The sequence below is a fragment of the Furipterus horrens genome, unplaced genomic scaffold (genome assembly GCF_987537825.1).
Source record: "Furipterus horrens unplaced genomic scaffold, mFurHor1.1.pri manual_scaffold_15, whole genome shotgun sequence".
NCBI classification, from domain to species: Eukaryota; Metazoa; Chordata; class Mammalia; order Chiroptera; family Furipteridae; genus Furipterus; species Furipterus horrens.
In genome coordinates this window covers 10,633,545-10,775,615 of record NW_028327185.1, presented here as the reverse complement: position 1 = coordinate 10,775,615, position 142,071 = coordinate 10,633,545, and the positions used below count along the sequence as shown (strand labels likewise).

General features: G+C 44.9%; 4 protein-coding genes across 7 annotated transcripts; 3 read left to right on the top strand and 1 right to left on the bottom strand.

Moving 5' to 3' along the window:
* Nucleotides 1–9,539: 9,539 nt before the first annotated feature.
* On the top strand, nt 9,540–19,168 carry LOC149992399 (poly [ADP-ribose] polymerase 1-like). Its single transcript, XM_090263290.1, has 5 exons — nt 9,540–9,800; nt 13,734–13,899; nt 14,612–14,727; nt 16,958–17,172; nt 18,670–19,168. Exons 1-5 carry the CDS (start codon nt 9,681–9,683, stop codon nt 19,166–19,168), a joined length of 1,116 nt encoding a protein of 371 aa, XP_090119416.1. The 5' UTR covers nt 9,540–9,680.
* Nucleotides 19,169–26,566: 7,398 nt separating this feature from the next.
* Nucleotides 26,567–64,144, top strand: PARP1 (poly(ADP-ribose) polymerase 1). Its single transcript, XM_090263533.1, has 23 exons — nt 26,567–26,777; nt 31,396–31,561; nt 32,272–32,387; nt 34,407–34,621; nt 36,120–36,219; nt 37,476–37,592; nt 38,282–38,458; nt 41,373–41,520; nt 42,608–42,748; nt 43,357–43,599; nt 43,835–43,903; nt 44,139–44,271; nt 46,283–46,478; nt 50,788–50,916; nt 53,290–53,373; nt 54,820–54,942; nt 55,525–55,653; nt 59,913–60,011; nt 60,466–60,618; nt 61,674–61,801; nt 62,520–62,581; nt 63,183–63,297; nt 63,589–64,144. The coding sequence occupies exons 1-23, from the start codon at nt 26,658–26,660 to the stop codon at nt 63,668–63,670; spliced, it is 3,045 nt and encodes a 1,014-aa protein (XP_090119659.1). The 5' UTR covers nt 26,567–26,657; the 3' UTR covers nt 63,671–64,144.
* Nucleotides 64,145–81,785: 17,641 nt separating this feature from the next.
* LIN9 (lin-9 DREAM MuvB core complex component) lies at nt 81,786–122,730 on the top strand. Of its 4 annotated transcripts, XM_090263158.1 has the most exons (16): nt 81,866–81,927; nt 84,401–84,526; nt 89,193–89,225; nt 90,649–90,743; nt 92,640–92,744; nt 101,270–101,403; nt 102,575–102,700; nt 106,009–106,166; nt 108,696–108,829; nt 110,452–110,571; nt 110,835–110,936; nt 113,884–113,964; nt 116,049–116,174; nt 120,602–120,781; nt 120,932–121,029; nt 122,031–122,730. In XM_090263158.1, exons 2-16 carry the CDS (start codon nt 84,493–84,495, stop codon nt 122,134–122,136), a joined length of 1,632 nt encoding a protein of 543 aa, XP_090119284.1. In that variant the 5' UTR covers nt 81,866–81,927; nt 84,401–84,492; the 3' UTR covers nt 122,137–122,730. The 4 variants fall into 4 exon arrangements, with proteins under 4 accessions (XP_090119283.1, XP_090119284.1, XP_090119287.1 ...); XM_090263157.1 differs by lacking the exon at nt 84,401–84,526 and having other exon boundaries at nt 81,786–81,927; XM_090263161.1 differs by lacking the exons at nt 81,866–81,927; nt 84,401–84,526; nt 90,649–90,743.
* Nucleotides 122,731–125,275: 2,545 nt separating this feature from the next.
* On the bottom strand, nt 125,276–126,994 carry MIXL1 (Mix paired-like homeobox). The gene is made up of 2 exons (XM_090263289.1): nt 126,587–126,994; nt 125,276–125,578 (listed from the first exon to the last, which is right to left on the bottom strand). Exons 1-2 carry the CDS (start codon nt 126,992–126,994, stop codon nt 125,276–125,278), a joined length of 711 nt encoding a protein of 236 aa, XP_090119415.1.
* Nucleotides 126,995–142,071: the final 15,077 nt, after the last annotated feature.

Sequence of the window (142,071 nt, the reverse complement as noted above, 5' to 3'; positions counted from 1 at the left end):
ATTTGACAGCTGGGTGTGCTGGCTCTGTCACTCCCATCCATCTGGTTGTAGTTTTGTGGACATGCAAATTAGCCAGCCCAAATATGTTAATGCACACAGGATGAGGTGGCAGTTGTTAGGGTATAGGCAGCCCTCATGGGTTGGTTTTGAGTCATAATTCATACATTCAACACAAATGTACTTTTGTCTCCCTCAGAACAGAATCCAAATTCCAAAGGCTGTTCAATTTCTCCTAGTCCTTCTCAAACGGCCCTTTCCCAACAAGCCCTTTAGCGAATGGGGAATGAAACCAGATCCTGATCGGTTTCCCCCCAGCTGAAGACAGAGCTTGTAAACACCTGGCACACAGCGGCCATGTCTATCTGGCTCCTACATCCCTAGCATGACATCCCCTGCAAACAGCCGCACAGGGATGCAAAATGGTTTTGGACAATAACGGAAGCCCATGTCTTCTACCAGGTCCCACATGGTCTGGGTAAAACTGGCCTAGAATGGGCCGATCACAGTCTCTTATTCCCCAGCCATAGTGACTGGTTTACAAAGGGACGTGTGACCTAATTGGGGCCAAACATAGGCTTCCCTAAGATGAATTGTGAGAGACCCCCCTTCATCTGCAGTGGCCAAGTCAGGAGGATGTGAGCCCAGGGCAATTAGCAGCCCCTGAGCCTGCATGCAAAGAACACCAGCAGGGGTGAGCTAGGTCAGAGGAAAAGAGGAGAGACCCTGAGAACCTTGTTTGAGCCATTGGATCTAGTTGCGCATGAAGAGACAGCAACCTTGTTAGGTAAGCAAACAGTTTCTATTAACAAAAGAGTTTGGTTTCCAGAAGTTCTGATAATATGGTTGTGTATTCATGCTTTTTATTTCCATATCTGCTGTGGTTTTCGCAGAGCCAGTGATGAATAAGCGTTCATTGACTTGCTAATTAAGGATGATGTGTAGTAGCTACAGTTCTACACCTACGTGGCCCTCACAGGGCAGCTGAGCTAATTGCTGGGGCCAGGCTGCAGGACAGAGGTTCACGGTCTGTAGGTTACCACAGCTCGCACCCCACTCTTTTGAAATGTGTGCCTAGAAAAAGCCCAAATATCTCCTGGACAGTCTTATTACCTGTTCACTTATCAATTGCCACCTTGGCCACCCCCGACTGTGTAGTCAGATTAAAAAAAAAAGGAAGTGGTTATTAGAAATGGTCCACCCAGCTTGTTATCACTGTCACTGTCATCTGCAACCTGACACCAACAGTCACAGTCATGATCCTCATACTATTACACGCTTTCACTTACCTAGGTATTTTATTTTATTCTTTTAAGATTTTATTTTCAGAGAGAGGGGAAGGGAGGGAGAAAGAGAGGGAGAGAGACATCAATGTGCAAGAGATACATCGATCAGTTGCCTCTCACATGCCCCCAACATGGGACCTGGTCTGCAACCCAGGCATCTGTCCTGACTGGGAATCAAACCGGCAACCTTTTGGTTCACAAGTTGGCACTCAACCCACCGAGCCACACCAGCCAGGGTGAGAGTTACAGTATTCTTAAAAACTGGCCAAAGCCGGAACCCAAGGCATCCAGAGCCTCATCTCTCTGTTTCCTGGATTCTTGCCTCACTCTTCTGAGATAAAACTGCTTCAACCTTCTTTCCTTTGAAGCACAAAATCATAACCTATTAATATTCCCCAAAACCTTTAAAATGCTGTAATATAGAATAAAACTGGCTCAACATTGGTGCATATAAACCAATTCTGGGAAGAAACTTGTATCTCATTTCCTAAAAATATTAAATGAGGCACTTTCCATGACCATCAGGCAGAAAGCTTCCCCTGGTTCTACCACAACACCTGGCCTGCAATGAGTGCAGAAATCATGGGGTGTGATGCTGCTACCTTCCTCCCGTGTCCCCGTTCTGCCATGGACTTCTCTTGGCCAGCACCCATTCCCCTCTGTAGCTGAATATGGTGGCTGACCAGATTACCCAGCCAGGACCATGTGAGATTGTGTCTGTGGACAGGCCCGACTCCTCTCAGAACTCCCATGCGGAGCAGGTGGGACCGGGCCCCTCAGCCCACCCCATCCTGTAACGCAGCCCATGTCCTTGGGACTTCACCCTCAAGGCTCCACTGAAGAAATATTATTTCCATTCTGTCATCCATTCCGTCTCTTCCTCCCAGACCTCCTTGTCTCCTGGACATGCTCAGCAAATAGGGGTCACGATGGCCTGGGTGCCGAGGATGGGGTCAGGGCGAGCTGCATGCCCGTCTCCCACTGCTGGGTGCCTCGGCTGTCAAGGCTGCTACTGATCCCCATCTTCCCAAGGATCCAGGTGAAAGCAAAGGGCTGGTCCTCGCCATTGGGCAGCCTGTGGTTAGCCATGGAGGCTAACCCTGACTGGTCTCCATCCATACCTCAGAACCTCTGAGCAGTCAAAGGAGGGAAAGGAGGAAAGGAAAAGCATGAGGACTCCCCAGAGAACACTTTATTACCCAAGAAATGATTTTTTTCCTTAGATGTCTTCTTGAGTTTTATGCAAACCTGTTTGCATCTGATAGAATAGGTCAGATCAATAAGGAAGGCTGATTCTCCCCAGGGGCTTTTCCCTGAAGAAGGCAGTGTGGGCTGCTCCCCAGGACTCCTTGGCAACTGCCCAGGAGCATGTTGGTGGCATTGGGTGCTCTGACTGGGGAGATGGGCGTTCCCAGCCCCTCCTTTCTCAGTTCTGTAATGGAGCCAGGGTCTGAGGCTTGGTCAGACTTCCATGACGGAGCCTGGGCTGCCTTCATCACTCTGAAGGGCCAGCCATTCCTAGCTCCCCCGCCCGCCCCAGCCTCATCTACGTGAGGATGGACAACGCAGCCCCCTGCCCAGTGCCCTCCCAGGCTCTCACCCCAGTGTGCCTCTCTGCTACAAGCCCAAAACAACAGAAAACCCCCCAGCTCTGATCTCAGCTCCTGGTTGCCCTTCTGGAAGGCAAACCCAGAGCTGCGAGGCTCAGCTCCAGGGGTAAAATAATCTCCCACCCCCAGTGCCCCAGCCAAGAGGAAGGCCTGGCCCTGCCAGAGGTAAGCCAGCATGCCCCTCTGTGGGATAACCTAATTTGACCTGCTTTCTGGTTCAGTGCTGTCTCCAGGAGGGACGGTGTCTCCATTAATATGGTGGAGTCTGGAGCCCGCCACTGCCTGCTAGCCTCCAGCTAATTGGGAATTGATGACGGCCTCTGAGTAAAGGATAAATAAGCTGCTCTAGCAGCCTGAGGGGCTCGGGTATGCACCCCGGGCTGTGTTCCCTTGGCCCTGCAACCTCCACTGATAGACACCATGTTCATCATTCCAGCCGCCCTTCTGGTGGGCAAATGGATCCCCCTTACTCAGGGGGTTCAGGTGCCCCAACAGGAAGCAACCCAGCTCTACCCTCCAGGCCCCATCGTCCCTGTATGTTTGCAGGGTGTGCAAGGCAGCACGATATCTTAAGATATGGACAGCCCCTTCCTCGTTCTAGGTGATTTTATTTATTTTTTACTCACTTATTTAAACATCAACAACCAAAAAAAAAAAAACGTTTTCAATCAGAGTAGTGACTCAGTTTAACAATGAGCCAATCCAAACTTCGGCATGTGAGCTATAAAATTGTGAGCCTGCCAAGCAAGGACTGTTTAACCAAAGGGTCCTTCTAGTAGGGGCATCATAAAAATTCCCCCACCAAAAGGCGCTTCTGGTTTGTATTGGGATAACCTCTGCCCTCTCTGAGCCACCCAGAACCAGGGGCCCCAAAAGGGGTGACCCTGGGGGTTTAGGATGATGCTCCTGGCTTGAGGCTCTGCGTTTGGGCATCTGACTGTCTGGTAGGTGGGAAAGGGCTGCCTGAGGCCCCAGCCCAAGGCACAGACGACAAACTGGAACCCAAGGCACCACCCGGGAGTGATGGAGGAAGAGAGCCAAGCACACCCTGGGCAGCAGTCCCCAGGCCTGGCTCGCTGCCACCACACCTAACCGGCTTTCCTAGCACACTGCCTGCAAGATCCCATGGACAGGACAGCCACGTGGCCGGAATCTGTGGCCCTAGCTGATGTCCCCACTGGCAGTTCCTGGACAAAGGCCCAGATACCTGCTGATGGAGAGTCACCTTCCAAGATGTGTCCAAGTAAGAGCAAGCCCTCCCTGCTCTCCCATTGCTCCACAGGGACCCTCACTCCTCTGTCATGAGCTGTGGCTCCACAAGGGTCAAGACAGAAATAGTGGGCCCCCAACTAGGGACTGCAGCTTGGGCGCCAGGCTGAGGAGCCAAGACCTCCCCACCACGTCCCATCCCCTGCCCAAAGCCAGGGCTGCTATTGGGGGTGCACTCAGGCTGCATATAAAAACAGAATGAGAGCTCCCAGGAGCCCCCCAACCTGTAGAAGTCCCTGTTGTCTGTGTCCTCAGGGCTGGGATACCCGATATTCAATCCCCAGGACAGAAATGTCTGGCTGACATAGCAGGGGGCTCTCAAACAGACCACTTCTATCAGACTAAGGGCATGTTGCCCACCCTGAGAGGCCTCTACAGCCCTCAGCCCAATCCCCACATGGTAACCTCTGGGCGCTGCCTGCCTGGGCCTACTCACCCACCTGCAGCCTCCACGCCTCAGGCAGGTGTCTTCTGTCCCAGCCTTCCAGGGAGGGGCTCAAGGCAGGGATCCTCTGCACCCCTGCTGTTGTATGTGACCCTGTACACTTCTTTTCTTTTTCTGCCCCAGAGGCATCTCTGGCAGAGATGGCCCTTGTAAGCTTGTGCTACCCTCTCCGTCTCTAGATCTCTCCATGTCCCCCACCCCATGCCCACTCACTCACACCCCCCAAGTACCCCCCTCCCCCAACACCCTTCACCCCCATCTTTCTCTTCAGGGCCTGAGAGTCTCTGCTTTGGCTCATGGATGAAGGATTGAATGCTCTGATTTACTTGCCAGGAGCTGTCTCTACAGCTCCGGCCTCAGTAACTCACACGGCAGCGGTCCACTGGGATGTGTATAATTCAGTGCTGAAAGGGCTCTGGGATGTGCTGTTTGAGATTTGGGGGAAAAAACACACACAAAAAAAACTGCTATGAAGAAAGATTAGAGCAGATCAAAGCAGCGGGGAGAGGCTGGGTGGGAGGCAGGGGCCTGCCCCTGCTGCTATCTATGCCTTAGCATCACCAGAGGAGTTTTCAAAACAGTTGCTCCCTGAGGTCCAGCCCAGGCCAATTAAAGAAAGCATCAGGATTTTTGAAAAGCTCCCTTGGGGATTCTAAAGTTCACCCAGAGATGAGAGCAGCAGGGTCGGCTGTGGCTGCTGGGGAGGGAGATAAAAGATGGGTGCGCCCTCAGCCAGAGGGTGTCAGGCTTGCCATGCACCTCCCCTTTAAGGCTATGCAAATGTTCGACCCCAGAGGACAAGGGGACAGTAAATGCACCTGGCTCTAAAGGTGGCCCTGCAAAGTTCAGTGGTTCTGGAGGTAGAGTTGGGGCTCCTGCTGCTCAGATACCCCAGAGTAACCAGAGAGAGGGGCATGGAAGCAGCCTGGGCCTTTTAACTTTCTTCCTGATTGCATCCCTCTTCCCTGTGCCTGCACCCCCTAAATCCTCCCAGCTCAGACGGCACCTCCTATTCATCCCACAAGCAAATTCATCGCACCTACTATGTGCCAGGCCCGGGTTTATGGAGCGGGAAGTGGGGACGTCTTCCTGCCTGAAGCTGCTCCCGAGGAGCAGATGGGCCCTGGGGAATCTCGGACAGTGGGGAAGTGCCATGCAGGTCCTGGGAGCCCAGAGGCAGGGCTCTGAAATCAGCTGAGGTCTGCTCAAGGGGGCTTGAGGTTTTCTGGTAGGTTTTCATGAGCCAGGTTTTAAGGGGCACCGGGATTCCCTGGATGCTTTCTCAGTCCCTCGCAGACTCAATTAACAAGCCCTTTTTCCCTGTGACCACTGTCTGCTGCACCTTCTCTCTGCCAGGTGTCAGGTAACAACGTTTATGTGGCTGCATCTGCAAACAGAGGGGAGACACTTAGGTTCAGGGAGGGTGTCTCATTCACATGGGTAACCCCAGGGCCTCGCACAGCGCCTGGTGCACAGTAGGTGTACAACGAATCGTGGTTGAACCAAACACAATGATGGGTCTCACTTGTGTTGGGGAGGGAGCAGCAAAGCGGGGCCTTCCCCACGGCGGCATACTTAGGCCTCTATGGGCCCAGGCTCCCTGCCTCCCCGCTGTCAGGATTTCTGTTCGCCCCAAGCACCGGTGGGAAAAAGACACAGTCGCTGAGGAGGTTTCTGAAGCTGGGCAGCTGTGAGGCCCTGCAGAAAGCCGACAGCAAGAAGGAATGAGGGGGGCTGTGAGGCTTACGTGCAGGGGGAGGGGGAGTCCAGATGTCCACCCCACAGGGAGGGCCAGGAGCCAGGAGCCTACAAGGACGGTGACGCTGGAGGGCACCTAGTGGACAGGGCTGCTTGCGGAAGGGGACCACGCAGACTACACAGATGTGCTTCCGGCCTGTGCACAATTCACAGAGGGATAAGGGACAAGGATAGGGACTGAGCAGGGCCTGGGGGTGTTCTGCAAAGAAGAACGAGTGAATTCAGAGTGCTACATCCCATCCATCACCAAGGCCTGTCTTTCCTCCCCCTAAAGCCGTCCACTTCCCTCCATCCTCGTTGCCTGCAGCCCTGGTGCAGACCAGCATCCCTTCTTACCAGGATGGTTCCCTGCTTTTCTCTACCTCTAGTATTGCAATAGGGTTACCGGGGCATTGTTTAAAGGCACACCTTCCTGCTCCTCTCCTGCCACTTCCCAAATCTCTCCTAGAGCATGCTGCCAGCAAACAAAACAAGACCACCCAATGGGATGGATTAGATCTGGTGGCTTTCTCTCACCAACATGACGCCTAGCCGTGCCTTTCCAGTGATGCGTGTGTGGCGTGTGTGTGTATTGGACACCATCTAGTGGACAGTAGGGCAACTTTTTTCCAGGCTATGGAATAAACTCCCCAAGCCCCAGGCGAGCTTCCTGATATCCAAGATTCAGTACAGAACACAATTCAGTTAGGTCAATGTGGCAAAGGAGATTCCCAGCCTACAGGCACCCTGCCCGTCACTGTGCTAAGTAGAGAGCTTCAGAAATGATCCAGGTGGCATTTGTCCTCAAGGATTCCCAGGTTAGATGGATAAGCCAGCTATGTGAGTAGATTATTATAATACAGGATTCGGCATACAGCTGAGGAGAGTCCATGAGTTTAGACTAGGCTCTGGGCAGCTTTGAGAGATGGCTTCTTTGGTCATGATCCCAGGACACGGTCCCTGGTTGTGGAGAGGGCCTTGCCCTCCATGCCCCATCTGTGATATAATCCCGGTGACCAAGACCTGGCTCCCTGAGTCTGAATCATCACAGACCTGCTCACTGCCACTTCCTTATACCACTGCCCATGCCTTCATCTCACAATTAGAGAATGCCTCTTTCCAGAACATGAGCCCTGGACTCACATAAATTAATTGTGCTCCTACTGGGACAGTGTGGGGAAGGCATGGACTAGGTCAGCTGGCTCTCTGCCACTCTGCCACTTGGCAGCTGGGTGACCTTTGCAAAATCTCCTCACCTCTGGCCTCAGCTGTAAATTCAGGACACAGTTCCAAGATCTCTTCCTCCTGAAAAAGTCTGGAGGTTTTGCTGCATGTTATGATGTTCCAGGGAATTAAATTGAACTCCATTATTTCTCAATAAGTCAAATAACAAATCACACAATAGGATGTGATTCAAAAAATCAAATCTGCAAACAACAAATTGTGTGTATTTAGTTCTAACAAAATGTCCTGCCCTCTAAAATTGTAGAGAAGGGACAATCACAGAATGTTGATGCTATTTTTTTTAAAAAGAAGAGTTTTCAAAAAATAAATCATCACAATAGAGAAGTGCCTCTGTGAGTATATGGTTAGTAAATCTGCACTCTGATTAGAATTATGTAACAATTTCCAAAACCTCTGGGTCATTAGCACCAAAATGCTCAGATGGATCATCATGTCACTGTGGCTTGAACTGGTGAGTATCTGTAGCTTTATTTTCTTCCCTTTCTTCCTTTGTATGTTTTTGTTCTTGTTTTTCAAAAAGGACTAAAATAAGATGAGCCCAAGTCACTGAGAGTAGTACCTGGAGCCAACTCAGTCGCCTCTCAGAGAGACCCAGTAGCAAGTATGCTAGTCACAGATGTAGCTCTCCTATCAGCTTGTGGAACAGACATGGATGGGTTTTATCTGCAGTTTTTGGAAAGAGTATATGAGAGCCAGAATGTTATCACCGATTGGCCATTCAGAGATGACATCGTTGTCAACCCAGAGGCTGAATAATCATGCCTGATTTGGTTACTCTCTAAGTAAATTCTCTTATTTGTTCCATGATATAATCCACTGATTCCTTTTACCTTCAAGATATATAACAGGACTCTTGCCTGTGTCTCATAATCTGCTTGCCTGCTCAACATTCGTGTCCCTTAAGTTACTAGCCTTCTTCCTTTCTATGCTTTAACAAGTTTTATGGGTTTAATTCACCCTATTTATTTTTTTTGTCTTTTACACCAGAGTTGAATCTATTCAAACACGCACTTGGTTATGTTTTAAACAAATAGAGTAAAATGCATATGATTGAAAGAGAAACCAGTTATAAAAAGTGTTCTACATTAAATAACAAGATCTAGAAGCAGCAGGTCTTTTAATCACTGCAATTTCCAAGTAGAGATACCTTAACAGTAATACTGAGTTGTCTCCAACACCTGTGAAGAGGTATGAAAACATCTGGGATGACTTGCTGCCAAAGTCACCGGTACCGTTCATACTCCTGGCGTTTGAATTCATGCATTTAAAATTCATAATGGCCCTGGCTGGTGTGGTTCAATGGATTGAGGAACGGCCTGAGAATCAAAGGATCCACGGTTAGATTCCCAGTCAGGCATATGCTTGTTGCCGGTCCAATTCCCGGTTGGGTGCATGCGAGAGGCACCACACATTGATGTTTCTCTCCCTCTCTTTCTCACTCCTTTCCCCTCTCTCTAAAAATAAATAAAAAAAATTTTTTAAATAAAATTTATAATGAAGGCGATGCTAGGTTTCAGTTAGTATTTTGTCCCGACGCTCTGCAGACCGCAGTTAGCATCCCGCCGAGGGCCAGCCCGGGTTGACCACTCTGGGGCCGATCAACCATATTCCCAAGCCTTCCAGATCCTGGTCGCCCTCAAGGGAGAGCGGACACCCTGATTAAAGGGAATGAGGGCAGAATTAAGTAGGAGAGCAGATAAGCCTTCCAGGGAACAAAATGGTTAAAGGGGCGGTGCCGATTATTCCCGGGAGCTTTAGGAGCAGAGCAAGCCCAGGCTCCGCAGGGAGCTGCAAGCGCAGCCAGTCAACCTCCCTCACCCGCAGGCGCCGCAGAGGCACCGCCCTCCGCCGCCGGCCTAGGGCGCGCGCGCCAGAGGCCCCGCCCCTAGACCGCGTGCGCCGGAGGCGTTCCGGCCGCCAGGCATCAATACCCTATCTGGGAGCGCCGGGTGGTCGACGCGACGTGCTCGCGCTCCTGAGCGGGGCGGGGGCTGACGGACGACGCACGCACGCGAGGGGAGGTGAGGCGTTCGAGGCGTGTCTTCACATGGGTCCGCTGGCTCTCAGAGCTGTGGCGGTACCGGTGGGAGGATGGCGGAGTCTTCGGACAAGCTCTACCGGGTCGAGTACGCCAAGAGCGGGCGCGCCTCCTGCAAGAAATGCAGCGAGAGCATCCCCAAGGACTCGCTGCGGATGGCCATCATGGTGCAGGTGCGAGCGAGACGGCCGCTTTGTGCGCGGCGGAGCTTCGGGTCCGGGCAGGCGTGGGGGGAGGGCTTGCCTGAGGAGCGGGCCCCGGGACGGGCCGGCCCCTCAGGGCCTGTGGACGCTGCTGCCGCCCCTTGTCCGGCTTTGCTCATCTTGAACGGAAAGTCCGGGAAATAGAGTCGGGAGCTGGGGGTGCCTTTTGCTTCGTAAAAATGAGGAACCGTTTCTGTTAACATTCGCCCCGGGAGGGGGCGGGGCGCGGAATGTGGGCGTGGCTTTCGAGGCTCGTCTGATTTTTACCTACTTGGTTCTGGAAGGTTTTTTGTCCTGCATTGATCGTGACGACTGGAATGGGAGGATTTTGTTTTACACCTATTTTTGGCTGTGGTTTCAACGCCCGCTCACTTTCATCTTTTTTTTAATTATGCAAAACTGCAAGTCGGTGACATTTTTGTACAGTGCGTTCCCTTTTGGCCTGATTTGTGGTTTAAAATAACATTTCCCCAAACTTCACAAGTTCGTGGTCGAGTTCTCTTGATGCAATTTCAGCTCTCCGGGTTAAGTAAGGGTGGCTTTGGGGGTTCCTCCCGCGGACTTCTTGGCGGATTAGGGATCCCCTTTCGAATTCCCTTAGGCTTCGGAGATGCCCATGGGGTGTTGGGGTACTCTGTGAGGTGGTGTGTCTGAAGGCCCCTGCCAGGGGGGTTCTTGCCTCCTCCAGGTTCCACTTTGCTCGTGTCTGCCCCGTAATCTTGGTTCTCACCTGTCCTGTCTCCGCGCCTCCAGCAAAGGCTGTCCGTTATCCAAGCTGAGCGCTCGTGGTCGGAGAAACTGGATTTTCCCTCCCTGCAGCGGGGCACGAATGTGTTTTGGGGTGCCCGGAGGGTCCTCGCTGGATTTTCAATACTCCTGGGGTTGAGGGGAGTGGGTGTAAGTACTCAGGCAGGGAGTGGGGCTGTTATCTTGGTATCCTCAGGGTTCTCTCCTAGCTCGGTACCTGTCACGGTGTTTATTCATTCAGGACACACTCGCTGAGCACCCAGTAGGATGCCTTAGGCATTGTGTGCCCAGCATGGGAGCTTGGTTAGGAGTCCCTGTTCACAGTGGCAGGAAGTTGAGGATGGATTAGCTCATCTGCCATCTGAAGGGCCACTTTTCCCACCCAGCGTCTTTGAACCTTCCTGGGAATTGAAGGGTGGGCTGATCTTACATGGATGGGTAGCTGGTCTTACATGTATGGGTGGGCTCCTCTTACATGGATGGGCGAGCTGGTCTTATATGGATGGTCGGACTGGTCTTACTTGGATGGGCAGCTGATCTTACATGTATGGGTGAGCTGGTCTAACATGTATGGGTGGCTGATCTTACATGTATGGGCGGGCTGATCATACGAAGCTTTCCTGCTGGGGCTCTTCATCTGGGATCTGTGTTTAAATGACAACAAACTTAAATCTCCATCTTCACTAACCTCTAGGTAAAAGTCATTCCCTCCAATTAGGAACATAAGCCAAAAGATACATATTAGCAGTACTTGTGGTTTTTGTCACCATTGGTAATTACAGGTATTTCCATATCACTTTACATTGGTTGGGGATTTTTCTAAATATCGTTTACGCTCATCAGTGCTTCAAGATTACTGTAGTGAGCTTATGGGTTACTGCATTCCAGTAAGCTTGTTAAATGCTTTATTAACTATGTCAGTATAATTGGTTGCCCTTGTGAGACTTTGTTTTTTGTCCTGTATTTTTTAAAAATTGTATTTATTTATTTTTAGAGAGAGGGGAAGGGAGGAAAAAAGAGAGGGAGAAAAACATCAGTGGGTGGTTGCCTCTTGTGCACCCCCAACTGGGGACCTGTCCTGCAACCCAGGCATATGCCCTGATCGGGAACGAACCAGTGACCCTCTGGTTTGCAGGCCATTGCTCAATCCACTGAGCCACACCAGCCAAGGCTAGTCCTGCATTTTCAAGTGTCATTCTCAGAAAGGGACATCCATAGGCTTCAATAGGCAGCTAAAGGGGATCCTGTTCTATTGAGCACAGACAGAAACCCTAAGTGGGGCCAGTGTGATGAGCAAGGACACTGAAGAGCAGAGGGAGGGCAGCTCTGTCTGGGGGAGTCTGGGATGGCTCCACTGAGTAATTAATTCCTGGACCTACTAAATTCTCACATTCTGGGCCCTCTTTTGGCACCCTTGATAGTGGAAGATTCTTTATTGTTAAAGATGTGGTTGTAGGCAATTGTCCTTTCCTTCAAAGCATTTTCATTGAGTTGTCACTGTTCATATACTAGTGTGATTAATCAGTTATTCACCTCTCCCCTACCACACTCCGTTTTTCATAAGACAAGGACCACATTAGATTTTGCCTTAGCTCAATGCCCTCCAGACTTAGGGCATTCCACAAACACCCTGAGTGCCCACTGTGAGCAGGCTTTGCCAGATGGCACAAGACGGGCTTTGTGTCTTTCCAGGAGCTTCTCCCCCAGTGCAAGACAAGCATTGACTAAATGATCACCCAAATGGATCGTTCTTAACTGGGAACTGTGGGACGGGCCTTAGGGGACCCGAGGAAGTGCTGTTTGCTCTGAGCAGGACTGGGAGAGTTCTGGGCTGAGGGAACAGCTGATGCTGCTGTAAACCAGGCTGCCTGATGCTGAGGAGTCCTTGAATGCCCGGCCTTCGCCTTCATTTCCATCCATTAAATCTGGGAAGAGGCCGCTCACGCGTTTGGAGACCTTGTCGCTGCTTTTTCCCAATATTTCCCCTGTCCCCACAGCTCCATTCTGTGAGTGCCGTATTGTTTACTTCTAACGATCGTCTAACGTTTTTGTTCATTTGTGTGGCATTGGGCTTTATGTAATATAAAAGCAGATGTTTGCGGCCTCCCTTCACTCAGAACCATTGGTGCGTTTTGAAGTAGTTCTTCCTACCCAGCAGTGTAGTGGGAAGCACGGGGGTGTCGGTTGCCACCCAGAAGCACTTGGGGCTGCCAAGGACCAAGTAAATGCCAATGCTCATCCCACTTTGCCAGTTACTGTCACCTCCACTCCATAAAGCCTGGGAGTGCCTGGCACTGTGACAGTGGAAGGCCCGATACTGGCAAGTCAGTACCAACCCAAATGTGAAACTTCAAAGGAAAAAACAGCTGCCGGGAGAGGTGCCCCCACCCCCTTCCCCACGAGGCCCAACTGCCCAGTACCTGCAGCAGGAACTGGCGCTTCCTGAGGCCCGTGAGCTAGCTGGCAGTCTAGCTGCCGACTCGGGAGTTCTCTCGTCGCCCTGGCTGGCCTGCTTCCCTGATCCGTTCTCTTTCTGTCTCATAGAAGTTAATTCAGTCCATTCACATGTGTGTGGCTGTGGCGTGCCTGCCCCTTTCTGACACGTTTTCTCGGCCTTGCTCATTATCTGGGACTAGCTCTTCATTATTCTCACTGCAGAGGCATTTCCAGAGCCCTTTCGGGGCCACACAGGCCCCTGAGCCCCTGAGTCCGGGCCTGAGTCTCCTGGGCAGACACAGTGGAGTCAGGACGTGGGACAGGTATCTTGTGTGCGGTTTACTGTGCACAGAGGTAAAGCATGTCGCTGAAACATAGTGGCATGTGGTTAAAAGGTACATGGACAAAACTCTGTTGAAAAATGCTGCTGTTCCTGTGGGTGTGCCATGTCCTGAGAGTCTGGGCTTAGCAGGTGGCAGCTTTCTTAACTCTTAGGGAAGACCCTGAAGAGAAATGTGGAACGGGGGTTTGGGCGGTGGAGGATACTGTTCTCCTCCGTTAGCTACTTTTCCCTGGTCACGTGGGGACATGGGCAAGCTGCCCTTGTTTCACAGAGAAGAAAACAAGGGCATGATATGTTTTTCTGTTGCGGGCTGGGCTCAAGGCTGCGTTGAAGGTTAACTCGGTGTTTGTTTACCCGTTTGATCCTCACCCTTCTAGTCACCCATGTTCGATGGCAAAGTCCCACACTGGTACCACTTCTCCTGCTTCTGGAAGGTCGGCCACTCCATCTGGCAGCCTGACGTCGAGGTGGATGGGTTCTCTGAGCTCCGGTGGGATGACCAGCAGAAAGTTAAGAAGACTGCGGAGGCCGGAGGGGTGACAGGTGCGTACACCCCAGCGAGGCAGCAGGTGTTACCCCAGCCCCAGAGCTCACAGGGAGCCTTTTTCAGGAGAGCAAAGGAAAACTTCAGTTTGCCTCTCCCTGTTTCACACATGTGCATACAGAGAAGAAGGGGTCCGTGTTACTGTAGCCGCACCTCACTGATCCAGCTCTGCCCTGTTGCAAAATATTTTCTTTTTCCAGATGCCCAAAATATGGCCTTTAAAGTTGCTTGAAGAGATTATTCTTTAGAGCAGATTTAGGTTCCCAGCAAAATAAAACAAAGTAAAGAGAGTTCTCATACACCTCCTGCCGCCGTGGAAGCATGGCCTTCCCAGCCGTCTACATCCTTCACCAGAGTGGGACATTTGTCTTATTGCTGATCATACGAGAAACAGCCTTAGAGTTTATTTCAGTGCTTTCTGCGTGAGGGAGGGGCTCCAGAGGAAGAGGAGAGAGGCGGGAAGTGAGACGAGCAGCAGGTAACACTGTGGTGTCTCAGAGAGCCTGTCTGAGAACGGTTTTACTTTCCTGCCAGTAAAGCAGCTCTGTTAACCAGCCACAAGGTTAGAAATGGCGTAGGTACGGTGGACCAACTCTGATCACACAGAACAGAGTGTCCTGGTAGAAGAGCTCAGGGAGGTAGAAGGGGAGGACGGATGCTGGAGCTACACTGAGGCTGCTGAGCTGAGCTTTGACGTGTTTGACTCCTCAGGAAAAGGCCAAGATGGAGTTGGCAGCAAGACGGAGAAGATGCTGGGTGACTTCGCGGTGGAGTATGCCAAGTCCAACAGGAGCACGTGCAAGGGCTGCATGGAGAAGATAGATAAGGTGAGCGCTTAGGGGTTCTAGTGTCTGACTCTGGGTTCCTTACATTGGGTGTCACTGGGTATCTCAAAAGAAAAGAGAAATAGGGACTTTTAAGTGCTGGCTCACCACTAGTGGTTAAAAATACAGTGAAGATCTTAGTAGAGACAGGAGGTGACGATGACTTTTCTTCCAGTAAGGTCATGCCCTAATTACTCATGGTTCAGCCCTCATGTCTTTAACTGCATGCACTCTTAGGGGCCGGGGTTGGAAAGCATTTACATGAAGGTCTCTTCTGGGCTTGGCCGTGGCTGAGAGAAGGCTGTTGGTCTGTGTTTTATGGTAGGATTAAGTTTAAGCCTCCAGGTTTCTTCTACTTCACCAGAGGAACTTCATTAACCACCTTTTCCTACCAGTTGGCCCTGAAGAATGACCGTCAGTGGGATGGAATGGATGCTATCTGAGTAGCAGGGGGACAGAGGGTGGAAGGACAGGCCTGCGCCCTCCAGCCTCATCACATTTCTCTGATCTTAGCTTAAGGTTCCTGCCTCCTTTGAAATTTGCACCAGAAATTGGAGGTGAGCCAGTGGAATTTAGAAAGGAAGATCATGACATTGCTAGATCTTTTCCAGCTACCTCCAGCCACTACAGATTTGAGGCAAAATTACGGGTTCCAAGGGGAATATCAGAAGCTGTGTGCTGTGGAGTGTCTCTTGGCCTGAAAAGGAGTTTTGCGTGGCATCCTCACTCCTTGTGTGGAGTTGTCCGGGTCGCAGGCTCGCAGGCCTGAACTGTGTGCGGGGTTGTCCGGGTCTCAGGCTCACAGGCCTGAACTGTGTGCGGAGTTGTCCGGGTCGCAGGCTCACAGGCCTGAACTGTGTGCGGGGTTGTCCGGGTCGCAGGCTCACAGGCCTGAACTGTGTGCGGGGTTGTCCGGGTCGCAGGCTCACAGGCCTGAACTGTGTGCGGGGTTGCCCGGTTCGCAGGCTCGCAGGCCTGAACTGTGAATCTGGTCAGGACGGCAGGACTGAGTTCAACTAAACAAAGATGGCGGGTGGGGGTGGAAAACCCTTATTGGGTGTGGGGCCCGCTCTGGCTCCTGGGCCTGTGGTGTAGTGTCCCGGATGCAGTGTGAGGCCCCAGCTCGGCCCCAGCCTGCTGCATTTGGTGTTCTTGTGCCGGCTCCAGGGCAGCAGAACACCCTAGGGAAGTGTCAGGCAGTGGTCATTGGTGCCGATTCAACACCAACAGGAATCCCCAGTTTGGGGGGCAGTGAAGAAGGAAGCTGTTCAGTGCAGACCGCTCGGTAGTGACACAGCACAGCTGTGAAAGCAGCACCATAGCGCTGGGGAGGTGCGTTCCATGGTAGCAGTCTCCAAGCCAGAGGGCACTTGTGTGGTCAGAGATCCCTCCTCCTGGTCCGTGCTTGTTCCATCCTCATGCAGATGCGGGCTCCAAATTCTCTCAGTTTGATTGGTCCGACAGGCACTGTCCTGATAGGTCAGAAAGGAGCCACTGATTGGATGGGGAAAGCCTCGTTTCTGTTGGTTGAAATGGTATTGCAGGAACTCCTTTATAAGGGCTGACTCAGGCAACAGAAACATAGCGTGCGCTTCTCTGAAATAGAGTTTGCGAGAGGCCCCTCTGCAGGGTTCTGGGGTTGGTTGGTTGGTTTCTGTCTGTCTTTTCTTTTTTTTCCCTAACTTGAGTCCAGTTAGCCACCAGGAGCCCTTCTTAGTTGTTGTTTCTTTCCCAGAGTCCCCACTTAGCACTTTTTTTATTTGTCCAGGCAAGTAGGTAGGTAGCTAGTTGAAGTTGAGCTCTTTAAAAATGGGGTTGCTGCCCTGGCTGTGTGGCTCAATGGATTGAGTGCCTGCCTGCAAACTGAAAGGTCACTGGTTTGATTCTCAGGCAGGGCACATGCCTGGATCGTGGTCCAGATACACAGTTGGGTGTGTGTGAGGGGCAGCTGATTGAAGTTTCTCTCCCTCTTTCTATCTCCCTTTCTCTTTTTCTAAAAATAAATAAAATCTTTAAATAAATAAATGAAACAGGGGTGCTGGGCTTGAAGGTAACACAATCCGTGGTGGCATGAAAGCCAAAATCTCCCAGCAGTCCTAGCATCGCCCTTGGGGTGGACCTGAGGTTCCTTGCTGGCTGGAACACAGGTGAGTTCAGTCCCCCCCCCAGGCTCTCATGTCTCACCATCCTCTCTCCTTGCCTCTCTTAGTACCTCATGTGGTTTTTCCTACAGGGCCAAGTGTGTGTCTCCAAGAAGATGCTGGACCCAGAGAAGCCCCAGCTGGGCATGATCGACCGCTGGTACCACCCCTCCTGCTTTGTTGAACACAGGGAGGAGCTGAACTTCCGGCCAGAGTACAGTGCGAGCCAGCTCAAAGGCTTCAGCCTGCTTGCTGCCGAGGATAAGGAAGACCTGAAGAAGCAGCTCCCGGGAGTCAAGAGCGAAGGGTAGGTGGAGGGCCATGTGGATCGGAAGCGGGGTTCCGTGAGGGGCTTGATGGAGGCCCAGAGACGCCACAGATTCCATACCACTCCTGTGTTTTCCCCTTGCTGACCTTGAGAAAGCCAGAGGTGCAGTCTTTAGGGATGGTGGTAGCTGAGCTCTCTGACCGTTTCCCAGCTGTGGTAGCAGTGGACTGCAGGATGCTCCTAGTGGTCTGATCCTGTGGCCCCTGCATGGCCCACTCCCTGTCCCCTTGGCCTCCTTTGCGTAAATGTGTTACTTTGTGACTGGATGTCTCTGAGATGGTGCTGGGAGGATCGTGACAAGTTTTAAATGGGGTTGGGGCAGCAGTCAGTAAGACACTCCCTGGTTTAGAGTTCAGAATGGTAAGGGTTTCATAGGGTGCTACTGTTAGGATGGGAAGTCCTAGCAGTAACTTATCTGGAGTCCATGGGTGCCTCTTACTTCTTCTGGTTTTTCCTCTGCTGATCCTTCATCCCCAGACAAGCTCACCAAGGGACATATGGCAGGGCCGTGGTGTGTACCATGCTCCTGGGACAGTGACTGCACCGTATTAGGATCAGGATGACCCTGACATCATGAAACAGCTTTCCTGCATTATTTTAGTTCATAGCATACAAGCTTGCACAGCACAGCATGTGTGGTTCAGGACTCTGTATGCCAGCTGGGAAGTCAGGCCCATGGATTAAGCCGGGGCACTGCAGCTGCAACGTAGCCGTAGCGATCAGAAGCTCACGTGTATGGGTGACAACCACCAGAATTGATGGGACACGTCAGGCAGGCGGACCACAGTGCGGTACACTCTGCGTGGGGGTTTCATTTACCCTCTAGGGTAGGGGGCATTCTTTTCTCTCTTTTATGGACGAGGGAAAATGCAGGGGTTTGTATCAGGTCTGTGGCAGCTGAAACGGAGTCTTCACCGCTCTGGCTGTCTGCCTTGTCTTTAAGGGCTGCTGATGACCGTCGGTTCCCTCTTCCATTCAGGGATGACACTGCTGAACTTGGTCAGCCATGTTTGCTGAGGCAGACGGGTGAGCAGTGCCTAGACGGTCACTTGCTTGGGCTTTTAATAGCCATGTAGTCTCTCCTCAGAAGAGATCTTGGCCTTTGGAGCAGCTCCTGACCCTTGTGCTTCGTCTTTCTGCCCCTCGGCGTGGGCTTGTTTCCGGCATCGTTCCAGCAGGAACCTTCCAGGCTGCCTCGTTAATGTCCGGAGGTACATGGGGTTTTTGACCTCCGATGGAGCCTGAGCCCCGGATCCTGTACTGCCTTTTCCAAGGCTCCGGAGCACCCCCGAGCCCGTCCTTGTCGGCAGAGTGTGTTCTGAGGTGGGTGAAGTCGGTGCCGACACGGCCTGAGCAGACAGCGAGCAGGGCCTGCAGAGAGGCGCGGACATAACAAGAGACTGTGGTGCCCACGGCACTGGATTTCAGGCTTTCCACGGCTCTAAGTCTGTGTTTCCCATCCTGCATCTCTTTCAGAAAGAGGAGAGGCGACGAGGTAGATGGAGTAGACCAGGTGCCCAAGAAGAAAGCTAAAAAGGATAAAGACAAGGATAGTAAGCTTGAAAAGGCCCTCAAGGTGAGTGCTGAGCTGTGTGCCTGCTTTCGCCGTTCCCTCTCAGCTCTCTCTCCTCATTGTGGGGAGAAAGTTCAGGAAGGTGTGCGATCCCACTCCCCAGGACCTTTAGGAATTCCCAAAGTGATAGCTGTTGTTAGAGGCACGGCTTTTTCCCCAGGCGTTTTTTTTTCAGTTCTTATTTGGGGGAGAGCCCCCATTAGGCTCCAGTTGTCAGACCAGCAGCCAGGCTATGGTGGGAGCAGAGAGGTCAAGGTCAGTCCCCACCCAGAGCCTCCTGCTCAGACGGTGGATTCCTCCTTCAGCCACTCGGCGCACCACGGTGCATCTTGGGCCTGTGGGGTCGCTTGCAAACATTGGAAACGGAATATTAAATTTAAGGATGCCAGATTCTTAGCATAGGCAAATGCCTTGAAGAGACAAAGTTGTTCCACATTTTTTTAAATGAAGATCTCTTGTTTTTCCAAAAAACAAAAAGCAATAGAAGGTGATATAGTGAAGAGGGGAAAACTACCCATTATACTGGGGAACAGTTTTTAACGTAATTCTTGTTGAGTTTGATTTTTCAGCTGTTTAGACTTAAATAGGCATGTTGATTTCAAAACAGCAGTTAGTTTTCTTCTATCACGTCAAGTTTTCTCTGTAGAGCTCATCTTAATGCGACCACTCTAGGCTGGATAGAGCCAGGATCCAGGGACGCACTAGTGCTCTCCTGTTGGCTGAGAACAAATCTCCCTCGAGTGTGGATGGATGGGTGACAACCTTGGAGACCATCGACAGGTTCATACTTGTCTAGGCTATTCAGTCATACATGAGACAGTGTGGTGAGAGGTTGTGTGCCGCTCTATATAGTGAATTGTATTCCAGAGTGTAGTCTGAGTTCCTGTCTGTATACAAGGAGTTGCAGAATTTATTTTTTTATTTACATACGTACTTATTTCCTTTCTTTCAGATCACGTCTGCCCCTGCTATTTCTCGTCCTAAGTGCCTAAACAACCCTGATTCGTTTTGTTATATCTGTGGCAGTTTCACCACTCCCAGTCAAAGGACAAACATCAGCGCATTTGTCAGGCAAGCCTATTTTGCATATTTTAAAGTAAAACTTGGTGATCAAGATAAGTCTTGGGCCCCTCACAAGGTGTGCAGACAGTGTGTCGAGAGGTTACGGATGTGGACGAAGGGAACACGTGATAAATTGCCGTTTGGTACACCTATGGTTTGGCGAGAGCCCAGAGATCATTCAAGTGACTGTTACTTTTGTATAGTGAAAACGTCAGGATATAACAAGAAAAATAAATATAAAATAGAGTATCCTAGTCTACCATCAGCTATACGCCCAGTGCCTCATTCAGCTGAAATCCCAGTGCCAGTTTTCATTGAACTACCCTCTTTCAAAAAACAGGAGTATGGTGAAGAACTAAGTGACAACAACAATGAAGATTTTGATATTGAAGATGACTTATTTCATAAGGTATTTGATCAGCATGAATTGAATGATTTGACACAAGATTAGGGACTATCCAAATAGGCTACAGAAGTCCTAGCATCAAGACTACATGAGGAAAAACTTGCTTGAAAAAGGAGCAAAGCCATCCTTTTGACCAAGAGAAAGCACATTTCTGCAGTACTTCTGATGTGACGGTGACTTTATATATTGCCATAACATATGTGGTTTAATGGAGGAATTGGGAATTCCGATCTAGAACGCAACCTAATGGCAACTGTTCATTGATAGCTCAAAGCGGAGCTTGAAGTGTATCCTCCTCCACAATGGCAGTGTATTTGGTGCAATCCCAATTGGCCGTTCAGTTTGTTTTTGTGAAGAATGTGAAGACATAAAGAGGGTCATTGATCAGTTGCAATATCACAAGTACAGTTGGATAATCTGAGCGTCGGCCTGCGAGCTAAGTGTCGCTGGTTCGATCTTCCAGTCAGGGCACATCAGAGAAGGAAAACTCTGACTCCAAAAAACCTCCGCTGCCTTGCGGCATACCTCTTCAGGGGAAAGGCTAAGGGAGTAAACCCCGACAGAAAATCCGGAGCCGGAGTCCCTAAGGCGGTTTGACGTTGTAGTCAACACCGGCAACTCCTGCGGCGCACCTGAAGCCAAGCTGTATTGACTCCGTCTTTCCCTTGGACCCTTCAGCTGCGAAGAGAGGGGGGTCTGCTGCATGGGCAACAGCAGACCCTCCATATCACCCTGCCCAGGCTCTGTAGCTTCAGCTTCACTGGAGAGGACACTCCAGCGTCATCGCAAGATGTCGATTCAACACGGAAGGAGACAGATACCGTGTCACTCCCGAGTCGGACTGCACAACCATTCTCGGTGGTGCAGATAGACTCTTAAGAAGCTACACCATCGTCTCTCGAGACGGACGGCTGCCGACGAGTTGGATAATCTGTGCTGACCTTAAAATGGTCTGCTTCCTTCTTGGTCAGCAACATGGATACACCAAGTATCCCTGTTTTCTGTGTATGTGGGACAGCAGAGCTCGTGAGAAACATTGGGTGGAGTGCAATTGGCCTCCAAGATCTGACCTCAAATCTGGTGATCCAAACATTCTACATGAGCCACTTATTGACAGAAAGAACATTCTATTCCCACCTCTGCACATAAAACTGGGTCTCAGGAAGCAGTTTGTTAAAGCTTTGCCAACTGAAGGAGACTGTTTCAAGTATCTCCTTTTGGCATTTCCTAACCTGTCATTTGAAAAGATAAAGGGAGTGTGTTTGATGGTCCACAGATGCGGCAGCTTATTAAAGATGAGCATTTCATCAGGACAGTGTCAGAACTCCCAAAGAATGCTTGGTTGTCATTCAAAAACTTTGTCAAGGACTTTCTTGGAAATACACAAGCACAGAATTACACAGAAATTGTCCAGAAACTCTTGGAGAGCTTCAGAAGGCTTGGTTGCAGCATGAGCATCAAGGTCCATTTTCTGCGTAGCCACCTTGCTGATTTCCAAAAAAACCTTGGTATGGTCAGTGATGAGCAAGGTGAACAATTCCACCAAGATTTGAAGGTCCTGGAGGCATGGTATCAGGGTATATGGGATGTACATGTGATGGCTGACTATAGTTGGAGCATCAGGCAAGATTGTCCACAGATTGAACACTCTAGGAAAAACTATAAGCGTAAATTTTTACCTTACTATGTATGTTTGGTAGCAGAACTTCACTACTTGTACACATTTTGACTTAAGTAACAATGTATAGCTTTTATATGAATAAAATAAGTAAACAGTATATTCAGGTAATTTTTTCTTTATTTTCCATTCTGTGTACTTCTTGTATGATTTTTGGGACAAAGGGAGGGAATCCTGTGCCTTAAAAGTTGATGTGATAGAGAAAAACTGGGGTCATTTTTTATTCAGATGCCAAATGTTAGTCAAAAACTAGTGTCAGATCTAACTCAATGAAAATTGTATTTCCCATTGTTATATGCAAAATAGCAACCTCAGTTACAGTGATCCCAGATTTGACAGCTGGGTGTGCTGGCTCTGTCCCTCCCATCCATCTGGTTGTAGTTTTGTGGACATGCAAATTAGCCAGCCCAAATATGTTAATGCACACAGGATGAGGTGGCAGTTGTTAGGGTACAGGCAGCCCTCATGGGTTGGTTTTGAGTCATAATTCATACATTCAACACAAATGTACTTTTGTCTCCCTCAGAACAGAATCCAAATTCAAGGGCTGTTCAATTTCTCCTAGTTCTTCTCAAACGGCCCCTTCCCAACAAGCCCTTTAGCGAATGGGGAATGAAACCAGACCCTGATCGGTTTCCCCCCAGCTGAAGACAGAGCTTGTAAACACCTGGCATGCAGCGGCCATGTCTATCTGGCTCCTACATCCCTAGCATGACATCCCCTGCAGACTCAAAAGGATGGAAAATGGTTTTGGATGATAATGGAAGCTCATGTCTTATACCAGAGTTCCACATAGTGTGGGTAAAGCTGACCTAGAATGGGGTACACAACCTCTCACCACACTGTCTCATGTGTAACTGAATAGCCTAGACAAGTATGAACCTGTCGCTGGTCTCCAAGGTCGTCCCCCACCCCTCCCCACTCGAGGGAGATTTGTTCTCAGCCAAGAGGAGAGCACTAGTGCGTCCCTGGATCCTGGCTCTATCCAGCCTAGAGTGGTCGCATTAAGATGAGCTGTACAGAGAAAACTTGACGTGATAGAAGAAAACTAACTGCTGTTTTGAAATCGGCATGCCTATTTAAGTCTAAAACAGTGAAAAATTAAAAACAGGAATTACGTTAGAAATTGTTTCCGTGTCACCAAGGCCTGTCTTTCCTCCCCCTAAAGCCGTCCACTTCCCTCCATCCTCGTTGCCGGCAGCCCTGGTCCAGACCAGCATCCCTTCTTACCAGGATGGTTCCCTGGTTTTCTCTGCCTCTAGTATTGCAATAGGGTTACCGGGGCATTGTTTAAAGGCACACCTTCCTGCTCCTCTCCTGCCACTTCCCAAGTCTCTCCTAGAGCATGCTGCCAGCAAACAAGACAACCCAATGGGATGGATTAGATCTGGTGGCTTTCTCTCACCAACATGACGCCTAGCCGTGCCTTTCCAGTGATGCGTGTGTGGCGTGTGTGTGTATTGGACACCATCTAGTGGACAGTAGGGCAACTTTTTTCCAGGCTATGGAATAAACTCCCCAAGCCCCAGGCGAGCTTCCTGATATCCAAGATTCAGTACAGAACACAATTCAGTTAGGTCAATGTGGCAAAGGAGATTCCCAGCCTACAGGCACCCTGCCCATCACTGCGCTAAGAAGAGAGCTTCAGAAATGATCCAGGTGGCATTTGTCCTCAAGGATTCCCAGGTTAGATGGATAAGCCAGCTATGTGAGTAGATTATTATAATACAGGATTCGGCATACAGCTGAGGAGAGTCCATGAGTTTAGACTAGGCTCTGGGCAGCTTTGAGAGATGGCTTCTTTGGTCATGATCCCAGGACACGGTCCCTGGTTGTGGAGAGGGCCTTGCCTTCCATGCCCCATCTGTGATATAATCCCGGTGACCAAGACCTGGCTCCCTGAGTCTGAATCATCACAGACCTGCTCACTGCCACTTCCTTATACCCCTGCCCATGCCTTCATCTCACAATTAGAGAATGCCTCTTTCCAGAACATGAGCCCTGGACTCACATAAATTAATTGTGCTCCTATTGGGACAGTGTGGGGAAGGCATGGACTAGGTCAGCTGGCTTTCTGCCACTCTGCCACTTGGCAGCTGGGTGACCTTTGCAAAATCTCCTCACCTCTGGCCTCAGCTGTAAATCCAGGACACACTTCCTAGATCTCTTCCTCCTGAAAAAGTCTGGAGGTTTTGCTGCATGTTATGATGTTCCAGGGAATTAAATTCAACTCCATTATTTCTCAATAAGTCAAATCACACGATAGGATGTGATTCAAAAAATCAAATCTGCGAACAACAAATTGTGTGTATTTAGTTCTAACAAAATGTCCTGCCCTCTAAAATTGTAGAGAAGGGACAATCACAGAATGTTGATGCTATTTTTTTTTTAAAAAGAAGAGTTTTTGAAAAATAAGTCATCACAGTTGAAAAGTATCTCTGTGGGTATATGGTTAGTAAATCTGCACTCTGATTAGAATTATGTAACAATTTCCAAAGCCACTGTGTCATTAACACCAAAATGCTCAGATGGATCATCATGTCACTGTGGCTTGAACTGGTGAGTATCTGTAGCTTCATTTTCTTCCCTTTCTTCCTTTGTAAGTTTAAAAAAAAAAAAAAGGACTAAAATAAAATGAGCCCAAGTCACTGAGAGTAGTACCTGACAGTCGCCTGTCAGAGAGACCCGGTAGCAAGTATGCTAGCTACAGATGTAGCTCTCCTATCAGCTTGTGGAACAGACATGGTTTTGTTTGTTTGTTTGTTTGTTTCTTTAAGACATGGGTTTTATCTGCAGTTTTTGGAAAGAGTATATGAGAGCCAGAATGTTATTACCAATTGGCCATTTAGAGATGACATCGTTGTCAACCATCATGCCTGATTTGGTTACTCTCTAAGTAAATTCTCTTATTTGTTCCATGATATAACCCACTAATTCCTTTTACCTTCAAATATCTAACAGGATTCTTGTCTGTGTCTTACAATCTGCTTGCCTGCTCAACATTCGTGTCCCTTAAGTTACTAGCCTTCTTCCTTTCCATGCTTTAACAAGTTTTATGGGTTTAATTCATGCTATTTATTTTTTCGTCTTCTACACCAGAATCTTCTCAAACATGCACTTTGTTATAATTTTTAAACAAATAAAGTGCATAGGATTGAAAAAGAAACCAGTTATAAAAATAGTGTTCTACATTAAATAACAAGATCTAGTAGCAGCAGGTCTTTTTGTAATGGGTCATTTTTTACTCTTCGCCATTTTTTGCATTTTACCCCAGTGGCAGGTTATTTTTTTTTGCTCACGTATCCTAGCAACCTTGAGCCCCCCCCCCCTTTTGCTAGCTGACCCTAGCTGTAGCCAAGGACATGAGAATAGTTTTGTGCCAAGTATTTATCAGCTGAAGCTCCTTCTAAATTAGAAAGTGTGTGTATATGTAGTTTCTCACGCCTGTGTAGATTTTTTGTTATCTGGCTACCCCAAGGACATGAGTATAGTTCTTTTGCCTTTAAAAACCTTTTAGTCTGTAAGGCGGGGCGGCTCTCCCATCTTCTGCTTCTGAAGGTGGGAAGACCCGTCCCTGGCCAGGTAAATAAACGCCATAAATTTACTTCTAAATTGCCTCGTGTCCTCTTTGCTCGCTAACGCTCCATAACATTTTAACTACTGCAACTTCCAAGAGTGATAAGCTTAACAGTAATACTGAGTTGTCTCCAACACCTGTGAAGTGATATGAAAACTTCTGGGATGACTTGCTGCCAAAGTCACTGGTACTGGTTGACATCCTCGGCTCCCAAGCCCTTGCCCCGCCTGCCTGCAGCAGCTTGGAAGATAGCGATATTTTGGCGGGGAGTTCCCCACGATAGCAGGGTGCGCCAAGCCGAGCCACCTTGGGCCTTGATCAGCCCGCCATGCTTGCAGCTGCAAGATAACACCAAATCCACAGTTCCTTTTTTCTTCCCCCTATAAAGCAACCCCCTCCTACCCTAGGAGCCCGGAGTTGGAGCCACCCGCCCCACAGCTCCCTCCCGGCTCGCTAATTGCCCCAATAAACTTTTTTCCTGCTCGCTGCGTCTTGATGGCCTTCTGAGTCACACTCCGTTCTTACACTGTTCATACTCCTGGGGTTTGAATTCATGCATTTAAAATTTATAATGAAGGCGATGCTAGGTTTCAGTTAGTATTTTGTCCCTACGCTCTGCAGACCGCAGTTAGCATCCCGCCGAGGGCCAGCCCGGGTTGACCTCTCTGGGGCCGATCAACCATATTCCCAAGCCTTCCAGATCCTGGTCGCCCTCAAGGGAGAGCGGACACCCTGATTAAAGGGAATGAGGGTAGAATTAAGTAGGAGAGCAGATAAGCCTTCCAGGGAACAAAATGGTTAAAGGGGCGGTGCCGATTATTCCCGGGAGCTTTAGGAGCAGAGCAAGCCCAGGCTCCGCAGGGAGCTGCAAGCGCAGCCAGTCAACCTCCCTCACCCGCAGGCGCCGCAGAGGCCCCGCCCTCCACCGCCCGCCTAGAGCGCGCGCGCCAGAGGCCCCGCCCCTTGACCGCGTGCGCCGGAGGCGTTCCCGCCGCCAGGCATCAATAATCTATCCGGGAGCGCCGGGTGGTCGACGCGACGTGCTCGCGCTCCTGAGCGGGGCGGGGGCTGACGGACGACGCAAGCACGCGAGGGGAGGTGAGGCGTTGGGGGCGTGTCTTCAGGTGGCGGCGTCGGCTACCAGAGCTGCGGCGGCACGCGTGCGACGATGGCGGAGTCTTCGGACAAGCTCTACCGGGTCGAGTACGCCAAGAGCGGGCGCGCCTCCTGCAAGAAATGCAGCGAGAGCATCCCCAAGGACTCGCTGCGGATGGCCATCATGGTGCAGGTGCGAGCGAGACGGCCGCTTTGTGCGCGGCGGAGCTTCGGGTCCGGGCAGGCGTGGGGGGAGGGCTTGCCTGAGGAGCGGGCCCCGGGACGGGCCGGCCCCTCAGGGCCTGTGGACGCTGCTGCCGCCCCTTGTCCGGCTTTGCTCATCTTGAACGGAAAGTCCGGGAAATAGAGTCGGGAGCTGGGGGTGCCTTTTGCTTCGTAAAAATGAGGAACCGTTTCCGTTAACATTCGCCCCGGGAGGGGGGTTAGCGCTGAGTGTGCGCGTGGTCTTTCGAGGCTCGTCTGATTTTTACCTACTTGGTTCTGGAAGGTTTTTTGTCCTGCATTGATCGTGACGACTGGAATGGGAGGATTTTGTTTTACACCTATTTTTGGCTGTGGTTTCAACGCCCGCTCACTTTTTTTTTTTTAATTATGCAAAACTGCAAGTCGGTGACATTTTTGTACAGTGCGTTCCCTTTTGGCCTGATTTGTGGTTTAAAATAACATTTCCCCAAACTTCACGTTCGTGGTCGAGTTCTCTTGATGCAATTTCAGCTCTCCGGGTTAAGTAAGGGTGGCTTTGGGGGTTCCTCCCGCGGACTTCTTGGCGGATTAGGGATCCCCTTTCGAATTCCCTTAGGCTTCGGAGATGCCCATGGGGTGTTGGGGTACTCTGTGAGGTGGTGTGTCTGAAGGCCCCTGCCAGGGGGGTTCTTGCCTCCTCCAGGTTCCACTTTGTTCGTGTCTGCCCCGTAATCTTGGTTCTCACCTGTCCTGTCTCCGCGCCTCCAGCAAAGGCTGTCCGTTATCCAAGCTGAGCGCTCGTGGTCGGAGAAACTGGATTTTCCCTCCCTGCAGCGGGGCACGAATGTGTTTTGGGGTGCCCGGAGGGTCCTCGCTGGATTTTCAATACTCCTGGGGTTGAGGGGAGTGGGTGTAAGTACTCAGGCAGGGAGTGGGGCTGTTATCTTGGTATCCTCAGGGTTCTCTCCTAGCTCGGTACCTGACACGGTGTTTATTCACTCCGTACACACTCGCTGAGCACCCAGTAGCTTCCGGGCGCTGTGTTGGGTACTAGGGCACAAAGAGACTCAGCCCTTCCTTGGAAGCCTCACTTTGGTTCAGAGAAAGGTAACTGGTAAACGTTGCTGTCCAGGGGTGGGTGCCACCTGACGGAGCGGAGCCTTAGGCGTTATGTGCCCAGGATGGGAGCTTGGTTAGGAGTCCTTGTTCACAGACATGGTCGGAAGTTGAGGATCTATTAGCCTATTTGCCATCTGAAGGGCCACTTCTTCAACCCAGTGTCTTTGAACCTTTCTGGGAATTGATGGGCGGGCTGGTCTTACATGTATGGGTGGGCTGAACTTACATGTATAGGTGGGTTGATCTCACATGCATGGGCGGGCTGGTCTTACATGTATGGGTGGGCTGGTCTAACATGTATGGATGGGCTGATCTTACATGTATGGGCTGGTTGATCTTACATGTATGGGTGGGTTGATCTCATGCATGGGCGGGCTGGTCTTACATGTATGGGTGAGCTGGTCTAACATGTATGGGTGGCTGATCTTACATGTATGGGCGGGCTGATCATACGAAGCTCTCCTGCAGGGGCTCTTCACCTGAGATCTGTGTTTAAATGACAACAAACTTAAGTCTCCCGTCTTTACTAATCTCTAGATAAGTCATTTTCTCCAATTGTGAGCATAAGCCAAAAGACATATATTAGCAGTACTTGTGGTTTTTGTCACCATTGGTAAATACAGGTATTTTCATATCACTTTACATTGGTTGGGGATTTTTCTAAATATCGTTTACGCTCATCAGTGCTTCAAGATTACTGTAGTGAGCTTATGGGTTGCTGCATTCCAGTAAGCTTCTTAAATGTTTTATTAACTATGTCAGTATAATTGGTTCCCTTTGTGAGCCTTTGTGGTTTTTTTTTTTTTTTTTTGTCCTGCATTTTTAAGTGTCATTCTGAGAAAGGGACATCCATAGGCTCCACTAGGCAGCTAAAGGGGATCCTGTTCTATTGAGGACAGACAGAAACCCTAAGTGGGGCCAGTGTGACAAGCAAGGACACTGAAGAGCAGAGGGAGGGCAGCTCTGGGGGAGTCTGGGATGGCTCCACTGAGTAATTAATTCCTGGACCTACTAAATTCTCACATTCTGGGCCCTCTTTTGGCACCCTTGATAGTGGAAGATTATTAAAGGTGTGGTTGTAGGCAATTGTAATTAGGGAGGGGAGTTTTAATTCAGAATATCAGGTTGGTTTTCTAGGCTGTACTGGCAGGGCCAGCAAAAAAGAAGCCATTCTTCTTCCACTTGGATTTTAAAACCTTCTTTTACATTTGTATGGGAGGATTGTTCTGGGAGTATCAAATACCTGGAACTGTAGCTGTGGAGCAGCCTTGTGGGGATGACCTAGGAGGAGGGTGTGGTGAGCAGGAGAGATCTCCTGTCTGGAAGGATGAGGGCACACCCACTCCTCAAATAGGGTGTGATCCCTCAGGGTGGGCGGGCATTGCAGTGGCTGGGTGAGGATGCTGGAATGGGTAGGTGCTCAGTACATGAAGATTCCGCCGCTTACGGGAGCCATGCTGCTGCCAAGTGATAGCCGTAGTCTTTCAGCCTTTTCCTAGTTCCCTTCCTGTCATATCATCCTCAGTCCTAAGGTCTAGGCCAGAGCCTTGCTTTGGTCAAAGGTTTTCTTCCTCTTGAGGGAGGTGGGGGCCCCAATCTCTCATGCAGGGGAACACAGCACCCAGACCAAGGTTGGAGGGGTAGGCCAGAGGCCTTGAAGATATGGCACAGTGACGAGTGCCAGTATGGGAGCAAAGCCACTGAGCCACATGCCCTCCTTTGCATGTGCGTAACCAGAACATTGCAGAGGAGGGGGAGACAAGGGGTCCCAAGGCAGGAAGAGCCAGGCGTTGTACAAGATGGTTAAGGATGTGTCTGCTGCCTTGGTGAAAGTTTACGGGCCAGGACATGAGTCTGCTCTGGATGCCATTTGTTGTCTGCTTTGGGAGATCTCTTTTCACAGCAGGGATCCCCCCTCCTCCCTTTCTACTTTCATCCCTCCAGACTTAGGGCATTCCACAAACACCCTGAAGTGACCACTTTGAACAGGCTTTGCCAGATGGCACAAGATGGGCTTTGTGTCTTTCCAGGAGCTTCTCCCCCAGTGCAAGACAAGCATTGACTAAATGATCACCCAAATGGATCGTTCTTAACTGGGAACTGTGGGAGGGGCCTTAGGGGACCCGAGGAAGTGCTGTTTGCTCTGAGCAGGACTGGGAGAGTTCTGGGCTGAGGGAACAGCTGATGCTGCTGTAAACCAGGCTGCCTGATGCTGAGGAGTCCTTGAATGCCCGGCCTTCGCCTTCATTTCCATCCATTAAATCTGGGAAGAGGCCGCTCACTCGTTTGGAGACCTTGTCGCTGCTTTTTCCCAATATTTCCCCTGTCCCCACAGCTCCATTCTGTGAGTGCCGTATTGTTTACTTCTAACGATCATCTAACTTTTTGTTCATTTGTGTGGCATTGGGCTTTATGTAATATAAAAGCAGATGTTTGCGGCCTCTCTTCACTCAGAACCATTGGTGCGTTTTGAAGTAGTTCTTCCTACCCAGCAGTGTAGTGGGAAGCACGGGAGTGTCGGTTGCCACCCAGAAGCACTTGTGGCTGCCAAGGACCAAGTAAATGCCAATGCTCATCCCACTTTGCCAGTTACTGTCACCTCCACTCCATAAAGCCTGGGAGTGCCTGGCACTGTGACAGTGGAAGGCCCGATACTGGCAAGTCAGTACCAACCCAAATGTGAAGCTTCAAAGGAAAAAACAGCTGCCGGGAGAGGTGCCCCCACCCCCTTCCCCATGAGGCCCAACTGCCCAGTACCTGCAGCAGGAACTGGCGCTTCCTGAGGCCCGTGAGCTAGCTGGCAGTCTAGCTGCCGACTCGGGAGTTCTCTCGTCGCCCTGGCTGGCCTGCTTCCCTGATCCGTTCTCTTTCTGTCTCATAGAAGTTAATTCAGTCCATTCACATGTGTGTGGCTGTGGCGTGCCTGCCCCTTTCTGACACGTTTTCTCGGCCTTGCTCATTATCTGGGACTAGCTCTTCATTATTCTCACTGCAGAGGCGTTTTCAGAGCCCTTTCGGGGCCACACAGGCCCCTGAGCCCCTGAGTCCGGGCCTGAGTCTCCCGGGCAGACACAGTGGAGTCAGGACGTGGGACAGGTATCTTGTGTGCAGTTTACTGTGCACAGAGGTAAAGCATGTCGCTGAAACAGTGGCATGTGGTTAAAAGGTACATGGACAAAACTCTGTTGAAAAATGCTGCTGTTCCCGTGGGTGTGCCATGTCCTGAGAGTCTGGCCTTAGCAGGTGGCAGCTTTCTTAACTCTTAGGGAAGACCCTGAAGAGAAATGTGGAACGGGGGTTTGGGCGGTGGAGGATACTGTTCTCCGTTAGCTACTTTTCCCTGGTCACGTGGGGACATGGGCAAGCTGCCCTTGTTTCACAGAGAAGAAAACAAGGGCATGATAAGTTTTTCTGTTGCGGGCTGGGCTCAAGGCTGCGTTGAAGGTTAACTCGGTGTTTGTTTACCCATCTGATCCTCACCCTTCTAGTCACCCATGTTCGATGGCAAAGTCCCACACTGGTACCACTTCTCCTGCTTCTGGAAGGTTGGCCACTCCATCTGGCAGCCTGACGTCGAGGTGGATGGGTTCTCTGAGCTCCGGTGGGATGACCAGCAGAAAGTTAAGAAGACTGCGGAGGCCGGAGGGGTGACAGGTGCGTACACCCCAGCGAGGCAGCAGGCGTTACCCCAGCCCCAGAGCTCACAGGGAGCCTTTTTCAGGAGAGCAAAGGAAAACTTCAGTTTGCCCCTCCCTGTTTCACACATGTGCATACAGAGAAGAAGGGGTCCGTGTTACTGTAGCCGCACCTCACTGATCCAGCTCTGCCCTGTTGCAAAATATTTTCTTTTTCCAGATGCCCAAAATATGGCCTTTAAAGTTGCTTGAAGAGATTATTCTTTAGAGCAGATTTAGGTTCCCAGCAAAATAAAACAAAGTAAAGAGAGTTCTCATACACCTCCTGCCGCCGTGGAAGCATGGCCTTCCCAGCCATCTACATCCTTCACCAGAGTGGGACATCTGTCTTATTGCTGATCATACGAGAAACAGCCTTAGAGTTTATTTCAGTGCTTTCTGCGTGAGGGAGGGGCTCCAGAGGAAGAGGAGAGAGGCGGGAAGTGAGACGAGCAGCAGGTAACACTGTGGTGTCTCAGAGAGCCTGTCTGAGAACGGTTTTACTTTCCTGCCAGAAAAGCAGCTCTGTTAACCAGCCACAAGGTTAGAAATGGCGTAGATACAGTGGACCAACTCTGATCACACAGAACAGAGTGTCCTGGTAGAAGAGCTGGGAGGTAGAAGGGGAGGGCGGATGCTGGAGCTACACTGAGGCTGCTGAGCTGAGCTTTGACGTGTTTGACTCCTCAGGAAAAGGCCAAGATGGAGTTGGCAGCAAGACGGAGAAGATGCTGGGTGACTTCGCGGTGGAGTATGCCAAGTCCAACAGGAGCACGTGCAAGGGCTGCATGGAGAAGATAGATAAGGTGAGCGCTTAGGGGTTCTAGTGTCTGACTCTGGGTTCCTTACATTGGGTGTCACTGGGTATCTCAAAAGAAAAGAGAAATAGGGACTTTTAAGTGCTGGCTCACCACTAGTGGTTAAAAATACAGTGAAGATCTTAGTGGAGACAGGAGGTGACGATGACTTTTCTTCCAGTAAGGTCATACCCTAATTACTCATGGTTCAGCCCTCATGTCTTTAACTGCATGAACTCTTAGGGGCCGGGGTTGGAAAGCATTTACATGAAGGTCTCTTCTGGGCTTGGCCGTGGCTGAGAGAAGGCTGTTGGTCTGTGTTTTATGGTAGGATTAAGTTTAAGCCTCCAGGTTTCTTCTACTTCACCAGAGGAACTTCATTAACCACCTTTCCTACCGGTAGGCCCTTAAGAATGACCGTCAGTGGGATGGAATGGATGCTATCTGAGTAGCAGGGGGACAGAGGGTGGAAGGACAGGCCTGCGCCCTCCAGCCTCGTCACATTTCTCTGATCTTAGCTTAAGGTTCCTGCCTCCTTTGAAATTTGCACCAGAAATTGGAGGTGAGCCAGTGGGATTTAGAAAGGAAGATCATGACATTGCTAGATCTTCTCCAGCTACCTCCAGCCACTACAGATTTGAGGCAAAATTACGGGTTCCAAGGGGAATATCAGAAGCTGTGTGCTGTGGAGTGTCTCTTGGCCTGAAAAGGAGTTTTGCGTGGTGTCCTCACTCCTTGTGCGGGGTTGTCCGGGTCGCAGGCTCGCAGGCCTGAACTGTGAATCTGGTCAGGACGGCAGGACTGAGTTCAACAAAACAAAGATGGCGGGTGGGGGTGGAAAACCCCTACTGGGCGTGGGGCCCGCTCTGGCTCCTGGGCCTGTGGTGTAGTGTCCCAGATGCAGTGTGAGGCCCCAGCTCGGCCCCAGCCTGCTGCAGTTGGTGTTCTTGTGCTGGCTCCAGGGCAGCAGAACAGCCTAGGGAAGTGCCAGGCAGTGGTCATTGGTGCCGATTCAACACCAACAGGAATCCCCAGTTTGGGGGCAGTGAAGAAGGAAGCTGTTCAGTGCAGACCGCTCGGTGGTGACACAGCACAGCTGTGAAAGCAGCACCATAGCGCTGGGGAGGTGCGTTCCATGGTAGCGGTCTCCAAGCCAGAGGGCACTTGTGTGGTCAGAGATCCCTCCTCCTGGTCCGTGCTTGTTCCATCTTCATGCAGATGCGGGCTCCAAATTCTCTCAGTTTGATTGGTCCGACAGGCACTGTCCTGATAGGTCAGAAAGGAGCCACTGATTGGATGGGGAAAGCCTCGTTTCTGTTGGTTGAAATGGTATTGCAGGAGCTCCTTTATAAGGGCTGACTCAGGCAGCAGAAACATAGCGTGCGCTTCTCTGAAATAGAGTTTGCGAGAGGCCCCTCTGGAAGGTTCTGGGGTTGGTTGGTTGGTTTCTGTCTGTCTTTTCTTTTTTTTTCCCTAACTTGAGTCCAGTTAGCCACCAGGAGCCCTTCTTAGTTGTTGTTTCTTTCCCAGAGTCCCCACTTAGCACTTTTTTTATTTGTCCAGGCAAGTAGGTAGGTAGCTAGTTGAAGTTGAGCTCTTTAAAAATGGGGTTGCTGCCCTGGCTGTGTGGCTCAATGGATTGAGTGCCTGCCTGCAAACTGAAAGGTCACTGGTTTGATTCTCAGGCAGGGCACATGCCTGGATCGTGGTCCAGATACACAGTTGGGTGTGTGTGAGGGGCAGCTGATTGAAATTTCTCTCCCTCTTTCTATCTCCCTTTCTCTTTTACTAAAAATAAATAAAATCGTTAAATAAGTAAATGAAACAGGGGTGCTGGGCTTGAAGGTAACACAATCCGTGGTGGCATGAAAGCCAAAATCTCCCAGCAGTCCTAGCATCGCCCTTGGGGTGGACCTGAGGTTCCTTGCTGGCTGGAACACAGGTGAGTTCAGTCCCCCCCCCAGGCTCTCATGTCTCACCATCCTCTCTCCTTGCCTCTCTTAGTACCTCATGTGGTTTTTCCTACAGGGCCAAGTGCGTGTCTCCAAGAAGATGCTGGACCCAGAGAAGCCCCAGCTGGGCATGATCGACCGCTGGTACCACCCCTCCTGCTTTGTTGAGAACAGGGAAAAGCTGAACTTCCGGCCAGAGTACAGTGCGAGCCAGCTCAAAGGCTTCAGCCTGCTTGCTGCCGAGGATAAGGAAGACCTGAAGAAGCAGCTCCCGGGAGTCAAGAGCGAAGGGTAGGTGGAGGGCCATGTGGATCGGAAGCGGGGTTCCGTGAGGGGCTTGATGGAGGCCCAGAGACGCCACAGATTCCATACCACTCCTGTGTTTTCCCCTTGCTGACCTTGAGAAAGCCAGAGGTGCAGTCTTTAGGGATGGTGGTAGCTGAGCTCTCTGACCGTTTCCCAGCTGTGGTAGCAGTGGACTGCAGGATGCTCCTAGTGGCCCCTGCATGGCCCACTCCCTGTCCCCTTGGCCTCCTTTGCGTAAATGTGTTACTTTGTGACTGGATGTCTCTGAGACGGTGCTGGGAGGATCGTGACAAGTTTTAAATGGGGTTGGGGCAGCAGTCAGTAAGACACTCCCTGGTTTAGAGTTCAGAATGGTAAGGGTTTCATAGGGTGCTACTGTTAGGATGGGAAGTCCTAGCAGTAACTTATCTGGAGTCCATGGGTGCCTCTTACTTCTTCTGGTTTTTCCTCTGCTGATCCTTCATCCCCAGACAAGCTCACCAAGGGACATATGGCAGGGCCGTGGTGTGTACCATGCTCCTGGGACAGTGACTGCACCGTATTAGGATCAGGATGACCCTGACATCATGAAACAGCTTTCCTGCATTATTTTAGTTCATAGCATACAAGCTTGCACAGCACAGCATGTGTGGTTCAGGACTCTGTATGTAAGCTGGGAAGTCAGGCCCATGGATTAAGCCGGGGCACTGCAGCTGCAATGTAGCCATAGCAATCAGAAGCTCACGTGTATGGGTAACAACCACCAGAATTGATGGGGCACGTCAGACAGGCGGACCACAGTGCGGTACACTCTGCGTGGGGGTTTCATTTACCCTCCTGCACAGTCCTCTAGGGTAGGGGGCATTCTTTTCTCTCTTTTATGGATGAGGGAAAATGCAGGGGTTTGTATCAGGTCTGTGGCAGCTGAAACGGAGTCTTCACCGCTCTGGCTGTCTGCCTTGTCTTTAAGGGCTGCTGATGACCGTCGGTGCCCTCTTCCATTCAGGGATGACACTGCTGAACTTGGTCGGCCATGTTTGCTGAGGCAGACGGGTGAGCAGTGCCTAGATGGTCACTTGCTTGGGCTTTTAATAGCCATGTAGTCTCTCCTCAGAAGAGATCTTGGCCTTTGGAGCAGCTCCTGACCCTTGCGCTTCGTCTTTCTGCCCCTCGGCGTGGGCTTGTTTCCGGCATCGTTCCTACCAGGAACCTTCCAGGCTGCCTCGTTAGTGTCCAGAGGTACATGGGGTTTTTGACCTCCGATGGGGCCTGAGCCCCGGATCCTGTACTGCCTTTTCCAAGGCTCCGGAGCACCCCCGAGCCCGTCCTTGTCGGCAGAGTGTGTTCTGAGGTGGGTGAAGTCGGTGCCGACACGGCCTGAGCAGACAGCGAGCAGGGCCTGCAGAGAGGCGCGGACATAACAAGACACTGTGGTGCCCACGGCACTGGATTTCAGGCTTTCCACGGCTCTGGGTCTGTGTTTCCCATCCTGCATCTCTTTCAGAAAGAGGAGAGGCGACGAGGTAGATGGAGTAGACCAGGTGCCCAAGAAGAAAGCTAAAAAGGATAAAGACAAGGATAGTAAGCTTGAAAAGGCCCTCAAGGTGAGTGCTGAGCTGTGTGCCTGCTTTCGCCGTTCCCTCTCAGCTCTCTCTCCTCATTGTGGGGAGAAAGTTCAGGAAGGTGTGCGATCCCACTCCCCAGGACCTTTAGGAATTCCCAAAGTGATAGCTGTTGTTAGAGGCACGGTTTTTTCCCCAGGTGGTTTTTTTCAGTTCTTATTTGGGGGAGAGCCCCCATTAGGCTCCAGTTGCCAGACCAGCAGCCAGGCTATGGTGGGAGCAGAGAGGTCAAGGTCAGTCCCCACCCAGAGTCTCCCGCTCAGACGGTGGATTCCTGCTTCAGCCACTCGGCGCACCACGGTGCATCTTGGGCCTGTGGGGTCGCTTGCAAACATTGGAAACCGAATATTAAATTTAACGATGCCAGAGGTTCTTAGCATAGACGAATGCCTTGACGAGACAAAGTTGTTCCACATTTTTTTAAATGAAGATCTCTTGTTTTTCCAAAAAACAAAAAGCAATAGAAGGTGATATAGTGAAGAGGGAAAAACTACCCATTATTCAGCAGTCATTGACCAGAGGTTCATCGCTGTTGATTACACATGCATTGAAGCAAAGTACAAATTATTAACCAGAAAACGCTAGGTGTTTGGGGAGTTGGGGGAGAAGATTCCGTCTCTTTTGGGAATTCGATTTCTGTGAGCCACCCGCTTTTCTCTTTCATGTGAGCACTCAGATTTTGCTGGTGGTATAAAAATTAGAAGCAATTCCTGATGGTTCCAGTTATTTGATAAAAATGACAGATTTGGTGTGGTTGCCCTATGTCAAAAAATGTGTCCGTTATGGTCCAAACCTGGCTGCAGTAGAGCTGTGGCACCATTTTGTACTGAGGAGATAGGTGTTTGGGCATCCCCCCTACACGCTTTTGGATTGGTTGAGAGCAGACAGGCCCACCTCCCTGAGGTATCAGTTGTTGGGCCAATAATCTGGATGCTTCCACACTTTCTTGTGTCTCCTGGAGTTTGTTTCTGAGGGGTTGGTTCCAGGGACACTTCCCATGTTTCCTAGTGGTCACCTTCCCACCTTCCGCAGTGTTAAGAGTCTGAGACTCCGCACTCTGGGTTTGCTTTGGCGTCCACAGGGGTGGGACTGGGAGCGCACTTCCTGTTATGAGACTGACTTTGGAGGGCAGTTCAGCTAAGCATGTGGTTGAAGACAAGACCAGTGGCATCTCTTCCGGTTGTTGGGTTTCTTTCTTTGAAAAGAGCAGATTTCTCAGCAGTAGGTCTTGTTCATAGGCCCAGAACAACCTGATCTGGAACATCAAGGATGAGCTAAAGAAAGTGTGTTCAGTGAACGACCTGAAAGAAATGCTGATCTTCAACAAGCAGCAAGTACCCTCCGGGGAGTCGGCGGTGAGCTGCCTTTGTTTTAAGTGAGAGGCATGTGAGGCAGCCAGGTCGCTGTGAGTGACTGTCCTCTCGGACTATGGGAGGCCCTCCGATCGAACACCTGCTGGTATTAATTGGGAGGAATGGCAGTTCCATAGTTGTGTTGCATGGTCATTAACCATCGTGGTTACCGTTTCCCAGTGGCACGAGGGGACTGTTCCCCCAGGCCCTTCCAGACATCTTCCACAAGGTAGCCCTTGGGTGAGAATTTTGGTGAGGGCTAAGGTGGGCCTTATATTTGTCTTGAATATTCATGCCAGACTGGCTTGAGGAGCTCTCTGCTGCCTTCTGCCCGAATTGCCCAAGGGCTGTGAGGTCTGCAGAGGGAGTAGAGACCGCTTGGTGAGACCAGTCTTCCCAGCAGGCCCTGCCCTGCCACTTCTGTGGAGGAGAGTTGGCTCTGCTCCTTGCGGTGCAGAAGCAGTGGGTGATCTAAATCACAGGGAAGCAGGGCCTGCAGGACCCTGCACAAAAGTAAAGTACAGAAATCCCAAGTGCTGCCTGTAAACCCGCTGGTCGGGGGGTGTTCGTGAGTTTGGGGCAAGCCCCTCTTCTGTGTTAGTGAGTGAGGTTGGCAGATTCTTCATCCCGCATTGCTGACATCATATTCTGTAGCTTCCTTTCCTGCTGACATGTTTCTTCACTGGCTTCAGATACTGGACCGTGTAGCTGATGGCATCGTGTTCGGGGCCCTCCTTCCCTGCGAGGAGTGCTCAGGCCAGCTGGTCTTCAAGAGTGATGCTTATTACTGTACTGGGGATGTCACTGCCTGGACCAAGTGTATGGTTAAGACACAGACACCCAACCGAAAGGAGTGGGTGACACCAAAGGTAAGGGGATCCTGGGGTCTGGGGGCAGAAAAACATGGTCCCCACACTCTGGGTTACCATGACTGCAGGGCAGTGTTCCTCAGACTTCTTTACATCTATCTGGTTCATCTTCAATCAGAATATAAAATTGTATTATTGGTTCCATATGTTTAAAAACTACACAAATGTAGAACCAAAGCATTTCTAACTGGAGTACGGGTTTGCCCAGTTGGTATAAAATCCTCTTATAAAGACCATGGGTCATTTCTGTTTCTGTTCATCGAGTGCCTGCTCTGTGCCAGGCACTGTTCTGAGCATAAGAGACAGAAAGGTGAATAAGTGGATAATAATTCCTGCCTTTATGGTAGAAGAGTTTTTCTTAAGGATATTTACTTATCTTAGTGCTAGAGGGAGAGCTGGGTCCAGAGTTCCTATTGGTGATCTCTTTTGTAATAGAACTACATATTGGATTCTCAGGTGTAAAAATAAAATAAAAGTCAACTGAGAAACCTCATTAGGAATTGGGGGGGGGTAGCTGAAGTGTCTTTGGGGATGTGGCTGCTGGAGGGCCCCACCTGTGTCCTCAAACTCAGCTGGAGCTGGCACCCCACTGCCCGGGGCAGAGTCGTGGCTGCCACTTGCTAGGATTTGAGATTTGATCTCCATCAGGTTCTCTCTCCCTGGGCTTGCTTCTGGGGGATGAGCATTTGGAACAGTGGCACATAGTAAGTGCTCAGTAATTGTTATCCAAGTGTCCTGTTGGCACCAACTAACCCAGCAGCTAGAGCAGAACTTCATTGTTCCACTGGTCCTCCGCCCTGGCTCATTGGGCTCCTGCCTCTTGTATTCACTTTGCTGATCACCCTCCCTCCCAATCTTTTCTCTGTACTTTTTCTTGAATGATTGCTCTAAACAAACTTGGCTTTGTCACTTCCCCCACTCTTTATATCTTACAGTGATTCTCCAGTTCCTGTAGAAATATTTTCCCAGGTTTTCTAAATATACAGACCCTTTTGTGGTATTTGCATCCCTTCTACTATATTCGAGAAACTAAGATAGTAATGTGAACTATTTTGTACTTTATGTATCAGTTGCACAGCATCTATATATTTTTTTATCAACTTTTTTTTAAACATTTATTTTTAGAGGGCAAGGGAGGAAGAAAGAAGGGTGAGAAACATCAATGTATGGTTGCCTTTTGTGCACCCACAACTGGGGACCTGGTCTGCAACCAAGACATGTGCTCTGACTGGGAATCGAACTGGCGACACTCTGGTTCACAGGCCGGCACTCAGTCCACTGAGCCCCACCAGCCAGGGCTTATCTATATTTTTTTAACAAGTATTTTAAAAGGGTGTCTGCATGTGTGAGGCATTTTTCTCAGGTCCACAGCTATTTTGCAGCCTGTGTGAATACATGGATTTACAAACTCTGTGCAGTGCTGCTTCTGCCCCCAGGGGCTTGGCCCACAGAGTCATTGTCAGCTCCTTAGCTTGAATTCCGCCACCCCACCCAAGCTGTTTATGATCTCGCTGTGTTGGCCTTCTCTACCACCTTTTTTCTTTTCACAAACCACTCTCATCACCCCTATATACATATATATCTAATTATTTACTCTCCCAGCGACAGGTAATCAACCACCTGGGGTTCCCAGCAAACTACGATAAGTCAAACGCCTTTGCTTAGACGCTTAGCAGGTCACTGTCTCCAAAGAGCCCTCCTGGCATTCCCAATGTTACATCACCATAGCACGCCTCTGGTTTAGAACTTCACTCTTTTATTAAAGTTTGCCTTCATGTACTTGCCTTTCAGTCAAGGTTGAACTACTTACTCAAGGGCAGAAACTGTCTTTAACCTCACTGTGATATATGGCACAAGTTAGGTGCTCAGCTTATCTTGGAAACGGATCTGTTACCTCTTTCATCCAGCAGTCATTCATGGAATGTGGATATAGCAGGGGGGGCTGTTTCTTGATTGGATGAAGACATAGGTGCCTGGGAACCGTGTATTCCCTGAACCTCGTGTACAGTAGTCCCGCTTATCTGTGGATGCCTAAAACCGTGGATAATACCAAACCTTATATATGAAATGGAATGAGGAGGACTTAAACACAAGCACTGCGGTATTGTGACATTCGATCCTGTCACTGAAATGGCTACAAAATGACTAGCAGGCAGGTAGCGTGTACAGTGCGGAGACGCTGCACAAAGAGGTGATTCACACCCTTGACAGGATGACATGAGAGTTCGCACTACTCAGTGACGTGCAGTTTAAAACTGAGCAGTTTATTTCTGAGATTTTCCGTTTCATCTTCTTGGGCCAAGTTTGACTACAAGAAAATGAAACCTTCAAAACCATGGATGGGAGGGGTCTACTGTATTTTATGTTTATCAAGTGACCATTCAGAGTGCAACCCGTTATAAGTCACCCGGGATGAAGGTGAACGGTGCTGGTGGCAGGATTTATATTGAATACTGACTGCTCTTGGGCTCTGCAGCTGTGTGTCCTTCTAAGAAGGGTAGGGAATTGCCCTGATTTCCATCTGAGTAAAGGTCTCTTTCCCGGTATGTGCAGTCTTGGGGGGCTTTTGGTCATGGGGTGGGCATGTGAGGGAAGCGACTTGAGAATGAGGCCCAGAGGTGGTAGCCAGGTTTCAGCAGTGGTCCACAGATTGTAAACTGATTTTCTTCAAGCAATATTTTTTTTAAGCATCCATAGTACCAGCTCTATTAATAAATAATGCAGAAGCACTAGAAATAAGTATCATATCTCTAATAATAACTGTACTTCATACTAGAAGCCTCCCATTTTCTTATATTACTCTTTATTATAATAAGAAAAAACAGATTCTTTAATTTGGACAAGAAAAATCCCCTTTATCAGGTGGTTATTTCAAGGGAGAACTGGTTTCCTAACTGAAACTTAAATTCTTTAGGAATTCCAGGAAATCTCTTACCTCAAGAAATTGAAGGTCAAAAAGCAGGACCGTATATTCCCCCCCGAGACCAGTGCCCCGGTGGTGGCGGCACCACCGCCTTCTACAGCTTCGGCACCCGCTGCTGTGAACTCCTCTGCCCCATCAGGTAGAGCTCCAGGGACAACCAGGGATGGGGTGTGAGCTGGGGCCCGGTTCCTTGGGGGAACAGGGTGTCTTTCTGAATTCACTGTTGCTGGTCTCTAGAGGAAACCCTGTCCCACTTCCCCCAGCAGGGGATGGACGGTTGGGAGGGAGGCTCCTAAGAAACTCCCAGTACATAGCCTTACCTGGGATGGCATTCAGTGTGCCCTGCCTAACTGGACTACAGAGCATCTCTCTGGGTCTCACGTTACTACCTTGGGGCAGCCCTGCACCCATCGGTCAGCCTGAGCCTGATATGCTGCTGGGGTCTCTTGCAAACAGACCTGCTGTGTATATCGCCAGCAGTGGAAGTTACTGATCAGTGTTGCACCCTGTACCAACAGGACAGATGCATTTGTGTGTTTGTCAGGAGGAGAGACCCACTGCCTTTGTTCACTCAGGGACACGTGGAGGACTTGCAGGACTTTTCCCTGTGGCACCTCTTGTTCTAGGAATATGTCACCAGCACTGCATTCCCATCAGCCATAAATACGGCACACCCCTGTCATGGGGCCTGCTGGCCTGGGTTTAGTGCTGGATGCCTCAGATTCTGGGGTCTTTTTGCCTGGAATATGTTGTCTCGGGTCATTGTGGTCAAATCTTTGCATGACTGTCAAGTCTAATTTTTTTACTAAGTATTGCATAAGAAATTGTACTTTGTTTTTAGATGAGAAATGGGAGAAGAATAATGAAAGTAATTGGGAGTTAACGTGACCTACCTCTCTGCTTCCCATCCACTGCCAACCTCCTGGTCCCTGATCCCCAGTCCCCAAATACAGCCTTTCTGTACCCAGGGATGAGTGCAGGTTCTCAGGTGACACTTTGCTGTCCTGCCCTCTGCTTTCCCACTAGCCCTTTACTTCTACTTTCATAGACATCCCACAGGAGAAGCTAATGGCAGAGGGGTGCTGAGGCTGTCCAGGGGCCCTGCAGCCTGTCCTGGCTTTTCCCTGGGAGCTTGCTGCCTGGTTTCCGGGCCCCCACACACACCCTGTCCCCACCACCCTTCCTGGGGAGCAGCCCTGCTTCACAATTCTGTTCTCCCATCCCAGAGAAGCCATTGTCCAACATGAAGATCCTGACTCTTGGGAAGCTCTCTCGGAACAAGGATGAAGTGAAGGCTACGGTTGAAAAACTCGGGGGAAAGTTGACAGGGTCAGCCAACAAGGCCGCGCTGTGCATTAGCACCAAAAGTGAGTTTAATCTTATTTGTTAACGGAAGATAATGCCCTCTGTGTCCTGCAATTGTGATGAGCATTAAATGAGGTGAAGGGCTCCACACAGTGTCTCTCACACAGCGCCGTTGCTCTGGTTCTCTGGGAAGGTTGTACCTTGTGCTGCTGCTCTGTCTGCAGCGTATTCATGCGCCTTCCCTTCCCTGCTAGAAACTCGGCCCATTTCCCAGCACCTGGCCCTCTGCCACAGGTGTTCGGTAGGTTTGCTGCCAAAACAGAACTTCACCACTTAAGTACATTTGGGAAGTCAATCATTATAATAAGTCTCCAAGACCAGAGAGATACAGCATTTTCCAAAGATACTTGACTTCAGGGCTCTTTTCCTATATAACGTGTGTTAACATCTCATTCTGTAGAACGGCCTAGAGAAGGCGGCACTGACTCATCATGCCTTAGAGAAAAGGGGAATGTTGCTGATAAGAGACAAAATACCCCAAGAGCACTGGATGTGGAAGGAAAAGAGAGCTGTGGGTGATGGGGGTTTAGAAGTAATCAGTAAATGTGACATTAGTAAGTTAAGATTAGCTTGAAACTTTTTCTCTTTTTTTTCTTTCTGATTTGAACAGAGGAGGTAGAAAAGATGAATAAAAAGATGGAGGAAGTAAAAGAAGGCAACATTCGAGTTGTGTCTGAGGATTTCCTCCAGGATATCGCCGCCTCAGCCAAGAGCCTTCAAGAGTTGGTCTCAGCCCATATCTTGTCCCCCTGGGGCGCAGAGGTGAAGACGGAGCCTGTTGCCGTGGTGGCTCCAGGTGGGAAGTCGGGGGCTGCAGTCTCTAAAAAGAGCAAAGGGCCTGTCAAGGAGGAAGGTGAGGCGCTGAGCTGTAGTCCCTGGGGCCCCATTCTGCCCTGGGTCATGGCCTGTCCCATGTCCGCCTGTGCAGAGCCTCGCCCTTTGTACCCCTTGAAACAGCCTAGGGTGGGAAAGGCACACAGATGCCTTGTTGGATACGATACAAATGAAAATGACCCACTTGCCTTGCCTTCCAGATCCCCTTTTACATTTATTTTTAATTTAATATTCACATTTTTCTGTCTTCCAAGGAATCAACAAATCTGAAAAGACAATGAAATTAACTCTTAAAGGAGGAGCTGCTGTGGATCCTGATTCCGGTAAGCAAATGGGAATGATGTGAGCAGAGTGGGGCCTGGCTTTGCTCTCAGGCCTCCTCATGGGCTGCCCACACCCATCCTGTCCTGAGAACACACGTGTCTTACGGGAAACCTCCTGAAGGTGGTGGTAGAATACCCAAGCTAGTGTGGCCCCTCTGCCTGCAGACCCCCTTCTCCCTGGGCACACCGGCCCCTCTGTCAGGGAACAGCTGTAGGAGCCCTGCCTCTGTGACAGGTCTGGAACGCTCTGCACATGTCTTGGAGAAAGGTGGGAAGGTCTTCAGCGCCACGCTCGGCCTGGTGGACATTGTTAAAGGAACCAATTCCTACTACAAGCTGCAGCTCCTGGAGGATGACAAAGGCAGCAGGTGTGTTCTGGGGACGGGAGAGTGCTGAGGGGTGCTGTGCTCCACGGAAGGTGTGCGCCCGTTTTGCTGGGCTCTCAGACTCACGAAACCCACGCTCTCTCAGTACCGGGGTCCTCAGCCTCCTCACGGAGAACAGGGCACATAGTGAGGCCTTTGTGGGAGAGGGCAGGCGCCATCACCCCCAGCCAGCCTGGCTCTCGTGTCCAGTTGGGCCATCTTCAAGGGTGTGGTGTCACAGCATCTCCCAACTCTTTTTCTTGTAGCCACTGGAAGGTTCTAGATTTTCTGATACCTTTACACGTGCTCTTACACTTGTGAAACAAGTAACGTTTGGTGAGAACTGAACTTACTCCTTAATGTTGCTTCAAACTCTAGTTTGAATCTAAAGATGTTTGAGTTTGCCTTTTTGGTTAGTTAAGGTGGTGGCACTAGGCAGGGCCAGTTCTGGGGTGCTGCGGGGCTGGACTGGCTGTTGCCATCCACATCACCCCTGGTGATCATCCCTTACTACGCCAGTGTGGAATGGGAGCTGTGCGTAGGGGAAAGTCGTGTGAAAGGAAATCTTGCTAAATTCTAATGTTGAAAAGACATTTTTTAAAACTACTTTCATGTGTTAAATTTGATCTTTTCTTCTTAATACTTGAAAACCATTTCCTTACTGGAACTCCAGGAGATCCAGAAAGGTTTACTAGTGGGAAGGCAAGCCACTGTGGTAATGATAGCCCGAGGTAAGTCACAGTCGACCCCTGGTAGAGCCCTGCCAGCCTCAGTATGTGGGCACTGTCACGGCTTAAGTTCCTCCCATCCTTCATCTTTTCATCAAACCTTTCATTTAAAAGGTGAACGTGAGAGGTGACCATAAAGAGTACAAAGTATCTGGTTGGCCACTCAAACTTTCTGAAGCAATAAAGCTTACCTGTCGTTTAGTTTATAACCTACTCTTGTCAGAGATTTGGAAGTCAAAAAATGGTCTCTTGGTTGTAAAATACACATTCCAAAATCTAGATATATATTATACTGCAGGAGAAGGAATACTGTAGGGTTTTTGAAGAAATATAACAGACTGTGATAGTCTGTGAAATGACAGGCAATGAGAATAAACTTCTACCACCAATAACAAAGCCTTGTGGTGATCATGGGGTGTGAGCATTTTCCTTGTGGCCTAGATTTACTGGTTTTTAGAGTGAAAGAGTAGTGTGGGCTATTAGGGTCAGAAAATGTTTTTCGGGATAGGTCGGTGCAGTGTCTTCCAAACATTTCCAGGGAAACAACCCAAAATAAGTTTATATGCCTTTGGGAAAGAGCCCAGGAAAATGGTAGGAACCCCAAATTTTCTTTGAACTCTGGTTTTACGTTAAAAATGTATCTAAGTCATGTATTTGGGTTTCTAATATATTTATACTTAGGGTGATATAAAATTTAACTTAGTAGTTCCATTAAGAAAAACTAATTTAGCCAAAGCTGGGCAACACAGGAGCTAGAAGCTACCCATGATGTGTGCCCTACATGGAGATGGAAACAAAATGCTAGCCTGGGCCTGAAAGGTGGCCTGCCTCTCCCAGTTCATCTCATCTCAGCTTCTGATCTGAACCAAAAAGTCTTTATTATTTTTAGGGTATGTTGTTAATGGTTGCATTTCTTAAACACGTGGCTTCCAAATGATACTTTCTTTGGGGAGCAGAATTGGCCCCCAGGATTTGGTCCTCAGGCTTGGCTACCAGGTCCAAGTTTAAGCTGTTCTTGAGCACTTTATATAGTCAATTTGAAAGGACATTTTTTAATTACTTTAAACTTACTAAATTCCTTAATTCAGTAAAAGTAAAGCAAAAGTCCTTTATTGTAGCATCAGATCCTTTGTTCCTCTGTGTCAGTCACCATCATTTTGGGGTGTCTGCAGTTTTTTCTCACCCAGGTGGAATGGCAAGGAAGGGAAAGTCCTCCTGAAGTACGACCAGCCAAGTCACAAGTTTGTGTCTGACGCTCCTCCTTTCCCCCCCTTTGCCCCTCATAGGTATTGGATATTCAGGTCCTGGGGCCGCGTGGGCACAACCATTGGTAGTAACAAACTGGAGCAGATGCCGTCCAAGGAGGATGCCATTGAGCACTTTATAAAACTATATGAAGATAAAACCGGGAATTCCTGGCACTCTGAAAACTTCACAAAACATCCCAAAAAGTTCTACCCCCTGGAGATTGACTATGGTCAGGTAATCACTTAATGCTCTTACACCGTCTAGTTACAGTAAAAGGAGGGGATCCCATATTCTTTCCCAAACATGCCACAGATCAGATGGTATCACTGGTGAATGCTATCACATGTTTAAAGAATTAATACAAGTCCTTCACAAACTTTCAAAAAACAGAAAAGGAAGAAACACTCCCAGCTCATTATTACAAGAGGCCAATATAACCCTAATACCAAAACAGATAAAAACATCACGGGAAAGCCCTGACCTGTTTGTCTCAGTTGGTTGGAGCGTTGTCCTGTAAACTGAAAAGGTCATGGGTTCAATTCCCAGTCAGGGCACATACCCAGGTTGTGGGTTTGATCTTTGGTTGGGGCACACATGAAAAGGCAACCAATCAATGTTTCTCTCTCCCTCCCCCTTTTCCTCTCTTCCTCACCTTCTCTCTTTCTCTCCCTTCCTCTCTCTGAAAGCAATGAAAAAATGTCCTTGGGTGAGGATTTTTTAAAAAACTAAAGACCAATAATCTTTGAATATAGATAGAAAAACCCTCAAAAAATACTAACAAACTGAATCTAGCAGCACATAAGGATTATACACCATGACTGAGTAGAATTTATCCCAGGAATGCAAAGTTGGTTCAGCATATGAAAATGAGTATAATATAACATGAATAGAATAAAGAACAAAAGCCACATGATCATTCTAATAGATGAGGAAACAGCATTTAATAAAATCCAATACCCTTCATTAATAAGATTCATACCATGAAGTTTGAGATGGAGTCTTATGTATTAGCTTAAAACCCTCAAAGAGGAACAGTCTTTGAAGTTTTTCCTTAAACGCAGCTAACCACAACAGAGTAATTTAGATTCCAGGTAAGGTTTCTTGACTGAACCTATGTTCATCATGGATCATGTGACCTGGTTTATCATCAAAAATAGAAATATAGTGACATGCTCTGGTAGGTCACGGTTTTCTTATTTGTTTTTATTGTGATATAATTGATATAGCACATCAGTTTCAGGTATACAATGTAATTAATGATGCATTATTTGTATGTATTGCAGTGATCACATTAAGTCTAGTTAGCATGCATTATCTGACCGTTATAAAAATATGTTTTCTTGTGCTGAGAATTTTTAAGGTCTACTCAACAACTTTCAAGTATACCATACTGTATTATTAACTAGTCTCCATGATGTGCGTAACCCTCTGGCTTATTTATTTTATAACTAGACGCTTGCACCCTTTGAACTGCTTCTTCATCCATTTTGCCCACCCCACCCCTGCTTCCTGCCTCTGGCAACTACCAGTCCCTGCTCTGTCTATTGACTTGTTTAAGGGTTTGGATTCTTATTTTTCTTCGTACTTTCTTTATTCTTTATTTGTTTGGGGTGTCGGGGTTTTTTTGTTTTTGTTTTTTTAGAGTCCACATATAAGCGAGATTACAATCTTTCTCTACGTTATTTCACTTAGCCTAATACCCTCATGTTGAAAATGGCAAAAAAAATTTTATGGCTGAATAATATTCCATGGTGTATATATACCATGTTTTCTTTATCCATTTATCTGTCAGCGGACACTAGGTTGTGTCCATGTCTTGACTGTTGTGAATAATGAATGCTTCAGTGGAACGTGGAGATGCATATATCTTTTCATTTTTTGAGGAACCACCATACTGTTTATTGTGGTGGCTGCACCAGTCTGCATTCCCACCCACAGTGCACCAGGGCTCCCTCTTCACGTCCTGGCCAGCAAACGGGCACGAGGTGATAGTGTGGTTTTGATCTGCGTTTCCCTGATGATTGCTCGGGTTGCACATCTTTTTGTATAACTGTTGGCCATCTGTGTGTCTTTGGAAAAATGGCTAATTAAGTCCTCTGCCCATTCTTTAAATCAGATTGTTTAGTTTGGTTTTTGTTTGTTTGTTTTTTTGCTATTTAGTTGTATGAGTTCTTTATATATTTTGGTTATTAGCCCCTTATCAGATATATTTGCCAGTATTTTCTTCCATTTAATACATTACCTCTTATTTTGTTGTTGGTTTCCTTTGCTGTGCAAATAGGTCACAGCTTTTAGTCCCAAATTAATTCCTAATAATTTCCTGAAATCTATATTATTTATATTTGTAGCTTGGCCATCTCCCTCTATATGTTACCAGACATTCTTAGGGCTGATATTTTTATGGCCATTTGTTTTGACAAAATGCTGGGCTTGTTTTTATTTTATTTATTTATTTATTTATTGTTTTTATTACCATTTATCTCCCTTATAACCTCCTTTACCCCTCCCCCACTCCCACAGTCACCACACTGAAAACCTTTTACTTTTTTCTTTAAAAAACAAACAAACATTTTATTTAGTTATTTAGAGAGAAGGGAAGAGAAGGAGAGAAATATCAATTGGTTGCCTCTCGCATGTGCCCCAACTGGGAACTGAACCTGCAACCCAGGAGTGTGCCCTCTCCAGGATTTGAACTGGTGACCTTTTGCTTTGCAGGACAGTGCCCAACCAACTGAGCTACACCAGTCAGGGCAGAAAACCTATTACTTTTATAATGGGGGTGGTACATATTTATTTTGCAGAAAGAGAAATTTGTTGATAGGTACAGGTTTTAATTCCAAATCTTTGAGGGCTAGCATTTCTTGGAGGGAGAATTCTCTAGTTTACAGTGTCATGAGCTCTTACCATTAAACACAGAATTTAACACTTGGTTAATACTGAGGTTGAGACCTTGGACTTCAGGGTTAGACAGACTTGGTCTGACTCAACCTTGCCCCCTACTGAGTTCCCATTTCAAAAAAGCTTTAAATTTTTTTGGAGAAAAACAAAGGTATAAGAAATAAAAATTGCTCAGAATTTACCACAATTAAAATCATGGTATATGTCTTTTTCAATCTTCTTTTACTTCACAGGTACTTTCCATACTGTAAAATTGGGATTTTTTTTTTTTTTTTTTTTTACACATATTATGTTGTGACCACTTGCTTTTTTGCCATAATGTACCAAGAATGTTTCCCTATGATTTCTAGAGCAATGCTATCCAATAAAAGTATGCGACCACTTATATAAGTATCTGTATCTCTGTGATTACCATTAGAGGTGGAGTTCCTGAGTCACAGTGTGTGTGCGTTTCAGTAAGTCTTTGACACATTATAGTTTGTCTTTCTGTGAGGTTAGAACCTAAAGATCTGTACGTTTAGGGCTCAGTGTTTCCGTGTTAAGAATAGATCTGCTGAGATGTTGACAGCAGCAGCCATGAGCACTCACAGCACAGGTTTCTCTCTGCACCTTGGATCGAAGCCCAGTGCCGGCTACCTTCACTGGAAGCAAACAAACACTGTCAGTTGCTATGGACAGTGTAGTCCCGCCCTCGTGTGGTTCAAAAGGGAGAAAATTTGAGGCATTTCCAATACAGTATGATCTTGACTTAGCCTGGATTGTCTAGACCAGTGGTTCTCAACCTTCCGAATGCCGTGACCCTTTAATACAGTTCCTCATGTTGTGGTGAGCCCCAAATTATTTTCGTTGCTACTTCATAACTGTAATTTTGCTACTGTTATGAATCATAATGTAAATATCGATGGTCTTAGGCAACCCCTGTGTAAAGATCGTTCAACCCCCAAAGGGGTCACGACCCACAGGTTGAGAACCGCTGGTCTAGACGATGGGGGTCAAGTCTCATGCTGTTTATTAGGATGTACAGTCCCAGGGAGGACGGACATTGGGTGGGGAGCAAGGCAGCAGGGAGGAAGGGCTTAATGCTAGGATGCACTTTAACCCTGTCACGCTTCCTAGCAGGAACTGGGACTGGTTGCTTGATCCTTTGGGACTATAGGAAAGGCTGTATGAACTTAGTTGGCCCTGGATGAGGCAGTACAAGAGAAGAGGGAGAGAATTTGTCCAGTGTCCCTTGATCCAAGGTTTGTCCCCACGGCTACCCAGCACTTCTGGGTTGGGCACAAGCAGGCACTGGACAAATCCTCGTGCAGGGCACCCACACCCCGAGGGTGGAAGACCATGGGCAGGAAGTGGTGAGGGGAGTGAGAGTACCTTCAGAGCAGTCTGTACAGGGCTGGGTGCTGCAGCGGGGGCTGAAGTAAGAACCTGGAGCAGCCAGGAGGTCGGAGGGATGCGCCAGAAGTGTCTGGTCCCTCTGTAAACCCACACTCCTCCTGGCACCTGCTGCCCAAACCCTGCTGATTGACACTTAACCCTTTGGCTGGCAGCATTCCGCCTGCAGCCCAAACGCTGCCACCCCTTGGACTGTTTAGTTGGACCTCCTACTGATTTTCTTTTCCTTCACAACACACCTTTCCCCCCAAAGGATGAAGAGGCGGTAAAGAAGCTGACGGTAAACCCTGGCACCAAGTCCAAGCTCCCCAAGCCAGTGCAGAACCTCATTAAGATGATCTTTGATGTGGAAAGTATGAAGAAAGCCATGGTGGAATTTGAGGTTAGTGCACTTTATCTGAGCGTCTGCTGGGGTCCACGACTGGAGTGCTGAGTTGGTGATGCGCTCAGTGGCTGTTGTTGGATTCGGCCCCTCTACCTGTCCTTAAGCCTGAGACAGATGCAAGTGTGCCGAGGCCTGGAGTGTTCGTGAAGGATTGTCGGACTTGCTGGGACACGTATGGTGTTTTGTAGAGAGCTGTCCCCCGGGTTCTTGGACCCCCTTGCACTTTCCTCCTCGTTACTGCGGTGGGGTCTGTGGCCACACTCTTGGTGGTGCAGTCAGATCGGCCATCCAGAATTACCCTGGCAAGTCCAGCACACAGCCCACCTTCGTGGAAGAGCTGCTGCGACCAGCGCTGACAGAAGTATGGGGGGCTTCTGACACTTGCTTCTCGGATGAAATTTCATACCGGCTGTTTTTAGAAGAAGTTAGGAACCAGGCCGGGTGCACGGGGTTGCCGGTGGGGAATGAGTCCCGCTCTCCTGCCCAGGGCGGAATGTCCTACATGTTGTTTACAGCTGCCTATACTCCTGTTTTTCTGCGACTTGGGATTTTTCAACTGTTATCAGACCCAAGTTTCTTTCTATGAAATGATGTCTCGATGCTGTTTTTAACTCGGACAAGTAATTAGTTTCACAGACAGGCTGGAGACAAAGTGTGATGCCGCTCCCGGCCTGATGGGTTCTACATGGGGTTGGAGTAACCAGGTGGAGAGAAAGCGTGGTAACCCTGGGAGCTTGATCCCCAGCAGGGGAACCTGACACCCCCTGTGAGGAGGTGAATCCTGAGTCCAGAGTGGTGTGCAGGGGCGGAGGGCGCCCTGCATTAAGAGCCTGGGCTGCAGCACTAGAAGCCACCCTGGGCTGCAGGTGTGGCTCCTGGACCCCAAGGCGTCTCCCACCATCAGTTCCTCCCAGGCTGAGCTGCTGTGGAGCTGCTGCCCCGGCCCCAGGGCTATACCTGGAGTTCATTTTCTGGGGGTGGGGGCTGCTTGTGTGACTCAGCCCTCCTCTTGTTCCTGTGGCCTGTGTGTATGTTTTGAGGGTTAGAGAGACCAGTCTTTTCTTTTTTAAGTAAACACCACAGGGGCACAACATAGGGAATACTCCCTTCAGAGAGCCTGCGCTCACTCTGGTCACGCTGCCCTTGGTCAGAACATCTCTTGGAGTTTCTCTTTAAAATTGCTTTCAGAGCCAATTTATTATTCATACTAAAAGCCTTTGATCTTTTATTATATCTATCTTGGATCAAAATAAGTTATTCGCCTTCTTCCCTCGAGTTACCTCCAACTATTTAAGTCTTCCTAGAAACCAGGTCTCCCTCAGAGGGACAGTATTGAAGGCACAGGGATACTTATGTGCCATGGCCTGTGGTAGCTCTTCGACGCTGTCACTGCTGGCCCCTGGTTGGTGCCTGGTGAGCTGTGAGCACTTTCACAGCTCATTTAATTGAAGGGCCGCTGTGGTTCCACGTCTCTGGTACTTGTTGGCCCCATCTTTGTTCCAGGCACTGTAGGTGCCGGGGGTGCCAGGATGGGCAAGGTGCGGCCTGGGCCCCGGAGCTCAGAGCAGTGCGTTGGGAACAGGCACAGCGTTGGGATGCAAGGCGCAGGGTCCCCTGGTGCACAGGTGTGTGAGGGGACCGGGCGAGCAGTACAGACACAGGGTCACTCACAGTGGACATGTGTGCCTTTTGAGGAAGGTGGCCCTGTCTTACAGATGGGAACCCAGGCCTGAGAAGCAGGTGCACCACTAGTAGCTGGTGAGCAGGCCTTCCGGCTGCACGTGCCATGTTTTTCACTACAGTTCATCACACCCCCCGATGGCAGTCTCAGGGTAGTGTAAGCGGGCGCAGTATTGTCGAAACGGATGTTGAAACTGTTGGGGTGACTGATTTGAAAGAAACATTACCAACTTGATGTAAATGTGTATGTTCAGGAGCATGCTCTTTTAAAAATAATTTTTACCACTGTTGGTTGTTTTCCATCTGAGGACTGCCTTGACTCTTGAGACCCAGGGAAGGCCACCTGGGCTCACCCTCATCCTCACTTCAAAATTAGTTGGGAATTATGCTGTATCTCCCAGAAGTGCTGGGCTGGTTCACATCAAACGCAGGGGCAGGAGAGCCCTGGCTGGCTTATCCCTGCCATATTTGAAGTAGCAAGAGTCTTCCCATAGACTCTCAGCCCCTGCAGTGGGGGTGAGGCTGCAAAGTCTGCGAAGTTGGGTCACTGCATCCTCCCAGGAAGACCAGGCAGCGTTCTGACTGCTTCCATCAGGGCCCCAGAGGCCTGAAAAGGTGATCAGTCCACCTCTCCCATCATCATGCTGCACAGTGCCTGGCTTTCAGAGGGGAACTCCCCTGTCTCCTCAGATTGACCTCCAGAAGATGCCCTTGGGGAAGCTGAGCAAAAGGCAGATCCAGGCTGCATACTCAATCCTCAGTGAGGTCCAGCAGGTAAGCGAGGGGCCGGACTCTGCTCTGTCTTTGCTGCCCAGTGGGTCTCCTAGACCAGCCTCACCTGGCTGACCCCTCATCTAGGGGGTTCGCCAGTACATTTACTCAAGATTAATGGACGTATTAGGCCATCATTCATGATGATTCAGAGTTTTTTCAGCTCAAGTATGACAAGTGCTGCCACTTGTGAAAGACGATCACAAAACTGTTGAATTAGCAGTTATATAATAAACTTCTTGTAAACTTGATGAGGAATTTGGTTCTCCTACCTCCTAAAAATCTTCTGATTTTATTTTGTGTGTCTTTAAGAGTGAGGCTGAATTTATTTTGCAGTCACTGGGAAATCGTCAGATAGAAAGCTAAATATTGTCTTACTTTAATTCATGTTCCCCCATCCACAGAGCCTTCAAGCTGTGCCCTGGAGGGTTCCACTTGTATTTCGGGGTGGTGGGGCAGGCTTGGCTTGTGAAAGAAGAGAAGCACACAGGAAGCTGAAGTCGGGCTGGGAAAATGGGTTTTCTGGCCAGAGCTGGAGTAGAGGCCCTGAAATGAAGCAGTTAAGTCCACTTAGAGCTGGTCTGGAGCAGTGGCCTCTTCTGGTGTTACCCATCGTCTGAGATGTGAAAGGCTTTCCTGAGCCCAAGCTCTTCCCTGTTCCAGAATCCCCAGGCGGAAGGTCTGGGACAGTGTCCTTACCCGCTGCACAGAGCACACTGCAGCAGACAGAAGTTTTATGACCTGGAGAAGCTGATGGCCCTGTGAGAAGCAGACTTGCAGCTTCGGGCCTGCAGGGTGCCAGCACGCTGCCTCTGCCATCCTTGTCCACTCAGCGTGTCTGCCACGTGTGCAGTATTCCGTGGTCCGGCTCCTCTGCCTCTGTGCCCTTATTGAACGCCTTTTGCATGTAGAGTACTAATTGTCATTGTGGCAGGAGGGGGAACTTAGCCCCCTGTGCCTGGCTACCCGCACCTCCTGAAAATAGATACCCTGCTTTAAAGATGAAGTTCAGTGGATAAAGGGGGCCAGACTGAATTTTATAGCAATTGGTTTTTTACACTTTTAACATTTTATCATGAGAAGTTTTCAAACATACCAAAAGTTGAATTTTACAGCAATTTCTGTGAGCGTACCACCTGGATGCTACAATTAACATCTGCGTAGTGGATCTCTACCTCCCCAGCTCTTTGTACGAATGGAATTTTATGGGAAGATGATTGTGTGCGGAGCCTCACTGCATGAGGGTGAGGGTCCTGCTGCTGCAGGGTTCATGATACCAACGGGAAGGTGGCCGTCTTGGGAATTTCCCTGCGTTTCCTGGCTCGTGCACACAAGGCTCCCTCGGGACTCCACTGCAGCACCCGCCTTCTAGAGGAGAAAGGCCAGCCATGTGCTGGGGGCTCCGAGTAGCTGCCTCAGCCTGTGTTCCATCTGTCCCCTCCCCTAAAGGCATTGTCCCAGGGCAACAGCGACGCCCAGATCCTGGATCTCTCAAATCGCTTCTACACCTTGATCCCCCACGACTTTGGGATGAAGAAGCCTCCACTCCTGAACAACGCAGACAGTGTGCAGGTAGCACAGGGGTCCAGGAGGGACCGTTGGGTCTGCTGGGCTGTGGTGCTGCTCAGGGTGTTGCCCCCTGTGACTCCCTCTTCACGTCATGGTCCTTAAGGGCAGGGGTCAGTTCTGGGAGTGCCGCTTCTGTGTCGTCGTTTTGAAGTGGGGTTCTACCCACATTGGTGGAGACCAGACCACAGGCAGACCAGATGGCTTTCCTCCCTTGTTCTCCCTCATCAGTCTGGGGGTAAGAGCCACGGGAGTGGGAGAGCTTCTCGTATTCTTCCTCCCTGGTTTCACTCCCTGCCTCACAAGGGAACCAGTGACAAGTGGCCACCTGTCATCAGTGTGTGCAAGAGGACAGGCAGGGCTTACCATAGTCTTGTGGCTTTCACCTCTCCCCTCCCATAGGGACCCCCCCCCCCCCTTAGCATTCCAAGAAAGCCTCTGTGGTGTTCACTATAAATGGATGACAGACAGGAATCCCCCCTTCACTGTCCATCTGGGCCGTTACCTGCGTGTAGGTTTTCTGTCCCAAAACTGGGCAAGTCTTTATCCCTCACCTTGGATCCTAACTCAGAGTGTTTGTTCCTCCAGGCCAAAGTGGAAATGCTGGACAACCTGCTGGACATTGAAGTGGCCTACAGTCTGCTCAAGGGTGGGTCTGATGATAGCAGCAAGGACCCCATCGATGTCAACTATGAGAAGCTCAGAACTGACATTAAGGTAACAGTGCCCACCCTTTCTGAAGCATCCTAATCACTCATTCCTAAGAGCCATGGTCCCCAAACTTAAATGTGCATCAGGATCTGCTGTAGAGCTTCCTAAGAAAGATCGCTGGGGTCCAAGAATTGGCCTTTCTGTCAAATGCCAGTTGCTATTGGTGGTCCTTTGAGAACCTTAGAGCATTTCACCTACAAATAAGCACCTTGTCTGCAAGGTGGGCTGCACCTCAGTTTGGTGTAGAGACTGGTTTTTGAGGGGCCTACAGAAAGGTCTTTTTTCCTTAATCTAGAGAGGATCACTGTTTTTGGACGCTGTCGTGGCAGGAACCCTAGAAGGTTTGTGACTGGCATCCCATTTCAGGAGTGGAAATGCCTGGTGGCAGCTGTAGTAAAGATACGAAGCCTGGGCTCATATTCTCCAGTTGAAGTGGTCATGTTGGTGCACAGTCCTTGAACTTCTGCCTTGGAAACTCAGGCAGAAATCACGCTGGCAATGCTAACCAGAGGAGAAATTTATTTTTTACTTTTTTAGAATCAGATAGGAGCAGTCAGGGTGTTGCAAGCCCTGATTACACAGAAAAGTTAATCTGGAGGAGAAATTTTTGCCTCAGCTCCTAGTTTACCCTGAACTTGAGCCTGGTCTCATCTCCCATGTGCTGCTCCTCTGCCCCCATGTCCTTCCCTGCAGTATTACAGGATTTGAGTTCACCAGAGTCTGGTGAGCCTGGTATGTATGTATCACTAAAAAGAACCTTTATTCTTTGCTTAGGACAAAGCATAGATCTGTGGGTCTGAGCAGGGTAAGACACTGAATGTCATTGGTGTTGCCCCTAGGGGCGCCTTTCTGATGGGAACGCTCTGGGATTGGTTATTTATGAAGGGATTATTACTGTCTCCAATTACAAATTCTGAAGACTTTTTTTTTTTTTTTTTTATGCTTTATTGTTTATGCTATTACAGTTGTCCCAATTTCTTTTCCCTTTGTTCCTCTCCACCCAGTGACCCCTCTCCCTCCAGTTGTCCTCCCCCCCCTTAATCCATGCCCATTGGTTGTGCATATAGTTCTTCTCAACATCTTCCTGTCTACTCCACTCCCTCCTACTATGCTTCTTAATTCCTGTACCATCTCCCTCCCTTTCCCCTCCTCCCCCTTCCCACTGACCTCCCCCAATAATGTTCCCCATACCTATAATTCTTTTCCCATTCTCGTTGCCTACTTAGTCTGCCTTTGTTTCGGTTCCCTAGCTTCTGTTGTTGGTTGTTGTGATACAGTTTTCATTTTAATGTTCATAGTTTTGATCTTCCTTCTCCTAAACAAGTCCCTTTAACATTTCATATGACAGTGGTTTGGATCTGATAAACTCATTCAGTTTTACTTTGTCCTGGGAGCACTTTCTCTGCCCTTCTATTCTGAATGACAGCTTCGCTGGATAGAGTAATCGTAGTTGTAGGTTTTTGATTTTCATTCCTTTGAATATTTCTTGCCAGTCCCTTCTTGCCTGCAGAGTTTCTTTGGAGAAATCAGCTGATAGTCTTATTGGGACACTTTTGTATGTAATTCTCTTTTTCTTTCTTGCTGCTTTTAAGACTCTCTCTTTATCCTTAATTTTTGACATTTTGATTATAATGTGTCTTGATGTGGTTCTCCCTGGGTCCAGTTTTTGTGGAACTCTCTGTGCTTCCTGGACCTGTAAGTCTATTTCCTTCCCCAAGTTAGGGAAGTTCTGCTTCATTATTTTTTCACATAATTTTTCAATTTCCAGTTCTTCTTCTTCACCTTCTGGCAACCCTATGATTCGGATGTTGGCCCGCTTATAGCTGTCCCATAGGTTTCTGAGCCTCTCCTCGTTTTCCTCACTTCTCATTTCCTCTTTCTGCACTAATTAACTGTTTGTTCCTTCCCTATGTTCCAATTTGTTGATTTGATCCCTGGTTTTCTCTCCCTCACCACTTGTTTCATATGTGTTTTTGTTCATTTCAGCAGGACTAGCCTTCATTCCTTCCCCGTCTTGTTTAAGATCTGCTATTAGGTCTGTAAGCATTCTTATAACCAAAGCTCTGAACTGAGCCTCAGAATGATTTCCTATCTTCTGAGCTGTTCGATTAGATATTTGCTGGCTGGTCAGCTGCGTCACCGGGATCTCTATCATGATCTGTGCCATCCTGACCATTTTGTATTTACCTTTGCTTCCTGGGCAGGGCTGTCACTCCTCCTGCGCTATAGGGGGCACCCTGTGCACTTGTCACAACCGGGTGACCTCTCTCACCCACGCTGTGGCGTTTTCTACGGGGGTGGGGGTCCAAGATGGATTCCTGCCATTCACTCTCCACTGAGAGACTGGGAGTCTCCTCCATCCCCTCCCCCTCTGGGCCTCACAGTCCAAGGCAGTAGAGGTCTGCCTTCCCTGGCTTTGGAATCACAAGCTGACGGGTCTGGTCTGCAGCCCAGGGTGCTCCCCAGGCGCTTCTCAACTCCCCCTAAATACGGGTGTCTGTACTTACCGCTGTCCTGCCTCCATCACTGCTGCTGCCGCGGACGCACAGCTTGAACTCTCCTCCCCAGCCTCGCTCCTCCTACCCATCCAGACGAGCACCACTTCTCTATAATTTCATATGTTGGACTTCTATTTATTTTCTGGAACTTCTGGTTATTTCTGGTTTTGCGGTAGTTGTATTGCTTCTTAGTTGTGGAGGGAGATGGAGCATGTCAGTCTGGGCCTCCCTCTTGGCTGGAAGTCTCCTGTGTGTGTTTGCCTCCGTGTCCCAGTGAGAGCTGTCACTCTTGTTACATTGTAAGGGGCGGAGCCTCAGGTATTTGTCAATAACAGGCGTTTCACCACGTTGTGGCACTGTGGGGCGGGGTGGGGGGAGGGGGTGTCCGAGAGGGAACAGTGCCGCTTGCCCCGTACTCGCCCCTTTTCCAGGCACCTCTCCCACTTCCACACTGGACTGGCGCCCCTCTAGCTGCTGCCTTGGCTGTTGTTCCCAGAGTGGGTGGGTCTGCGGACGTTCCAGGATCGGGGGGCCCTTTAAACAAGCAGACTCTGTGGAGAGACTGGCAGTTTCTGCCTCTATCCCAACCCCCACTGGTTTTCGGTCAGAAGCAATGAGGCTTGATTTTCCCTGGAGCTGGGACAGTCTGGTGAGGAGCTGGGGACACTCCCCAGGTGTCCCTCCTGACTTCTTAAAACACGTGACTGCGCTTTCCGTCGGCCTGCTGCTATTGCCACTGCTGCCACCACCACACCGCGTCCTCTCTGCCCCGGCTCCGCCCCTCTTACCCATCTGGATGAGTATTTCTTCTTTATATCTTTGTTTGCTGGACTTCCGTGCACTTTGATTTTCTGGAACTTCTGGTTGTTTCAAGTTTTGAGGTAGTTGTATTCCTTCTTAGTTGTGGAGGAAGACGCAGCGTGTCTGTCTACGCCTCCATCTTGGCCAGAAGTCCGGAAGCCTTTTAATTAAGAGAAGAATTCCTAGATTTTTCTGAACTTTTGGATAAGAATATGAAAATAGGCCCTGACTGGTGTGGGTCAGTGAATTGAGTGCTGGTCTGAGACCCAAAGGGTCGTTGGTTTGGTTCCCAGTCAGGCACATGCCTGGGTTGCAGGCTGGATCCCCAGTTGGGGGCACACGAGAGGCAACCACACAGTGATGTTTCTCTCCCTCCTTTCCCCTCGCTCTAAAAATAAATAAATGAAATCTTTGTGGGGGGTCGATATGAAAATAAGACACACAGCCTTTCGCATAACATACTCTGGTTTGTTTAGCACAGATTACTTTAACTAACTGACAGGCTATTAGTGGGCCAGTGCTCTGAGCCACAGTGTGCTTGGCCCTGAGGAGTCAAGAGACAGAGCCTCCATCCCCAGCCTCAAAATCCAGAGTTGATTGGGTCCTTGCCACTTTTGATTGCAAGTCTTGGCTGTGGGGGTGTCTCCTGGCCGACATGTCTTAACTCCATGAACTTGACTATTAACTGGGATCTGGCACCTTGTTCTAAAGGTTCTCTGTTCCCAGTGAGCCCAGGTTTCTAGCTTTCCTTGTGGCGTGAAGAAGGTGATGCCCAAGGAAGTGGGGCCACTGGCCTGGGATCTCCCAGCAATGGGGCCTGGGACACGGGCTCTTGTTGCCATATGGGCTTTTATGAGGGCCATGGTATGATCTGCATGTCAGCTGAGCTTGGGACTGTTCTTCTTCCCACTTCTGTGTGGCTCTCTTGGGTCTTCTTGCTCATATTCCAAGACACCCTTCTCCTAGGTGGTGGACAAAGATTCCGAGGAAGCCAAGATCATCAGGAAATATGTTAAGAACACTCATGCGACTACACACAATGCATATGACTTGAAAGTTCTCGAGGTAAGAATCTCTTCTTCCCCCTCCCTCTGCCAGCTATTCCTGCTCCTTTCTCCAGCCTGGACCTGGGTGGAAGACAACAGTTTACTTGGCTTGAAATAACCAGAGGGAGCGATTCGTTTATTTGTTGAGCTGAAAAATTAGTAGTCTCACTGTTTGGGGGACTGCTGTTTTAAAGGACATTTCCTATCCTAAAATCTGGTTTTAAAATTAAAAATTACCATCAGAGATTCAAAATGAAGTGCGTCAGGTCTGCACCTGCTGTACCTATTATTCATTTTCATAGCTTGTCTGCTAGGTGGGACCTTGACTGAAGCACCTTAAACACCCAAGGTCTGCTAGGTGTTCTGGCTCTAGGGGACAGCTGGTCGATTCTCCTGTATCTGTTCAAGTCCTTGGGTTATGCCAAATACCAAATGGCTTCTTTCATCTTTCCTTTACTTAATACTCCAATCAGATCTTTAAGATTGAGCGTGAAGGGGAGAGCCAGCGCTACAAGCCATTCAAGGAGCTGCATAACCGAAGATTGTTGTGGCATGGGTCTAGAACTACCAACTTTGCCGGGATACTGTCTCAGGGTCTCCGGATCGCTCCACCTGAAGCACCTGTGGTACGTGCCTGCCCTGGAGAGTGTGGGGTGGGCGGTACCTGTTCCTGCAGCTGGTTCTGTAAAGAGGTTTATAGATCCTAAGGTGGTATATCACGTGTCCCAGTAAATAAGGGGCCTTGCTTAAAGATGGAGGTGTTGACTGGGCTATGGCTGACAGCTGGCTGTTGCCAGATGTGCCTCTCCAGGCCCGTTTGCACAGCCCCAGGTAGTGCTTTCACCTTCACTGTCCTAACGCAAACTCTGTCAGTGGTGTGACTGCATATGTGTCAGGCGTAGTTTCTGGAGCAGAAGAAATAAGGTGTTTAGGCCCTGCTGTGAATGCTAAGTGGGGTGTTGATGTGCAAAGAACAGACTTTGGCCATGGGCCAAGCTGAGTTTCCACCTGCGTGTACCACTTCCCAGCCAGGTGAGCTCCATGAGCTGCATTGTCTTCCTTGGGAGAATATGGTAATAAATGAGTAAGGCCCTGCCCAAGCTGCCCAGACACAGGGATTGTTATGTCACCTACTAGACTACCCAAGTGACCAGCTGGACAGGAACTTAGAGGTGGTCTTCCGAGTCCCTGGTTTTACGGTTGTAGAAAGTGGGGAGGGAAGGCATTTAATGACTCGCTAGTGCTGCGCTGTAGCATGTGACTCAGGCAAATGGCCTAACCTCTCTGAACTTCATTTTTCACTTACAAAAGGGAATAAAAATAACAGCCACCATTTATTGGGTGTTTACATGTGCCAGGTTCTAGTTCAACTGGCGTTTATTAACTCATTTAGTTTTCACAACAGCCCCGTGAGGTTCTTTACCCCAGTTCAGAGAAAAAGAAAGCGGGGTCCAGAGAGATTTAAGTACAGTACCTCTCGTGGCCCTCAGTACCTGGCAGACCTGGGATCTGGACAGGCTGTCTGGAGCTCAGGCCTCGATGCCCTACTGGGGGTGTTGAGAGACTTGGAAGTGGCCAGTGCAGCACTCAGCTTGGCGCCTGGCTCACTGGCACGCGGGAATAGGTGATGCTGCTAACTTCCCATTAGCAGGTTTTCAGCTGTCCCTTTTCCAACCTTCAGACAGGCTACATGTTTGGCAAAGGGATCTATTTCGCTGACATGGTCTCCAAGAGTGCCAACTACTGCCACACATCTCAGGGAGACCCAGTAGGCTTAATCCTGTTGGGAGAAGTTGCCCTTGGAAACATGTGAGTATGCCTGGCTTCGGGGCTCTGCAGGGATGGAGGGGATAGGCTCTAGGAGAGCTCCCCTTGGCTGAGAGGTGACCCTGAAAATTCCCCTTCACAATAACAGGACCCAACAGTTAGGTGGTAGGTAGCAGAAAACCATTTAAGTGAAGTGAACAAGGGAGGTTGAGGAAGGCCTCATCAAACCCAAAGATGGGTATAGCTAGGCCTTGGGAATTGGCAGTGTCCTGGGAAGCAGAGAGGTCGACTTGCACAAAGCGTGATCACCCCTCAGCCCCCTCCCTTAGCTGATGTTTAGAGACTGACTCAGACTGAATTTTAGTCAGTCCCAGCTCTAAATACTCCATAGAGAACATCTGATTGTTCCAGCCTGGACTGGGTCCACTTCGGTCCCATCGGCTGTAACCCACAAAAGCAGGGTTATGTATAGACCAAGGGTGCAGGGCTCATGGACTGGACAAAAACCTGCAGAGTGGTCGGCCACAGCTCTAAACAGAACCTTTCCATGAAAGTTGCCCCAGAGCAGTGATCATTGGCACAGCTGTTCAGAAAGAAACACACCTTCAGTTTCTGAAGCCAGAGTGGGAGGAAGCTCCTAGCAGTGAAGATGGATAAAGTTCTCTGGAGTTTATCTCATTCTCTCACTTGACCTTGTTCTGCAAATCAGAAGAGTGCTGTGTCCCTGGAGGCTCTTCTGAAGCTGTCCTCTCTTTAACAGGTATGAACTGAAGCATGCTTTGCATGTCAACAGGTTACCCAAGGGCAAGCACAGTGTCAAAGGTAATGTGTTTCCAAAGCCTCTGGTGTATCCCCAGTTCCCCCAACAGCACAGGAGGGAGCTTTCTTTCCCCCAAAGGCTGCATTCCTGTGACTAGCTGTTACACAGCTGCGGATTCATTTGAAAAGTTTCACTCTGTATACTCTGGCTGCAGCTAGCATTGCAGATGCCATGGGAGAGTCTTGGTTTGAGCACCAATAACCAGGTGCACTGGCATTGCGTTTTAACCTCTTAGCTCCAGGACTGAGGGACCTCTCAGGACCCAGTGGCACCTGGAGCATCTTGGATTGTGGAGCCCATAGTACCTGATGAGATAGGACCCCAACTGCTTGGTTGAAGTGACTGCTTTGGAATTCTGCTCAACGGAAATGTGACTGGGGAGGAGGTTGCAGTGTGCATTATTCTTATTAAAAATCACATAAGGCTGGTACCCTGGGAACTTAATTTATAACCTATAGTTTTTTTATCTGGAAGAAAGATAGAGTATGGAATTTGTATGTCTTTAAAATGAACACATAAACCGAAAACAAATGAAACTCATCTCCCTGGAACACTCAACATCTGTTCTCACAATCCATCCCCCTCCTGCCTTCTCTTTTGCAGGCTTGGGCAAGACCACCCCTGACCCTTCAGCTAGTATTACCCTGGATGGTGTAGAGGTTCCTCTTGGGACTGGGATTTCGTCTGGTGTCAATGACACCTGTCTGCTGTATAACGAGTATCCTTTCACAAGTGGGCTGTGTGAGCCTGAAGGGATGTGCAGGGACTGTAGAGCCACTTCTACAGCCTCTTAACCTGGGCAGACTGGTGAGAGGTTGTCTTTAAATGGGTCTCACGGTGAGAACTTGCCCTCACCGGTCTCCCTCTTTACCTGTGATAACCTGATAGCCCCGCCTGTTGTGCAAGCCCAGCGAACACGGTGTGACCAGCCCAAGCACTCTGCCAGTCTGGGGGGCGCACGCGCTCTCCACCATGAAACTGTTTGCTCCTTGACACACTTCCCCTCCAGGTACATTGTCTACGATACTGCTCAGGTGAATCTGAAGTACCTGCTGAAGCTGAAATTTAATTTCAAGACGTCCCTGTGGTGAACGGACTCATGGCCGAGTCGCAGCCTGGTGACTGGTGTGAGTTTGCCTGGCGCGCTTCGCACTGGCTAACCAGGCGGAGAGCTCAGCTGGGTGGCTGAGGGCGCACCTTCACGGGACCTCCTCAGAAAGATTCGAACACTTGGTCACATGTTTAACGCTGTTTCCCAGCTTTTCAAATCCATTGTTCAGGTTGGTCTTGGGGTGAGTTATTTGGGGATTTTTTTTTTCCTTGCCAGCTTTAACCCTGGTAGGTACAACTAACAATAGAGGAGAAATTGGGGGGAGATGGGGGATTTTGTCTAGACTAGTCCTAAGGAAAGAACCAAGCCACTTTAGAACTTCTGACTTACTGGTTTCCGCAGGGGAGAAAAAATAATCTTCCACCCTTCTAAGTGTTCATCTTTAGTTTTGTTTTGGAAAAATGTTAAGCATTTTATTTTAAGGTAAAAATAAAAACTAATTTCCTAATATTTAGATTTTCTTTTTTGTTTGCATTTATTGTCACCCTTCTAGATTTTGGGGTTTTTTTTTTTGTTTGTTTAGTTTGTTTAGTTTGTTTGGTGAGCAGTGTGGGGAGACCAAAAGAAGGAATATTAACTGTTTCTCTTGCTTAGAAACAAAAGGCGCTTTCCATTTTTAGAGACACTTGAATGTGGGAATTCTCAGAGTATGTAGTATAGTAAGTTAAAGTTGCACTTGAAATTCTCTGCTTCCTTATGAGCAGTTCTGTCTTCCAAATTAAAAATATTGCTAATATGTTTAAGGGCTAATAATAATTCTCAATTAATATGGAAATGACTTCTGTGTTTGTGTATTGTGTGTTTGGTCTTATTGTGCAAAGTCTACAAAGACTATAGGGAGATTGTGCCCGTGTTTGGGAAAACCCAAAACGTGCCAAGTGGCAGACAGGACATTGTTCAGCTGAGTGACAGAAAACCAAACACCAGACCCCAGAAAGCACTCTTATTTCAGTGAGTCGGGTACTTGATGGTGATAAACTCACATCAGCCTATTGTTCTGTTCTATGGAGTAATATCTTACATATATACCAAATTGCCGCAGATACTACTGCTCTGTATTTGACAATGATGCTTAAATGTTTACGTTTAAGTTCCTTGAAAGCCAGAGTGGTACCTTTCGGCACTTTTGACCTTTTACAGAAAGAGAATAGGGCCCTGGCCAGTGTGACTCTGTTGGAACATCGTCCCATGGAACAAAGGGTTGCAGGTTCAATTCCCAGTAGGGGGTGCATACAAGAAGGCAACCAATCGATGTTTCTCTTTCACGTTGATGTATGTATTTTGCTTCCCTACCCCCACCTCAAAGCAGTGGGAAAAAAAGCTTCAGGTGAGGATTCTTTTAAAAAGATGTTTTGTTTTGTTAAAGAAAGAGAATGGGAAGTGTGGGCCTGAAGGGAGGGTCACGGGGAAGAGAAGGCAGCGAAGGGGGCGCTGTCTCAAACCCAGAAGCTGCTTGGATTTTCTGGCAAGGGAGACAGAGGGACATATCATTCAGGACAGGAAAGAAGAAAAACACTTAGGTTTTCTCTGAATTGAGCTACATATAAATGACTGTAACAACTGGTGCCATTTCTGAACTAGGGTTCTGTCACACAGAAGCCGTGTTTGTCACTTCATGGAGTTAATACAAGGGACATACAAACCCGAGTTAAGCTGTTAGATTTCAGATGTGGAAACGCAGCAAGTCAGCTCAATAACAGTGAAGTTCTTAACTTTTCCAGTGTACTTGATTTTTATGAAAATCTTTCGCACTTTTGACCTGAGACACCCCCCTCCGCTCCTGATTAGCCAGCCATTCAGTATAAGGCTCTCAGGCTCCCTGGATCCCGAATATTCTGTATTCCCCTTTTTTATCAGCACAGAGAGAAGCCATTACCCTCCCAGTACCTGATTAAACAAAGTATTTTTAGGCGGGAGTGATTGCGTAGTGGGTTCCCTGTAATCAAAACTGGTTTCTTAAAGAGAGGTTAATATTTCATTTTTTTCTTCTAAAACAGGGAGCCTGCCACACTCTGTTTCAGTATTCATGTTTTAGTTTTCTTTCACTGTAAAAATTTCAAATCCTAGCAAGGTGCAGTCAAAATGTGAGCACCCTGAGATTAAAAATGTTATTTTTTAGAAAAAATTAAAAACCCTCCACAGAAACTGTGCTTGGACGAGAGACGAGGAGCTGCACTCTGCCTCCTGGTGAGCTGCCCGAGACCGCACTGCTCCGCACGGACCACTTGCGTGGCTGTCAACACTGAGCGTGGTGCTAACCGGCGGGTTTTTGCACTGGCGGTTCTCTTGCTGCACATCCAGTGGCCGCCCTTTGGAGGTGGAAGGCAGCCCCTTCAGCCTCCCAGAGCATGTCTGTGGAGCTGCTGCAGAGATTCGCCTGGAAGTGCGCCGTGGGTGAACCGCAGCACTGGGCTTTAGGCAGTGCCCTGAACGAAGTGCAGTGGTGGCCTGGGCCCCGTGGCACGCGTAGTGCGTACGCTGTTAAGTCTTCACACTGAAAGCCTGCGAGGTGCATTGGCCTTCGGCCTCCAGAAACCTTGTGTCTCCTCACCAGGAATCTGAGTATCAGGAAAGGATTATCTTTGACCTGTTGGGCTGGTTTTGTTACCCAGGTACTTGGGGATTTCACATTTCCCAAAGTGATGCCACTTCCTTCCCCTTAAATTTAGTGTTTCATCTCCCAAAAAATTGGGGTTCATTTTATTTTAAGGAAGGGTGTTTTTTTACCACTTCTTCAGGTAGGGCCTTTCACATGGAGACTCATTAGGGGCTGGTTTGGTAAGTGTGGCACAGTAAGAGCGTCCCACTGCCTCCTCACCTCTGCCTGGAAGATCAGACAGCAGCTTCTGTTTGCCCCCCTTGCCGGCTTAACAGCAGTGCCGGTTTTCTCATTGTCTGCTAGTCTCTAAAGTAGGTAATCTTGATTACAAGACACTTCTGTGAGGGATACTGCTGCGTGCCCCCGCCCCACCCCCCAGTACCAGTGATGGGCTCAGGGTGGGTGAAGCAGAGATCAGGCCCCAAAAGAGAGAAACCCTATATTCCCGGGGTCATCTGAGCCAGGACTCCCAAGGTCACATCCTTTCTACCAAGCCTCTCTGATGGCAGAAAGATGAATCAAACCTTCCTGAAGTCTTTGGGTACCTACCTCTGAGTTGTTTTGAGAATGAGGGCTAATCCCTGTGGTTTTTGACCTTGATATGCCCTCAATAATTCTCAGCCATTATTGCTGAAGTCCCAGGGAATGATTTTGCTGGTGTATGATTTTCAAGTAAAAATGGAGAAACAGGAACCAGAAGAAACAGTCCTGTGCTTAGCAAGGAGTTATTGGGCAGTCTTGGGAGAAAGAGCAGAAGGCTGGCTATACGGGGGATCTTAGGCCCACCTTTCCGATTTCCTGTGAAACCTCACTATGAAACGTCTTCCCTCAGTATGACTTCATCCTCCCAATCCTCCCTGTCATCCACCTTGACTGAAGGGACCAAACTCTACACTGTCCCCCAGGCCCAGCCCCACTTCCCAGGTAGGCCTTCTGGGGCTCAGAATAGCCCAGCTGCTGTCTCAGCGGATGGCCAGGCTAATTTTAGCCATGTGGTACTCACCCAGGGACCAGGCTGGACTTTTTAGATTTGAATAAGCCACTCTGCAACTTTGGTTTGGAGCCAATAATATAGCTAGTTGTTGTGATCTATGTGTCTGCCTAGAACTTTACAGGCATTCCAGAAATATAATTTTTAAAGAATTTTGTTTCTCTGAACCAATAAGAACCGAAACTATATAGCCAGCAGGCAATCAAGCCTATGGGGTTCTGAGGACAAGCCAGGAGGTCTGTGAGAAGCAGCTGGGGACACCAGCTCCTGCCTTCTTTTGCTGATAGCAGGCAGGTGGCACATGCCAGTGACCCAGGTGCAGGCTCCCTTGCACCTGGAATACCTGGTATCTTCAACCTGTTAAGGGGATAGGTGGGCTCTACCATTAAGGAGGGTCAAGAATGGCTGCGTGCATGTCACTCCCTGGGAAGTTCATGCAGAAATTTAGGTACCAGCACACTTCTCTGGGCAGTGGGTACATAGAAGCCATCAGATTTGTCATTGACTCCTAAGAGCAGAGGCTTTCAGAAATGCAACTACAGAGTATCACTAAGTCACCCTCAGCTGCTCTGACATTCTGCAATCTTTGTGAAGATGTAAGTCATCCCAGAAATAGAAATAGTTTCAATGGCAGTGCTTAGTGCTGATCTCAAAGACGGGCTTCTATGACACTGCTGAGGTCATTATCAGGCACCCCTGGGACAACCAAGTTCAGCTTTTTCTCCTTAACTTGGTTTTTTGCTGTGAACCCCAGTGTCTTTGCCCAGAGGATGGTCCTGCCCTGCTTGTCTGGAGTTGAAATCCTTTGCCTGATTCCAATTGTGCTGGTGGTGATTCCATTCCTTCTTGAGGTGGTTCCCAGAACACGGGGAAGCGGCTCCAGCTGGCTGTGCCAATCAAATCTCCCAGAGCCGCAGCCTGATCTCAGGCACCTCCCACACTCCCCAGTGCAGGGACCATCTCTGGCAGGCCCTGGCTTGTGGCAGCAACTGAGGAAACACATCTGCCAAACTGACAGCGCTTGATAAAACACGTCTCATCTCCATTATGTTGAACAAGCACAACTTTGCATCAAAACCATGGATTTTTTTCTCGCACTGCCCTTTAAAGATTGTTCAAGTGAGGGAATCTTCTGTCACTAGAAGAAAATTCTGCAGGCAGTCCCTGTGACTCTTGCCCTCTGTAAAAGACAGATGGTCTTTTACAGCCACAGTGACTTAAGAGTCAAGCGCAGTTTGAACTCGGCAATTGGAATGCCGGGTGCAAGATTACAATCAAACCTCTGAACTTGATTTAGCACTGCCATGACTCCCTCCCTCCCTCCTGTGGCTCAACTGGACCTGCTTCAGGCCTGCGGTGGGAGAGGGGGCCCCTCAAACTGGCAGGTGCATGTCTATTGTACTCACCTGTGCAGGTCTTAACACACAGGCATTCACCTCCAGTTTTGTGCTGCGAGGCTCCCCCTGGTCACCCACACACCCCTTGCTCTGACTCCAGGAGTGTGGCCGATCCCGAGTGCAGTGGCGTGCCCTGCCTCTCCTTCCCAGCAGTCAGTCCACGTCTTTCCCAGGAAATGGAGAGGCCGCAGCCCCCAGGCTTCCAGCCGAGAGGTTACAGGTAAGCCCTCCAAGGAGACCAGCCACCCACTGCCCCTTCAGAGGGGAAGAGGATGGGCTCGCGGCACAGGTTTCTTCTAAGGTAAACTTAGGAAATGCTTCTCTCCATACTGACCCCCTTTGACATCCCAGCCTGGCTGAGGGCTCTCAGAGTCCTGAACTCTCCTCATAGACTGTTTCCTTTTCATACCTATTGTTTTTTTATCCTTATCCCAGGATATGTTTATTGATGTTAGAGAGAACAGAGAAAGAGAAACATCAATCGGTTGCCTCTCATACACTCCCCGCCTGGGGATCAAACCCACAAGCAAGGTATGTTCCCTGACTGAGAATCAAACTCACAACCTTTTGGTGTGTGGGACAATGCTCCAACCAAGTGAGCCACCTGGGCAGGGCATCACCTATTTTTTTTTTTTTTTTTTTTGAAGTGAAGTCTTCATGAGCTTTCCCGTTGACAGATCCTGGGTGCCCTCAGCCCAAGGCAGAAGGCACAGTGGCCCAGGCACACAGGTGCCCATGGGTGGCTTTCTGCTGGTGCCTCCTCACTGAGGCGGTCATCTGCCAGCTCCTTAGGCACATAGCACAGGCAGATAGTCTCCCAGCAGCTGCTGGCCTTGACTTCCAGAATGCATGCCTGAAAGACAGCTGTGGGCCTCCCTTTCTAAGAAAACTATCTTGTCTTCATCTACCCATGGGGTATAATTGCCCACTGGAGAGAAGCAAAGGGGCACTCATTTTTCTCCCAAACCACTTACAAAGGACTGACTGCCTTTTCTGACTGGAAAGCTGGCTTTTGTAGAGAAAAAGGGCCACTTAGTCAAAGGCAGACTCCAAAGGGAGGGAATCGGTGAGCTCTGCTGGCTAAATAAGGATAAGAGAAAACTGGACCATGGGGTCCCCACTGGAAGACCTTGGTGAGGTTCTGGAACCTGAGGAGCTTCTCCACATTGGCCTAACAGTTAAAAGTTACCTGCATTCATAAAGATAAGCAGAAAATCTCCTGGAATGAAAAAGGGTCTATTTGTCCTTAACAGCAGCAAGAAAGAGGAAAGCAAGGGAGCCTGGGCCCCCATCCTCAGCCCTCCAGGGGCAGACGGGGAGAGGCCACGGCAAAGGCCTCGCTCAGAGGGCAGAAGGCCTGACTGCAGGGGCTCTGGGCCTGAACGATAGCAAGTACACTGACGTTCCCAACAAGACTCTCTCACATTGTAAGTCCCACGTCCTAAGTGACCCCCTTAGGTTGCTGTGTGTCCGGCTAATCCCCCAGGCTCTGCTGTGCCACACCCTTTGCCTTCACGCACCGCTGTTCAGGAGCAGCGGGCGAGTCCCCACTGGGAGGACGCGCAGAGGTCTGATTTCCTGTGTGTGAGAGATCAGTGGGCAGTGTGTAGTATCTGCGCCCCGAGGAGCTGGCACCTGGTTCATTTTCTGCAGTGTCTTCATGCCACAGACTGTCCACTTGCATCCTAAGAGGACATGTGGCTGGAGGCCCCTCCCACAGACCCTTTGCCAGCACCCTCCACTGAAACTCAGGTCTCTGAGGAAACAACTGAGGTGGCTGGTCCTGACCTCTTCACAGCCCTGCTTGTTCCAAAGGTCATCAAAGGGGCCGCAGTAAGTACAATCAGCATTTCCAGGTCCGGAAAAACGCCTGGACCCTGTATTAAAAACCCTGTGCTCTGCTGGTATTCTGCCTCGAGTGCTCAGCTGAGACATTTCAAGGGCAACGAACAAGTATATTAGCTTCCCCGCTTGGCTCAGCCCTGGATTGAGAAAGCCATTTTATATCCAGAAGCCTTCCCATACTTCCCTCTCCTGTTTGAAAACAAAATCATTACCAAGAAAGAAATAATCTTGTAGAAAGTGTTGAAAAACGTCCAAGTGAAAAAATCGCATCTATTCTCTTCTTTCTTATTCCAAGGAACACTCGTGGAATTGCCATCTTGGAAATTATTCATATTTAATAGAAAGCAAATAAATTAATGGACAAATTAATTAAGGTGTCAGGGAGTCAGTGAATGAACTGAGCACCTCTCTTACCCGAGTTGCCCTTCATTTTCTCTGACTCGACTGTGGGAATGGCCTTTACTTGTGACATTGACAGCCCCTGCTTTTGTTATGTCCCACCCTGAGCGAGGTCTTCAAACCTCAGCCAGGCTTTCTTTTGAAATGGAGTCTTGACTCCCCGATCTGTAAAGGTCAGTGGCTCAGCACCTCTGTTCTCCTTTAGAATGAAATACAATGACAAAGGAAGTTGCAAGGACCTTGGATTGAAATTCCAGAAGGAGGAAAAGAGGTAGACTGTGAAAGCAAGGGCTTGAACGATGAATGGCAGGGTGGAATCTTGAGGTTTCTGTTGTTGGACCAGTTTGGACCTGTCCTTGGGTTTTTCCTAATCATGGGTTATTAGATTATATCTGTTGGAGCTAGATGGAGCCTTAGAGGCATGTAACTTAGGGATTCCACAAAGGAGCTCTGCAATCTGTGAAACCTCAGGTTTCATGTATAAAATTTTGTTGTATGTGGGTGTGATGATTTTAACATGTGTCCACAGTTTTTTGATAATTCTCTCCTGAAACCATGGAATTTAATTCCTCTCCCCCTTCAGTGCAGGCTGTAGTCAGTGACTTGCTTCTAACACACGGGTAATAAAAAGCATTGTGGCTTCCTTCTTGCCCTCCCTTTCTCTTAGACCATTTGTGCTGTGGAAACCAGCTGCCATGTTGTGCCCTCACCAGACTGAATGAGCCATCTCAGGAGGGGATCCTCCAAACCCACCCAGGACTTAGGATCAGGGTCTCTCAACCTTGGGACTATTAACATTTGTGGGTGGCTCTCATGAGCCCTGTAAAAGGTTTAACAGCATCTCTGGCCTCCACTCACTAGATGTCAGTAACACACATACACCCTTAGTGACCAAGAAAAATGTCTCCAGACATTGCCAAATATCCTCTGGGGGGCAAAGTCGCCCTGAATTGGGAGCCACCATATTGGATGACTGAAACTTCTATCAACATCTTGAGTTTAACTTCATGAGCCAGAATCACTCAGCTAAACTGCTTCTGAATTCCTGAACCACAGAAACTATGACATAATAAGCCACTAAGTTCTTGGGGGTGATTTATTATGTATCAATAACTAATCAATTCCAAGGGCATGTGAACTTTTAGAGGAAAAGAAGGGTCCTTACCTTTCTTTAGGTTCTCAGGGGACCCCTAACCCTAAAAGGTTTAAGACCCCCAGATCTGGTCCAGCTTCCTAGCCAATGCAAAAATCCTTCCCACAGCTTCCTTGAGTGTTGGTCAGTTCCTGGAAATACCCAAGCAGTGCTGGTTTGACCATTTCCAGTAACCCTACTTCAGGAGGTTGCTGTTACACAGAAAAATTTAACATGTGCTGAGCCAAAATCTGCTCCCTGAGTCCACTTGTGCGGCTAGTGACCTTTGTTTTTTGTTCTTTGGGTTTTTTTTAGATTGCCTTCCTAGCTCCTCAATCCCAATCAGAATTTAGTGTCTCTGTGCCCTGCTATTTTTTTTCTTTTTAAGACCCTTGCTAACTAGTGTGCTGATTTTTGCTCTGAAAGTATCAGCTAGCAAAAGGCAGTGCATAGTCTGTTTAGCAATTCTGGAAATGAGAGCATCGGGCAAAGCATTTGAGTGAATGGTCCCTCCTTGGTGCTTGGCATTAGCCACACAGCCCCTACCAATTGCTTGTCCTTTCTCTCCAAATCCCCTGAGGTCACGGCCGTCATTTCCCTGGACTGCAGTGATGTTTACGATTTTCTTTATCAAGTCCAAGGACTCCCACCAACCCTTGCTCACCTGTTGCTCTTCCTTCCCTGGACTTCTTCCTTCTAGGCCTCTCTCCACTGTCGAAATCCAACACGATACTTTTCCTTGACTGCTTTGAAATGGGTCCAGCCCTATTATTTCTAAAGCAGGCCATTGTGGACAGGTAAGGGGAGACTACTGTACTATGCAAACACTAATAAGCAATCTAAATTAATGTAAAATAAAGTAAATTTCAGGATAAGGAATACCATCAGAGATTTTAAAAAGTCATTTCCTAGTGACAAAAGAGGCAATTCATCAAGAAGAGTCCTAAGTATATTTCTAATAACAAAGGTTCAAATTATAGGAAGCAAAAACTGGCAGAATTGATAGGAGAAATAGACCAATCCGCAGTTACAGATGGGATTTCAACAATCATCTTTCAGTAATTGATAGAACAAGTAGAAAAATCATTAGGCCAAGATTTGAACATTATCAATCAACTTGACCTAACTGATATATATAAAGCATTCCACATTACAACTACAAAATACATGTTCATTTCAAGTGAAAATATAACATTCACCAAGATAGTCCATATCCCAGGCATAAAATAAGTCTCACATTTAAAAGAATGGAAAGAATATAGAGTATGTTCTTTGATCACAAATGAATCTGTAAACCATTATCATTACACATCTATCAGAATGGCAACAACAACAACAAAAAAGAACAAAACTGATAATACCAGGTGCTGACAAAGATACAGAGCAACTGGAACTCTCAGACATTGCTGGTAGGAATGTCAAATGGCACAGTCACTTTAGAGTCAAATATATACCTACCATATAATCCAGACATTTCACTCCTCGGTTTTTACCCAAGAAAAATGAAAATGTAATCACAAAAAGACTTGTACACACATTTTCATGGCAGCTTTATTCATAATACCCCAAAACAGGAAACAATCCAAATGTGCATCTACAGGCACATAGATAAGCACACTGTAGTATGTCCATATGATGGAATACTACTCAGCAATAAAAAGGGACAAATTACTAATACATGTGACTACATGGATAAATATCAAATATTATTGTTCAGTGAAAGAATCTAGATCCAAAAAAATGACAGAAAGCAGCGCAGTGGTTGCCCGGCACTGGGAGGGGTGGGAGTGACTGCAGAGGAGAATGAGGGAAGCTTTTTGGGGGATGGAGATGTATATATCTTATGGTGATGTATACACAGGTGTCAAAATTCACCAAACCGTACACTTAAAAGGGGTGCATTTTATTTTTTTAAGGGGTGCATTTTATCATGTATAACTTCTACCTCTATAAAGTTGATTTTTTTTTAATTGAAAAGATGTTATATGTTTAAGACTTGGGCACTTTACTAAATATACATTATGCTTCAATTTTTTAAATCTTAAAATTGATGTGATACAAACTGTTTAAAAATATAAAAAATAATGAAACATTCCCCCACGACCCCACCCCCTAAATAAATGAAGCTGTTCTGACCTTTCTTCCTTGCCCCCCTACCATTTGCACCTACGCAGTTTAGTTTTATTGCAGCGTAGAAATAAGGGTAGTGCGGCCTCAGGTTACAACTCACCCCAGGGCAGGAGTGCAGCCAGGCCTCAGGAAGGTGAGAAATGGAACCAGGCCCAGGAATTACGGCTGGGGCTCTCTCCTCTCCCAGTGCCTCCTGGAAGTTCACCACTTTCTTTTCTTTGTGGACTGGCTTTGTCTGCTTTTTCTAGCCACAGGGCAGAAAACAGGGAGAGAAAAGGACAATTTTCTGCCTCACTATTTAGCCACTTGGAAAGTGACTAAATCCACTCTTCTGGATTCCATTCCACAGTCCATACAGGAGAGACTCACTGGTTTAGCTTCCTACCCTTGAACCAGTCAACTGTAGCAAAGGACAAGAAAGAAAATCTTGGTCAGGCCGCAGCGGAGGCACATTTTAAGCCCCACAGCCTTTGCTTGGTTCTTGCTGTCTGCTGCAGCCACAGGACCCTTTGCTACGGCCAGACCAAGGACATTTAGGACAGAAGAGACGCGTTAACATGCCTGAAATAAATAGTGACAGCTTTGAGGAACAACAGCTTCAAGTTTCTGACAGCAATGCATTTTTTTTTTTTTTTAGATTTTATTTTTATTTTAGAGAGAGAGGAAGAGAGGGAGAAAAAAGGGGAAAAACCATCAATGTGTGGTTGCCTCTCGTATCCCCCCAACTGGGGACCTGGCCCGCAACCCATGCACGTGCTCTAACTGGGAATCGAACCAGCGACACTTTGGTTCACAGGCCAGCGCTCAGGCCACTGAGCCACACCAGTCAGGGCAGCAATGTGTATTCTTATTGATAAGAGTAACAATAAAATTGGACCTATAACCAAAACAAATTGTCACTTGCATGAAAACATTAAGAAAAGATTATTGCATCAAACCTTAAGCATCATCTTACTCAACACAGAAAATAAGCTACTAGTGAGATGCTACAATTTCCTTTTCAGGTTGTTTTCCCAATACTTGTAGTTATCCATTTAGTTTTCCAGGAGAATTTAAAGAAAATAGTGCAATTGGACAACTGGAGTAAGGGCAGAACTGAGCCCTTTTAAAAACAATTAAAAATTCCCATGGGCCCTGCCAGTGTGGCTCGGTTGGAGCATTGTCCCAGAACCAAAAGGTTGCGGGTTCGATTCCGGTCTGTGTACATGCGATCTCCAGTCCCGGTAGGCAGAGGAGGCAACCAATTAATGCTGCTTTCTTGCATCAGTGTTTCTCTCTCTCTTCCTCTCAAAAAGCAATGGTAAAAATGTCCTCAGGTGAGGATTTAAAAAAAAAAATTTTTTTCTCATGGAACAGGTTTCCCAGAAGGTGTTAATTATTTACCACAAATTAACTACAAAGCTCAATCTGATAATATTTGGGGTGAACATGACATTGACTACGTCGTGTTTGGGAGGAAGACTAACTTCAGACCCAGATCCCTGTGAGCATAAGAGCTAAAGTTACCTGTCAAAGGAAGAATTAAACTTCTGAGAATAGTAACCAGTGGTTAAATCAAGATAATGTCATAGTTTAAAATGACTGCACAGACTTTCTCTTTACATGGTGAGATAGCTTTATTGAATCAATTTGTTGAACATGAAAAAACATGAAATGTGAGCGCGTGGCTGAAGGATTTACAAGTAACTGAAAAACGTGTCCACATTAAACTGAAAAAGGTTCTAGTCTCAGAGCCTGGGGAAATGACCACCCACGTGTGTCCACAGACCCCCTGGACTTTAATTAGGACTCCATTCATTAACTCCTGCCTCCACCCCATCCTTAAAGGGGGGTTTTAATGACTTCAAGCTGATGACTATGGATGTCAACTCAGACCCTGTGCTCAGTGGTTCTTACAATGTGTGGGCATTTCCCTTTCCTCAGTGTTCAGTCACCTGAATCAATAGGTCCCTTTGAGGAATGACATAACACTGCACAGTTGCCACCCTGTTGCGGGGGCCTGGCCAACTCTTTCATCAATGAATACCAGAGTGGTACATTTGTTACAAATGATGAACGTACACTGACCCATCATTATCACCCAAAGCCCATAGTTTACATAGGGTCCACTCTCAGCACACAACAGGTTTTTACAGGCAAAGAATACATACAGCACAGTAACAGCAGGAGAAGTTATGCAGCAGCAAGGGCTGCAGCTCGCGGGCTGGCTTCTGTGCCCTCCACTGCTGGATCCCACAGGATGCAGCTCGTCTCCAGGTCTCCAGTGGTCATTGGCACGTGTACCAAGAAGTCCAAAATGGACTTGGCGGGGAGCTGTTAGAGTGAGCTGATCATGTGGGCATATTCCAGCTCCACCACCAGCCTTAACTGCTGAAATCCCCAAGGCTCCCATGAAAGTAGCAATTATTAAATAACAATGACAAGCTGGAATATCCTGCTCTCCAAACAATCCACAGGACAGCCACAGAACTGAGCCACACTGGCCAGGGCTCCACTGGGCCATTTAGCTACAAAAAAGAAAAAAAAGAAAAGAAAAAACGCCAGTATCAAACTGCTTTTCTTTCCACTCCATCTTTTCTGCCAAATATTCTACTTACTGTTCTGCAAACTATTCTAGAAAGTGTGGCTGTCCTTCCTGTGGACCCAAGTGGCCACAGAAAGATTCTTAACAGATCCTGTTTCTTTAAGATAACTCAACCCCTAGAAAGTCACCAAATACCTGTTTTTCCTGAAACTCAGGTAAAAATATCATTTATTAAAAAACAAAAACAAAACAAAAAAAATAGCCTGGCTGGTGTGGCTCAGTGGATTGAATGCCGGCCTGTGAACTGAAAGGTCGCCAGTTCAATTCCCAGTCAGGGCACATACCAGGATTGTAAGCCAGGTCCCCAGTTGGGGGCATGCGAGAGGCAACGGATCAATATATTATATCTCTTGCACAGGTTGATCTTTCCCTCTCTTCCTCCCTTCCCCTCTCTCTAAAAATAAAATTTTAAAAAGTGGCCCAATAGAAAACCAAAAATTTTAGATCAACACAAAACCCAAAAAGTCTGAAAATAAGATTTTTCTTGTAACAGCTTTATTGTTATAATACACACACCACACAACTCACCTATTTAAAATGTACTATTCAATGGTTTTTAGTATATGCAGAGTTGTGCAGCCATCATCAATCAGTGACGTTTAGAACATTTTCTTTACACCAAAAATAAACCCTGCATCCTTTAGAAGTTACTCCCACTTCCTCCCCAATCCACCACCAGCTCTAGGCAACCACTAATCTACTCTCTGTTTCTATGGATTTGCCTGTTCTGGACATTTCATATTAATGAAATTAGAAAATATGTAGTCTTTTGTGACTGGCTTCTTTTAGTTAACATAATGTTTTCAAGACTCATCTGTGTTTTAGTATGTATTAGTACTTCATTTGTTCTTATGGCTAAATAATATTCCATTATATGAATATACCTTTATTTCAAAAGCTGCTTGTATTATAAAAGTAATAGGGATGTTACTGTAGAAAAACAATAAATACAGACACAAAGAAATAAAAATTACCCATAATCCCATCACCCAGGGATAGCCACTATGGGATATCTTTTGTTCTGGATTTTAATGCCTGCACATATATTTGTAATTGGGATTATATTGTGTGCACTGTCTTTGCAAAGGAGAACTTTTTATTGAGATAAAAATATATACAAAGAAGAGAAAAAACAAAAGAAAATTATACGTAACATAAAACTTACCATTTTTAAGTGTACAGTTCAGTGGCAGTGAGTAATTCACATTGCCATGCAACCATGACCACCGTTCATCTCCAGAACTTTCTCATCTTTCCAGACTGAAACTCTGTACCCACTAAACAGTAACTCCCAATTTCTCCTTCCCCTCAGCCCCAGGCAACAGCCATTCTTCTTTCTGCCTCTGATTACTCTAGGTACCTCATATAAATGTAATAATAAAGTATTGGTCTCTTTATGTCTCTTATTTCACTTAGTATAATATCCTCAAGGTTTGTCCATAATGCAGCGTGTGTCATTTCCTTCTTTTTTAAAGCCATATAATATTCCATTGTATGTATATACCACATTCTGTATGTCCATTCATCCATTGATGGACATTTGGATTACTTCCACCTCTTGACTGTTGTGAATAATGCTGCTATGAACATGGGTGTACAAATATCTTAAGACCCTGCTTTCAATTCTTTTGCTATATACAGCACACCTTGTTTTATTGCACTTTATTGTGCTTCACAGATTTTTTTACAAATTGAAGGTCAGCTCCTCCAAGCAGAAAGAAGCAGAAGGATTATGACTTGCTTTATTTTGATACTCATTTTATTGTGGTGGTTAAGAACTGAACCCACAGTATCTCTGGTGTATGCCTATACTCAGAGGTGAAATTGCTAGATCATATGGTAATTCTATGTTTAATTTTTTGAGTAACTCCCATAGTGGCTGTATCATTTTACATTCCCACCAGCTGTGGACAAGAGTTTCAATTTCTCCACAGCTTTGTCAGCACTTGTTATTATCTGCCATTCTGATTATAGCCGCCCCAGTGGGTATAAAGTGGTATCTCATTTTGCTTTTGATTTGCATTTCCCTAATGACTAATGATGTTGAGCATCTTTTCATGTGCTCATTGGTTTATTGTATATTTTTTTGGAGACTTTCCCCATCTTTGAATTGGATTGTTTCATTTTTTTTTAATTATCAAGTTGTAAGATTCTTTATATATTTTGGCTATAAGTCCTTTGTATATTTTGGATATAAGTTCCTTACCATATATGATTTGCAAATATTTACTCCCATTCTGAAGGTTGTCTTTTTGCTTTCTTAATAATGTCTTTTGAAGCACATTACATAGAAATAACTCAGTATTTGATAAATGGGCCATGGAACTGGAAATGATCAAACCTGATATGCCTAAAATGTGGCTGTTTATTTTTTTTGGTGGTGTATTTTTATCTAGATTTTCTGTGACTTAGTATCCTTGTCCATTTTTTTCCTTAAAGCAATAACTCTTATGCAATCATGTCATTGTAAATTGGAGTACAAAATTTAAAACATAACAGACACCCTGGCTGGTGTTGCTCAGTGGACTGAGTGCCGGCCTGCAAACCTAAAGGTTGCTGGTTCAATTCTGGATCAGGGCACATGCCAGGGTTGTGGGCCAGGCCTCAGTTGGGGGCATGTGAGAGGCAACAGATCAAGTTTCTCTCCCTCTTGTTCTCTCTCCCTTCCCCATCTCTAAAGATAAAATGTTAAACTAAAACAGTCTGTGGTGGATTTTATCACAGTGGTGGGAAAAGGAGGCCAGATTCCTGATTCTATCACCTGGTGGATGTTGTTCTTGAAAAAATTACCACGTTTTGGGGAGAATAAAGTAAGCAAAATGTTTTAAAACTCTTCTCATAAATATCTAATAACCTCACTGAGAATAATAGTTAAGGGCCTTGTTCACAGTCACACAAGCTAACAAGTGGTAGATCTGCTGCTTGGATAGTTTCAGGCTTCAGTGTGAACTCATTTAGGGTTTTTGCTTAAAATGCAGATCACCATAGGAAGGGGCCAAAAAATGCATATTTAAACAGCAGACTTGCTACTGTGTGTGAAAACTGCCTTAGGATAAAACCTGATTTGTGTTGGCCTAAGGATACCTTGACCAGGGTTTGCCTTCAAACTTTTACTTCCACTCCCCTAACCTACTTTGTGTTTGCTTGTTTCTATTCTTTCATTTTCAGAGGGTTGACCTTTCCTTACATTCATCTCCAAATTGATAGTGTCCTACTGCCACCCCACCCCCCGCCACTCCCCCAGGGGCTGACCACAGGGATCAATTGTTCTTCATCTTCTTAGAAGGTAGAACAGAATGTGTTTGAAAGGCACAGGAGGGGTAAGTTAGCTGTGAAGGATTACTTTGTAAAACTGAATGTGAAACCTCTGCTCACATCCTGTCCCCGCCCCCCCAACCCCCCACCCCCCGCCCGACCAGCAAGTGGCAGCACCCGGTTACCCGGGGCGCAAAGTTGGCATCACCAATAATAATGTTCCCTGTTCTCAAGCAGTGGTAGCAATAGCTAACCTTGGAGCCAGAATGGGTGCTAGAATGTATTGTATAAGGTTTTTACATCATCAACTCACTTCATCCTCAGAACAGCCCTGTTATCTTCATTTTACACGTGAGAAACCGAGGCCCAGGGCATTGAGTGAAGAAGCAGACGTGCCTGAGTTTCCACACTAGCAGCCGGACTCCCAGCCAGGCCCTGGACCCCGGAGCGCCCTGGGGAGCTCTAAAGCAGCGAGTGCAGACATCGATCCCTTCTCCCCTGGGTCTGTCCGCCCCGCAAGCCTCCCCCTGACTGGTGTCCAGGGCTCTGCTCCTGTCTCACTACGTCCCATCGCCCACGCCTGCTCCACAGCACCCACCGGGACGTGCCACCGCCGCCGCCTGAAACCCGACTTCTCCATCGCTTCCGGTCTCTCCGCGAGTCCAACGCCGGTTGCCGCGGCCTGTGCGCTAGCCCTTCTCACTCTAGTTCTTGCCATTCTCCCTGGTTGTATTTTCAGTGTTGATCCTATTCCCCCACTCCTACCCCTTAAATTCCTGGATTGAAAGAACGGGAACTCCTAACATTTGTTCAGTGAATAGTTGAAAAGCAACAGGGGGTTATTGCTGGACAGTGCTACGGCCAGGGATGGTGAAAGCGCGCCCCCGGGCTGCTTCCCGACCTGGCTGAGTTCTCCTAGCGCGGCCAGCAGGGTACTGGACCACCGTGTGGAGTCGCGGCTGAGCCGGGTCTGCGCCCTCCCACCTCCGGCGCGGGTTCTGGAATTCGCTCCCAGCTCACTAGCTCGTCTAGTGCCGAATGGATGCAGGCGCTGAGCAGAGCAGCTCTTGAGCGGATGACCTAACTGAGTAACTTCACGACCTCTCAAGGCCTCTGTTCCAGGCTGGCATTGCGACCTCAGGAGGGAGGGTGTGCCCGGCCGGGCCAGCTGCGGGGCTGCGGCCTGAGCCCTCCTCCCCGCTCCCTCCCCCGGCTTTTCCGGAGAAGCGAGGGGACGGCGACGCCGGAGAAACGTGGGTTTGGGGCACCGTGAAAATCGACTTGGAGCGGAGCCTCCTCGGGTAACGCGACCCGGCCCCAGCGGCTGCTTTCCCCGCGCCGGGCCCACAGGTGCCGCCCCCCTGCCCCGCCTCGGCCCTCACGGGCCTCCCTCCCACCTTCCCTCCCTTTCCCACTCGCAACAGCCTGCAGTTCCCGCAGCTGCAGCGCGAGCCGCAAGCCGCGAGCCACGAGCCGGGAGCGAGCCCCTAAGGGGGCGGGCGGCGCGGGCCGGGAGCGGAGCCGTTGGGACTCGGGAGCTCGCGCGGCTCCCCACCCCGCGCTGCTGCGCCGGGCCCGGGCAGGGGCGGCGCGAGACGGCCCTGTCGGCGCGGCCTCCCCGCCGCCTCCCTCCGGCCGGGCCGGGGGCGGACGGACCAGGAGCTGCTCCACTCGGCGGTGCCCTCTCCCCCGGCAGACGCGGGCAGAGCCCGGCCCCCCTCGGCCTGCCCCCCTTAGCCGGCCGCGGCGGGAGCCGCGCGACGCGGCGCCACGGGCAGCGAGCTCCGCATTCGAACCTCCCTCGCAAAGACAGTCTCCGCCCCACAATGCACCGCGGCGGGCAGCCTTTGAAAAAGCGGCGCGGCTCGTTCAAGATGGCGGAGCTCGATCAGTTGCCTGACGAGAGTGAGTAGCACATCAAAGCACCCCCTTCTTCCCGCCGGCCGCTTGTCGCCGGGCGGCGCCAGCCGGGACGGACGGCCGTGCCCTCCGCCCGGCAAGTGGGCTGACTGCCAGCCCCACCGTGGTCCCCTAGCCTTCCCACCCCGGTGTTGCCGCCGCGTCGCCGCCTTTGTTATGGTGTCTGTGGGTTGGTTTCTGGGGTTGTGGGAGCGCCAGGGCCGGAAACTGAAAGCCCGGGGGCCCAGGCTGTGCGGGGCGGAGGCGGTGGCTGCTCCCCTGGCGCGACTCGGGCCCCGGGCCGAGGTGGGGGAAGAGGGGCCCCCGGCCGCGGGAACTGTCCTCGCCGCCGGCACCGCTCGCCAAGCGCGGAGAGCCGCCTGGCAGGTTATGTAACTCTGCTGTCCCGGGGCCGGGAGGGGCTCGGGCTGGGGAGGGGTGGTCACCGCCGCTTCTTCTTGCCTCAGCCTCTAATCTTGTCCTGTCACAGTTCCTGCCTCTGAGACAGGCGCTGTGATCTCCGCCCCCCCCCCCGTGTGTCCACCCCTGGAAGTGTTTCCGTGTCAGAGGGCTGGCCCCTTCCCCGGGGACCACAGGTGGCCGGGGACCCTTCCCGTGATCATCCAGACTGGGTACACAGGGGTGCGGGTGGTCCCCATCCCACCGACTTCCTTCTGTGCGAGTGTGACTTCAGCCTCGCGGGGACACCCTTCCCCACGGGCGTGACCCGTGCGGCGCGCACCCGTGCCCTTCCGGACCGCCACCCCCGTGCGCTGCCTCGCCCGCCGCGCGTCCTCGGCCCGCGGTCGCGCACCTGGCCGCTCACCTGTGTGTGCCGAGTGGCAGTACTAACTCCCTAGCTGGAGCGCTATGGAACTTAATGTTACTGTAACTTACGAGGTTGTATACAGTGTATAAAAAGGCAAGTACTGTAGTTAATGACAAGGAGGACCTGATCCACACTCCTCCCTCCAGTTTCTGTGTTTATATCGTTTCTGAGCGTTTTAGGGTAACAAAAACAAAAGGCTCAACCCCGATTAAGTTTTATCTGTGCCAGAGGCACATAGACCCTTTCAGAGTGAAAGCCCATTCTGTTTCCTTTGTGATAGACTCTTAATGTGTTATAAAGTTAAAATAACTTTCACCGCTGACCGGATGGGTGAAAAGTTGGGTCCAAAGAGTTTGCATTTTAAATTTGCTCTAGGCCAGCGCTCCGTTGCGAGGGGACTTATCACAGCGATGAAAAGGTTCTGTTTTGCCACCTTGGACAGGGCGACTTGCCACAGGCCGCTGGCTTTAGTGACTGAGGAACTGAATTTCCATTTTATGTAATGTTCATTCATTTGGATTTAAGTAGTCGCCTGTGGCTAGTGGCTGCTGTATTGGGTAGGGCACAACCCTAGAGCATCCAGGAACGTTATTGTTTCTTTTGAGAATACAGCCGACTGTGATTTAGGATGCTCCCAAGCACGATGTGTTTGCCATCTGAAAATGTTTGCCCTCATTATGGTAAAGATGTTTTATCACCTCTTAGGAGTCACAGCCACTAGAGCTGTTATTTTGGTTACTGTAGTCATTTGCTAAAATGAGAGGTGTTTTAAGTGGTTTTCTTACAGCTGTCATTTGGAACATTTGCTCATGGTTAAACGTTTATTGAGGACTTACTATGGGTCTCTGTAGAGATGCGGGACTCTTAGTAGGGTTCAAATTCCATGGACACTCAAACTATATAACATCACTTATATTACTTTGTGGCATCTCTGGTGCATTGGTGGGGAGCCTGCATGTGTGGTGTATATATTTTTTTCTTTTAGAGATTTTATTTTAGAGAGAGGGGAAAGGGGGAAGAGAGGGAGAGAAACATCAATGTGTGGTTGCCTCTTGTGCACCCCCAACTGGGGACCTGGCCCGGAAGCCAGGCATGTGCCCTGACTGGGAATCGAACTGGCAACCCTTTGGTTCGCAGGCCGGCGCTCAGTCGACTGAGCCACACCAGCTGGGGCTGTGGTGTGTATCTCCTTTAGCTGGACCGCAGCTTGTTGAAAGCAGCGATTGCCTACCTGGTTTGTCACATAGTGTCACAAATCAGAGATACATAAATACGTGATTTATATGGAATTGAGCAGAGGGTAAGAGACATTATTAATGCAGCTGTAGCTGAGTCTTGAAAAGGGATACAGGGAGTAGCAATATGTTTCTTTGCCAGTTTTAGTCAAGGGGAATAGTTAATAAATTAGCCAATAGCCAGGATAACATTATCAATGTTAAAAGCTACCATTTATTGAGTACTTAGTATAAACCAGCTGCTGTACAAAATGTATTATGTGCATTTGCTCATTTAATCCTTATTTCAGTCGAGGTAAGTACTCTTACTAGTTTAATTTTACAAATATGAGGGAACTGAGGCTACCTTCAGCCCAGATCGTTCCTCTGCACTCCCGTTCTTGATGTCTCTTGCCTATTTCACGTCTCCTCTTAGATGCCTGAGGCCCCTCAAACTTCACGATTCAAGATCTGCCTCCTAATTCCACCCCAGGACAGAGATACTTCCAGTGGTTCCCGTCTTAATGAATGGCTTCACTGTGCATTCAGCTGAAACCTAGAGGTTATATTTGGAACTTCCCCCTTTTTTACTTCCCATATTTAAGTCTTTACTAAGTCTTGTAACTTTTACCTTCAAAAACAAAAACAATTCTGCCTACTTCTCACCATCAGCTTAGCCCAAGCTGTCAGCATCTCTTCCTGAACTAATCACTTCAGCTTCCTAATCCACCAACTCACCCCTACCATCCCTCCTCAGGCTAGGCACAGAGTGGTTCTTTAAAAAATATGTGTATATTTAAAAATGTGTATATAAAAATATATATAATATATATACTCATGTGTATATTCAAACTCACATATGATGTCATCCTGCTGCTTAGAACACTTTAGTAGCTATAAGACCCTTCATGGTCTGGCTACGCCCCGCCTCCCCAGTTCATTTTATACCACTCTTCCTCTCATTCTGTCCCTTTGAGCTAAATCGGATCTTTTTTCATTCCCTATACTCACCAGGCCTTCCTCTTTCTTTCAGTTATGTATTTATGTATGTATGTATGCACTCATTTATTTATTTTTGCAGGGCCTTTGCACATGCTCTTCCTTCTCTCTGCTTGGAATGTTCTTCCTTCCCCTCACTTCTGGTTAACTTCTGCTTATCCTTTAGATCCCATTTCAAGTATCTTCGGAGAGCTATTTTCTGTCCTCCCTGACAAAGATTACATCTTCTTAAATCTTTTCATGCCACTCTGTCACTTCTTAGTGGCAGCTCTCACAGTTGCAGCTTTGCACTTGTTACCATGGTGGGTTAACTTGGTCAGAAGCTGCCCTGGAGAAGGTACATGACTGTTCTTCATGTCTGCATTCCAGGCCCCTGTGTAACATCTGGCTTGCTTCTCTGACCCTTTTTCATACCATTTGTCCATTGCTAGCTAGTCCCCAAGCTCAGTGGCCTCTTCCCTCCTTCTCTCCCTCCCTTCCTTCCTCCGTCCCTTCCTTCCTCGGTCCTTTCCTCCCTTCCTACCTTCCTTCCTTGAATATGCTAAACTTTCTTTTTTTTTAAACTTTTTTTTTTTTAAATATTTAATTTATTCATTTTTAGATAGAGGAAGGGAGAGAAAAGAGAGGGAGAGAAACATCGATGTGCGATGTGCAAGAGATACATCAATGGGTTGGGTTGCCTCTCGCATGCCCCCAGCCCATGACCCAGGCATGTGCCCAGGCATGTGCCGTGACTGGGAATCAAACTGGTGACCTTTTGGTTCTCAGACCTGCACTCAGTCCACTGAGCCACACTAGCCAGGGTTGGGTATGCTAAACTTTACCTCAGGGCTTTTTTACCTACTTCTTTGTCCAGACTCACTGGTTTGACCTCCTGCTCTCTCATGGCTGGTCCCTTTCAAATGTTCCCTCCTCAGAGAAGCCTTCCCTGACTACCCTGTGTAAGTAACTTCCCGCACTGAGATCACTTACTTATTGTGTGTCCCTTCCCACTAGAGTTTAAGCTCCCTGACAGCAGAGGCTTTATCTTCTCTTTTGACTCGGGTCTTAGAATAGTTCTGTGTCAGGCACTCAGTATCTGTTGAATGAATGAATGTACCCAGTTAGGGCAGGATTCTAACTGAATTTCACATGCCTGTAAAATCCATGTTCTTAATCTAATAGTTTTTTAATTGATCAAAGTAATTCTAATAGCATAATATAAAAATTAGCCATGTGCTATATGCACTGTTCTCTAAGCATCTGTTAACTCACTTAATTCCCGTTTTACAAATGACAAATCAGCAGTACAGAGAAGTTAAGTAACTTCCTTAAAGTAACAAAGCAAGAATGTGGCAGAGCCTGGATTCAGATACAGCTAGTTCAATCTGTGCCCTCAACCACTCACTGTGCAATACTCTCTCAAAAGGAAAAAGGTTAAAAGTGGTAGGTCCTCATGCGCCAGATACAGTTCCTGTCTTCATGGGGCAGGAATGGAGATCCTTGCCGCTCACAGATCTCTGCTCAGACATCACTTTTCAGAGAACCTAATCATGAGCACTTGTCAGAAAAATAGTCCTCCCTCCCCAACTCCGCCCTGCATTCTGGGCTTTTAGTATCCTGCGTTATTTTTTTCAGGTAGTATTTGTTTGTCTCCCCTCACTAGACTGTCAATTCCATGAGAGCTGGGGCGTCAGCTATTCTGCATGCTGTCTTATCCCAGGTACCTATAGCAGGGCCCGGGACGCAGCCGGCGGTCTGTACATACTCACCGACGAGAGCACAGTCACTCTTCTTTCTCAGATGAACTGTATTTCTCACGGTAGCTACATGGACGTGTGTTGTCTGCTACTGCTGCTTCGCAGTTGTGTTGTGTTATTTGAGGTTTTTTAGCAAGACTACAGCATTTCTCCTTGACTTTACTGCCTTCCATCCTTAATCTTCAGTTTGCCACACAGAAGCCCTCGAGCTGTCCTGTTAACCGTTCTCCATATGTAGGCGAGAGCGTAGCGTGAAAGCCCCAGTGCCTTGGATGTTGCTGGGCCGTCCATTCTATAAGCCTCTCAGACTGCCCTGTGGAGGAAGGTCAGCTGAGGTGTAAGGATCTGAAATGCATAAAAATGTTTTGTAGCCAGAACTGCAGCGCTTTCTCTGTTGCTTCTCATTTGAGGTCTTTGGTAGTTTATGAGTCGTAACTCATTGCTGCTTTTGTTAAACACCAAGGAGAATTAATCTTTCTTTACTGATTTATGTATAAGTTCATGTTCTTCTTTCCTTATCCCCTGAGGTCATCCTTTATTTATTGATTTTTACATGTGTGGTGTCATAACCGACTGGCTCCTTAAAGATGTTTGCACACATTTTGAACATGCCATTTAAAGTTTAGTCTTTTCTCAATGCAAGTAACTGACCACATCTCAAATAACTTCACTACTGCCTGATCTTAGATTATAGTCTTTCAACCATAAATAGATGTCACAGTAACCAAGATGAAATGTAGCTGGTTACAGCCCTGGCTGGTTATAGCCCTGGCTGGTGTGGCTCAGTGGATTGAGCACCGGCCTTAGAACCAAAGGTCGCCAGTTCAGTTCCCAGTCAGGGCACATGCCTGGGTTGCAGGCCAAGTCCCTGGTTTGGGGCATGTGAGAGGCAAGTGATTGATAGTTCTCTCCTTTTCTCCATCCCTTTCCCTTTCTCTAAAAAAATAAAATCTTAAAAAGTTGTTGGTTATAAAATAAAACAAATTTGAAAGCAAGAAATGATAATTTGACTATAGTAAAAGGGAAACAAAAGGTGTTCTTAACATTTAAAAAAAAATTTTTATTTATTGAGTTGAGAAAGAGGGGGAAGGGAAGGGAAAGGAGAGACACTGATGTGTTGTTCCACTTATTGATGCATTCACTGGTTGTGTCTTGTATGTTCCCTGACCAGGGATTGAATGACCCCACAACCATGGTGTGTCAGGATAATGCTCTAACTAACTGAGCTGTCCCACCAAGGCTAAACAGCTTTTTAAATATAAAAGATTTGCTCATCTATAATTCTGTGAATAACTTTTATTTTGTAGCATAGAAAGGTTTTTTTCTGTTTACTTCTCTTTAAAATTGAGATAAAACTAACATAAAACATTGTATTGTTTTAGGTATACAACATAATGATTTGGTGTATGTACATATAGCAAAAATTATTACCGCAATAAGTCTAGCTAACACCCATTACCACACATCATTACAATTTTTTTCTTGTGATGAGAACTTTTAAGATTTTCTGTTTTAGCAACTTTCAGATCACCATGCTGTACATTATATCCCCAGGATGTATTTGTCTTAAAACTGGAAGTTTGTACCTTTTCATCTATCTCCCCAACCCTGGCAGCCACCAGTCTGTCCTCTGTATCTCTCTGAGTTTGTTTGTTTTAGATGCTGCATGTAAGTGACAGAGATCACCCTTTATTATTTTCAGAATGACTTGGGCTTTTTTGCAATTCACATATGCAATCCAGAGATACTCAATTTAGAGGTCTCTTTTTTTCATGAAAACTTCTATTGATTCTCCTACTTCCCCTCATCCATTGGTCCTATCCTTCATTCACACCAGTGGCCCCGTGTGAGCCTGAGGGTCTTCTGCAACAGAATCCCCTGCGGACCTTTACTAATCACACGTATTCTTGGTGTTTGAGGGGCTTCCTGGTTATTCTAATGTACGCTAGAGTTTTTTTAGTCAGTGAACCCCTCCAACTTTTGCGAGTCCCTCTTTCCTGTTCTGAACTCCTTTGGCAGCTTGGACCTTTAACTGTTGCGCATACCTGCATTCTAGACATCCAAGGGACGCGCACTGCCTGGGTCGTTTCTGTTTCCTCCGCTCCGTTTCAATCCACTTCTGATTTTTGCCTCAGTAAATACTGGTTCCCTTTCTCTTTTCCTTCTCCAACACCAGCACACTTCTGGATGAAGATCCAAAATTGCTTCTGTCCTTCATCTTCCTCTTTCCTCTCTTCCTACATTTTTCTCCCTAGGAAAGGTCTCTACTTCTCACAACTTCAGCAAGGCTTCCAGCTGTCTCTCTCCAGCTCTTCCTTACCTTATCTGAGTCATGGTCTATAGCTTGACTTGTCTGCTAGTTACCTCTAATTGCACATCCCACTACCACTTCAAAGTCAACATTGCTAAAACTAAATGGGTCATTTTTACCCCCAACCAAGTTCTTTTTCTCTTTGATTATGAAATAATATTGATTTGTTTTAATTGCAGGCTCTTCAGCAAAAGCCCTTGTCAGTTTAAAAGGTAAGATTCATAGTGTGATTCTTTAGGTATGGCATGAGCTAGAAATTTAATTCATTAAATTAATTTGGATATAGTATGTCTCTTTCTGTTAGGATTTATTATAGCTTTTAATTATTGGTTTTCACTGCTGATAACTTTAAATTCATATGCTATTACATGAAAATTGGTCCTTGGTTGTTAAAAATTACTAAGAAATTTTTTCCCTAGAATTATTGATTAAAGAACTTTCTTAATAAAACATTTCTTTTTTAAAAAACAGTTCTTAAACAGTTGTTCTAAGCCGTATTTTTACATAAAAGTTTATTTTTTAAGAATCTTGCCTCTTATGTAAAAATGCAAGTCTCTTGAAAATAAAAGGATGATAGTAATTTTCTTTTTAAGAGAAAAAAGATATGTTCCTTAGTCTTGCTATTTCTTTATATAAGTAGTATTAGACCAAACCCTGTTCATATAGTTCACTTAAAAATTTTACCTCTTGAACAAGATTCTACTCGGTAAGTACATTTGGAACCAAGCTAGATATTCTGGGGTTCATTAGTGCTTTTCAACACAACTCTGTTGTGCTTTGAATTGGTGATTTACTGGATTAAATCCTTCTGGCTTGAAAACACTTGTCTTCCAGTTACCGTAATTTATTTGCTTATCAAGGTCAACCCCTTCCCACCACTTTACTTTTGTACTTATTAAAATAAACGTTTGAAAAAACATTTCATTATTTTTTTCTTCAATATTAAAATCATTTTTCTTTAAAAAAAATTTAAGTGATATAAATTTCTAATAGAAAAAATTAGAAAACACTGATGTGCAGTTAGAAGGAAATGAAACTAACTGTTTGGAATATTTATCCTTCTTTTCTGTGTCTCTTCTCTGTATAAATATATCCTTTTTGTAAAAATTAAAACATCTTCATTTCCATAATATGTCTAGTCACTTGACTGAATCTTTTCTGGTTGCATACAACTCAAGACATTTCTTTGAATTAAGGAAAATAGAAATGCCACACATTTCATTTTTGGACATCAAAGGTTTTATGTATTGAAGCAAAAAACATTTAGAAATATGCTTTAAATTTAAGGTTAGAAGAAGCTTTTTTCATTACCCTGCTTTCACTTAGATTGTACTTATGAGATAATTCTTGGAAAATTAAAATAAAGGAATTATTAAAAACCAAAAAGAAAGAAGCCATACATGTTTTAATAAGAAAATTTAATATTTTCAAGATGCATTACCTTGCCAAATTAGAGTTTAAAAAAAAAAATACAAAGAGTTTTCATTTGTAATAAACTAAAATGATTAATGGTCAGTGTATTTTTTATATTGGTAAATATTTCAGATATATTGCTGTTATTAAAAAGGCAATGTTCATAGTATGAAATCCTTTGAACTAAACTTAAATCTTATTAGTAATAATTATTTATTACAGAGGGAAGCTTATCTAACACATGGAATGAAAAGTTCAGTTCTTTACAAAAAACACCTGTTTGGAAAGGCAGGAATACAGGCTCTGCTGTGGAAATGGTAAGGAATTAGTTTTTTTCACACTTTAGAATATGGTAGCTAAATTGTCTGTATATTTCATGTGTAGGTTTTTGGGTTTTTTTAAACATTTCTTCTTTTTTAAAAAATATTTTATTTATTTTTAGGGAGAGGGGAAGGGAGAGAGAAAGAAAGGGAGAGATAGATCAGTGTGTGGTTGCCTCTTGCTCGCCCCCAACTGGGGACCTGGCCCGCAACCCAGGCATGTGCCCTGACTGGGAATCGAACCAGCTACTCTTTGGTTTGCAGTCTGGTGTTCAGTCCTCTGAGCCACAGCAGCCAGGGCATGTGTAGGTTTTTATAGCACAGTAAACATAGTTCAAGGTTTTTCCCCAACTTCAGGCATTTAAATCTTTCTTTTTTAGTGATTTGAGAAAGAGAGAGAAACATCAGTTTGTTGTTCCACTTATTTATGCATTCATTGGTTGCTTCTTTTATGTGCCCTGACCAGGGATCAAACCTGCAGCCTTAGCGTATCAGGATGGTGCTCTAACCAATTAAGCTTCCCAGCCAGGGCAAGCATTTGAGTCTTTAAGTGTCATTGAGCAGTATATGATCCTATATAGATAAATAATCTGTAGTCTGTGATAATTTGGCCATCATTAAGCATTTGTAGTTGGGTTTGTTTTTTTTTTTTTAAATAGGCAAAAACAGAAAGACAACAACAACCCAAAATCATACTATTATTAGGTAGTATAAATTTTACATGGTTCTAGTTCCTACAAAATATATATATATATAAATAAGTGGTAAGATATTAAAATCTTGGTAGGTCAAGGGTAAGTGCATTTAGGGGTGGGAAGTAGAGATAAACATATAGTTGGCATGATGAATGATTTGGGGGACCTCTGCTCCTTCCCTGACCAGTTAGGTAGGCCTTAGGCATCAGTCATGAAACAGGCCTGGAGCTGGGGTAGACAGCAGCGGTCACAGTAGCCTGGGCACAGGCCTTCCTACACTCTTACCACTTCTGTCACCATCAATCTCCTGGTCCTCTCAGGGAAGGGAGGAGCAGGGGAGAAGAAACTTCCTGTCAGGACTGTTGAGACTTCTCTGTTGGTTTAATTTCAAGAATCCATACCTCTAGCCTTGACCCAATTGGATGCTGCCCATATGTTGCTAGTCCTCTGTACCTGCCTTCCTTCCAACTAGGCATGAAGTTCTGTCTTGAATAGTGGAAGAACGATTTGAAAAAGGATGCAGGTACTATTGGGATATTATTTCTGTCCTTCTTCTTTATCGATGAGACCTCTGAACCTAGAATGGACTATAAAATTATTCATATTATAGACTCTTTAAGTGTATAATGTACTTTGGGTACTTAAATTTTTTTTTAGTTCTACAGGCATTTATCAAGAATCTGTTATATGTATCTTGTATTTTTATTTATGAAATGGAAATTCAGTTAACAATTTTTGACAGCAGATCTGATACGATATTATAGACATTTAGATTTACCCTGTAGAGTGATCTAGAAACTTTGCCCCAGATCAGCCCTATGCAACAGACATATTATGTGATACACCCCACTGATGTTAATCCAAACACCAACATAACAAGAACTGGAATTTCCAGAATTTACTTTCCTATCTTCTTTCCATGCTGCCAGTGTACTAAGGAGATTTGGATTCTAGTTTTAATGATCAGATAGGTGTTTTATTTGTAAACCAATTGCATAAATATTTATCTTGCTACTCTTTAAATCTGAGATCATTTGTATTTGACTTTGTGTACTTTGTATTACCCATACTTCATCCTTCTGTACCGCTTGGTGATAATTCCGAGTTAGCTGTATTTTCCAAGTATAGAATTATATTTTGGAACAAAAAAGGGAAGTATTCAGTCTTTTCATGAAATTTAAAAAATTTTCTGTCATAGCCTTTCAGAAATTCAAAACGAAGTCGACTCTTTTCTGATGAAGATGACAGGCAAATAAATACAAGATCACCTAAAAGAAACCAGAGGGTTGCAATGGTCCCACAGGTAGGTGTGCACCAAAATTTTGTTTCACATGATAGGAAGTGAGCTCCGTGTGATTAAGTTAATTCTGTTACATTTTGAGTAACAAGTTCTTTTCCTCAAATCAGTGCTCAAGCTCAGCTCCTTTAAGACCATTGTTTTATTGATGGACTTGAAACCAGAGTAGGATGCCAGTCCTCAGTCTTACAAATACACACTTTTCTTTTAAGCATGGGGACAGCGGACATTAAGCAAATGGATTCGACAGTGTGCAATCAATTTAGAGTTTGGCGTGGAGAAAATATATGGCAAAAAATTGCATCTCCTTTTTCATTTTTGGCCTCTTTTAAAAACGTATTGTGGACATGTAAGAATCAAAGGAATGAATGAAAATTGGATAAGGAAGTATTAACTTCAAGAACAGTGTAATTTTTCTCCTATCAAATTTATAATTTTGGGTATAGTTATTTCCTACTTCCCTGTTATTTATCCCCCAAAAGTGTTATAAGATTTTCCAGTAGGATGGGCCACAGTAAAGGTGATTTTTCTCAACCAAGGATTGGGCATCAAAGCAATTTAAGGTATGACCAGCAATTGACCTACCAAAAAAATTAAAAAATTAAAACCCTAAAATATATTACAGACATTTATCATATGATAATATCAAATAGTAAATATGTTCATGTTCTGTAAAATGAACAAAAATGTATTTTGAGCTTTTTTAAATATCAAGGACAAATGTACGTAAGCATCAAAAATTCAATTAAAAAAATGAAACTAATACACAATGTGCATTGTTTGACAGAGTAGGTGTTGAATACAAAGTTACATGAATATAAGGAATAGTTAAATAACTGTCTTATATTAACTTTAGGAGAGCTGTGTTATTAGGATAATTTGAATGACTTAACCACCCTTAGTTTTTAAAAATTTCTAAATGTGGATTTTTTTTTTAAGTTCTTTTTTTCCCTCCAGCTATTTATTAGGAAAATGTCCAAGTGTACAGACAACTCTAGTCTTTATGACTGTAAAACCATCCTGCCCCAGCTCCATCCGCTGCCTTTCTCTCCAGGTACAGCATTCCTTCTAGGACTGTTTTACAAAGTCCTTTCTGCTTCTGAGCATGACGAGACTTCTGAGTTTCCTCGTTTCCAGCTGTAACATGCCTCGTTCTTTCAGTCTTTATTTACATGATGTGGCTTGTCCCTTACCCTCCTAATCACATGCTGTAAATTCTTGTATTCTGTCTGTATTTTCTTTTTTATTTTATCCTCACCTGAGAACATTTTTCATCACTTTTAGAGAGGGAAGGGAGAAAGGAAGGGAGAGAGAAAAAAATCAAAGTGAGAGAGGAACATTGATTGGTCGCCTCCTATCTGTGTGCAGATGAGGGTCAACCTGCAGCCTAGGAATGTGCCCTGACTGGAAATGGAACCCGCAGCCCTTGGATTACGGGATGGTGTGGGACAGTGCTCCAACCGACTGAGCCACCCCGGCCAGGGCTGTCTGTCTATTTCCTTAAAGAGCACTGTCCAAAGCTGAAAAATTATAAAAGCCAACTTCTATTGAGTTCTTAGTATGTAGCAGATCTTGTTCTAAGCACTTCTTTTGTATTACTTGGATTTACTCTTCAGCAATTCCGATGAGATAGGTTGCTATTACATTATTTCCCATTTTTGAGATGAGAAAACAGACACAGGAGTATCTTGCTCAGGATCGTAAGCTAGGAAGTGAAGGCTGATTCTAAAATATGGCAAGCATCCTGTCTCCAGAGCCCTTCTTTTTGGTGGTGGTTGTTTTAACAGCTTTATTGAGATATAATTCACATATCATGCAATTTATCTATTTAAGGTGCAAAGTTCAATGATTTTAATAGAGGCACAGAGTTGAGCAACCATCACAACCAATTTTAGAACATATTCATCACCCCAAAGAAACCCTGTACGCAAGTATAGTCACTTTCCATTTTCCATGTGTTGAGTAAACTCTTAGAAGTATAATTGCTACAGGGATATTAACATTTAAACTTTAGAAGATACTGCCAAAAAAATCTATTTGTAAAAGTTGTATTAATTTATATTTCCATTAATAGTTTGAATATATTTCTCCATACCCAACAAGTGATCTTTAATACATTTTATATCCATTGAGCCATCAATACCTCATTTAAAAATCTGGGTCAATAACTGAAAGGAAAGAAAAGTAGCACTTTTTTCTGATAATAATATTTTACAGTGATTTGGTTATTACTTACGTATAACAACTCTTGACATACAGAAAATTTTTTGCATTAAGAAGTTAATTTTTAAGTACAGTATGGTATCTTGGATTCTGGGACGGAAAAAGGACATTAGTAGAAAAACTGGAGAAATCCAGATGAAGTCTGTAGATTAATTAATGGTATTATATCAATGTTAATTTCTCAGTTTTGACAGACCTTGGTTAGGTAAGATGTCAACATAAGGGAAAGTTAGGTGAAGGCCATATGAGAACTCTGTACTATCTTTATAGCTTTTCTATATATCTACAATTTTTCCAAAATAAAAAGTTTATAATAAAAAAGTTAATTTTGACCTCCACCTACCCTCCAGATCTAATCCCTTATCTACTGGTAACCACTGTAATTAGCTTAATTATTCTTTTTGTCCTTTTCAATACTTCTAAAACTTTATATATTCACAGAAAATATCTAGTATTAATATATGTAGTTTTAAAATTACATTGATAGTTTCAATTTCATGATACTATATCATATATCATTCTGTAATTTATTTTTTTTCACTGAGAAGTCTGTTTTTGAAATCTGGCATGCTGTTTTAGATGGATGGATGGATGGAATGATAAGCAGGCCTTAATATTTCTTTCTTTTTTCTTTTTCTTTTTTTTACTGTTACACAGTATTCAGTCTTATGATACCATAATTTATTTATAAATTCTCATATTTATGGGCATTTAAGTGATTTCTAGGTTTCTACTATTACAAACACTGCTGTAGTGAACATCCCAAGCATGTCTTCATAAATTCGCAAGTGTCTTTTTCTAGGGCAGAGACCTACAATGTGGGCTTTTGAGTCACAGGTTATGCACGTTTAAACATTTTTTAGTGCCAAACTTCTCCAAAGAAAGAGTACTGGGGAATACTTTCTTCCAACAATGTATCATAGAGCCTGTTTTTCCAAATGCTTGCCAACGTAATGTATAACCAAGCATCCAGATTTTTGCTAATCTGATAATAGCATCTCACTGTTTTTTTTTTACTTTTTATCTGTAAGTAACTTTCATATATGTTTAGAAACTATTTCTTTCCTGTAAACTATCTTTTTCTATTATATTGTTGATTATTTTCTTATTAGTTTTTAAGAATTTTATGTATATTAAGATCAGCCTTTGGGCTGTTTATATTGGCTGTACTTTTTTCAGTTTGTAGTTTGTCTTTTGACTTTGTTTCTATATTTTTCACCATGCAGGATTGAGAACAATTTTAAGAGTCAAATATAACTATCTTTTCTTTCTATGACTTCTTGAGTTTATGCTCAGAAAGACCTTCTCTAGTCTAAAACATAAGTTTTAGAATTCTCTCATATTTCTTAATTCATTTTATTTTTTTAATGTTTACATCTTCAATCCATCTGGAATTTATTTTGGAGTAGGAATGAGGTAAGACTGCCACCTAATTTTTTTCCAGAGGACTACTTAGTTGTCCTGGTAACATTTACTGAGTAATCCATCATTTACACATTGATTTAATATACTGTCTGCATCACAAGGTAAATTCCTGTAAATACTTGGGATTATTTCTGGACTCTCTTTATGTCTGGTATGTCTCTATGTGCTAGTGTCGGGTTTTTTTTTCTTAAGTATTTTATTTATTTATTTTTAGAGAAGGGGAGGGAGAAAGAAAGGGAGAAAAACATCAATGTGTGGTTGCCTCTTGCGCACCTCCCCACCAGGGACCTGGCCCACAAACCCAGACTGGGAATCAAACCAGCAACCCTTTGGTTCACAGGCTGGCACTCAATCCACTGAGCCACACCAGCCAGGGCTCAAATATTTTTAATATTGCTTTGTATTTTGTTTTAATGTCTGGTAAAACAGTATTCCTTTTTTGTTTCTTTATTGGGTTTTTTTAGATTTTCCTAAGAATTCTTGCACATTTTCTTTTCCATATAAACTTTAGATTCAACCTGACTAGGAAAAATAAATCTTGATGGAAGTTTTGTTAGTATTGTACTAATATTTTAAATTAATTTATGGCATTTGACATATGTTTCATTGAGACTACCAGCCCACAAACTGGTTGTAGTTCCATCTAGTCAAGCCTTACTGTTCCTCAGTAGACTTAAAAATGTTTAACCATGTCAGTCTTGAACGTTTCTTTATTTTTTCTTTCTTTGTTTATTATTTGGGAGAACTCCCACTCTGTAACAATTTCTCCCTCTCAGACTTAAGACCCTTTATAATCTTTTAAAGGACAATGGGCGCAGGTCTCGTGCCCCTCTAGCTGCTTCAAGCTGGACGTGGTCATTGTCCGACCTACCCTTGGGTCTAGGAATCCCTAATAAGAGTGGGGGTGTGGAGGGGAGGGTGGCCTTCCCACATGGGGTTGCACATTTCTTAAGTGTATTCCTAGGTAGTTAAAGCTTCTGTTCTTGTCGTTTTTGCTATCATAAACAAGATATTTCTTCTGTTTTATTATCTAACCATTTCTCATTTATATATAGAAAAGATAGTGACGTTTTAAGATACTGATTTTTGTATTTCAGTTTTGTATTCACCCACATTATTAAATTATCTTATTATTTTAATGGTTATAGATGATTTTCTTGTGTTTTATGAGGCAGTCATATCACACACAAATAATGGTAGTTTTGTTTCTTACATTTTAAAAATTTATTAATTATTTTCAGAGAGAGGGGAAGGAAGGGAGAAAAAGAGGAAGAGAAACATCGATTGGTTGCCTCTCTCATGCCCCCAACCTGGGAACTGGCATGCAACCCAGGCATGTGCCCCAACTGGGAAACCAACCAGTGACCTTTTGGTTTGAAGGCTGGCACTCAACCCACTGAGCCACACCAGCAAGGGCACATCATTTTTAATAGAGGCATTTACTCTATAATTCCTCCAGGAATTACTTTTAGCTATATTATTTAACTTTTGGAAAATTGTATTTTTTCAGTAGTTTCCTCTATTTTTATTCTATTAAGAGTTTTTTTGCCCTGGCTGGTGTAATTCAGTGGATTGAGCACAGGCCTGTGAACCAGAAGGTTACAGGTTTGATTCCCAGTCAGGGCACATGCCTGGGTTGCAGGCCAGGTCCCCAGTTGGGGGCGTGCAAGAGGCAACCGATTGATGTATCTCTTGCACATTGATGTTTCCCTCCCTCTCTTTCTTTTTTTTTATTTTATTTGTCTGTTGTTTATGTTTGTTTTTTTTTTTTAGAGAGATGGGAAAGGAGAAAGAGAGGGAGAGAAACATCAATGTGTGGTTGCCTCTCACGCGCCCCCAACTGGGGACCTGGCGTGCAACCCAGGCATGTGCCCTGACTGGGAATCGAACCAGCAACACTTGGTTCGCAGGCTGACGCTCAATCCACTGAGCCATAGCAGCCAGGGCCTCCCTCCCTCTCTTTCTTTCTCCCTCCCTTTCCCTCTCTCTAAAAATAAAATAAAATATTTTTTAAGTTGTTTTAATAAATATTTAAATTTTTCAGATATCTTTAGTATCAGTGGAGGTGATCATATGATTTTTGTTGGTTTGATTTATTAATAATGGCAAGTTATATTAACGTTTTTTTAATACTGGATTATTTTTGCATTTTTTTCTTTGTTTATTATCCTTGGATTTTTGACATAAATTTCGGTTGGTTGTGTTGTATTCTTTTGCTGTTCTGATGGTGTTTAGCTGGTAGCATTTTTTAAAGCTTTTTAAAAATTGAGATATAATGACATAAAACATTATATTACTTTCAGGTGTGCAATATAATGATTTGATATTTGTATATATTCAGAATGATCAATAAGTCTAGGTAACATTTGTCACCACAGTTACAGATTTTTTTCTTATGAGAACTTTTAAAATTTCTCTTAACTTTTAAATTTGCAACACAGTATTGACCATAGTCATCATCCTTTGTATTGCACCCCATAACTTGTTTACTTTGTAACTGGAAGTCTCTGCCTTTTGACCTGTCTGACCCACTCACACCTCATGCCTGGGGCAGCCACCAGTCGGTTCCCTGCATCTGCCTGTTGGGACTTGTTTTTCTCTTTGTTAGTTTTTTGTTTGGTTTAGATTATACATGTAAATGAGATCACATGGTGTCTTGTCTTTCTGTGGTTGACTTATTTCACTTAACATAATACCCTCCAGGTCCATCCATGTTGTTGCAAATAGCAAGATTTCATTCTTTTTTCCTGGCGTGAGTGTGTGTGCGCGCGCGCGCGCGCGCGCGCGCGCATCTGTGTGTGTGTGTGTGTGTGTGTGTGTGTGTGTGTGTGTGTGTGTGTGTGTGTGTGTGTGTGTGTGTGTGTGTGTGTGTGTGTGTGTGTGTGTGTGTATCACATTTTCTTTATTCTCTTATCCCTGATGGACACTTAGGTTGCTTCCATGTCTTGGCTATTGTTAATAATGCTACAGTGAACGGTGGGGTGGAGGGCATATATCTTTTCAAATGGTGTTTCTTTTTCTTCTGATAAATAGCCAGCAATGGAATTGCTGGATCATATGGTAGTTCTGTTTTTAATATTTTGAGGAACCTGCATACTGTTTTCCATAGTGGCTGTACCAATTTACATTCCCACCAACAGTACACAATGGTTCCTCTTTCTCCACATCCTTATCAACACTTGTTATTTCTTGTCTTTTTAATGATAGCCATTCTAACAGGTATAAGGTGATATCTCATCATGCTTTGATTTGCGTTCCCTTGATGGTTAATGATGTGGCGCATCTTTTCATAAACCTGTTGGCCATCTGTATGTCTTCTTTGGAAAAATGTCTGTTTATATCCTGTACCCATTTTTTAAATTTTTCTTTATTTTTTTAATATTTTTATTTTTTGCTAATGAGCTATATGAATTCTTTATATATTTTGGATATTAACCTCTTAGCAAATATATAATTTGCAAATATGTTCTCCCACTTGGGAGGTTGCCTTTTAATTTTGTTTTTGGTTTTCTTTGCTGTGAAAAAGCTTTTTAGTTTGATGTAGTCCCACTTGTTAATTCTGGTTTCCGATGCCTTTGCTTTAGATGTCAAGTCCAAAAAATAATCACCAAGAGCAATGCCCAGGAGCTTACTGCCTATGTTTTCTTCTAGGAATTATAGGGTTTCAAGTTTTACATTCAGTTCTTTAACGCATATTAAGTTAGTTTTTGTGTATGGTGTAAGATAGTAATTCAGTTTCATTCTTTCGCATGTATTTTTCCAGTTTTCCCAACACCATTTATAGAAGAGACTGTCCTTTTCCCATTAAATACTCTTGGCCCCTTTGAATTAATTTATCATATGTATGGGTTTATATTTGGGCTTTCTGTTTCATTCCATTGATGTGTGTGTGTGTCTGTGTATCTGTGTGTTTGTGTGCATGTGTCAATATTATACTGTTTTGATTACTGTAGCTTTGTGATACAGTTTGAGATCAGGGAGCATGAAGCCTCCAGCTCTGTTCTTTCTCAAGATTGCTTTGGAGATTTGGGGTCTTTGTGGTTCCGTACAAATTTTAGGATTTCTTGTTCTATTTCTATGAAAATACCTTTGGAACTTTATAGAGATTATATTGAATCTCTAGATTATTTTGGGTACTGTGGACATTTTAACAATGCAGCGTGGGGCAAATGTAGGTTTCCAGTTGTGAGTATGCAAAACACAATTTATTCTTGCGTTATTATTAATTATTATATTATTTTCCATATGAACAACTGTAAACCTATTTTTGTCCCACTCTGTATTATGAACACAGAATATCTTTACAAGCATTTTTAAAATTCATAGAAATGAATGCTATTTTCTTGTATTATACTTGGGCAGATTTTCTTATCTACGTTATGTTGTCTTTATAAAAGAAGTAGTTTGGAACATATTTTTCTTCTTCAGTGAGTTGAAACAATTTAATAGCATTGGAGCTCTTGTTTGATATAGAATTCACTGGAAAACCTCTGGGCCTGTTGCTTGCTTGCATGTTTTTTCTCTCACTCTCTCTAGAGGACCAGAGCTCTTACTGCTCTCTTCCGGCCCCAGAACTCTAGGAATATTTCTCACAAGTATCTTCTCCCTGCATACCTTAATGGAAATTGTGCTGCAGCGCAAACATGATGGGGGCAAATATTTCATCTTCCTTGTCAGAATGTTATGAAACTGAAGCTTTAGCTTTGTTAGGATTAATCAGAATGTTTATTAAATAATAACAAAAATTTCATGTTGAATATTGTTGAATATTTTTGAGCACTTAACCACAGTCTACCTTTTTACAAATGCATTCAAAGTTATAGATGCTTCTTTTTACTTAATGGAACTATAATTAATCTCTCTTTTTATTTTTTATTGTATAGAAATTTACAGCAACAATGTCAACACCAGATAAGAAAGCCTCACAGAAGATTGGTTTTCGATTACGTAACCTACTTAAGCTTCCCAAAGCACATAAGTGGTGCATATATGAGTGGTTCTACTCCAATATAGATAAGTATGTGTCATGGCTTACATCATGAATATTCCTTGAACCAAAACTTAATTTTTTTCAAATGTTATAAGCTAAACCTTTTCTGTAGGTCTATTTTGATCCTATTTTGTCCTAAATTCCTTTCATTATTCCTCATTCTGGTTTGATCTCTTTCCATTTCTCATAGTTTTCTTCCCCCTTTCTTCTTTTGGGGAAGAAGTTATACATTTTAGTGAAAAATAAAATGAAAGTATAATTTCTACATTATAATTTACAAAGACTGTGAAACACAGCACCATTATTTGCAATAAATACGACTTATTTTATAAATCTTGAAATTTTAAGTGCTATATAATAGTAGAGAAATAGTTGATTCAGTAAGATTTTTAGGGAGATAGTCTTTCTGATGTGGTAGTATTTATGTACTTTAGTTACATGTAAATGTTTAAATAAAACATTAAAAAACATTAGATTTAGATAAAATCTATTCAACAACATAATTTACTGAAGAAAAATTCTAATTTTCCATCCATTCTAATCTAATCTAATCTAATCTAATCCATGCCGGTTCTTGGTGCTTGCTTTGCGGGCTACTTTTCTTTATTTCCTTTCTCTGCTTTCCAAACTAATTGCCTGCTCTGAAGCTTGTGAATTTCATGGACGGTCATATTTACATCAAGACCTTTGTGTATTATTGCTGGTTCCTGGTTACCCAAACTCACAAATAGAATTATTTGATTTTTATCCGCAGATTTTCCGTAGGTATATGAGCAAGCTCTGAGGGTGTCCTAGTATGATATGAGTTCCGGAATTCCTAATCTAACTCCCTTGAGTGCTCCAGTTTTCTAAAACTGTTTTAATCTCAATGAGGACTCCTTGATGATGGCCCTTTGGGACAGGCACTTCACAGCCAGCATTGTTTATCCTCACCAGATACAGGGCCAGTGCCAGGATAACTCCTGGAGGATGCACTCCTGTAGGAGACGTAACAAAAATCAGCGTCTCCTACCTCTCAAGCACAGATAGTGATTTAATTTAGCTTTAGCACTTTGAATGTGTACCTATTGTGTATGTTTTGGGTAGAAGGGAAAAGTTGGCCTTTTGTGATTAGTTTGATGTTGAAAATAGAAATGCATACTTTAAATTTCATGTCTCATTGTATATTAACGATTAAAATACCATTTTTATTTTATAGACCACTCTTTGAAGGTGATAATGATTTCTGTGTATGTCTAAAGGAATCTTTTCCTAATTTGAAAACGAGAAAATTAACAAGAGTAGAATGGGGAAAAATCAGGCGGCTCATGGGAAAACCACGGAGGTAATAATCTTTTTGTTTAAAATAAAATCAATTAGTTGGTGGTGTCATTACTACATTGATTTTTTTTTTAATCTTCAAGAGGACTGGTACTAAAATATAAGTTTTCAGAATAATTAATTATATGTTAAATATATTCTATTAACCAACTTTAAAGTAAGGGCTTTTTATACTTACACATCCTGTAATTAAATGTGCAATTTCAGTTTTGTTCACATCACAGGCTTTGAATATAATTTTGTTATATGTAATTATACTTCACTGTGTTCCAAAAAATATTTCAGAATGCACCAAAACGTATTTAATGAAGCTATAAGGTTACATGTACATTGTTATTATCTTTTGTGAAACTTTCTGTCACTCTAAGAGCCTTCCCACAAGTGCATATTTTTATTTTATATACAAGTGAATCTATCTTAATATGTTACTTTCTGAAAATTACTTTTCATGTGAAATGACTTTTCCTTTTCCAGTGTTATCCTGTTTTCTAACACACCACACAACATATATTACTTTTGAGTGGAATCTTGAAATATATTAGAAGAATTAGATCATTGGTATTCATATTATGTCCACTTGCCTACTAAAAAGCATGTGTAAGATATTTTTTTATTTTAAATGGTGGGAAAATTCAAGGAAGGCCTAGAAATAATAGTTACTTGTACAAGTAGAAATGGAAATTAGTTTTAATGATTTCTGGAGATACTGATGAAATGCAAGTATAAATTTTAATTGAACTGGTAAATTTTCTTTTATCCTTTGTGTTTAAACACGATCTTGCTTGAAAAATAAAAATGAAAATTTAAAAGACCCTTAAATGAAAAAGAAAAGATGATCTTGCTGATGATGTTTTTAATATTTCCCTCATTTACAATAACAAAATTAATATGTGATGTGTTAGTGTGTTTCATACTGGTAATTACAGGCCTTGGTAATTACTTTAGGCAATTTTGGGAAGCTTTGCTGTGAATTGCATGTTTCAGCAAGTTGAGCTACATTATTTCTAATTATTGTCCATCAGAATGGGATATCAGTCACTTTATTTTATGGTTGTGCTAGAATTTTGCAGTTTGTATAAGAGTATCATATTTCTCCTGTTAATGTTTTCTTAATTATCTTACCATAACATTGCTTAATCTTATAGTTCTTTACTTTATCAAGACTAATTAACAACAGTTAAAGTCTTTATTTTCAAAAGAAATTTGTAGTTTTTACTTTCTCTGAGGGAGTTTAGGTACAGTACAAATTATTGATACAATAAACTTTTCAAAATATCCTTAAAAAAAAAAATTTAGCCCTGGCTGGTGTGGCTCAGTGGATTGAGTGCTGGCCTGCGAACCAAAGGGTCACTGGCTTGATTCCCAGTCAGGGCACATGCCTCGGTTGCGGGCCAGGTTCCCAGTTGGGGGCGTGTGAGAGTCAACCACACACTAATGTTTCTCTCCCTCTCTTCTCTCTCCCTTCCCCTCTCTCTAAAAGTAAATAAATAAATAAAATATATATTTTTCAATGTTTAAATTTTTTAGAGCACATTTAGGTTCCCAAGAAAATTGAGAGGAAGGGTACAGAGATTTCCCATGTACTCCCTTGCCTTCACACGGGCATAGCCTCCTCAGTTATCAACATCCTTCACCTCCGTGGTACAAAATCACCCAGGGTCCATAGTTTACATTAGGGCTCACCCTTGGTGTTGTGCATTCTGCTGGTTTTGACGAACATCTAATGGCATATACCCACCATTGTAACATCATACAGAGTACAGTCACTGCCCTAAAGGTGTATTTAAGGTCGCTGTGTATCTTTTCATGGCTGGATAGCACGTTCTTTCGGCACCGAATAGTATTTCATTATTCAGATGTGCCGTTCACCTGCTGAGGGGCATCTCAGTCACTTCCAAGTTTCGACAATTAGGAATGAAGCTGCTGTAGACGTCCACGTGCCGATTTTAGTGGGGACATACCTTCTTAGCTCGCCTATGTAGATACCAAGGAATGTGATTGCTAGATCATATGATAAGAGTATGTCTGGTTTTGGAAGACACCACCAAACTGTCTTTCAGAGTGGCTGTACCAGCTTGCATTCCCACCAGCAATGGATGAGAGTTCTCCCTGCTCCACATCCTTGTCAGCATTTGGTGTTGTCAGTGTTTCAGATTTTGGCCATTCAAATAAGTATGTAGTGATGTCTCGTTGCATTTGCGTCTCCCGGACATATGACGTGGAACACCTTTTCATATGCTTAATTGTCTTTTATATCTTCTTTGGTGATATTTGGCTTCTTTGGTTTCTTAAAAGGTTAAACATACACTGGCCATGTGACCCAATCGTTTTATTCCTAGGTATTCACTTAAGAGAAATTAAAGTATATGTTTATACAAAAACCAGTGCACAAATGTTCATATCAACATTTTTGTAATAACCCGAAACTGGAAGCAACCCAAAGAGGCAGCAACAGGTGAATGGATAAACCAGTTGTGATGCATCCATAGAACAGAATACTATCTTCCAGTAAAAAGGAACGAACCACTGATACATGACAGCATGGATGGCTTAGAATAACTATGTTGACTGAAAGAAGCCTGACAGAAGAGTACATACTAGATGACCCATTTATATAAAATTTCAGAAGATAGAAATGATAATGACAGAAAGCAACTCAGTGATCGCTTGGGAAGGGGGAGTATGGAAGTGGCAGGAACGCAAAGTAGGAAAAATAAAGTGGCGCAGGGGAACTTTTAGGAGTAATTGATGTCTTCACATTACATTGTCTCGACTGGTGATGGTTTGATGGAGATATACTTTGTAGTATGAAACCTATGTTAAATACCTTTGGTTTGTCAGAGAATTTGAAAATAGAAGTAAGACAAACCCCTAAAGAGTAAATTCAGTATTCATACTTCAAGACAGGAAGAATATTTACAAGTTTACACAGTGGCATGTTTTATCTTTAATTCCTGTATTAGTATGCTCACTGGGTGATAGGGAAAATGTCATGTTTTTCTGAATGGAATATTATAATTGAACTTTGACCTGGGATCCAGCTGCAGTTTTGTCACAGGATGTAAATAAATCCTTCTGCTTTACAGGAAGGAATAATCTAGACTTGCTTATATATATCTGAGTTTTGCAAGGCCCTATTTTTTAAAAGATGTAAAAAGTAACTTACTTTGGAAGGAAATGATTATTTCTAAAAATTCATTTTTAAATACAGTACTCGAAAGAATGAGAGGAAGAAAGAGAACAATGAGATGAATGGTCTGATGTGAAGTTTTTGTACAGGATAGTTATTTTGTATTATTTTTATAATTCTAGATGTTCTTCTGCATTTTTTGAGGAAGAGAGATCAGCATTAAAACAGAAACGGCAGAAAATCCGGCTCTTACAACAAAAGAAGGTTGCAGATCTTTCACAATTCAAAGATCTCCCAGATGAGATTCCTTTGCCCCTGGTTATTGGAACCAAAGTTACAGGTTAGTGAAGATAAGCTTATTAATATTGTGGCTTGTAATTTTTCTCTAAAATAACTTCTATTAGAGAAATAGCTTTTACATTTAGAAAGCTTAAACTGTAGTACTACAGTAATATACTGTAGACTAATGCTTCTTCATCTGTGAATTGTTAAATTTTAAAATTTTATTCTATGTTTTTATTCTTTTCTAAGCAGTCTTTTCTGGGTAGTCCATAAACACCATTGTTATGATTCTTGGGGCTAGAAATAGTCCATTTCTAATGACTCAGTAAAACTAAACTATTCACTAGGTAATTGACTCAAAACTTTGTAAGGGTATAAATTTTGTCAATTTATAGATGTGATTTTGTATATTCCCTTCAATTACAACATGGAGGGGAAGTACCATCAAAGCCAAGTTTAAGTTAATCTTCAAGAATTTGGTAAACTAAAATTGCAACTTACATGGTACAAGAAATAGCAATAGCAAGGTTTTAAGTGAATTGGTAGATTAGTAATTCTACTGAAAGGATTTGAGAAGTGGTTGGATTAATCAGGAATGTTTTCTGGGGGAAAGGGAGCCTTAGCTTTCACTTTTTACCAGACTCTCTTAGGTATTCCCCACCCTTCCACATAGTTTTTCAGTTAGCCAGGGATTTATGGAGAGCTTACATCAGCCCTTTTATGGCTCTCTAGTTTCCAGGATCTCCCTGCTAAATTTTTGGCTATTCTGCTGTTCACCTCAGCCAGGACTACTCTGTGGGCTTACAAAAGTTGTGGGTTTTTCTTATTCTTTCCTGACTGAGTTCATCACTTAACTGGCAAAGGCATAGGAGTTTACCCACTGGTCCACATCTAATCTACCCGCTGTGGCAACGCGCTGCTGGTTTTCATGACCAGCTTTTACACTAGTAAAACCATTCTTACCAGCCGAGTGGGTATTGATAGAGGGCTGTGAAGAGCCTCATGCTAAAAGGCCACTGACTTCCCCTGACCTGAAGCTCTAGCGTTTCTAAACTGTTTTCTGCACTTGATCCATCTCCGGTACCCTGAAATGACTGTCTTTTGACAATCTTGTTCGGGTTTATACTGGTCTTTCACAGAGAAGAATCAAAAAACTCTTCATGCTGCTATAACTGGAAGTCCTCTTCTATATTTATGTTTGTTTATTCTACTTTATTATTGTATCTTCTATATACCTGTTTACTTTTCCCTTAACTGATCTGTCAAAGACTGAGAATATTTTAGGCTCCTACAATTTTTTTTTTCAATCAGTTGATTCTTTTAAACAGTTTTACATCGAATATTTGTGTTCTGTTAAAATGAGATGGTGTATTGTACTTTTTATCCATATAAAATGTGTCACTTTGTCTAGTTTAATCCTATTATTATGTTTTTCTCTCATGTTGGGTATTTGCTTGGATTTTCCTGAGGTTATTTCAGACTGGATTTAAAGAATAGTGACGCAAAAATTCATCTGTGTGAAGGATCCCCAAGTTTGGTGATTCACTGGGAAGACTGCTCAACACTCATGGCCTTGACTTATTACAGAGAAGGATACAAAGCAAAATCAGCAAAGGGAGAAGGTGCATAGGGCAAAGGTTCAGAGGAAACTCGCTCAGGCTTCCAAGGATCCCCTTTCCATAGTGTCACACACGACTTGCTTGTTACCTACAGCAACAAGTAGTAATAACACTGGAGGTGTTGTCTGCCAAAGTGACTTGTTAGAGATCCAGTACCCAAGGTTTTTATTGGGCTGGTCACATAGGCTCGCTTGCAGAGCACGTACTGGAATCCCAGGCCCCTGAAGGACAGCAGGTATACCGCATAAACCACACCATTTCCACAAACAGTCCAGGCCCAGGAAACCATCTTTGTTCCCAGATGCTGCCCGTGGAGTCAGGCCTTTCCAAGGATAGCGGTCTCAGGCCTACTATATCCATTGTTTTCTTCACAATATCCTTGTCTTTTTTTTTTTTTTTTTTTAGTTGAACTGCACCTGTCATTTCATTCTTTAGCATAATGACCAAAGTTCTGTTCTTGTCTTTTTTTTTTTTTTGCAATTCAGAATTTAAAGCAATGATGTAAAATTATTTTCTTGCGGTGTGGCTCAGTGGATTGAGCGCTGGCCTGCAAACCGAAGGGTGGCAGTTGAATTCCCAGGCAGGGCACATGCCTGGGTTTTGGACCAGGTCCCCAGTTTGGGGCACGTGAGAGGCAACCGATTAATGTATCTCTCAGAAATTGATGTTTTTCTTTCTCTTTTCTCCCTCCCTTCCCCTCTCTCTCAAAATTAATTAATTTTAAAAAATATAAAAATATTTTCTTTTTAGATTAGTAGATTTCATTTATCAAAATAAAGATTGTCATTTATAGTTTTGTTTTTCAAAAAATTTTTGTTTCTCTAAACTGAAAATAAAGTTCGTACTGTTTTTTGAATCTATAATAGACCACAGTACTATACTTTCTACATTTTAAATTACATGTTTTATAATTGACAGTTCTTTTTAACTTCTAAACATCATAATGCCTTTTTTGGTTATTTTCTCAGCACGATTACGTGGTGTTCATGATGGTCTGTTCACTGGACAAATAGCTGCTGTGGATACTTATAATGCTACTTATAGAGTAACTTTTGATAGAGCAGGGCTTGGAACCCATACTATTCCTGACTATGAAGTTCTTGTAAGTACTTCATATACATTTGTATATTATGCCTATTAAATGTGGTGTATAGAATTTTGTTAGAGATTGTGTTGTATGATAGAATTAAGATTTCAGGTCACAGAGGAAAAGATCCTTAGGGCTTCTAACTCAGGTCTTCCACATTTTTGAGAATTGAGCATTTCTCTGTTGTACCTTAACCAATAGCACCTCAGTATGACAGAACCAGTCACTCCTGGTCATTCTCGGGGAATAAGCTACACGTTTTTATTCCAGCTGTGTCATTATAGTTCTCTTGCAAAATGATTTTTAAAGTATGAAGTAACGTCTTGCACTTTTAACATTTGCTCTCCTGTTTTATCCTCAGAATTCTATAAGATAGGTGTTAATTACCTTATGCATGATTAAACTGAGACATTAGTCATTACAAATTACTGTAAGTAATCCAGGAAGGCTCTAGAGCTGGTTTCCGGATGGGTTAGACTAGACTTCAGATCTTTTGAATTTCTTATACAGTCCATTAAACTACTGGGCCATTAATTATTTCATGATCATGATTGACTTAGCAAAGTAATGAAAATTATACACCTTTCTAATAAATTAAAATAGTTTTAAGAACTAATAAATTATGCAATCTAACAAAGTTTTTAAAAAGTAAATATTGAGTTTATTATAACAAAGTTATTTGCCTCTAAGCATTACAAAAATTAAATTGTTCACCTTTAGCCTCCCTTTTTCATTTCTTTGTTATAAACTTGATTTTTAATGTTTATGAACTTAAAATTAAAAATCAAAATTTCTTTATCTCCTTAAGGCAAAAATAGGAGACTCTTCCTTTGAGATGTACTTCTCAAAAACTGACTCTGTTCATTGTTAGGGTTTCTTTATCAAACATAATCTTTAGAGAAGACAAATAATAGAAAGAAAATTTAGACTAAATATAGATCAAAGTACACAACCTTAAGTTTTTTCATTAAAGGGTGAAATCTTTCAACCTCACTTGTCAAAAAAAAAGAAAAATTGTCCCTGACTGGTGTGGCTCAGTGAGTTGGGCATCGTCCGCAAACTGAACGAACGGTTGCTGGTTCGATGCCTCCTCGGGGCACAGGCCTGGGCGGCGAGCCCGGTCCCCAGTTGGGGGCGTGCAAGAGGCAAGATGTTTCTCTCCCTCTCTTTCTTTCTCCCTCCCTTCCCCTTTCTCTAAAATAAATAAATACAATTTTTTTTTTTTTTTTAAAGAAGACTGCTTTCTGTTTCATCAATGTAATTTCCTTTATGAGATCACCTAAATATTTCTCTCTGGCCAGATAATTCACTTTAATTATAGTAGGTATCATTGAGGTAGTCTAACACATGGACAACCAAGGGTAGCCATAGAACACTTTCATATTCAATATTAATCTTTGATCCACTGTTTTGATCTTTTTGTCTTTTTCTTTTCTTAATTCTCTCTCTCTTGAGGGTTCAATCTTTCGGTAGCAAAATAGTATTTTCATACTCTGACTTAAGCCTAGCCCTTTGATCTTTGTAGGATACTGTATTCTCTACTAAATCATAGCATATGAGCTGGTGTATATTATGCAGAAATATATAATGATTTACAAAGTTCTGCAAGTCTTGTGGACTTTTCTCTTTTCCCAAAGAGTAATGAGCCCCATGAGACAATGCCAATTGCTGCCTTTGGACAAAAACAGCGGCCTTCTCGATTTTTAATGACTCCACCACGGTTACATTATACTCCTCTTCTCCCGGCACCAACCACGGTAACATTTTTTAAATGTCATCAGTAATTTAAATGATTATTATGAATGTGAACTATGTTTTTATGAAATATATATCTATTATAGCAACTTTAGTATTTTGAGTTGTCAGATTTTAAATAAAATAAATAGTTGCTCCAACTCTGGAAATTTTTTTGTAGGATTTTTAATTAATAGTAATTATAGTAGAATTTACTCTTCATCTAAATATAAGAATCTTCCTTTTGAACAGTCAGTGATGAAATGATTCCTTTTTGTACCCATAGGACAATGACCCTTTGTTAGGACAGTCGCCTTGGAGAAGTAAGATTTCAGGCTCTGACACGGAAACATTGGGCGGTTTTCCAATAGAATTCCTTATTCAAGTGGTAAGAACTTTTCTGACTCTCCTGACTGTCCATTAAAAAACCGTGTTTTTGTGTTATTGAAGTTGAAATTTTTCCTAGGACCAAATATTTAAATATTTTTTTATCATTGCATTGGTTTTAAGAACTTTGCTATTTCCATCAAAGCTTAAAAATAAAAGTTTACAGCCAAAAAAGAGTTAGAGGGGGGTTTTTGTTGTCTTTTGCTGGGTTTGGTTCCTATTATCTTGTTATGTTAAGGACTCTCACATTCTGGTCTATGCTCTGTGAAACTAAATGGTAAGCTGTTAATAACTTGTATAAGTACAAAGCTTTCATTTATCAATCTCAGTGCATCTTGCCGTTATCAGTCAACTGAACAGTTGCGATGAGTTGGTTAGCTCCTTGGTTAGGAGGACTGTCTTTCTGAGACTAGAAGTAGCTATTCACTAAGAGATCTAAGCCTAAACTGAAACAAGTGTCGAAGTATTATGTAGAACAGTTTTCCTAAATAGCCTGACTCTTAAGAATGTAATGAGTCATTTATTTTGAAAATTAGGTTAAATTATTTAGTTTGAATCATAGTCTATATATTTAATTTCTTTTTCTTTTTGAAAAGAAAAACTAAAAAAGAAAAGAAAAACTACTTTGGCTTGAGATAATCTTTATAAATAAAAAGCTTATATGTGTTATGTTATATAGCATAATCCATTAAAATATCAGTGTTACCTTTTGCAATTGATGTTATTTTGAGGAAAAGTCTTGTCATTTGTGTACATGTATATAGCATTTTGTATTTCTCAATCATATGTTGTTAAATTTCCTTGCAATATAGAATTATGCCTCTTGGCTTCCAAAGGTAAATATTCTTATATGAAAAGTTTAAGTTATGAAAAGAGCCAAAGGTTATGCTTTTCACAAATAGAACACTTGTTCACTTGTTTTTTGAAGACATGCTTTCTTTAAATGGTGATAGAGAAAACAAAGCTGATTGATTGATTCACCAGCAGAGGGAGCCAGAAACTGAGTACCACTGGACCACTTCTAAAGCACTGATACTTTTAGCGATGCTTAGATGTTTGACTTCAGTGCTTAATTTCTTCAGTGCATAATCTGCACATGTTAAGCCTAATTAAAACACTACTTTCATGATTATTTTAAGCTATTTGAGAGGTAAAAATAAAAGGCCTTTTATCTTTTGTCATGTAAAGTTTTATGAAACACAGGTTTACTCTTGTAAATTTTAGCTTTGAAGTAGATGGACATGTTTTTAATTTTTCTGTTTCTAATATTTTTTCTTATAACAAAATAAACATTAAAAATTTTTGCAAGTTTTATTATTCATAGTTTACAATGAATTTTCTTTTTGAGGGAACTTTATTCCTGGGGTTAGGGATTTGGAAGAATATAAAATGATTGATCCACTTTCTTATAGAGAACTCAGTTTTGAAAAAAATTAAAAGAAAACAGTGATTTTCTATCAAAAACAAATAAGCAACACAAAACTAAAACAAACAAAAAAGGAGAGAGACTTTTGCCTTCCTCCCATCTTTTAATGCTTCCAACTCCAAAAAAAAAATCACAGAAATTTCCATAGAAGCTCAGCAACTTAGAGAAGGGAGACCAGTCCAGAGCCCTGGACCTACTGAGCAGTAAATAAAGGCCTGTGTGAACAAGCATGTAACATATCTCACCAGGCCAATTTTTAAGAAGTTTTTGTATCAATAATTTAAAGTACATAAAAGCAGACAGAATTGTATTATGCACTTCTACATACCCAGCACTGGCTATAACAGTTATTAACAACTCCTGGCTAAATTCAATAAGAATATATTTTAACAAACAGACTCCTGGCCTGTCCTGATTCACCTTTACTCCCACCTACTTTCTCCTTTTCTGTGTTGTTTGGAAGCAAATACTAGACATTGTATTATTTATCTGTAAATATTTTGTTATGTATCACTAAGAGATAAGGACTCTTATTTTTTAAAGAAACATAACTATAATATATAATATACCACTGTTACATCTAAAAAGTTAACAAAAATATCTTAGTAGTATCAGATATCCATTTGGCATTTAAATTTTTCACTTGTCCCTCAAATGTTGGATGCTTTGTTTCCCTATACAATTTATTTGTTAAAGAAACTGGATTATTTGTTCATAGAGTCTCCCATACTCTGGATTTTGCTGACTGAATTCTTCTGGTATCATTCAACATGGTCTTCTGTTTTTTGTATTTTATGTAAATTGCTCATTGGATACAGAGTTTTGATTAGATTTGGGTTTTTTATTTGGTTGGTTTACTTGTTTTTATTTGACTACTTTTATAGGTGGTTATGTGTTGTGTAGAAGACGTACTGTTTTATTTCTTTCTTTAATATTATGTTAGCTGTCACTGTTAATCAATGCCTAGATCCATCGTTTATTAGGATTGTAAAATGATGCTATTCTCATTCTATCATACTTTCTTCATTATTAGTTGAAAGAATTCTATAAAGAAAAATTTCCCCTAATCTATTATTTGGTTACCTAATGGTTTAGTTTGTATAGAATAGGCAGGATAAATGCTCTATCCTTTCTCTTTGTTTTTCAGTTTATAAAATAATGACTTTAGTCACTAGCATTCTCTAACAGTGGTTAATTTTTTTAAAGTATCGATATGAACTCATGGATTTTAACATATTTGTACTTCAGTCCATTGCAGTTATTATTCTTATTGGTCCACAAATTGTCCCATTTGTTCAGGTATACTCTTTATTCCTTTTGACATGTCCTGGTTGCAGTGGATTTTAAATAATATTTTCTTGTTAGCCAATCAGATTTAGAAAATAAAAAGCCTGTGCTGTATTTGTATTGAAACACTAAAATCTACTACTAAACTATCTTAGTGATAAGTTGGAAATTTGATGTCTAATTAATATACTTAAATGCCTGTATTTGTTCCAAAACATCTCTTCTTTCTCTATAGACCAAATTATCAAAAATACTTATGATTAAAAAGGAACATATCAAGAAATTAAGGGAAATGAATACAGACGCAGAAAAGTTGGTAAGGTTTTTCTTTTATCTTTGCTTGTCAAATTTTAAAATGGTAAGGACTTCTATATTTAAGGATTTTAAAATATTTTATGGCAGAAAACCTTGAGATAAATGTCATTTTTAAATCCTCATTTGATATCACTGTCTCTTGTTACATTTAACACATGGTAAGTAGATTAGCAATTTAGTACAGCTCATTAACCCACACCTCATTCTGCCCTTGACTATATAGTTGAATAGGGTTAATGGCTAGATTAGGTTCTTTGATAGTTTGTATGAGTATAGAACCCCAAGCATTGGTCCCTCTGACTAAGGGAGTCATATTAACAGATGTTGTTAAAGTGATTCATAATAAATAAATCAGGAAATATATAAGTTGGCACCTTCAGGTTATTTTGACAGTTTATGTCCTATTTTATTAGGCTATTGAGTCCATTTTATTCATGAGAGATTTATCGAATTGGGATTTTTAAATGTAGAAAATATTTACTAAGAAAGTTTTTGAGATGATTGTGTTTTGTTTTATTTATCTTTTATTGAACTTCTTGGGGTGACATTGATTAATAAAATTATATAGGTTTCAGGTTGAACTGTATTGAAAGTCATAACTTGCTTATGGATTTATAGGATGATGAATAGATTTCATCGCAAGTACCATCTCCGATAGATTGAAAACGACTGCGTGGAAATGTGACAGTAAGGGAGAACTCAGTGACTGGACGAGGGGTCAGAGTGTTGTAGCTAATTACCCATGTCTGTGTAAGTGTAGGACTAGGCAGGGGTAGCATTAGTCCTCTCTGGTATGGAATTGTATTAGGGGTAGCTGGGCAGGTAGGTACATAACTGAATGAGGAGCGATCAGTCCTCTTTTAGGGTTACAGAATTTTTAAAATCTGAACATGACTTTGAATTACCTAATTCAAATCTATCATTTTATGGAATTGGAAACTGAAGACCAAGAATGTTACGAGGTTTTAGTCTAACATCATACTGCTACGTACAGATGCCAGGACAGGCTTCGTGGTCCCTGTTTATCTCATTTAGGCACGTTATGAAATTGTCAGATGAATAGGCTGTCAAAGATTGAAAAATTTAGCTGTAACATAGTGACATTATATATTCTAAACATTAAAATGCATGTGTTTGCTTCTTTCCTAATGGACTTTAACTGGACTTTAATTCTTATCCATCAGTTCTGTTTCTTTTTATTCTTTGCTCCCCAGTTACATTTTCCCTGATTAATTTTATTATCTTTTCCATCTTCATACATTTCACTTTCAAATCACTAGCGAGGACTTCACCCACTGGCCAGGTTCCATGCCTTAAAGTATTGGTCTTGCCTTGGCTTGGTTAGTGTTACCTGCTCTTTTTTTTAAAGATTTTATTTATTTTCAGAGAGAGGGGGAGAGAGGGAGAAAGAAAGGGAGAGAAACATCAGTCAGTTGCCTCTCACACGCCCCCAGCCACAGACCTGGCCACGACCCAGGCATGTGCCCTGACTGGGAATCAATAGGCAACCTTTTGGTTCACAGACCGGTGCTCAGTCCACTGAGCCACACCAGCCAGGGCGAAAGATTAAGGAACTTGCTTAAGGTCACACCGCTAGTAGCTGCTAGAGTTGGGATTGGAAGATATAATCGTATATAATCTGATTCTAGCACCCCTGCTTAACCATTATGCTATATTGAGTTGATTCCAGATGTAGAATCAATTGAGTTTAAATAACTAGAGCACTTCAAATGAATACATAAATTTTTTACCAACTTTTTATTTTGAAAAATGGCAAACTCATGAGAAAGTTGAAAGATTAATATAAGGAACATTATATAGAGTCAGCAATTTTGCTTCATTTAATTTCTCTATGTAAGATCTCCATTTTAAAAAGTAAGTGGCAGACATCATGTTGCACCTAAGAACAAGGACAGTCTTCTGAATAATGATACATAATGTTATGACACACAATAAGTATGGCATTGAGTATTGACAATTTTAATAACTTTTAGTTGGTGTTGGAGAAGTCAGATCTCTTATTAGATAATCAAAATTGCACTGTTCAAAAAAACTCTTATCAAAATCTGATTCTTTTCTTCTCAGAAATCATATTCCATGCCCATTGGCATTGAATTTCAGCGGAGATATGCAACAATTGTTCTAGAGCTTGAACAACTGAACAAGGACTTAAACAAAGTTTTGCATAAAGTTCAGCAGTTCTGCTATGAGGTAGGTAATTTGCATGAATTTCCCTTGAGGGGCACGTTACCCTTTCTTATTTGAAGGTTAATACTGTTACCCTTACATTTTAGAAAATCCAAACTAAGCCAATATCTTTATGAAATCCTTTAGCAGACCCATATTCTTCATATTTTTATTCCTTACAGTGCTGTATATTCCAGTGAGCTCATTGTTTGTTTGAATTACAGCTGATACAGCACTCCAGAAAATTTTAGAAAAATAATTACTCTTAATTCCACTACCCCAAAGATTATATTTTGGTTTTCTTCCCCTAGGTGTGTGTATATATATATATATATATATATATATATATATATATATATGCTTTTTCTCACTAAGTTATGACTATGCTGTGTATACAATTTTGTTTCCTCCTCCTTTAAACTTTACATTAGAGCTGTGGATCATTGAACTTCAGACACATAGACTACAGGGTTATTTGTGAATTATCATTATCATGCACATAAAATTGTATATATGAATGTGGTTCAACAGGTTCACCTAAAATTTGAGTTAAATGATTGAGATGAGTTTAGAACGCTCCTGCATTTGCATTCTTAGAGGTTTTCTGTTTCCAGTAAACCACCTTTATCTGTGATATGAGATTCTTAAACAGTTAGCTCTTTAGGACACTGCCTTGTGGTTAAGTCCCAAAGATCGGCCATAGGTGGTTATCGTCAGTCCTCTAGACTTGAACTCAGGGAAATGAGTTGTGGTTACCTACAACTAAATTCTGAGTATCAGTTTCATCGAGCCATCAATTGTCATTTATTTTTATTTTCCTAATAGTTATCATAGGCCCACATAGCAAAATGTGTTGTCCTAACAAATGCATGTCTCCCTCTGGACTAGCAGCTCTCTAAAAGAGGTGCAAACCTAGCAAATCAAGATGACACATGACAAAGCGGTGGTGATACATGCAGAGTGGGTTGCTCATCAATCCTTTTGTATCATTCATTATGTATACAGGCCTTTGGTGATAGGCTCATTATCTAATGAAGTAAAGTGATTTAATTTTCAGAATACTCTTGTGGAAGTATAATACTGATTTTAAAATAAGAGTATATCAGAATACTGTGACTAAGAAATGCTCCTAAGTATAAACCTAACATATATGTGAACAGGTATTTACCAAAAGTTGTACACTAGAATATTCATAGCATCACTGTGCATTATAGCCAAAAATTAGAAATCTCTCAAATACCCATAAATATTAGGATAAATCAACTACATGCAGTACCATGAATGAACTCACAAATATAATGTTGAACAGATAAAGTCAGACTCAAAAGGATATATATAATGGATTATTTCATTTATGTAAAGCTCAAAAGCCAGCAAAAGCTAATCTATGATGCTAGAAGCCAGGATGGTTGTTACCCTTAGAGTGTTACACCGAAAGATGGCATCAGGAGGGCCTCTGAGGGGCTGGTGTGTTCTCTTTCTTAATCTAGATGCTGATTTCTCAGGCATGTTTGATTTGTGATAATTTAACCCATACACTTTATAATTTGTGAACTGTTATGTATTGATGTATACTTCAATTAAAATTTTTTTTCGAAAGTGTTAGAGGACAAGACTACTCATTACAGCATTACTGGTAATTGCAAAATATTGTATAAAACCTAAATGCCCAGACACAGGGTGTTGGCTAACTAACGTCTAGTGCCTCCACACAGTGGAGTCCTGTGCTGCTATCAGAACGAACCAGGAAGCTCTCTATTTACTGATAATGAAGTGCTCCAGGATATATTAAATGAAAAAAGGAAAGTACATAAAAGTATATATAGTATTGCTACCTTTGGGGTAAGCAGAAATAAAGTATACATACATCTGCTTAGTTTTTCAAAAACAAACACAGGAAGGAAAAACCAGAAACTGTTATAATTTGAGAATCGGAGGTGGGGGGAGACGGGGAAATGAGGAAGAGTGACATTTCTCCAAGTGTTTGTTTCCCCAACAAATGAACTCTGAAATGGAGCACAAACACATGGGCCTAACTGTATTTCAGAGAAATAGCATAAACACACCGAAGGGGCAAAACAGATCCAAATAACTTCAACATAGTATTTTGACTGTATACCCTTAGTCTAAAGGTAAACCAAACTTTAAACAAATATTGAACTCCAGTTGGTATGGTTTCTGTCAGAGTGGTAAAGGATTAGCAATTCTGAAACCGTGTGTATTCTAGGATTGAGCAAGTGATTCAGTAAGTACATTGAGAGTAATGGGAGCCAGGTCTCTCCCTGTTGAAGAAGGGGAAGATGAGAATGAACCCTGTGGCGTTAGATTAGAATAAGAAGGATCGGTATGAGTTCATGGTTTATTTTCATTTTATGCTGTGGGTATAAGGGAGCGTGGGTGTGTGCTGAGAGCCTAGAGTAATGACGCCCTGATACACTGAACACTCGTCCCACCCAAATCTCGGTCTCTAAACACTGCTCTCCAGTAAAAGGAAGCAGGGCTCCTTGGGAGAGAGACTGATTTCGGAGCTAGGGCAGAGAACGTAGAAGATGAGCCTGGACCATCTTATTGTGCCAGGGAAGTAAAATGTGCCCCTCAGATTATGGGGATATATCAAAAGCAACCAGCCTGACAGGGTCTCCGCTGGCCAAATCTGGGAAATTTTGAGCTTCAGCATAAGATCCAGGAGTCTACTAATACTAATTAACTAATTTTTAAGGAAAAGTTCTTAAAGTAAAATACCCACAAATAAATGTAGAAAGAATGATAAGAAGGAGAAAGACACCATTTGTCAACCATTATAGTAAAAATTGGCAAAGGCAAGAATCATCAATAGATGCTAAAAGTAGTGGATAAAGGTTTGATGAAGAGCAAAATATAGAGTCTGAAAATATCTCTTCACAAGTACTTATTAATTACTAAGGGGGAAATCTTTTACTGTGGGGAAATCTGGCAGACACTTAACTATTAGTCAAGTGATCAAAGATAACATCACAGGAAGGGTACAGATCAACATCAGGGGCCTCCTTATCATGATGCACTGCGACGAAGCCAGCACCACTGTCACAGGGTTCCTGCCCACACTCTGTAACCTTGGTGTGATCACAAGGACACAGACAAGCCCACACTGAGGGGTACTGCACACAAATATCAAGATCAAGAAAGACTACAAAAGTGCTCCAGAATAAAAGAATCTGAAGACATGACATACAAATGTATTCAAGGGGAAAATAGCAACGTGAAGGACATCATTGGGTCAGTTAGTGAAATTTGAATATAGACTGTTAGAAAATGTTATTATATCAATGTTTTAAGTTTCCTGAGTGTGATAATCGCACTATTCTTATGTAAGAGAATATCCTTGTTCTTCTTACCCCTGGCTGGTTTGGCTCAGTGGATTGAGCGTCGGCCTGCGAGCTAAGTGTCGCTGGTTCGATCTTCCAGTCAGGGCACATCAGAGAAGGAAAACTCTGACTCCAAAAAACCTCCGCTGCCTTGCGGCATACCTCTTCAGGGGAAAGGCTAAGGGAGTAAACCCCGACAGAAAATCCGGAGCCGGAGTCCCTAAGGCGGTTCAACGTTGTAGTCAACACCGGCAACTCCTGCGGCGCACCTGAAGCCAAGCTGTATTGACTCCGTCTTTCCCTTGGACCCTTCAGCTGCGAAGAGAGGGGGGGTCTGCTGCATGGGCAACAGCAGACCCTCTATATCACCCTGCCCAGGCTCTGTAGCTTCAGCTTCACTGGAGAGGACACTCCAGCGTCATCGCAAGATGTCGATTCAACACGGGAGGAGACAGATACCGTGTCACTCCCGAGTCGGACTGCACAACCATTCTCGGCAGTGCAGATAGACTCTTAAGAAGCTACACCATCATCTCTCAAGATGGACGGCTGCTGATATATATATATCCTTGTTCTTAGGAAATACAAACGAGTGTTTACGGATAAAGAGTATAAGAGAAAAGGATTATATATACACAGAGAGAGGTCAAATGTTAAGTCAAATGGAATAAGCCATAAACAGTTAGTGAATCTGGGTAAAAAGTTATCTTAGAGTTCTGTTTTCTCTAGAAAACTATGATAGGAGAAAAAAGCTTCTAAGGCAGTGGTTCTCAACCTTCCTAATGCCATGACCCTTTAATACAGTTCCTCATGTTGTGGTGACCCCCAACCATAACTAAAGCATAGTGATTAATCACAAAAAGAACATGTAATTATAGATGTGTTTTCTGATGGTCTTAGGCAACCCTTGTGAAAGGGTGAAAGGGTCATTCGACCCCCAAAGGGGTCGTGACCCACAGGTTGAGAACCGCTGTTCTAAGGTAAGAGCACACCTCATTTTTGTTTTAAATGCTAGTTTTGTAAAAATCCAAATCTGAAAACAGGGCACAGCATACAAATGATACGGCCTCATGAATGTGCATCTTCTGTCTCAATCACTGCATTCAGCTTGCTCCAGACCAGGGTCTCCAGCCCGCAGACCAGCCGACGGACATGAGACGGAGATGTGAGGAGGAAGCGCAGGAAATCGTGCGGCACGCCAATTCCTCCACAGGACAGCCCTGTGTTGAAAATGAGAATCTGACAAACTTAATCTCCAGGCTCACAGCTATTTTATTACAAATTAAGGTAAATTTCGGAGAAAACACTCTCAGTTTTGACATCTAAATGAACTTGGCTAATTTGTTGCTAAAAAGTTATAACATAGATTATATCAGGTATTTTCTTGTCTGTAGTTGAACTATAATTCAATTAAAATATAAAATATTTTTCCTTTAGTGTCTAGCAGAAGGAGGAGACCTGAATTCCTTTGAATTCAAATCACTTACAGATTCATTGAATGATATCAAGAGTACAATAGATGCTTCTAATATCAGGTAATTCATTAGATGTACCCTAACCATTTTTATATTAAATTCATAGTGATTTCTAGTACAAGTTTAAGAATTATGCATATTTATGAAGTACTGGGTTGGCCAAAAAGTTCATTTACTTTTTTCCATAAAATAAAAGACATGCTTTTCATTTTTACCAATAACTTTATGGATTTGGATATTTTGAATATGCCAGCTTTCTGAATTAATGTCTTAATTTGATCACTATCAACTTCAACTGGCCTTCCCAACTGCAGCATCCTCCAGCAAGAAATCTCCAGCACGAAACTTCCCAAACCACTTTTGACACATACAGTCAGTCACAGCACTTTCTCCATATGCTGCACAAATCATTTTTTGTGTTTCAGCTGCATTTTTACCTTTTTTGAAATAATAAAGCATAATATGCCGAAAATGTTGTGTATTTTCCTCCGTTTTCAATATTAAAATGATTACAAAAACATTCACCAATTTTGATTTTTTTTAAATGTCCATTGATATGACAGCTGTCACAATGCAATCTAAAATTGTTTCAAATGAAGCTAAAGACATCTAAGCACTACTGGAGCCATCTTACAGAAAAAAAAACAAACTTTTTGGCCAACCCAATATTCATATAATTTGTATCCATTAAATAAATTGTAAAAGAGCTTTTTGGTTATATTCAGTCTACTGATAGAATAGAAACTTCACATGGAGTTTTTATACAAAGGAATTAGAAGTCATATAATATTTAGGCTTTGCTTTAGTGTGGAGGTTCAACTTAAAAGTAGAGATTCCCCAAAGAGTTCGTCCTCTTTCCAGCAGCCCTTGGCTCCTTGCTCCTCTGGAGCATACTTTTCAATTAGTTCTGACGAATCAGGGCTAATGTGAAGGGGAGGTTTATTCCTCCCCTGGGATCGTTACCTTAGCTGTCTCCTAACTAACATAAAGCCCTTCCTTTTTTAAAAATTGTTTTTAATTTTGTGAAACAAAGCAGTTAACCATGTTTCTTCTTTCTTTAGTTGCTTTCAGAATAATGTAGAAATCCATGTTGCACATATTCAGAGCGGCCTGAGCCAGATGGGAAACTTACATGCCTTTGCAGCAAATAACACCAACAGAGACTGAGTAGAAGATTTAGTTATTCCAACTGCATAGGACATTGTTTTCGAGAAGTTCTTTTCCTTTATATAGGCTTCCAACACCAAATAACCTGGAAATTTAAATCTCCAAATAAGGCATTTTAATATACTGTACTGCTTCTTAAACCGGCATTGCTGACCATCATTATATTTATTTTCCTTTTATTATTCAGCTGCAGTAGTATTGCTTATATTACGTCTGTTTATTAGTAAGTAGCTTTTAAACTGAAAATATCTGAATAAATTTCATGGAGGAATACATTGACCATTTTTTTTTAATATGCATGAATTCAACCCTACACATGCAGACAACGGTAATGGAGAACACGAAGAAACACTGTCTCTGTGCACATGCGTGGCAGTGTGGAAATCCCATCTAGAAAACGGCATCTCCGGGTCATTTAGTTGCTCACCACCTCAGTCTTCGAAAGATCACAAGACACGGGAAGTCCTAGTGTAAAGGAAGGCACTGGAATGTAGATGGGAAATATGAACTGTACAAGTATATATAGAATATACTTGCAATGTGACATGGTTCTGTATATCATTTTATAATAATAAATATTTTAATTTATCATAATTTATAAAAGAAACTTTTGTTGTTTGTTGAAAGAAAATGAAGGAGCAGGAAAAAAATTACTTGCAAAATGCTACATTTCAGCAAGTAGATTTGGCATGTCTTTTCCTGTCAATTCAGGGCAAAAAGTGCTATTGTTATGAGATTTATTAAAAAAGAAAAGACTGATAACACACTATTTTCGTATTTTTTGTTTATTTGCACAACTTTTGAACCAGATTGCTGGTTAAAATCCAACAGTATACCATTTATAAAGTAAAAAGATTTTATAAGGAAAACATATAATAACCAGTGCTGTGAAATACAGAAGAAAGGTTTGTATTTGGTTGTGGTTTTGTTTTGTTTTTTAAGGAAAACCCTGCCTAAAATGTTAACCTTGTAAAAAGTGTGTATTTGGAATTCTCTTTGTTTTAATATAGAATATTATAAAGTCAAAATATAATAAATTGTTTTCAGATTTGGAGTTTAAGATATAGCTGTAGAAGTGGCTTTAATTCTTTTAGATGTCTCATAAAATGAGACTTTTTATATGTTAATGTATAATAAAACTGAAACAAGATTATTTTCCATTTGAAATTTTTGTATAGTTTAAAAATGCTTCCATATTCTGTGCCACTGCAGAACTTTAGTGCAGAGTTTATATTTAGCTCAACCGTTATGTTAATTAAGAAAAGCATAAATCTTTTATTCTTAATATTTGTAATTCTAAATAAATTGGTCTATGAAAATTAATATTGTCTACATTTTCATTTAATTAATATAAGTTGATAAGTTTTCCTTCTGTTTAAGAGGTTTTAAAGAATTGTAATTTCTACTAAATTTTATTTTTAGGGGAGACAGTACAGATTAATTACCAACTCATTCCAAATTATAAGACCACCCAGTATTATGTTAAGGAGGAGTTTTTTTCCATTCCTAAGTAAATCACTGTGGAAAACACTAAGCAGGTAAGTTACTTGGCTTACTTTAGACCTAGTGAAAGGTCAGTTTTAATATGTTCTGCCTAGCATTAGGTAAGTATATTTTATTTACTTTTTTACATTTTACATTTCTTAAGGCTTACTTGTCACACTTAAATTATACCTCATTTTGCACATATTTAAGTACTGTCGATGTCTTTCAGTGCCATCATGTACTGACCACAAGAACTATGCCTAAGAATATATTTGAATTTTATTTCTGTTAAGGGAAGAGAAATCAGTGATCCAAAGCAGTCATTTTGGGTCATCTGTACGTGAATTTGAATGATACTGCCACTGCTAACACCTTTTTGCTGCTCTAAAGAAAGCTACCAACGCCAGATTGAGCAAACAAGCAAGGACATCATGTGTTAGGTAGATTTGGTTCCTAAATACTTGAAATTAGTTCAAATATCAGATTTGCTTGCTACCATTGAGAATCTACCAAAAGATTTGCCTTCAGAAAGAAGGGGGTCTCCAGTGTTTTGAAAGAGGCATTTGTTTGGTTCCAAACACCGAAAGGAGTGACTTTGAGACAGAGGCATAACTTGTAGATAGGTCACCTTAAGGTCGCAAAACTGCCCTGCAGGTTCCAGCTGTCAGATATGTGGGAGGGTTACCGGGGGTCTTTATAATTTGGTAGCAATTGGAAACTACTGCAGATCTCCAAAGACAGTAAATTTCTTTTACATTTACTTATATGGTTTTAGTATCTTTTGGGTGTGTGACTTAAAGAAGTCTGTGAGGGTTTTTTTATAGTTATTTTAATTTGGTCCTGAGAATGTTTGACTCTTTATTATCCCTTTGCATTAATTTGCTTTTTTCTAAACAACTTTTAACTTTACTGTTTAAAAATTTTTTCAAGTTTTTAAGATTAGTCATTTGTTAAAGTCTAAAGTATTTTACACTTTTTGTCTTGAACAATTTTAAAAAACAGACACAAAACTCTGTGTTTTAATTCATTAGTCTAAAAACTTACTCCTGTTTTGCAATTTACCCATCTGATCTAAAGAGAGTAATTTTTTAGAGTCTGAGAACCTAGATGCAGGGAGCTCTTGAAATAATCTGGACACAGAATCATTGAAGCTGCAACTGAGTGTAAAGATGGCAGGCCAAATAAAAAGACAGTAAATCTCAGTGATAGGATGACGACTGAAGGTTTTAAGGTTCTAAACTTTTCAGGAAGCATGAGAAGACGGCAGCTGTCAAGCACAAGGGGAAACTAAGTCAGGCTAAGGCATTCTGGTTAAGAAGATAATGAATTTTTAAAAACCAGTCCAAAAATAACAGTACTGGCAAGAAGGGGCAGGGGTAGAGGCCAAATGGAGCATGTGGATTTGGAGATGTGCAGGTCAAAACAAAGCCAGAACTCCTGGGAGGTGTGTGCTACAGAGAGGAAAAAATGATCCTGGGCCAAGGTTCAGAGGCAAAGGGGAGGAGCATCCACAGGTGACAGATGACTGTCAGAGCCATCATCAAGATTAACATGGATGTGTCCTCAACATGGAAGCCAGAAAGGACAGTATCGTGATGTGTCTCCCTGGATGTCAGTCACGCCTCCTCTGAGCTTATCCTGAATTCTAGAATCCTCAGACGTTACCAAAGGCAGAAAAGATGTGTTCCTCCCATGAGTCCAGCTTTGAACCAAGATCTTCAGGGAAAGAATAGGTTTCACAATTCTGACCTTGGGAGCTAGGGCCAGAGCTGCCTGCTCTGACCTGGTTGGAATCGGCCAGGAAGTTCACATCTACCTCAAGAGGCAGCTGGGGCTTCAAACATTTCACTTCAGTTCCGTGAGCAGAGTGATGGAGGACATGCTCCGGCCTGGCTGATGGCTGAAAGGATTTCCCGCTCTGACGCCGGGACTTGGCACGCCTGTTCTGGAACCACACCTGGAAGACGGGACAGAAGAACAGCTTTGGGTTAGACTCATTATAAGAAGTTTCAGATTAATATGCCCCGGCTCCCTGCTCACCATGGGGTCCAGAAATAAAAGTGCTTATAATTTGAGGGAAATTATGCTGTCATGCTTAAAGATGGTAGATGTTAAAATAATTTAGAAAAAATTTTAAACTACATATACTCCCTTGTGAACTTAATTAAGGCAGTATTTTACTCAGTGGGCTTCACTTTTCTGCTCATTATTTCCCCAAAAATACGAAAGGTGCTTCATTTAGGAAGCGTCTGTGCCTACTACTGAAACAGACACATGTATTCCACCAGGGACACAGAACAAGGCCACTGTGTCCCAGTGTTAAACTGAGCGCTCCTACTTAAAACTGCGCTTGGACTCAGACCAAGATGCCACAGACGAACAGGCTGAATAAAAAGCATGTTCCTCGTTACCACCACACGCCAGGATTCTGATTTCAAGCAATAAATGCCCCTGGCACTAGATTTTTCAAATTGTGACAAACCCCTTTGCTTCCAGCTTTATCCCAAGATGCTACATCCTTTTGAACCAAAATTCCAGGCTCAAAACCTGCCCAGAAAGTGGCCTGGTGGCCCCCAGGGTAACTTGGTGAGGCAGCCCTGCCCTCTCAGCTGCCGTTCTCCTATCAGAGGGAAACCCCAACCATGCCTCATCTGCCTCTTTCCAGGAAAAAGTGTGAAAATACTTCCTATCTCCTTCTGGCTAATGATTTACTTTCTGACCATTTCAAGGGACCAGCCATCCTCCTCGGAGGGGCCCTAATTGTACTGAGCAATAAGAGACAGAAGTCATTGAGGGCACTCGTGAGTTCTAGTTCATTTAAGCAGTAGGTACTGATATTGTCCCTGTTTTAGCGTCTAGGACACTGAGGCCCCGCTAAGCACGCGGGCAGCAGGGTGCTGCCCCGGGAATCCTGGCGGCTAACCTCAGGCCTCCACCGAGGGCGCACAGGCGATCCGCCGCTCACCTGGATCCTGGACTCGGGGAGCAGCGTGAGCGCGGCCAGGCGCTCGCGCACGTGGATGTCGGGGTACATGGTCCGGCGGAAAACCAGCTCCAGCAGCTGCAGCTGCTCCGGGCTGAACGATGTGCGCTTGCGGCGCTGCGATGCCGACGGGGCGGCCGCGCCTTTCGGGGGTGCAGGCGGGTCCAGGCCAGCGTGGGGCAGCGCAGCGGGTCCGGGACCCCTCCCCAGGAAGCCCGCGAAGGCCGCCGGGGCGCTGCGATCAGGGCCGCGTCCCGAGGCGTTCGCCGGGAGCAGGGTGGTGGCGGGGCTCGGAGGCGGCCGGAGCGGCCCCCCAGTGTGCGCGGGCCCGTACGCTGGGAATGCCGCGCTGTCCCCGAACTGGAACTGGCCGGACCCTGCTGCGGCCATCGCTGCCCGACCCCAGTGTGCCACCGAGAGGGGCACAGACTACAGTTATACGGCCCCAGGGCTCAGGGAGGGGGCCAGGTTGGCGGGCGATCAAAGGGGTGGACGCAGGGAGGCCCGTGGCTCTCGGGGGTGCGAGCCCGCCCCTGGCCCCGCCAGACACCGGTGGGGAATAATCGCTTCCGCTGACCAAGGGATGCAGGGAGGGAGGCGTGAACTTGGGCCCCAGCCCCCTCCTGTCCCCTCCCCCGTCCATCCGCCCCGCCAGCCCCTCCACCGCAATCAACATCCCCAGCGAAGGGTCTGCTCTGGGAGGGTCGGCCAGAGGAGCCTGACTGCCCAGGCCGATGCGGGCAGAACAACGCCCTCCCCCAGGGGTCGGTCAGGTCACCCACCCGGCGCGAGGGGCCCTGGGCCGGCCTCTCTCTCTCAGGGCTTGGCGGTGAGTCTTGCCCGCCGTCCAGCATGTCATCTTCAAAGGTCTTTATTTACGCCCCCTGCTATGTGCTAGACCCTGTACCAGGTTGGTCAAACAGCCCATCCCCTGACCTCCACAAGCCTCCCTAACACATCCTGAATCAGAAAGAGGGATGCAGATAAAGAGACCTCAAAGGGAGGCAGTAAACTCTCCCTGGAGAAGGGCAGGCGACCCTTTCGCCTGGAATGTCCGTGTGGGGATAGGAATAAGGATTTCTTAGACACGTCGAATTGGAAATATGGTCACATTTAGCCAACGCGTGATTTGGCCTTTCTGTAGGCTTACAACGAGGCTCAAGACGGGTCCCGCTGGAAGGGAGGCAATGAAAAGGGCCTCTGTGAAGCTTCCACTGCCTTTTGCCTCTACCCTTTTGGCCTCATTTTAGGGTCCCGTTTTATCCTGATGCGTTGTATGGTTATGGCTTATGTACCTGGGTCCCCTCCTGGATTATAAAGTCTTAGCAGAAACCCAGTTCTTTCATTGACATCTACGGAGTGTTTTCCCCCTGAGTGGACATTCCAACTGTCCATGCAGGAAGGATTCTTGGGGATGCTGGAAGAATTCTGTGCTTGATTTTCTCCTGGTGGGGTGGGGGTGGGGGGCTCAGGGACTGTGTGCCGGACCCCTGCTCAGCCCCTGAGGCTCTTAGAGGCAGCCTGATAATATTCACCTCCTGTTCCCCAACTTACCCCAAGATTCCACCCCTCTTTTCTTTCTTTCTCCCTCTCTCCTCCCTTCCTCCCTTATTCTTTTGCCTGGTCATTGGGGATTTTCAGGTAGAAGGTATATGGGATGGGAGGGCAGACCCTCCATTTTTCTGTGCTCATTCATTCTTTCATTAACTCAAAAGCCATTTCTGAAGTGTCCCTGTATATGGCCGTGCTTTAAGTGTGTTTCTATAAATTAGGTATTTCTGTCCCATTTTACATATCAGGAAATAATTCATCATCTAGATGGGCCCAATGATTCCAAAGCCACTGTGCTAAGCTGGCCTTCAGACATGACTCCAAGCTCACTGCTGAGTTCCCTGCCACCTCAGGAGGAAGGCGAAGCCCCTGTCCCTCTCCACTCCTGGCGGAGATGTCTTCCAGCCACATCAGGCTCATTAGGTTCCCAATGGCAGGCAGGGGTGATGGAGCCAGATCTAGGCAGACCTGAGTTCCCTTACTCTAGTGATGGGGACCAGAAAGCCAACCCCAGGAGGAAACCAGAGGTTTGCTGGCTGCTGGCTGCCAACTGAGATTTAACAGCCAGAGATGGCCCAGCAATGCAGAAACTCTGCCAAGGGTTGAGAGTCATGGGGATTCTCCGGCCTGTGTGGAAATTCCCAGAGCCTCTGGCCAAGCCTCACTTCTCTGCTGCTTGGGCTCACTGGGGAGGCCCCGAGCGAGTGGGTCTGTTCTGCAGTAGGCCAGGAAAATGGAGCTGCATAGACAAATGAATTGTCTGGGCATGCGTGAAAACTGTGGATGGCCTGATGAAGGAACCTAACCAAGGACAGTGACAGTCTTTTCAGTCTTTTAAACTGGTGGTAAGAAATTCCAGCATTCAGTTTGCGGCTCAATAATTATCCAAACTAACTAAACAAGCAGTATGTTTTTATGACTTTTCCTGAGAGCTTGTGTGGTATGAGACTCTATATTGAAACAAGATTTCAGCCTTTTCCCTCCTCCTTTTACTTACGATGAAGTTTTTTTTTCTTAACTGATACTCTTTTTTTTTTTTTAGATTTTATTTATTTATTTTTAGAGAGAGGGGAAGGGAGAGAGAAAGAGGAGGAGAAACATCAATGTGTGGTTGCCTCTCATGCGCCCCCAACTGGGGACCTGGCCTGCAACCCAGACATGTGCCCTGACTGGTAATTGAACCTGCGACACTTTGATTCACAGGCCGGTGCTCAATCCACTGAGCCACACCAGCCAGGACTATACAATGAAGTTTTACTTGTGTATACTGGTATGCACCTAAAAATAGCCTTGGTGAGAATCTAGTGGAAACCAAGGGTTGGAATTGTGGATGAAGGGTCAGAGAGGGGCTCTTTATTTTATTCCCTTTGGTGCTGCTCTCTTATTATTTTTAAGTCATGTGCATGTATTAGTGTTATAAGTCTTTTTAAAAACTAGTGTTTTGATGACTAAATGCAATGTGGTATTGTGGATCAGATCCTCAGAAAACAAAAAAGGACATTAGTGGGAAAACTGGTAAGATCTGAATTTTAAAAAAACAAACAAACTGAAGCAGAGAGTGCAATGTACTGAATCTGAAGAGATCACTTCATCCCGGGGAATAGATTTCCCAGTGCTCGTGGGGTTTTCATTGACTAGAGTTAGCAAGATGTGAGCCTCTATGGACCTCTACAGAAGCTCTGATGTGCATGCTCAAAATTCAAGTTACTTTCCACTTCTCTTTGGTTTGACAGACACCTGTAAAATCTTAAGTGGTTTTCGCTAAATGCAGTTTCTAGATCCGTACTCAATTACCCTGCTGTAAAATACAATGAATAATTTGTTAGTTCTTCTATACCTATATCCCAAATTGGAAAATGTAAAGAGCCCAGTTTTTGCCAAAATCTTAAAAAGCAATTATTGCAAGTTACTTTCCCCAAATAGATAATCTATGAAATTGAAATACATTTCAAATAGCTCCATAAGTAGTTTCTTCTACTGAAGTGAGCCAGTCTCAGAATAGCCAAGTGAAGTTCGGGGCTAGCTGAAGACCCCATTGCTGAGATCAGAGGCAGGAGTCTCCTCACCAACACCTGGGCTCACTGGCTCTCCACTTGATTTGCTTTGGTCACTTTATATTTGGTCTGTCCGTAGCATCTGCTGAAATAGACATGAAGGAAGGACAGGATCATAGAGAAGACAAGCCCCAGGAATGCTTTCTGTACAATGTGGGAAGGCCAGGTTGGTGCAAAAGTAATGTCTGACTTTTTTAAAAGAAAGTTTTAGATAATATTTATTATATTTGTGCCTCTTCTTATAATTTTTTGATGTCACAGTGACTAATTTATGCCTTATTTTTTCAGATTATTGAAGTATTGTTCACAATCATCCGCAATATTTGCACCCTTGTTCATCCCATCTAAAGACCACATTAGAAATGTTTTACTTTATGAGTTTCATGAAGGTGCCAATGCAAGGACGGCAGGCAAGGCTGTTCAGAGCGCTTATGGGGACGATGCAGTGACTGAAAAAAGTTTCAGGAGGTGGTTTTCCCATTTCCAAAGTGGGGATTTCAGTTTGAAAAACGAGCCAAAAGAGGGTCATCCAAAAAACCTTGATTCCGAAGTGTTGGAAGCTGTTGTCACAGAAAACCCCACTGTTACCTCTAGAGAACATGCAGAACAATGTAACGGAGCCCATACAACCGTGCTACGCCAACTGAAAAGGATTGGAAAGGTTTCAGTGGTTGGGAAATGGGTCGCACACGAACTGTCTCCAGAGAATCTGCAATAGCGTGTTGCTTGTTGTGAATCATTGCTTTTGTGACACCTTCAGGCACCATTTTTAGGTCGGCTTGTTACAGGTGCTGAGAAGTGGATCCTTTACCATAACGTTAAATGCCGCCGATCGTGGATCAGCAGAGGAGGAAGAAGAGTTCAACAACCAAGAGGAGGACTTCATCCAAAGATCAAGTTGAGTGTACGGTGGGATATGGAAGGGATTGTCCATTACAAACTGTTAGACAACAATCAAACAATTACTGCTCATCTTTACTGTGAACAACTTCATCATCTGAAAGCAGCTTTGAACCAAATGTGACCCTCCTTAGTCAACAGAAAGGGTGTCGTCTTCCATCACGATAATGCTCGTCCTCACACAGCTTGACTCACCAAAACTTTCTTGGAAGAACTTGGCTGGGAAATATTGCTTCATCCTCCATATTCTCCTGACCTTGCTCCTTCTGATTATCACTTGTTTCGGGGATGACAAAACCATTTTGATGGTCTTAGGCTGACATCAAGAGAAGAGGTTGAAAATTAGTTGGATTCATATTTCGCTTCAAAATCGTAAGAATTTTATAAGCATGGCATTTATAAGCTAGTTGACAGATGGAATGAGGTTCTAGAAAGCAAAGGAGGTTATGTTAACCAATAAATATTTTCATAATCATGGGCTTTTTCATTTTTAAAATAGACCTCCAAGTCAGACATTATTTTTGTACCAACCTTATATAAGTGAAGATGCAATAGAAATGCAGTAAGCTTTGAAAAAAAAGGTGTTATCTGGAGGAGCCCAGGCTGGGGAGGATAGAACTATTGGGGGTCACTCTCCTGTCCTGTATCCTGAACATTTTCCACCATGGCTCCTGACACCCCCCCCCACCCCTAGATCTCTCAGAGGCCAGCCTTTCCTCTCTTAAGTGCTAAGTACTCTCTTCCACAGATCTCTTTGTTGTTTAAGTTAGTCCTTCTGTGCTGCCCTAAGACCTGGCTCGGGAGCCCTGAGTGTTTCTTAAAGAGAGAACCAGGAAAGGCAGCCAAGGGGAGTCTACTTCTTTCACCTTGAGTCCTGGAGCTGTCTGCACCTTTGATCCTGGCCTCGCTTTGATTTCATCTCCTCTCCTGCCCTTGCCTCTTCAGTCCCCGACGTTTATTTCAGGACCAGTGGTTCCAAGAGGTTGAGAGACAACACCCCCCCCAAAAGGTATTGCTGTGCCAGGAAAGCGGCACAGGTTAAGAAGTTTGTCTGTGGTTTAGTGAACCCCATGTACATTCAAATAACAAACACAAAATAGATCTTGAACCCAACAGGTTGAGTTTCTTATGATTATTTTCTTATTTCGATTTTTTCTACCCAGAGCTTCTGAATAGGAAAGACCCCTCTGTGTGAGTCTTTATATCATCATCTGGCAAATCGCTCTTTTTTTTTTTTTTTTTTTTTTTTTTTATAATTTTTTGTATGTAGATACCAAGAGGTATTTAGTTGACATAAAATCATACACTAGGTTTGAATTCTAGACTCTCAGTTGTGTTGTTTAAACAGAACTCTGCGTCTGTTTTCATACCACACAGTTGTATCTAGATTTGTGTGTTAAATATAACATCGCTGTAGCATTCATAACTGGTCTTTGTTCAAAAGGAACAGTGTAAGAGCGCTGGCTGGTGAAAGGTTTATGATGCTACAAAAAGTTCCTTTAACATTGTCATTTGACTTAAACCCCATTTCGTTTGATCCCTTTGTTTTCTTCTAACGATATAACGAAACTCACTTTGCTTCGGAAGTCCTCTGACCTTAGGGAGAGATGGCATTGTATTGAATTAGTATATCACATATCTTACAGGAGGTCTCATTGAACAATGAAAAGCAAAGAGAGAGGCGTCAGGAGAACACAGCATCTGCCAATACTTGTCTTTTCTGCCCCCAAATAATTTATTAAAGTGTCAGCTGATACCCAGAGTAACCGAAGATCAATTCTGGACTCTGTGTCCCAGCCAGCATGGACTGGGTGGGAATTTTCAAAAATAGTGCCTTTTGCTGGGTATGCTAAGCCTACAATAGCTGAGAGACGTCTGTGCGTGTAAAATACCATCCTGCATTGGCCCCAGCAAACACAGGTTCTTGGTGGAAATGGGATGGAATAAGGCACTTTCAAAGAGATTCTAATCCACGTGAGCGTGCACTGAGCAAGCTGGGTGGTTTTAGAGAAACAGATCCAGTCTCTCAGGCAAGTGTGCACTCTACTTTCATAGTATTCTGAATTTCAGCACCCATTTGGATGGAAGCAGAGGCGACACCGAGTGCCAACTCCACACCAAGTGCCGTACCTGGGCTGGAATATTTAGTCACATCTGGAAATCTGGGAAGTCTGGAATATTTTGTCATTCCTGAAAAGGACACAACTATTCAATGCTACTGAGGTGGCCCTCTGAAGAAATCGTTTGAAGAAGCTCCCACTGGCCAAACAGGACAATTTGAGGATCAATAATAAAAGCAATAGATAGAAACACATGAAAGAGGTTAAAACCCATTATGTCATAATGATCATTCAAAAACAAAAATCGGTCACCTCTGGAGAGTTCCAGGGAACAAACCCTTTATTCTGGTAACAAAGAGAAGGAAGCAGATATTTATCCTGCCTTTCCTATGTGACTGCAATGCAGGGTAAACTGTTGATAAAGGAAACTTTCTCTTAGAGAAGTCTGCTGCTGGTAAATGAAGGAGTGACAGAGTTAGAATATCCCCATTTTGCAGCCTCCAATGAAATCCTGAACCTGCGCAGTGATCACTACTACCTTGTACAAATTCACATCACCTGTGAATCATTTTTGCTGAAATAGAGGACCAGAATCGAATCCAGCAAACCATCCTTCTCCCAGGAGGCCCCTGTCTTCTCCCCACTGTCCTGCCTTCTCCCCAGTGTCCTGTGCAAGTTTCTGGGGGCTCTGGGATGAGTTCTGGGATGTCTCCAAGAACTGTCTTTTCTGTTGTTCAGTTTCCCCCAGAAGAAGTTGCTAGAAGCCATGTCAGCCAAGGTGGCAAAGAGCTCCACTGTCAGCGGGTCAGCTTAGTGTCCCTCTGGAAGTTTGGAAGTCAGAGGGTACAAATCCCCTGGGGTCGCCCTATCTGGGGTGGGGTGTGCTTTGAGGTGCAAGTGGCTGGAGGGGCCCACTCCTGGCTTCTCTTGGTTGGTCCTGGGTCCTGGGCAAGAGAGGGTGGGGGATGACAGGGGTCCTCTCCCGGTAGTGCAGGCCTGAGGAGCCCATACCAGAAACCTTCTAGAGTAGGGAGGACCACCTTTGGTTCATAGCAGCCTGAGAACCTGCAGCTGCAAGTTCTCCATGGTGCCTCTTGTAGGCCTGACGGAGGACTTATCTTACTGGGCACTGCTCAGCCTGGAGGTCCCTGGTCGCCCTCTGAGGCACTGATGGCTGCGGGCCTTTTCCCGTTGGTTTCAAGGAGCCTTTCCTCCCCGTGGGTAGCTCCATGGGTGAGGGGTGACTGGAGGAGGACATGGGCCCAGGAGGCTCAACGTCACTGGAATCAGAGCTCTTTGACCAAATCCAGGACTGCGCTTCCCTTTAGGCCATCCATCACCTCTCAGATTCTGCCTGTCCACTGCCATCCACGACAGCTTCTGCTCAAGGGTAACTTGGTCCCTTTCCCGGATACTCTGTCCAAATTTAAATATATGTGTATATAAATATGTTTCATGTATATGAAGCTAATGTTGTATTCATAACCTGAATATAATTTCTTTGTGGGCATGAATATGTAACATTAGTTTGTCCACACACACACCCAGAGCCTAGCATGCTATAACTGGTAATAGGCTCTCAGTAGTATCAGATTGATTCATTGGAAGAAATCTCACAGCTGACAATCCAAAATCTGTGTGTATGCCCATCTTTGGGGAAAGGAGGTTGTTGAATGGGGAGAAGGACTTTCACCCTTTCCCTTTCATGCTTTTAAAGTATCTGTCTTTATTGTATAGAAATCATTCTTAAACGCTTGGTATCTGTCATGCATTCTAAGTTTGGGAAGACTCAGGATATGCCCAGGATGCACCAGTTCTGAGAAGACCCCGCGTTACTGGAGTCAGACCTGCTCAGGAAGCATCTGAAGCTGGCTTGTGGGTAAGAGAAGACAGTAATTTATTTTACTCCAAGAAGGGCCGTAGTGAGATCTGGTCTGAGCTGGGACCTTGGGGACAGCCTTTGTCTTGACCCAAAGGTGTTTTGAAAGCCTTTAGGTCAGGAGGGGGTCAGAAACCTGAGCACACCTCTGCCTCCTGGTGCACCGAAAGGAGTGAGGTTGCGCAGAGAGTGTGGGTGGAGGACCGGGTGTGTCTCTTACTTGGGAGTCCAGGAGGCGCCTTGAGTCTGAGAGCTGGAAGGGTGGAGGCTTCCAGGGCAGGGTGGAGAGGGGATGGCTGAGGCTATTTGGGGAGCATCCTTCCCAGCCCCTAAAAAGCCTCTCACTGGTTTAGCCACACAGCTTTTCCTACAACAGGTGTCTGTTCAGGCCTCGGTCCATAGCCCGGAGCCAGAAGGGGCAACACACATGGCCCCATCCGAGGGACTCTCGCTTCCTCCCATGCAGTCGCTGGAGTTTCTGACCTGAGCTAGATGGCTTGGGCTTCTGTCCCACGCAGCAGTGTGGGCGTGGACACCCAAAAGGAGCCCTAACCCCAACACCAGGTCAGTGCCTTCTAGGGGGGACTCCCAGCCCTGCTTACACTCCCATCACACCTGACTGGATCCCTATATCACTGTCTCCGTCCCTGGGAGGCTGTCAGAAGCTGAGTCTGACTTGTTCTCTGCTCCCCCAGCACCAGCCCAGTAGCTGGTACGTAATATGGATGCTCAGTGGACATTTCACTATGAATAAAGGTGTTGCTGGCGTAGTGCGTGAGCTCGGGCAGTTCCCGCCCCTCTGGGTCCAGTCTCCAACACAGTCAGGGTGCAGGTTCTTCACTTTGTCTTCTCTTTAGTCCCTTGCCCATTGTGTCTGAGCTCAGGTGTTCTCACCTGCAGAACGTGCCTTTGAGGAGCAGAGGAGCGCACTTACAGGAGGGCTTTTAAAGCCGGCTAGCCCAGGCCAATGCAACACGTGTGTGGTAATGGACATGCCACAGCACACTACCCGTGGAGCACCTCCCCGATCCTCACTACATCCTTGGCGGTTCTGCGGCCCTCGCTGCTCCCTTGGGCCCTGGCCACTCCCCCTCCCGCCCTCCGTGGCCTCCACCTGGCCGGGCTCCTGGCACGTCTGTCACCTCTCACGCACTGCTCTTCAAAGTTGTATTTTTCCAGGTGTATTCATCTTGGCTCCCATCTGGCCTGTGAGCCCCCCGGTGGGCAGGTCCCAGGTGTGTGCTCAACTCGGGGACCAGCTCAAATGGTGGCCAGGTGTGAGCTCCCGAGGGTGCAAAGGTGAGGTGCTCAGGCCCCGGGAAGGTGCTGAGACACAGAGATTACAGGCTGTTGTCCACGCAAAAGTGACTGTCTGGTTCAGCATCTCTTTCTGGGAGACTCTCAGTGGGGTTTCTTGCAGCCCCTGCAGGCTTCTGTCAACTGATTTATCTCAAGAGGAACTGGAGGGCTCAGCTGGGGCACCTGACAGTTTCTCCCAGGAGCCTCAATTTTGCCAGCAGTGAAATGGGGAAAGTGGTACCTGCCTCCCACCTTCTTCCCCGGGTGCTTTGATAGTTGAAACTTTTCACAGCCCTTTAAAAGGCTCGGATGAAAGGCACTGATGGGATGAAAGGGTCTTGGGGCCATATTAAGTTTTTGAAGCCTTGCAGAAGCGGCTGGAGGAAGGGGTCAGCTGACAGGTACTTGTGAAGCTGCCCAAAAGTGGTGCCGCTGGAGAATTAGCATGCCAATGAGCCACACCTAGGGCGTGAGGGCCCTGACCAGGACAAAGATCTGTCATTTCCCTGAGGAGGGGGCTTGGGCTAATGTGCTGAAGAAACTGGGCCCAGGGGGCGGAGGCTCTGAGCCTCAGTTTCCTGATGGATAGAGGAGGAAGCTCAGTCCAGGAGGAGGTCCCCAAAGTTGCCTGCATATCATAATGGCCTTGGGAGAGTTTTAAAATACTGATTCCAAGCTGCACCTCCGATGAAATAAAATCTGAGCCTCTCAGGGTGGGACCATGGCATCAGAAGTCTTTTGAAACTCCCCAGGGGATTCCAATGTGCAGCCTTAGTTTGAGGACTGGAATGGAGAATTTCTAGAATTCTCCGATTCATTCTCTAATCAGAACTCACTTTCTCACCATGTGACGAGTCTCTTTGGGAGAAGCCAGGTGATTCGGAAATGTAACCTACAAGCCCAAGTCTTCTGGAGCACCTTCTGTGTGAAGAACTGTTATGAATGTATTACCACCACTGCTCAGTCATACATTCGAAGGCAGAAGATGGCAGAACTGTAATCCATAGAAAATCTGTCCAGTGCTCTCTTCAGTCTGGTTTTCATCTCTTCCTTGATCAACTGTTTTTCAAAAAACAGAGTTGCCAATAGATCATCCCAGGAGGCTAATGGGAGTTTTGGATGTCTGTTTCTGCTGACCCTCTTTGGTGGAAACCTTGAAGAACTGCCAGCAGCTAGGAGAGGGGAGGGGCAGGAAGGAGCCCCAATGTCGCACTCATCAGAGCTGAAAGGGGTTTAAGCCTCTCGTCTGGCTCTTCTCGGCCTGGGAGACTCCAAATCAACATTTGTAATTCCCAGGACAGACTTGGAGGGTCACTGACTTCAAATTCCCACCGCACCCCAAGACGGGGCTCTGAATCTGTTCCAGGTGTGTGGAAGAAAACTGTAGTGCCTGAAGGTGACAAGGATTCTCTGCTTGACCAAACTGCAGTCAGGCACCTGCACCTTCTCCTAGGCCTCCCTGTGCACCTCCTTGTGAAACCCAGTTTTAATAAGAACCTCTTACCCTCCAAACCTGATCAAATGCCTCCACTCCCACCCCGACCCCCACCCTGCCCAGTGATGTCTGATTGCTCTGGCCTGTCCTCAGCAAGAATCCTGTTAGAACACTTCAGCCAGAATCTCCCTTTACTCCAGTGTAGTTTTAGTAATTTTGGTGTCATTTTACCAATCACCTTTTAGTAATTTTCTGTCCGCTGTCCCCGACCCTGCTCCGTGGCTACAAAATCTCACTTGCTCGTGCTGTACCTGGAGTGGAGACCAACCTCTCTCCCTCCCCTGCAGAATTCTGTGGTAGCCATCCCTGTATCTATCAGGATGGTCCTGAGCAAACTCTGCCTTGCCGTCTTTAACAAGTGTCTTGTTCCTTTAGCACAGAGCCCGCTTCAGAGAAGAGAGGACCTCAGGGGTCTGATAACTTCCCACACGCTGTCCAGGAGCCTCCTGACTCAGAGGGGCACCCAGGCAGGTAAGGGGAATGGAAAAAGATCGGGTGCTATGCAGGGACAGAGGTGACAGGCAGCGGTGGCGACATGCCCCGCGGGTGTGTCTTTGGTCCCACCACCTGGCTGGGGACTGTGGGCGTGTTCTCTGGGGCGTTTGCCCTGGTCCCTGCCCTGACCCAAGAGCAGCTATAGCCAGGCTTCCCAAGCAGCTCAAAAATTGTTGTTTTTTTATCTTTTTTTTTTTAAGATTTTATTTATTTATTTTCAGCGAGAGGGGAAGGGAAGGAGAAAAACATTGATGTGCAAGAGAAACATCAGTGGGTTGCCTCGCTCAAGCTCCCAACAGGGGACCTGGCCCGCAGCCCAGGCATGTTTCCCGACAGGGAGCCTAAGGCAACCTTTGGGTTCATAGGCCAGTGCGCAGTTCACTGAGCCACACCAGCCAGGGCTGGGTTTGTTTTTCTTTAAATAAAATAGATAACTGTCACTGGGCACACATCCCTGTGTGCCACGGGGGCAGGCGTGGCTGGCATACTCTTGGGACTTATTGTAAGGTCCTTTATTAAGAGGGTTTTATTTGATTATCACCTTTCTATCTGCCTCAGCCAGAATCCTGCTGTCTGACACCTGGAATGCCAACACCCTAGTCCCTTCTTTGGGGTCTGCACACCACACTTTTTCTGGGTGTCAGGACTTCCTGCTATGTGAAGATAAGCTGTGTGACCCAGTGTAACCAGCTGTGCAGAGTTTCAGGCCTCGAAGGCCTCACCCAGTTGCCCCTGGACCATGTGTCCTTCTGGGGTGGTATCTCCCCTCCAGGCATTTCTGCTTTTTTCAGCCTTGGGGACAAGGGACTGGTGATCTGTGGGTGGGGCCAGGGGCACAGGATGTCCTATAATGTCCCAGTCAGTTCACCCAGCCTCCCATGTCCTGCCGGATGGTCATGGAGACTAAAAGGCAGTCTGTGATGATCTGTTTTTTTTGTTTGTTTTTTGTTTTTTTTAGATTTTATTTATTTTTAGAGAGAGGGGAATGGAGGGAGAAAGAGAAGGAGAGAAACATCAATGTGTGGCTGCCTGTGGTACACCCCCAACTAGGGACCCGGCCCACAACCCAGGCATGTGCCCTGACTGGGAATCAAACCAGTGACCCCCTGGTTTGCAGCCCGGCACTCAATCCACTGAGCCACACCAGCCAGGGCTGTGATGATCTGTTTTAACCTATGCTACAGTTGTGCAGTTTCAAAAGTCCCTTCAGCAGCAGCAATCCCATTCTCCATCTGCATCTGTAGCAGCTGTTTTCAAGGTGGCTCTAGGGGTCGGCGCAAGCGTCCGACTGCTTCATTACTGCCCCAGAAGGCATGCTGAAACCCCCACGGTTCTGTTACTAGTCCCTGCCCCTGCGTTTCTACCTTGTATTACGCTTAAGACATTAAAAAAAATGATTGTGTAGGTATGCTGTTTCATCCATGCATTTCTTTCAGATAGGAAAAGGGATACCAAAAATGACTCATTTTATAAAGAGGCTTTGAGTCTGAGGTTCACGGTGCTTGGACCTCCAGGTCCATCAGAGCAGGGATCGCGTCGGTTTTGCCCGCCCCATTAGCCGCTGCACCCGGATTACAGGGTAGGTGCTCAGCAAATACTGTTGAGTGAATAACTGTGAAAACAATTGGGGGAAGTTAACACCAGCCTCTTGCTTTGTCCTGTGCATAACTTGACAAAACATTTCATAAATGTGCGTGTGAAAATGGTTGTGTTTTGGGGTAGGAGAGGAAGGCTACAAAGGTTATATTGACAATAACCTTGTCACCTCATCTGCTCTTCAGAGATTGTGGTAGGGGCTGAGGGGCTGAGCTCTATTGGTGCAGTGACTTTAATTCAGGAAATAAAGATCGGGAAGAAATGCTTAGTCACCAAACTTATTCACTGAATAAGTGTTTATTTAGTATCTACTATGTACCAGACATTAGGAGGGGTAGCAGTCACAGTAGCAATAGCAGCTGCCACCTCAAAAATTCCTACAATAGGCTTTGAATAAAAGATTATTTAAATACAAGAATAGATTACTTTTACTATAAGAATAGAAGATTCATGTATTTTTAATGCAAGAATACACAATAGAAAAAAAAAATTAAACTAGCCATGATCTTCCTTTCCAGATAATCCTCGGTGTCATTTTAAAAATAATGCCCGTGTAAGATTAGAAAATTCAAAACAGCACAGAATGGTAGAAAATGAAGGTTAAAGCCTCCCTCATTTGTCTCACGTATATTGATTTATTTAGCTATACAAATATTTTAACCCAAAAGATTCATACTACAAACGTGGCTCCACATCTTGCCTTTCTAATGTAGTGACGTATTTTTGAGATCTCCCTGTATTGGGGCATCTTTATTAACAGCTGCTGGAACTCCACAGAATGGATGCACTGTTAGGTATGTTGCTTGTCCCTTATTGCTGGGCACTTCAGTTGCTACTGTTTTTTCTATTATAAGCCCTGTTGTAATAAACATTCCTGTGTCTGTACCTTGGTACCCTTCTGAGGGACTCTGAGCAGCCCTCGACAAGAGACTGAATTCAAATCTTGCCCTCACCTGGCCAGCCCAGGCAAAGCCAAGGGGTCTGGGGGCGGGCTTTGTCTCTCAAAGAGCAGCCTCTGCTGGCCTTGGGGGTGGGGGGCACGGGGGGCGGTGCTTACCCCTAGGAAACCACACTAAGACCTTTCGTGGAACCTGGGTTCACAGTGGCTCTTTGGGGGGCAGAGTTCTGCATGATGATTTTTTTCTTCCTATTAATCCACGTTGACAAAATTTTCTATCAATACAACAAACATGTATAGGCTTCACCTATAGCAGCTCAGATGTGGGGGCGGAGCTGGGCTTTGGTGACAAGATTTTTCTTACCTCCTTGCTGACTCAGGACTCTGGAAGGCTTCTATAAAAGCTATAAAAATAGTAATAATAAAACAGCTGGCATTTATGGAGATTTCTATTTCATCTCAGAGAGAAAGATCTCTCTTTATGGTACTTGAAAAGGGAGATGAGGATTTTTTTTCGCTGGAGTCTGTATATTTGTGAGCAGGCCAAGCCTGCGTTACCACTGTCTGTACACACACACACGCAAACAGCAAAGTAAAAACATCAGGCTCTCGTTATGTGTAACAAGTAACAGAAAGAACAGCACGGGGTCCTGCACTGGGTTTCTAGTTTATCTCTGCGGCAGGTGTCGGTCATCTGACGCGTCCCCCTCAGCCCCTGGGAATTTTCATTTCAATGACAAGATCATCTTCACGGCAAAAAATGTTGATCAGAATCTAGTTCCAAGCATTGTATATTTTATTCCCTTACATATACACACCCCACCCTATCTTGCTCCAAAATCCTTACTGCGTTTTTCTTGACATCAGTCATTTATTATACCCATCTCCCAAGTTATATTTACAGTTAAGAGGAATTGGTACGCAGCGCGAATCAACTCAGCTATTAGTGCACAGAAGTCACATAGTCCCCATTGCACTGAAATACTTTCTCCAGCTTTGGGGAAATAATTAGATATTAATTTAAACAGACACGGAGGATGTTGCTGAGATGAACTTAAGGCCTGATTGTCATCTGATAAGGGCCTTCATACCTCTTAGCACAGTAAAACATATCTTTGGGAACTGAGAAGAACCACAGAATATTTAAAACAAAAACAGAAAAATCACACATACTGATCACACAATAGATTGACTAATGCATTGAAATTCCATCAAAATAGATTTTCAGTGAGGCTTGTCA

Excerpts from the sequence above, each read along its gene's own strand:
- LIN9 (XM_090263157.1), top strand. The coding sequence starts at position 81,849 with ATGCACCGCGGCGGGCAGCCTTTGAAAAAGCGGCGCGGCTCGTTCAAG. Across the intron at positions 81,928-89,192 it reads CGATCAGTTGCCTGACGAGA|GCTCTTCAGCAAAAGCCCTT; the intron begins GTGAGTAGCACA and ends TTTTAATTGCAG. Across the intron at positions 106,167-108,695 it reads TATTGGAACCAAAGTTACAG|CACGATTACGTGGTGTTCAT; the intron begins GTTAGTGAAGAT and ends TTATTTTCTCAG.
- LOC149992399 (XM_090263290.1), top strand. The coding sequence starts at position 9,681 with ATGGCGGAGTCTTCGGACAAGCTCTACCGGGTCGAGTACGCCAAGAGC. Across the intron at positions 9,801-13,733 it reads GGATGGCCATCATGGTGCAG|TCACCCATGTTCGATGGCAA; the intron begins GTGCGAGCGAGA and ends TCACCCTTCTAG. Across the intron at positions 14,728-16,957 it reads GCATGGAGAAGATAGATAAG|GGCCAAGTGTGTGTCTCCAA; the intron begins GTGAGCGCTTAG and ends TTTTTCCTACAG.
- PARP1 (XM_090263533.1), top strand. The coding sequence starts at position 26,658 with ATGGCGGAGTCTTCGGACAAGCTCTACCGGGTCGAGTACGCCAAGAGC. Across the intron at positions 31,562-32,271 it reads GGAGGCCGGAGGGGTGACAG|GAAAAGGCCAAGATGGAGTT; the intron begins GTGCGTACACCC and ends TTGACTCCTCAG. Across the intron at positions 43,904-44,138 it reads TGCTGTGGATCCTGATTCCG|GTCTGGAACGCTCTGCACAT; the intron begins GTAAGCAAATGG and ends CCTCTGTGACAG.
- MIXL1 (XM_090263289.1), bottom strand. The coding sequence starts at position 126,994 with ATGGCCGCAGCAGGGTCCGGCCAGTTCCAGTTCGGGGACAGCGCGGCA. Across the intron at positions 125,579-126,586 it reads TCCCCGAGTCCAGGATCCAG|GTGTGGTTCCAGAACAGGCG; the intron begins GTGAGCGGCGGA and ends CCCGTCTTCCAG.